This window comes from Lonchura striata, chromosome 19 (genome assembly GCF_046129695.1).
Source record: "Lonchura striata isolate bLonStr1 chromosome 19, bLonStr1.mat, whole genome shotgun sequence".
In the NCBI taxonomy this organism is placed as follows: Eukaryota; Metazoa; Chordata; class Aves; order Passeriformes; family Estrildidae; genus Lonchura; species Lonchura striata.
In genome coordinates, this window is record NC_134621.1 from 3,499,034 (window position 1) to 3,621,618 (window position 122,585).

At 43.6% G+C, this 122,585-nt stretch overlaps 1 protein-coding gene across 12 annotated transcripts; it reads left to right on the top strand.

Moving 5' to 3' along the window:
* The first annotated feature begins 13,956 nt into the window (after window positions 1–13,956).
* On the top strand, window positions 13,957–113,797 carry TNRC6C (trinucleotide repeat containing adaptor 6C). Of its 12 annotated transcripts, none has more exons than XM_021535803.3 (24): window positions 13,957–15,110; window positions 33,824–33,923; window positions 34,738–34,759; window positions 57,456–57,815; window positions 75,534–78,119; window positions 85,031–85,240; window positions 86,394–86,560; window positions 87,203–87,307; window positions 87,751–87,831; window positions 88,434–88,503; window positions 88,699–88,844; window positions 94,053–94,202; window positions 95,444–95,590; window positions 96,018–96,140; window positions 97,458–97,541; window positions 97,865–98,096; window positions 100,290–100,457; window positions 101,508–101,699; window positions 101,825–101,968; window positions 104,674–104,790; window positions 106,997–107,191; window positions 108,463–108,533; window positions 109,254–109,393; window positions 110,615–113,797. In XM_021535803.3, exons 2-24 carry the CDS (start codon window positions 33,861–33,863, stop codon window positions 110,973–110,975), a joined length of 5,934 nt encoding a protein of 1,977 aa, XP_021391478.2. In that variant the 5' UTR covers window positions 13,957–15,110; window positions 33,824–33,860; the 3' UTR covers window positions 110,976–113,797. The 12 variants fall into 12 exon arrangements, with proteins under 12 accessions (XP_021391478.2, XP_021391475.2, XP_021391477.2 ...); XM_021535800.3 differs by having other exon boundaries at window positions 13,958–15,110; window positions 94,029–94,202; XM_021535802.3 differs by having other exon boundaries at window positions 13,958–15,110; window positions 88,434–88,491; window positions 94,029–94,202.
* The last annotated feature ends 8,788 nt before the right edge of the window (window positions 113,798–122,585 follow it).

Below are 122,585 nucleotides of genomic sequence, written 5' to 3' on the forward strand. Positions count from 1 at the left end.
CCAGCAACAGAATAAAGTTAATTTACTGTTAAAGTTAATTTGCTGGGTGAGAGAAGGGAGACGAGAAGCATGCTATAATAAGCACAGCAGCACAGAGGCTGCGGGAAGTGTCTGAGCCAGGGTTTTCCCCCCGTGCCCGGATAATGGGCCCGTTGTGACTTTGGGTCTCATGGCGCTTCAGGGTGTGAGAGATGCGACTCACTTCCAGAAATTTAGAAAGGTTTATTAAATCTTATCAGAAATACAATAGAAGACTGAATAGAGAAACTATTGCAGCACCAGCAGCAAAGGATTTTTCCCACCATGTGCTCATCCACACAATGGAGGTTTCGCCTTTTAACCCTTTAGCCCCTCCCAAAGTTCTGTCCATGGACTTTTCCTTTACTGTCCAGTGGTGGAATTCACATCCTTAAATCTTGATTGGAGGTCAGGTGTTGCCATAGTGACAACTCGACCCTCCCAAATGTCCCAAACCTAGGCTGTGCCTTGATAACAATACAAGGGGGTAAAACTATATAAAATTTCTCTTAACATACATACATGATATTTGCCTTTTAATTGTGAAAGTCAACCATTGCATTACTCAACTATTATTGCAAGGGCATAGCCCAGTAACACTCTCTGCTGGGAGAAGCCACCTTTGTGGTAAGAACATTCTTCTCTCTTTCAGGATTTTTCATAGAGGAGCACAGAGGAAAGAAAGGGAAAACAATTTCTATTTCTCCTCCTTGTTTTTCCTATGTGGAATATATTTGGAGAATTGTTTACCTGAGGTGATTGCTTGATTGGATTCTGGTGAGGATTGTTTGAGCCTAATGGCCAATCCAACCCAGCTGGGGCTGGACTCAGGAGAGGATCATGAATTGTGAGTTAGATATGGTAGTTAGAAAAACTAGTACATTTGTAGTTTCAGTATCTTCCTTTATATAGTATATTAATGTATTATAGTATAGTTCTAATAAAGAAATCATTCAGCCTTCTGAACTGGAGTCAGACATCATCATTTCTTCCCACTGGGTTCACCTGCATTTACAATACACCTTCCCATAGGAACGCCCTGGAGCAGCAGCGGTGTGATGCCAGCGAAGAGATGCCCTGCCTGGGGACAGCCCCGAGCCTGGCACTGGGGACAGCCCCGAGCCTGGCACCTGACAGATCCGTGTCAGCCCCTGCTGGCTGCGAGCCCAGCGTGTGTTTTGGGGGCTGCAGTGCATCAGGACCAGCAGCACCTCGGCCACTGCAGCTGTGGCTCACCCACGGGGTGGGTGGGCTCTGTGGGGCTGCGCAAAGGGGCGCATTCCCAGGCTGTGATTTCATCCCCATCCTTGGCTGCACACTCCAGCCTTTGCAGAGCCAGGATATGCTCCCTGCAGAGACCTGTGAAGGTAAGGATAGCACGGGGAGGGGGGCACAGGGACCATTTTGTGCCAAACCATTCCTGTACGTAACGTGGGGCTCTGCAGCGCAGGGCCCTGTGCGTGGTTTGGTGGGGGTAGCTGCTCTTTCCAAACAAAGGGCTCCTTTCTTCCCAGCAAGCAGAGGTAGCTGGTGTGAGCTGAATGCAACCTTCCTCCAGCCTTTGTTCCGTGCTACCTCGCCCATCCCAGCACTTGGTGCTCGGCATTGGACAAATACACAGCAGGAAAGAGATGGTCCAGCCCCCACAGGGCTTGGAGGGCTTCCCTGGCTTTGTCCCACCACTTCATCCGTGGCATTTCCCAGAGGCAGAGATGTCCCAGCTGAGGGTGGTGGCTGTGCAGGGTGAAGGACTCCTTTCCTGGCACTGTTTTGGTGTGCCAGCAGCTGTCCCCAAGCTCCTACCCCTGCCCCATCCTGGCCCTGGGCACACCACCACACTGCTGTGCTTGCAGACAGGCACAGCTTGTCTTGGGAGGAGGCTGGTGAGCAGGGGAATTAGGGAATTTCTGGGGCCATCGGGCTGGGGGCTGGGGCTGCAGCAGGGGGAGCATGGCAGCAGCACCACTCAGCCCTTGGGGTTGGAAAGCTGATGCTAAGAGCCATGGACTAGCGTGGATGTCCAGGCTGTGACCCTGTGCCATGGATGTCCAGGCTGTGACCCTGTGCCATGGACTGGTGTGGATGTCCAGGCTGTGACATGGTGCCACAACCCAGTGCAGACAACCAGCTCTGACAGGGATCTCCAGTGGTCCAAAGTGCAGATGTGTATCAGCTCCCTCACCACTCCAGCCACTATCTAATGAAGCAGAGAGGCACCAAGATCCTTTCTGGCTGACACATCACTTGGGAGGAAGTTTTAATGTTACGTTACAGCGTTTTAAAATCTGGGTTAAGCCCAGAAATGGCACAGCAGAGGTAAATGTCAAACAGCAACAAAACGGTGCCATCTCCCCTTCCCAGCTGCACAAGGCCATGTCGTGACCAAAGCAATCCTCCTTTCTGCTCACATCACCTTTCCAGATTTATCATTTTAATGTTCTCTGGGCCACCAAGCCCCACAGCTGTAAATTAATTTTTAAAGTAATACAGGTTTTAAAACTTCCATCTGCTTTAATGAGCTTGGGGGAATCCTGTTGTATTAAAAAACATGCATGCAATTATTTTTCCATCTTGGGTTTCACCAGCTCCCAGCACCACTCGGTGATGACATCTTCTTCCCCTCTCCAAAGTGTTTTCTTGTGATAATGTGGCATTGTATCCTGATGGCGTGTGTGTGTTTTGCTGCACGTGGGCAAGGCTAGAGAGGACTTCTCTGAGGACGCAGCAGTATCATTAGCAGGTCCCTCGGTGGCTTGCCAGTCACCTTTCCATTAATCCAGTTCTGCATCACAGAATTACGCAGCGGCTAATGAACAGCTCCAGCGCCGGGAGCCTGGAGGTACCGCATTAACCGGACGTCTCTTTGAACTGGCTGATTTCTGGTGGGAAAACTTCACGGAAAAACGAGATTGTGTTTGTTTTCACAGCCTTCTGCATCTGTTTTTAAATATTTGCTCACAGTAGTTCTGGGCTTTTTTTCGCTCTTTTTTTTTTCTTTTTTTTTTTTATTAGCAATTAGCCTAATAAGGCACCTTTTCATTGCTTTGCATGTAGATTAACCACTTCAGAGAGTACAAAATAAACATTTTGCAATGCGTGCATGTATCTTCTGGAAAAGATGAGTAACTTGCTTCCACTGAGACAAAGTCCTCTTAACATCAGGGTTTTGCTCTAATCATTAGCACCCAAGAAGATTTTTTTTGTTTGTTCCCCTTTATTTCCCCTAAGACAACTCCTTACAGCATTTGTTAACCTGAATTTTAAACAAAATTAATTCTAATTTAGCCAGTGCATTTACAATTATGTTCTCCGTAAGTAACAAATAAATAGCCTGAGATTGTGCAATTTCCTTGTGGTATCTGAGCATTTAGAAGATGCATCTCGATCAGCCTGCCTGGCTCTCAGCTGAACCAGGAGCACAGCCAGAGAGCTGCTGTGCACTTCATGGAGAACCTCCTCTAGTTCTTCTCCCCTGTATTTGTAGGATCTAAACCTTTTCCTGGCTTCTCTGTAGATGTGCCCCCCGAGGATGTGTCCCCAAGAATGCCCCGCTAAGGGTGTCCCCACAAGGATGTGTCCACAGGATATGTCCCCAAGGATGTCCCCCCCAGGATGTCCCCCATGATGTGCCCCAGGATGTCCCCCAGATGTCCCCCATGATGTCCCCCAAGAATGTCCCCCAGATGTCCCCCATGATGTCCCCCAAGAATGTCCCCCAGATGTCCCCCAGGATGTTCCACATGATGTCCCCCATGAAATTCCCCCATTATGTTCTCCAGGATGTTCCCCATGAAATCTCCCCATGATGTCCCCCTGATGTCCCCTAGGAAGTCTCCCAGGATGTCCTCCATGAAATCCCCCCAGGATATCCCCCAGGATGTCCCCCAGGATGTCCCCCAGGATGTCCCCCAGGATGTCCCCATGATGACCCCCAGGATGTCCCCCAGCTGTCCCCCAGGATGTCCCCCAGGATGTCCCCATGATGACCCCCAGGATGTCCCCCAGCTGTTCCCCAGGATGTCCCCTTCTGATGTTCCCCATGACATTCCACATGAAATCCCCCCATAATGTCCCCCTGATGTCCCCCATAATGTCCCCCAGGATGTCCCCCAGGATGTCCCCCTGATGTCCCCCAGCTGTCCCCCAGGATGTGCTGGCGGCCGCTGGCCCTCCCTGGCTGGCCCCAGCCCTGACAAGATCAGCGCTGCGGCGCGCTCCCCGAGCAGCAGGAACAATGGGCCTCTGTCCCACACGCCGCCTCAAGAGAACAAGAACCAGGCTGAAAACAGAGAGCAAAGCCAGGAGGAGGGGAGGAGAAAGATCTTCATTTCTGAGCGAAGCCGTGCCCGTGTTCTCCTCCTGCCTGGGCAAAGCTGAGCCGCGGCCGCAGCATCGCTCAGCAGCGCTGCTCAGGGACGGCGTGGGGTTTTCCATTAGCCACCCCCCTCCAGGGACCCTTTGCTCCTCTGTGCCCACACAGCCCCTTTCCAGAGGGGTGACAAATTCCACATCATTTCCCGAGGTACTGGGTGCAGCAGGGTGGCCCTTCCCTGTTGGCATCTCCCATGGGGGGTTTGCTGTGCTGCTCCTCCTCCTCCCCCTCCTCCTGCCACGAGGAAATGGGGTCAGTGGTCCAAACATGGAGGACAACCAAGCAGTGACATGGAGATGGGCATCACGCAGTCCTAAATCATGGAGTCACAGAAAGGTTTGGGTTGGAAGGGACTTTAAAGGTCATCTGGTTCAACCTCCCACCATTGGAGGGTTGGAACTGCTTTCACTGTTGTTCCAAGCTTTTGCCTAAATGACAGCTGCAGGTTCTTGGGGAATTTGATCTTCCTCCCACTCTCAGGGCCAGGACAAGCCCAAGGTTTCCCACTGAGCTGCTGGCCCTGCTCCAGGCTGGCTCCCCTAAACACTCCTCAGCCCCAGGAGTGTGGCCACAGCAGAGCCCAGGGCTGTCAGTGGGACAGCGATGACCTTGGACCAGTCAGGCTGTGCCAGCCCCACAGGATTAACAGAAAATCCACTGTGGGTTTTCTTTGGAAAGGTTTTTTGGAGAGAAGCTCTCAGGAGAAGGTCCTTCCAGCAAGGCAGGAATCGTGCTCTTCCCTGCTGCTTTTTTGCCTAAATCTTTCCCATGGGCCAAGCAATTAGTTGGTGTGACTCAGTGGCTTTGATGGAGCAGTGCTGATTTACACCAGTTGATGAGCTGCTCTGATTTTCTTATAGAAAATCACAGTTAGGCTGTTACACTTAACCTGTACTAAACTGTGCATGAATGATTTATTGTGAACTTCTCATGCAAATGACATTAATAGACTCTGTCATACATAGGGGAAGATGCTAGAAGATTACTAAAAGCTGCTGCACTTAAAAATGTTTCAGAGGAAAATAACGTTTTATATTGTATTACCTGAGAAATCCATCTGATCTCCCCTTGAAACATGAACATGAGAGAACAGTGAGGGTTGTGCTGCAATGTGTGTAGTACCTTGAGGCTGTAACAGAAAAGCTACAAGAAGTATTTTAAAGGAATATATATCGATACCCAGAGCTGCATTACAAGCAGGGAGAGAGCTGTTTTCCTCACGCACAGCCTTCAACCCGCCTCGTGATCCAGGAGTGTTTGATGACTTCAGGATCAGACTGCAGAGAAGAAACAAACCAAAAGCAGTCCTGTCTAATTAACTGAACATATTTACATGTGTAAAACTCTCCTGTAGTCCTCGTAATGACTAATGCATAATTATGCACAGACAAATCCCCACAGTAAACACAAATATTTTTGTTTGTGATTATTTATCTCAGGAGAGCTTGGCAATTTGTCAGGGCTTTGCTGAGCTTCTCAGTTGAGCTGAGCGAGGTGTGGGCAGCGGGTGGCTGCTGTGGTCACCCCAGGAGCCCTTTCAGCAACAGAGGAGGGCAACTTTGGGCTCCCAAAATGCCTTTGCGTTGGGAAATGTAGATTTGTGGAATCACAGGATTGTTTAGGTTGGAAAGAACCTTTAAGATCAAGTCCAAGCATTAACCCAGCGTTGCCAAAACCACCACTAGACCATGTCCCCCAGCACCACAGCTACATATCTTTTAAATACTTCCAGGGGTGGTTTGGATCAAAACAAAGTATTTTTCAAGTTTATTCCAATTCCATGGAAATCCTGTGATTTCTCCCAATTTTAGGCAACATTCACAACCTTTTCATTTGACAGCCCTCTCTCTTTTGCTCTGTCTCCCTCAGACTGCTGGGATGGAGGAGGCTCATGCGTGCTCATCTTGTCTAGAAGTTACCAGGTGATGTTTGCCCACAGAGAAAAGCCATGTCCCTGTGGCTCCTTCCTCTATCCATGTTCAGTTATCTGAGCTGCAGGAGCCAAGTTGGTTTTGTACTTTGTACTTCAACTTCATCTTTTGCTGTCCTGGCTCACCCCAGGGCATTTCACAGCTCAGCTGCAGGGACAGACAAATCTCCCCTACCCTGACCACGCCCAGCTGGACATCAGCCCTGATCCTCCTGGTTTCAGTGGGGCATCTGTACCAGAAAATCCATCATGTTTTGATCCTGCACAGCACATTGCAATGCTCTGGAAGGCTGTGGGGAAGGAGAGCATGGGGCACCATCCCCAAGGCAGCACTGCAGCAGGGACAGGCAGCTGTGAGAGCATCTGCCCAGTACTCTGAGCATGTGTGGGAGCTCTGATCCACCCCACTGGTGTCATGTCTCCTCCCTGACCTGCCATCACCCTGCCTGGGAGCCGTGTCACATCTCACCCCATACTGCTCCTGCCTGAGCCCCCCAGGGCCACCAGGAGCTCGGGCAGCTCTCCGAGCCCTCTGTGCCGTGTCATCTTAATCCATGGAGCCAGGCAACCCCCAGTGATAAATTCATCACTTAGCCACTGGCTTTCCTCCTAAAATCCTCTTCAGGGAACAATTCTCCCATGTCTGATGCAGTGACTAATTGATAACTTTCTTTAAGGGGACTGCACGATAACTTTCTTTAAAGCAGTATATTATGATCAGTGGGTTTTCCAAGGAGTGTGCTGCTCTCTTAATTCTCACCTTCATTATTTTAATACCTCTGTAAAATATATTTCTAATGGATCTATATTGCCATAAAACTTTAGGGATGGTGGGTGGGTGTCAATAAATTCTTTGCAATCAGAGCAGCTCCGCCAGCCGGGTAGGGAGCAGAGTGACAGGCTCTGGGGACAAGCCAGGTCTTGACTCAGGATTGCAGCTTCCAGCAGCATGACCTTCCCTGATTTGACCCCATCCTGCTGTTTCTGAACACCTTGCAAAACTTCATTAAGCAACATGACTAGTATCTGTCACAAGCAATTCCTTCTCTCCCACCTCCTCACCCCAGGGATAAGTCATATCAGCTCTGTCAGGAATACAGAAGCTGCCCTAGGTACAATCCAGCCCGAAGTGTTGATACCTGGTGAGTCTGTACAGAGCCACAGTCATCACATCACAGCGTTTTCACCCAAAGTTCCCAAGGCAGGCAATAAATGTACATCACGTTGGCATCAATCCCCTTCAAAATGTCCTCTGCCAATGACAGAGAAGGAAGGCAGCAGCCAGGATACCCAGCTTAATCAAAGAAAGAAAGAAGTGGATGTTATGGCCCTCTGAAGGTTTTACAGAAGTCAAATTATTCCCATGTGTATTTGCCAGCACATTGGGAAAAACTCTTGTACCACTGGGTCTCTCACCTGGTCCCATAAAAACTACCCAAAAATCTCATTTTTGTCTCATCCATATGGGCTAGCATAACTCATTTTTACCTTGAACACTGAAGTTGTGGCCCAGCAATGCTCAGAGAGGAGCTGCAGCTGTAAACATTTTGCCATTCTGCCATGCTTGACCCTGAAGAGTTCCCAGGACTAGGAGGTGATGGAGGGAGGGTGATGTCCACACTCAGCAATGTGACATAAAGAAATCCTCTGACAGAAATGTTGGAGGCTGAAATCTGTTCTGTTGTTCCACTGCCAGCATTGGATGACTGACATATATTATAAAGTCCTGCTGCAAAACCCCACCAAAGGCTGGTTTGTCCTGAGGAAATGGTGTTGGGCTGCCACAGGCACTGCACAAACCAGACTGGGAGCAGTGCCTGGCCCAAGGACTGGGGTTTATTTTTTAATTTAAGTATTTGCAAGTTCTTTCAACGCTGCTTTAATGGCTGGTGGGGTGCTAGAGGTATTCTCCCTTGCCCTGGTTTTTAAAGATTTTTCATCTCTTAGTTGTTGCTTGGGTACAGCTCTTTGAGCTGCCAAAAAAGGTCAGACTGGTATATACAGCAAATTAACCTTTTTTGTGGCCCCAAATCTGCTTTTTTTTTTTTCCATTGGGGTGAGGGATTTGCAAACATGTAGAAAAACCAAAAGCACCCTGACTTTTGAGCAGATAATGAAAACAGCTCCAGTGCTTCCCATATGTGCAGGAGGCTCTGTGTGGGGTGAAGATAAAAATCTACAAGCTGAAGGAAACTTGGAAAAACCTTTTTGGAGAGGCTTCTTTTCAGCAAAGAAGCACTGGCAGCTTCCTCCCAGTTTATTGAAATGTTGGGTAATCAGGGTTTTTTCCCTTTCTGCTGCAGGATTTTTATTACAAACACTTGGCTTGGTGCTCCTGTCAGTGCCAGAGGTGACAACTGCAGTGTTTCACTGGGGGTTCACATGCTCAGCAAGGGTTTTCTGTGCAAAAGCAGGGCTTTGTGTAACATTTGCAGCCGTGCCTGGATGATGAGCACTGTCTGTGCCGCTGGAACACTCTGTGTCTTCCCTCTGCTTGTTCCAGCCCCCTTGTACCAATAAGTGATGACCTAAAAAACAGAGGAGGAGAGGCTGATTAATGGCAATAATTTTGTTCTCAGAAGTATAACGGGAAATTTGCATCTTTGCACATTCCTCCAGCCTATAGACTCAAGTGCCACATTCACAGGTTCCAACCTCTAAACCATTGCTTCCTCTCCCCAAAATAAGCTATGGGGTGAGCTATGGGGCAAGCAAATCTTGGGCTCTGAGCCCTCTGTTCAGGGCAGATTATGTATTTATTGTAAAACAGCTATTGATAATAAGCAGAACGTGTTATCACTGCTGCTGTGGCAGGCAGGGTAGGGAGTCATGTGCTTCTTGCTCGCTTTTTGGCCTCAGGACACTTGTGTTCCTGTTTGTACAATAGCTCTGCTTGGAGAGCAAGAATAAAAAATACCATGTTTTCCCCCTTGCCAGATTGCTGTTTAGCATCATGCTACATCTGTCTCGTGGGAAATACAGGTTGGAGACTCTCGGGCTGGGGAGGGAATTGAATCCAGATGTTGTGTTTTCTGGGCAAATGTTTCAAGTATTTGGTTGTTACACACAAAAAAAAAAAGAGAACCAGCTCATCCAGTGCAGGGTAAAAGGTGAACTGCCAGACTCCTGTGATGATGATCACCACAGTGGGTTTGCTGATGTGAAATGTTTTTGCAAGGCATCAGGAGGAACATGGGGTATCAGGTTTTTTTTTCAGGAGCCCTTTCTGCTTTGGGCCAGTGCCATGGAGAGGACATTTCATAGCTGGGCACAACCACTCCGATGTGGAGGTGTCACAGCAGGGCATGGTCCAAGCAAGTGGGAAGAAAATGTGGGGAAAGAGATGTAAGTTGTGAAAGTGAGTTTTTCCAATAAAAAGTTATGTACAAGTTCAGTACAGTTCATGAATGGTTGAATCAAAGACCTTTGAGGTCTTTTCCAATTTAGCAATTCTATGATTCTATTTAAGTGCTCACCCTAAAGACACCATTTGTGGTTGGGTGGCCAGGAGGGATGTGGATGCACCCTTCAGAGGGACTTTGTACAAATGGCTTGCACATTCATATTTTCCTTGGAAAACTTGAGAAGAGCCTGTGGTGTCCTGGATCCTGAGTGATCCTGCCCATCCAACCTCTGAGCATCACCTCAGGAAAGGGAGAGCCTTGGAGCTGTAGCTTCACTTTGTGTGGGCTCTGGGAAATCCTGTTCAGCATCAGAGACTGGATTCTCCTTAAGGAATGGGGTTGTTGTTTTTGTCACTGGAGCAGGGCTTTGACTTTAATTTTTTGTGTGCTTGTTATTGCTGGGTAAGAAGTGCAAGGAGTGCTTGGTGACAATTCTGTGCTTGGTTGGATGATACAAAACCAAGCAAGAGACATCTCTAAAATCTACGCTGGAGGAATATTTTGCCTGGGTGTGGTTGAGCCACCCAACACAGCCCTAAACGTGGGAAGACCTTTGCTTAGCTGGGCTTTGTCACTCTCAGCAGAGCAAACGCTGCATCTGTGTGAGTGCCTGGCTCTTTGTGCTCAAAGCCACCCACCTAACACACCCTGGGGACACTTTGGTCACAGCTTTTCCCTGACAGACTGGGTTAGTGGAGGTTTACGAGGCAGCACTGGAATTCCTCCTGCTCTGGGAGCACTCATGCGCTGGCATCATCTGTCCCTCTGCCTCCCCTTCACACCAGCTCACATCTGCTCTTACTCACATGTGACAAAAGCCACTACCTGAGCACTGGGGGCAGGAGAGCCTTCCAAGGCAGCAGCAGCTGCCTGGAGCCCTGGTTCTGTGCTGGAGCAGCTCTGGAAGAACACAGCTCAAGGAGAAGCCCGTGCCCTGCCAGGGTGCTGTCAGCTCAGGGCAATGAGGGGACAGATGCACCATGCGTGGTGACAGCAGCCACCAGCTGCTGACACCAGGTGACAGAGCCTCAGATGATGCTGAGGATCTGTGCGAGCCCCCAAGGAGAACAACCAGGGGAGTGGGAGGGCAAAACCCCAGTGGGAGACCAAAGCAGGGGGAAAAATAAAAATTACATTGGATAAAGCCCTGTGTTCAATGGTAAAAAAGCTCAGGTAAGACAGGAAAAGTTTAGTAGAATGTGTTTTTATCTGTTAAAGACAGTATTTTGGGACAGGGGTGACAAACACAACAGGCTTTCTGTGTCTGTGGGGCTGTGGTTATAGCATGCTTTTGATAGTAATTTCTCCAGGGCCAAGAAAAGAGATTAGTACACAAATCACTTTCAGTTTTATTCCATTTTGACATTTCAGGGTCTCCAGCAACTTGGCACCACTCTGCAAAGCCAGAAATATTTGTGTGGCAAAAATGTGTTTTGAATTACAAATATTTCAACGTTCACAACATGTAACATAGGAGACCAGGAACATTCCTTGGCACAATTGCCAAGCAGAGGTTTTGGTGCAGGGCAGCCTCCTGTAGGTGCTTGTAGTGCCATAAGCATGGCATGTGGCTTCTTCTGTTCTGCTTCTTGGAGTGGCTGGCTGATCAGGAGAGCAAAAAATCTCCTTGGAAAGCAGCAGTGGAAAATCCCCTTGGAAAGCTGCTGCAGCTCCGGGGTGGGTTTGGAAGGAGTCTATAGGTGCTGACCTACATTTAAGTAAGGAGAGTGAGGGGAAGCTCAGCTGGCCCTTGGGATGACACAAGGGCATTTTCCCTCCAAGCCAGGTCTGTCACCATCCTGGCGTATGAATTCATTCCCGGTGAAAGGTGCCAGACTGACATTCAAAATATGGGGAAAAAAAAAAAAAAAAAAAAAAAGAGCCTTCTTCTTAATAATTCTTTCTCTTCTTTGTGCTGATGAAATACAATGGGACATTTAAATCTGATTTTTATAACATTTTGCATTGCTATAGATCATGGTCTGACCTGGAGAAGACACTTTGTTCTGACTACAATGATCTGATATTTCATATTTTAGTGGCTTTTTTTTTCTTTTTTTTTTTTGTCTTCCCCACAGTATTTCTGTTGCATTCTGGCACAATATGGGCTCCCTCCAGTGGTCAAGGGGCTCCGGGCTCCTGGTGTCGTTTGCCCAGAGGCTGGCACAGGGTGGCTTTGGGGCTGGCATCACAAATTCCAGCGGGAATCGTACCGGGACCGTGCTTCTGTCCCCTCGAATGCCCCGCTGCGGGTGCCAGTCCCCGGCAGCATCACCAGCCCTGCCCGGTGAGCCCTGCTCCGCTCAGATTTCAGCGGAACAGCCCCAGCGGATAAAAATCCACGCTCTGGATTTCCTTGCACTTCCCAAAACGTTCGCTGCAGAAGTGGGGAGAGGAAACAGGAGAGGAGAGAAAACCGGAGATCTGCTGGAAAGACCCAGACACAACAATTTTTAGCAAAGAAAAAAAAAAAGACTAATTTTTTGCATTCCGCTCTTCCCGCGGTATTTTGAGACCAGCTCCTGACTTTCTCCTGACAGAAGCAGCTAATGTGGTTGTTGTGGGGGACAAGCCAGCCGCTGCCACTCTGAAATGTGACATTTCCATCTCCCCTCCCCGACCTGCGCAGCTCCCCGGGCTTGCTCAGCCACGGGCGCGTTTCAAACACCGGGATTGTTTTTGGAGGCGCCTGGGTAGAACGGGGATCCCCTCCGAGGGCCGAGAGCCCTGCATGGGTACCCCGGGAGTGTCACCCAGGGGTGTCCCTGCAGGTGTGCGCTCACAGCTGGCACAAAGAGGGGGGCTCCCGGCAGCTCGGGGTGCAGCAGGAATGTGTTTAACCCCCTTTTCCACCGCTGTGTGTGTGAGAAAGCACTGATGCCGTTTCCCGGGTGGGGATGACATCCCTGTACCCCTTTGATTTGACACCCACGGGTGGGGGTGACCTCCCTGTACCCCTTTGATTTGACACCCACTTTCCTGTATGGGGGGTGTCCCCCCCGTACCCCTTTGATTTGACATCCACTTTCCTGTATGGGGGGTGTCCCCCCCGTACCCCTTTGATTTGACATCCACTTTCCTGTATGGGGGGTGTCCCCCCCGTACCCCTTTGATTTGACACCCACTTTCCCGGGTGTGGGTGACCCCCGCTGTACCCCTTTGATTTGACACCCACGGGTGGTGGTGACATCACTGTACCCCTTTGACCCCCACTTTCCCGGGTGTGGGTCCCCCCGTACCCCTTTGATTTGACACCCACTTTCCCGGGTGTGGGTGACCCCCGCTGTACCCCTTTGATTTGACACCCACGGGTGAGGGTGACATCCCTGTACCCCATTGATTTGATCTCCCCGTACCCCTTTGATTTGACACCCACGGGTGGGGGTGACATCTCTGTACCCCTTTGACCCCCACTTTCCCGGGTGAGAGTGACCCTCCCTGCACCCCTTTGATTTGACACCCCCTGTACCCCTGTTATTTGACCCCCACTTTCCCGTGTGGGGGTCCCCCCGTACCCCTTTGATTTGACACCCACGGGTGGGGGTGACCCCCGTGTACCCCTTTGATTTTCCCCCCCGTACCCTTTGATTTGACCCCCATTTTCCCGTGTGGGGGTCCCCCTTTGATTTTTTTTTGGGGGGGAGGACCGAGCTCTCCGCCCCCTCCCCCCGCGGGGCGCGGGCTGGGCGCGCGGCGGTGGCGGGAGGGCGCGCGCCTCGGCGCGGAGGGAGGCGGTGGGGGGCGTGGCCCGCGGCGCGCGCGCGCGCTCATTTGCATAGGCGTCGGCCTCGCCGCCCGTTTGGCCGCGGCCGGCGCGCTCATTTGCATCCGCGTCACGTGGGGCGGAGGGCCGGGCCGGGGGCGGGGCCGGGGGCGGGGCGGGGGGGGCAGCGCGCGCCAGCTGCCGTTGGCGGCCGGCGCGGGAAGGGGGCGCGCGCGCGCGGAGCCGCCCCGCGGTCTCGCGCTGCCTGGCGGGGCTCTGTCAGTCAGCGACAAAATGGCCGCGGCGGCGGCAGCAGCAGCGGCGGCGGCAGCGGCGGCTCCTCGCCTCCCCAGGGCGGCACCGGCGGCGCGGAGGAGCGGGGGATCGTCCCGGCAGCACTGAGCCCGGCACCCGCCTGCCCTTTGCGAGGCGAGAGCGAGCGGGAGAGAGAGAGAGAGAGACGGCGAGCGGCGCTGCGTTCCCCCCCCACCACCCCCTCCCCCTTCTGCATCCCGGCGGACCGACCGAGCCTGCCCGAGGCGCTGCTGCGGCTCCCCGGGGACACGCCGCCCCGCTGCCCAGCCGGATCCCTGCGGAGGACACGGAGAGAGCCGCGGCATCGCCCCCCTCCCGCCTGCCCGCGGAGCCCGCTGCGAGTCCCCGCTCCCTCCTCCCTCCGTGAAAAGACTTTGCTGGATCCTCCTCCCCGGGTCCCCCCTCCCCGCGCTCGCCGCTTCCTGCGGGAGCGGCTGCTGGATCCTCCTCCCGGCCCGGATCGCCCGCGGGGTCCCTGCGGAGCCGCGGACCCTCCTCCCCCGGCGGGGACAGCGCTGGATCCTCCTCCTGCCCGCAGCCCCATGCCAGGCTCCGCATCCCCCCGTGCCTCCCGCCCTGCTCTTTGAGGCTTTTTGCTTTTTTTTTTTTTCCACCACCACCACCCTCCTCCTTTTATTTTGAAGGGGGGATCCATCTTAAAACTCTTTTTCTGGATCCCGGTTTCTCTTTTTTTGATTTGCACTTTTTGAAAAACCCTCAGATGCTCCTCCATGTGGACTGAGAACCCATCAAGACACACACACCAGAACTCATCCCGATCAACTCCAAATCCTGGCTTTCCGTGGGTTTTGCTGCAACACATGAAAGCAAACTTGTATTTAAGACACACTCGTGCAGAAATTTAGCTGGGGACTTGAACGTGTATTTTGTCTTGGTTTCTTGGTCTTGGTTATTTTTTGTTGTTTTTTCTTATTTTTTTATTTTGCTTCACTGGAAATCAAAAGCTTGTTTTGGAATTGGACCTGCTTTTGCTGCACTTCTCCTCTGGGCTGGATAACACTGAAGCTCCTTGCTTTTCTACTTGGATAGTGTTTTCCTGTTGATCTGCTGGGGTTTTTTTTTCATCTCCTGTGTGGCAGACTTTTTTTTTTTCCCTGAGGGGGGTAAACAAACGACGACAACAACAAAAAACTTATTTTTTTTGGCCGTGTGAGATTTTTTTCGTATTCATATTCGTGAAATTACGGGTACATTTACAAAAAATTAAAAAAAAAAAGAGAAGCATTAAAGATAAGAAAGGAACACGTCAGAAAGACCCCTACACGGTAGACAAAATACTCACTTGTTTCCTTACAGCAAGACTGAATCGAAAGCTGCCAAAGAGCCCCATAAAGAAAAGACTAAAAGGTAAGAACGGGTAAGAGCCTTTCTTAATCTGGGCACGATAGAAGTTAGCAGGGGAAGAGACCTGCAAAACCTGTGCATTCCTCCTTTTTCACAAATCTAAACTAGATTATTATTATTATTTTTAAATTGTTTATTAGTCAGCGAAGCAAGGAACACCCCCAAACATTTCAAAATCCCTTTTATTTTTATACGATTTTTAAAAAAACGCGAACAACCTCCGGATTTTTTTTTAATGGTAGAATTAATTCGGTATTTTTCCTCTGTCCGGAATCGCTGTTTGGCCACGAAGAGCGAGCAGAAAGTGCCATTTGTGAGCATGTTGTGCCATTCAGACATGACACGAAGGCAGCTTCTGCTGCAAGGCACGACCGTGTGCTCTTGCTTTTTAGAACTTACACGTGTGAAAATTATCGCAGAGCGGCTTGGAAATGATCCCAGGGCTGGGAAATTGTGGGCATGGCCAGCAGTGCTGCCCTGTGGGCGAGCACATGAGCTCCAGCTTTGTCCTTCATGGCTGCTTTCTCTTAAAAAGTTAAAATGTTCAGCTTTGGTTTATTTTTCCTCTTTTCCCCCTCCGCCTAATGAGATTGTGAGGATCCGCAGTCATTTTCTCCTGAGTATCCACAGAGAGATCTTCGTCTAAACCTGGAATGTCCAGGGGGAGAGAGAATATTAAACTGAGTTTATTCCTTTAACTGCGACGCAGGAGGGGAGGAAAATGGGAAGGGCTCAGTTGTTAACCTGAGAAATCTTGAAACGCTGGAAGTTTATTAATTGTTCGAGGCTTCTTTGTTTGTATCACAAGTTTGTGTCAAAGGTTAATCTTCTTAATATGTAATTAGTTGAAGGTTCAATTATGGGATTTATTGAACTCAATTGGGTTTCCCCCCTCTTTTCCCATTAAAAATAATACTGCAGGTCTTTGTGACTAGTTTATTTTCTGCTACAACTCGAGTGTATCTGCGAGAAGAGATTTATTCAATTATTCTAACAGCCAGTTTAAATTTAGAAATAATCTTTGGGACGTCATACCCGTGTCTGTTGCATATTTTCCCTTCTCGTTTGCATATGTATGTATCTGGCGAATTATGCTAATTTATGTACAGAAATTTGCTGTGGACATTAGGCCGGTTAAGGTAATTAAAATTCCAATAAATCCCGCTGTTAGTGGTGCAGAGCTTTAAATCAGGTGGGTGTCGGTGGTGCTGTGGACCTGAGGACAATGCCAGAGCGGAGGACCAGGAGAACATCTGCACTGCTGCTGGATGCGCTGGGAGAGCCAGGCATGGCTTCCAAATCCTGCCCTCCTTCCCGGCGGTGGGTGGGGTTTTTTGGGCTTTTTTTTGGGTTTTTTTTTTTCCTTTGGATTCCCCGACGACTGAGCATTTAAAAGGAGTTTCCTCTCGGATATTACATTTTTTAAAAATAATAATTTCGAGAAGGCAGTGGGAAGGTACACACGGGTTCTCACTGCTTCCCCTGGTGTTTTCCAAGGAAATAGGAGGTGACTTGCAGTGGGTGCAACCTGTGCTTAGCATATCACGGAATTTCCTTGCTGCAGCCCTGTTCCTGGGGTTCAGGAATCCCTGGGATGTCTGCCTGCCTGCTCCTGTGTGTTATTTGTGAGCTCAAAATGGTGTGCTGAGCAACAGCCCCCGGATGCTGTGGCTTCTGGAATTCTTTCCAGACGTGAAAACATCAGTGTCAGCCCTGGATACCCCAGTGAGGAAGCTGCTCTGGGGAGCACTGTGGTGCTTTTTGGCTGGGATTGCAGAAGCCTTGCTGGTGGATAACCTAACCTGGCTGCTTCCGAGCCCGAGACTCGCAGTCTGTGGGAAAAAAAAAAAAAGCTATAGTAAATCAGATTAATTTGAACTTTTTTTAGGGAAATTGAGAGCTTAAGGGCAGCAGCAGAAGTGTAATAATGCCTTGTGTGGCTTTGTCCTTATCTTCAAAGGGGAGCGGATCATTTCTGCCTGGAAGTGATCTGCCTGGCTTCCTGAGATGAAGAAGGTTCATTACGGTCCAGCCCCCGGAGAACAGGTGCTGCCGTAGGGAAAACTGCTGCAGCCAGGACTTGCTCCAGGGGCGAGAGGGATGGCTCTATTTTAGGCAGAATTTTGCACTTTTGTCTAATGGTTTTGTTTGTAGCAATGAAAGAAACAAGATAGACAAACCTTTTTATTGAGAGCTCATCTCGACTGCAGCAGGATATATATAATATTATATATATAATTATATATATATTATATATATAATTATATATAATAAGACGGACAAACCTTTTTATTGAAAGTTCATCTGGACTGCAGCAGGATATATATAATAATATATTAATATATTTAATGTTCCCGTTCTATGTGTGGATTTCCGTATTGACAGATTGAAGTCTGGTATCCATCAGACTAAGAACTGTTGTGTTAGACACGGGTGGTTTGTGTGTGCTGTACACCAGCTTTGCAGCACATGGATTATTTTGGAGCATGGTGGTGCAGGGTGTCAGTCCCTGGGAATGTCCTTGTGGGCAGCCTTGGGCTGTGCCATTTCCCCACTGGCCACAGCAGAGTGGGCTTTGCTCTGGGACACTGCCCTTGGGCTAAAAACCATTTGGGGACTTGGGGGCTCATCCTCAGCCCTGGCATCTTGGCTTCCTCCAAAATCTGGCTCTGACCACCTCTGAGTGGATGGGTTTGCCCATTCCAAAGCCTGCTGGACCTTGCTGGGGTCAGTGAAAACCCCACCTCCGCCTTAATTTCTGGTTTCTTCTCCAGGATTTGGCTTTTCTAATAAGATAACACACTCTGCTTTTGATAAGTTGAAATCTTTCACTGATGTTTGAGGGAAGTAAGGTAATTCTGTACTCTTTTTGCTTGAAGACTTTGAAAAATAATGAGATGGAATTTCCTTAAAATGTGAAAAATGTAATTGGCCGTAAGACTACTTTTAATCTGAAGATTTTTTGTGGAAGTTCTCAAAGCTTCCAGGTTCCATACCTTTGCCAAGTATGGACTAACAATAAAACAAGATAAAGTAAAAGGTTTTGTCAAGCAGGGTTTATAATCTCCTTGTGTAGTGGAGCAAACTGTTGCTGAGTGGCAGTCTTATAAGACAGCATAGCTTTAAATTAATCTAGAAATAAAACCGCTTATTTTTCAGTTTTTCATTCACTTCATTCAGAAAGGCCAGGAATTTTATTGACAGAGTTACTGCCTGCTGTTCACTCAAAATGACCTAGACCTTTGCAGCCCCTCAAATGCTCCATGCCATGGAGACTCCTTTTCTCTTTCGTGTTAGCATTTATTAAAAGCCCAATGGCAGCGTTTACTTTCAGTTTTAGCTGTGAAGACTTAACCAAGAGCGGGGGATGTGGGAACGGGTAATATGTTAACTTAGCAGCTGGCCTCGCCGAGATAAACATGCGCTTTTCCAAATGCTGTCATCTGGCCCCTTTCCAAAACAAGCTGAAGGAGGAGGTCAGGGGAGGAGCCATCCCCTGCTTCAGTAAAAGGAGGCTTTCATTTGGAAAGAATTGCCAGATCCTATTGACTAAAAGAACTGCGGATTTAAAATAAAATGACCAAACCTTTCCTGAATAAAACAAAACAGTCTCTCTTAATGACTTAAATTTAAGTGTGCCTTGTTACAATGCTGCTTCTCCTAGAAGGTTCACCAGTTTCAATGCAGAGTGCCTATTTCTGCTTTTTTTTTAAAAAAAATCAGTGTTTTATGTAAGCCTTTGAACATTACAACTGATAAAAAATGTATCATCTTCCTAACAGTAGAGACCTGCAACACAAAAGTGCTATTGTTTTAATTGTTTAAAATTCAGATTACAAGATAATGATAATACCATTAGAAGGTTTCCCTTGGCCTAGAAGCTGCAGGTAGGAGTGTGTCGATCCCTCAGTATTAAAGATGAATGATAAGGAAACCTCTTAAATGCCTGTGACGCTGCAGTCTAGCCAATTTAGGATCAGCTGATGCCTTCTAGTGATAATGGCTTGAGGTTTTCAGCTGTATTAAGAAGATATCAGCCAGGGCAAATAGTGTTTAGAGGGGAAGTATACTTTATTGAATGGGGAGATGATCTAGAAGTGACAGTAAATTGCATTACTAAATGATCTATGTGCTCTGTGCCGTCTCTTCACTGGCAAATGCTGTTGGTAAAATGAAGGATGGTTATTCTTAATGTATGAAAGCAGAGGAATCAAAGTATTATTTGATCTCCCTTTAGGAATCTGTGCTAGTTAGGAAAATTGTCAACCAAAAGCATTGCTAAGTTGTACATTTTAAATACCAGAAGATGTACTTAAGCTTATTTTATCATTACTTAATCATGGTTAACTTCACTGTGGATTTCCAAATACATTTACAACTGTGTTTTCCAAAACTTCATTTGTGCTCCTTCCTACCTTGTCACTAATACGTTTTAAAATCTCAAATGTCTGGATTTGATCACAAACAAACTGCCTACTCTGGCACAGAACAGTCCCTGTGCTCTTTGAGGTCATGTCAAAGATGGTGGAAAATGCAGCCCTACTCTAAAATATGCATCTGATTCTTTTGTCTGTTTTTTTGAAGAGACTAGCATGTCTCTCTCCTTCTCCCAGTACAAGGCTTCTATCACTGAAGGCAGCTGTAAAATAACTGGCTGTTCTTGCATCTCAAGGTGCAGGGTACCAGGCAAATCCGAGTGAGTTTTGGTCTCAACCCCGGGTGTGAATCAGCGCTGTAATTTTTTCAGCACTGAGGTCTCGAACGTAGTTGTAATTCAAGTTCATAAAATATTAGAAGCCCTGACGGTCCTGAGGTCTGGTTTCTGGAGCTCTTCCCCGTGGGTTTGCAGCCAAGGATGGCTGAGAGCGAGAACAGTTATCTGTGCTGCAGCAGTGATGGTTTATGGCTGGGTGCCCAGATTGTCTGGCTTTGCACACAGCTTTATAGTTTGCCTTTGAGGGCTGTGGAGGAGGTGGAAGTCATTTGTAATAAACAGCTATCTGCAGCCTGCGTTTTCTGGGGTTTGAAATGTACAGCCATTTAAAAAATTACAAACTACATGTACATTTACTTGGATTTCAGTCTGGAACTTCTATGTTTTAGGAACTCTGTGATGAGAAATGATAACAATTGCTTATTGCTTTGTATTGAAAATGCCTAATATTTATCCCTTGAATGTTTGGCTGATTTTTAAGCTCTGCATTGCTAGACAATGAGATTTTTCAGGTGTTTTTTTTTATTTGAGAGAAAAATTGACTTGTCAAATTGGTTGGCGTCCTTTGTGGTAATTAAGCCCCAGAGAAAAATATGTTTATATATCTCAAAATAGTTATCATGCAGCTACCAGCTATAGGCTCATTTAGGAAAAGATAACAGCCACCCCCCTTCCACCGCAGGGAAAACAACCACCCTGGGCTATGTTTAGTTGCTGCCCATGGGTGTTTTCAGAGGGAGATCCATTCTTCCCTCTACTTCTCTCCTCCATCTTCTTGTTCCTGGGGTCTGTGCATGTTTTCCCGTGCTGATTTTCTGAAGGGATGCTGCTGCTGCCTTTGTTACGGTCTTGCCCAAGAGGCATTAGAATGGCATTACCTGATTTTTCTTAGATGTGCTGTTTTCCTTCCTATTCCTTTCTTCTCTTCCTGTGTTTTGTATGCAACTGAACTGAACTTTTAGTACAGTTTTCTCTCTCATCCTGCATTTCCTAAGCTTCCTGATAGGAGGTGGGAGAGCTGTTTTGGTGGAGGGATAGGGAGTGCTTATCCATGGCTTGAACAAATTCTGGGTGGTCAGTGTGTCCATGGATTGATTGTTAGTCCAGGCTGACTTCTGCCAAGTCTATTTTAAGCTCAGCCAGATATCTGTGTTGTGTCAGTCTGATTTCAGTCCTGCTCAAGCCTCCTGCTCTCAGGTCTTTTAGTTCTTCAGAATTCCAAAGTGTTTTCATGGCTGATGCTCACGTCATTCATTGGTGCTGACAATGGAGATCCTTGTTTTTAAACAGTAGCTGGTTACTGGTAAACAAAAGAGCATCAGCCCAGTGCTTTAACACAAACCATTCTAGAAAAAAGGAGCAGTTCAGGGAGAATGCCAAGGAAAAAAAAAATCAGCTGTACAGATGCATAAAGTGCTGACTGTCACTTTCCTGTGTTCCTACAAGGTCATTAATAGACCATAGAAGGTGGTCTTGTTTGTAATGTTTTTGCTTGAACTCAGCCTATGTTCACAGTAGCCTTGAGGGTGATCCTGCACATGAAATATGAAGCTAAAATCTTTAGTAGCACTGCAGGCATAACCTAATGGGGGGTGTGTGTAAATCAAGTAAGTCTCTTTACACCAGTGTGTTACCAAAGGCAGGAGCAGGATTCCTCACTGTCCCTCTGCTAACATCATTCTGTCCATCTGCAGGTCACAAGTTTCCTCTTCCCTCAGTATTTTTAATTGCACTTACCAAGTCCATGAATTTGCTTAACAGAGGAGAATTGCTTCCAGTGTTTGTGTTGTCTAAATCTTTACCACATCGACAGCTTTGAAATGGGTGCTGTACTTGAAATTCTTTCTCTTACAAAAGATGCTTCATCTCTGCAAATGTAATCATCCTTATCTCCTTATGGTGGAATGCTGTTAAGTGCCCAGTACTCATTCCTGTTTTGTGATGCAGAAAAAAATTGCTTTTAGTTAAAAATAACCTGTTGGCATACGGGTGCTGTTCACATCTTCCTGCCTATAAAATTGTTTTCTCTTCGCTGATGTAAACTGTAATGAAGTGTATGTTTATCTTGAATCTCTCAAAAGTAAATTAATATGGGAGATGGAGCATCCTCTGATAAGGGGGGAGGAGAGCCTAGTGGTAGCAAACTAAATGCTATTTAATGTTTTCTAGTATGATCATAATAAAATATATATCTGATCCAGGTGTGGAACTAAATTTGATGTCTCACAGTAATAGAACTGCTACTGTTAAGGAGCAGAGTCTCTGTATCAATAGCACTGTTTCAGGTGAAAGATTTATTATCTGGGACTTGCTGGAGCTTGGTGAATATGTAATTTTTACTATTTCTATTCTTCTAATCTGTCTCATAGAACTCTTTCTTTTGAAAAAACAATGGTCAGAGTAAGTCCCTTACACCAACAGTGCATTAGAAATGTCAGTCTTTATACTCTGCTACCACATTTACATGTAATAACTGAATAAAGTAATGGTTGTGTTAGTGGATGGATGTTTACATAATGATTTGCCTAAAAAAAAAAAGACCCTCAACTTTAATTTTTTCTTACATTTGTGAGAATGAAATGTACTTCACAAATTTCTAGGTGAAATACTGCAGTGATGACAAAACTCATTATTTTTGAAGCCAACAACCTAGACTGATAGATAAAATCTTTTTTATCTGGGTGATATTGCAACACTGATAGTCCAACTGCACTGAAATTGTGCTTCCATCCTGTCCCATCCCCAATTCCTCAGTCAGCATCCAGACAAGCAAGAGCTGCTCTTTCTGGAATTCTGTCTGCATCTACTGATCAGATAACTTGGAGACATATTGGATATATTTCTGAGAATATTTGCTCCCCTGGGCATTTCATGCACTAAATGAAGGCATAAAATAGTTATTACTAAGATCGTAATTGACCATAAATTGATTTCCAAAGTGGTATTTACTGCAACTAGTTTTCCTGTCCTGGAAGATCATTTATGGCTATTTCCTTTCCCCATCTCTCCACCACCCTGTCTCTCCTCCCCCATGGAGCTGCTATTCATTTGCTAAGTTGAAAAATGCATGATGGCCCATTCTGATGCTGGGTCTGATATTCTAATTTATGCTTTTACTATGGAAAGTGAAGAGAGGAACAGAGAAGTTTATTTCCATTAAGTTCATCAAGTTTTAAGGATTGCCCTTTTAGCACTGCAGAGTTAATCTTTTAAACTCTGGCAGGTTTGTGGAAGGAAAGGTGGGTGGATTATGCTGTTTCCTTAATTTTGGATGATAGGCTAAACCTTCAGCTGAATCCAGTTTCCAGCCTAAAGATAGGTACAGAGTAATTGTTTCTTATTTTACTCAAATTATGCTGCCATCTTAATTTTCCAAACAGCCTTGCAGCTGAAGATGCAGTGGAACAAAAATCTTCAAAAAGTATTAAAAGCATCAAAAAGTATTTTCTTTAAGTTAAATGACATGATTATGGTGAACAGTGTGTTTTTATTTTTGTAGTGAAATATTAGGAGTGTATAAAGTGCACAAACCAAGTAGATTTTCTTCATTTGTGTTTAAACTTTCTGAAATTTGCAGTGCACAACTTTTAGTACAGTTTATTAGTCTATAGTGTGTTTTGTCTTCCTTGACTGGGATCAAATTTGGTGTTAACCTCCTGCCGAGAATTCCAAGACCCCTGACATTTTATTGTGACTCTTGATTAGCTCACCAGGGTTCCTGCTAAGAATTCTCCTTTCATTCATTTGATAAATTGAATTCCCTATTCACAGTGCCTTTAAATAGAATGGTATTTGGAAAACTTGGAAGACAACAGCTTGAATGTTCAATGAGCTCACTCAGCAAATTTAAAAATGCAGAAGAAGGAAATTATGGGTTTGTGTATTCTGATAGCTTCTAAAAGAATAAACACCTTACAAAAATTTAGATCTCTGTCATCATACTGCTTCAAGTGTATTTTCCATTTGGTTTCTAAGATAAGGAGTTCTTTTGACATCTCTTTTCCCTTTTTCATCTTGTTTTGCTTTGTTGTGTCAGGAGCTGTGCATTCAGCCTACCTGTCCACGTGGGAGCAGGTATAATGAGGTGACAGAGGGACAGTGTGGAGAGAGAGCACCTCTTCCTAGAGATTGGCTTCTACAGCTTCTGCCACAGCTTCTGTGGCAGAAGGAAATGATTTTAATATCACATTAGGGAATTATTTTAATATCACAGCAAAGCCCAGGCTGGAGGGGACCTTAGGTCATCTCAGATGGGTGTTCAGGTCGGGTTCTACATGTGTGTGTCAGGTCTCTGCTGCTCCTCAGTGTGCTGCTGGTGTTAATCTTGGGCATGCCTGCTACAGTTTCCCTGCCTGTGCCTAGGACTGAGGGTGGTGTGTGTGCATTTTTCCACTCTGCCTGTGGCACCTCTGCCTAAGGGGAGGTGTTGCTCACCTTCCTGGGCCTGTGTAATCACACTGGAACCACTCATGAACGTGGACACCAGCAATGGACCTGTGTGCCTGTGGTTGCTGTAAGCTGGGGGTCTTTTGCTGAAGATATTAGCACCACCTTATTCCCAGAATAAGCATAAGGACAGCACCATAAACATACCTGTCTTCAGGTAAATTGTGTTTCCTTTTTTTGGTGCTGTAAGTTGTGTTGTCCAGCCCCACTTGTGTGAGTGCACCAACCTGGTCTTCAGCTCTGGCAATAAATAAGTTCACTGTGCTTTCACCTGCTGCTGACAAAGTGATTTGGCTCAGAAATAATTGATTACTGACACCTAACTGTGATGGAAGGGGAAAGGAGGATTAGAAGTGCTGGAAATCCCTATAGGCAAAAAGGTGCATCATTGCAGTTACACAATACTGCCTTTTGGTTTTTTCTCAACAGAGGAGCATAAAGGCTTGGCTGTGCTTGCTGGAGGGCTCTGAAGGTTTGCTGCACAGTGCTTCCCGTTGTCCCTTCAGGATGACAGGTGACTGACTGGCTCCACCAGCCTCTGTCCCTGGGAGTGGTCAGCTCTGAGCCTGCAGGACAAAACATCCTGTGGAGTTGCTGCTCCTGTTCCTATTTCCTGGCCTCCTACATTGCAGTATCCCTATGCAGCTGCCCCAGGAAGAAGTGCTCCTCTAAAGTATTCTTGGAGTTCAGCTAAATAGAGCCAGCAGCTTGTCTGTGGGTTGCTTCTGCTCCTGGGTCAGCTAAAGGGTGACACTTGGTCAGTGAGGGGGACTGGCACAGGGCTCTCATCTTCTGAAGTATTTACAGAAACCAAAATAGCCATCAGTATCTGGAGAGACAAACATGCTGTGCTCTTACTGAGCTGCTGGATTCCAAAGCTGTTTTCCTTTGTGCATTATGTCCCAAGAAGATTGGGGAGGAGCTGTGGAGCAGATGCCACATCAACTGCTGCTAACTATCATCAGGCCTGGGAGGGAGGCAGTGCTGGGAATGTAAATCTGGTTATCTGCACCCTTCACAGTGTGTAGCTTAATTTTTCCATCAGTCTGTGTTTGCTGGGGGAGGAGAGTTGTTTTTCATAGCATGTTTCTTGCTGTTTGTAGCCTGCTTTGAGTGATGAATTTAATGCAAGCTTTTTTTTGTGGGGGTGTGGGGCTTTTTTTTACTTTTGGTCCTTGCATAGCCTGAGTGGTACCCATGTGGAGCACCTGGGGTGTTGTCAGCAGATTGAGGGACCAAATTCTGCTATGGTTCATGCCTGAAATGCATAAATGGCTGAGGTTTGGTGTACAGTTCTAGCCCATGCCCACATTTACCTACTAACTCCTTAAGCTGCCCCATATTGGAGCTTGTATAGCTAATAGCCCTGCACTGTGGAGAGCAACACCTCCACAGGAGAGGGGATGAACCTGTGGGTGGCATCCCTGTGGGATTATCTACATGAATCTCTTCATTTGGATTGGAACTTCCATGATTGATCAGGTGATTGTCCCCACTTGCTGTGCTTTGATTGGTGTCATGTGTCTTGGAGTGCAGTTATCAGATTCCTTTTAAATAAAATGTCACTGGATGATGAGTTCCAAGGGTGCAGTTAATGCTTTCCTGCTGCATGGGAGCAGACTGGAGCCAGGCTCCACCTGAAGCAGGGATGGTGTGAGTAGGAAATCCTCTGCAGTGACAGTTTTGCCCTGCAGATCCACTCTGGTGTGCACTACTTAGTGGCTAACAAAACCAAAAGGAAGTCTCTAGCTGAAAAACAACTCCAAGCCCTGCAAACATTTACTGGGACTTGGCAGTGCTCAGACACGAGCTCTTCAATCTTCTGGTTTATCAGTCGTAGTTCATCTGCATCTTTAGTTTATAAAACTTTGTATTCTCTGGAATTTCTCCCCTCTTCCAATCATTGGTAATAACAAGTAGAAGCTAAAACAAGGCCAGGTCGGTGTGCTTTTGAAAAATATCTTGAATTGAATTATAGTAACTACCTGTTCTGCTTTATTTTTGTTCTAATCTAATCTGCTTGAGTGGTTATTTACCTTATGTGCACACAAAGGAGGGTCACAGTAAGTTAACACTGGCTGAGCTGGAAACTTCCAGTGGGAGCCCAGCTCCTGCAGCACACACCAGCTGGAATTCTCCTTTTCTCTCTTTGGGGTCCTGCCAGGATTTTATTGCTCTTCAGCCAATATTCCAAAGAGGCATATTTGAAACACCATGTGCCACTGCTGGAAACGCAGCCTTGAGACAGGGCATGGAACACAGAAACTCTTTCTGATCCTGGAATTTCTATTTTACACTTTGTAGTAGCAGGATTATTAATTTAATCTCTTGGACAGCCTAAAATCTGCCTCTAGTTTCACCAATTTTAATTAAATGTGTTGCTGTTCACAGCATGTTCTCAGCTAATGCTGTGATGTTCTTGGTTGGTTTTGAATGGCAGCTAGGCTCTGCTCCTGCAGAGACTCCAGATTTGGTGGAATTTCTAAGTGGCCTGCAGGAATCTGGCTGCTGCCCCTGTTCAGGAGATCAATTTTGTCTTAGACATTTCAAGATAAGTTCACCAGAAGCTGGAGGTATCAAAGTCCCAGCCCACATCTGTTAGAATGGATGATATCTTGATGTTTCAGAGGAAGGAATCTCCTGTCAAGGCAAATAATCTATTAATGAGGCTTGATTGCAAGACAGGGACATAACTGGACAGTGAGAAACTCCAAAACATGGGAACAAGAAATCATAAATTGAGGCCAAACAAAAACTCTCATTGAACTTCATTTATGACTCCCCACAGGAACAAATTTTGCACCCAGATTTTCAAACTACAGGGTGTAGTTTCAAGCTGTGTGCTCACAACTGTGCACGTAACTCTTCCATAGACTTATCTTGTCCACAGTGGTGTGACTGGAGGCTTTTCCCCCACCAATTCCCTGGAAAGGAGATTGTAGGTTTTCACTTTGTAAATTGGTAGAGGCCTCCAGTTCTCTGTCTTAATTGTTTTTGTATCCAGGAGTTGGTGTGGCCTTATATCAACATCGCTTCATAAAAAAGAAATCTTCTTTTCTTTTTATGTTTTTCCTCTTTTCTTCTCCAAATGTATATTTATAAAGACTTGGTATGCATTTTAATGTTGGGAGTTTTTGAAATGCTGCAGTGTGGAGGATTTTTCTTTACCTAATCCAAATCTTCTTTGTTGCAATTTAAATTCAGTGCTACTTACCACAGCTAAAGGAGAAAGATTTTACTCCATGCTTCTCTACCTCTTTCTTTAACACCTTTTTGAATATCAGGGTTGCAATCTCTTCAGATTAAGTGAAGTTTTTTTCCAAGGGCTGTGCTTTTTTGATTTCCTGGTGCTGTTTTGTGGGCACTCTCCAGCTGACCTGTGTCTCTCTTGCTGTAGCTGGTCCCTAACTGGACACGACACATCAGCTAATGAACTTTTGTCCATCTGTGACACTGTTTGCCTTTGCAGTGAAATCCACTGGAGCACCTGCTTTTTTGTCTCCCCAAAACTGATGTTCTGCCACTTGTTTCTTATGCTGTATTTATATAGGATTTTTCCTGCCAAACATGGTACCCTGTGCTTTTTCTCACTGATTCTCTGCCTTTTTTATGCATTTTGAGTTCATCAGGATACTCTGAATATTGTCCCTCCTTAATTTTTTCCAGCTCCATGACTTGATATATTCTGGAAACTAATTAAGTAACATTTTTCCAGCAGCCAGGTGGTTCATAAAACTTTTGCTGCTGGACGTGTGGCACACTGCAACAGAAATTCATCAGGTCCCTGCCTTGTGGGAGGGCTTTTGTGGATTTTTATTGTAATTTTGTTATATACCTTAAAATTATTAAATAATAGTTCTTAAAACTATTAAATAATAAAGCAGTCATATTCTTACTAATACAAATCTCCATGTGGATTGAAAAGTCAGTTACGTAGTTTGGTTGATTCTCTTTCATCTTTTCCAAAAATACCTGGGACTATGCTGTAGGAAAAAAAAAATAAAATCAGGCTTTATTTTTTTCCCTCCACAAATCCTTGTTAGCTCTTGCTGATGTTTTTCTCCCTTCCTTTGTAAGTTATATGCACAGTCTTTGCCATCTGCTGCTCTTCCAGAGTGCCACCCATCCACCTGCTCGTGCTTTAAGGTAACCTGCAATGAAATTACTTAGGGTAAAATGACAGCAGGCCCAGCCAGGGGGGAACATCCCATTTCTCTCAGGAATTTCTCAGCTGTTCTTGCCTTTGCTGGCTTTGATTTCCTCTTTGGAATGGTAGCAAAACGTTTAGCTGCATCTCCTTTTCTTCCCTGCCATTTCATGTGAGTTTTTCTGAGAAGCCAGATCATCTCAAATTTCGGGAAAAGGGACTTTTAAACACATCTTGAGGGTTTTGCCTGGTGCTCTATTCAGCAGCTCTTTGAGAAAGAAGCCAGAATGGACCATTGCAGGGGTGGAGGTGGGGCAGGAGCAGCCTGGCTGTGGGTGCTTTGCTGCCCCTGGCACCAGCTTGGCCAGAGCCCCGTGAAATCCTGGGGAGAAATCCCTGGGAGAAAGAAGTGCTGGCGGTTGTTGGCCATCTGTTCCCTGCTGACCTCTTTAGGGAGAAAAGTACTGTCACTTCAGCCCTCCCAGGGTCATCTGTCACTGCTCCCCCTTCCCACCAAGAATCAAAACTAATATTTCCTCTTGCATATTAATGAACCACGTAAAGGTTGATTTGTTGTTGCTTTTTACACGTACAGTGCTCATATTTTTCTGGCTTTTCTCGGTTTGTCCCCGCGTGTTTGTGCTGGGTTTTTTTTTTTCATATTTCCGTCTTATTTATTTGACCTAGTTTTGCATGCTGCTTTCTTTTTTGAGGTGATTGGAGAGCTTGTAATTAGGGACCAGCTTGACTCTTTTTGATTAATGACTGAGCCTGGATATCAAGGGAGAACAAAGCTGGCACTTTAACAGTCACACCAGCTCCTTCCCTTCACCCATATTTACTCTGAAAGGTCACAGAGCTGGACCAAGTAAAGACGAAGCAGGAAACAAAATTAGCAGTAGGCAAACACAGAATTTTAGTTTATCTGCTCCAGCACTTGTGAAAACAAGGATTGCAAATGCTCTGGTGACCTCTTGCTTGGTGTAGGATTCCTGCTGTACGTGTGGGTATCTGTATTGTTTAGGTTCCTGGTGATTTCCAAGAAGCAGCACCTGCTTCTTCATATGGGTCTGTATTTCAGGTGTCCTGAAGGAATCAAAGCCTGCCTTTCCAGAATTTGATGCTCTTATCTTGATGTTTATTTTTGATCCCATTTCATCACCACCCTTCAAGCTCTTTTCCACCTTCAAGATTTTAGCTACTTCTTTCTTACAATCAGATCTTGAAGAATTTCCTAAGTAGTCATATTCTTCCCTTCTGTTTGAAACTCTGTGATACCAGATTTGAGAACTTGTTTTTGAGAGCTCATGTCTGTGCTGTCCAAACCCTCTGTTATCTGTTATCCCCTGTAACAATGCATAGTTCTATTAATTCCTTCCATAAAACCTGCACAGCCTGCATTTGGATGAATATTTGCCAGTTCCTTACAATTCTAGTTACAAGATTTTCTTTTTTCCAGTTTTTTCCCTCCCATCATCACTGTTAGGAAAAAATGCCTATGCAGGAAGGCACGATGGCCTCTTGTACAGTGAGGGAAGTCAAAACCAGAGCAGTGCTTGAGCAGCTGTGTACAAGTTGTAGGATTTCTGTCAGTAAGAGCAACTTCTACAACTGTCAAGGGACTTTATTCCAGCATAAAGTAGGATTTAAGGTGCAAGAGGTATCTTGGAATTAAAGTATGGTTGCTAAACCAGACAAAGGCATCTGTAGGCAAAGATTAGGAATGCTGTGCTGAAAAGGCAGTTTTCTTATGTTATTAAATAAACCTTCAGTATCTTGCTTATACAACAAAATTAATGAGGTTATTGAGGTTAGGAGCAGTGTGACATAGAATGACAAGAGAGACAGGTCTGTGTTTAGCCCTCAATTACTGCAGGAACTTCTGAACTCTAAAACACTGTATGGGCAATAATACAAATAGACTCTTCCTGAAGGTTGTTGAAGAATACTGTTCCCAAAAGGAATATTGCAGAATGCATCCAGGATGTCCCCTCAGTGCTGATCCACAATACCAGCTGTGCCTTAAGCTATGGAAGCAATCCAACTAGAAAACTCAAGTTCCTACTTAGCTTAAAAATAAATCAAGCTAGATTTGTTAATTTTTTAAAGGGATTAATAAACCTTTCAGCAGCAGGCACTGCCAGGCCAGAGCCCCAGTGCTGGAGTTGTGGCCATGACCTGCAGCTCCTCTTGCTTTCCTGTTCTGACAGAGCTCTCAAGCACATGCACTTTAAAGATAACCTCGGGTCAGGCTTGGATTTCATAAGCGATTTGCAATCTGTGAAAACACCACTTCATTCTGTAGTAAAACTCCTTGCTCATAAAAATCCCTCCCCATTCAGATCCATATGTAAGAACAAGGCAAACTCCTACAGGGATATTCTGAGACATTCCTGCTTTTGAACATGAGCTTTGTATTCATAAATGTTTTAGCCTGTTTCCTGCAATAAAGATTAAATTGTCGCTCAGGAAGTAAAGCTGCAACATGTGCCTTTGACAACGTAATCAAACTTTATATAGCCATGTTTTTATTGTTTTCCTTTTGTTTTGCTCTTAGATGACTAATTTCTGCCTAAAAGTGACAGCAAGAGTTGCCATCTGAGAGGCTGCTTGGAGCTTTATTTCTATTTTAAGCGTATTTAAAGCACATGTATTCAGAAGTGTCATTATGTAAATCAGTTTTGAAAATGGAGCTCCATTAAAAATTACAGTATCATTTTCTGAGCTAATCCAAGGCTATTTTAATCTCACAAATGAAAAAAATAACCCCACAACCAAACCTCAGGTTTTTGTGAGGAGTGGCACTTCTACCTCTGATGATGTAATTGCTGTGCTAATATGGTAATAAAATACAGTGTATTCTTAATGGAGCAAAATGTTTGCTCTTCTTGGATTTGGAAAATCCACTGATCTGCAGTTTGAAATATTTAGACATTCCACTGCATTGCCTGGAAACAAAAATTGATAGTGGAGTCCAGTGTAAGGAACAATTTTGGCAGTGGTGAAAGTTGATCCCAAGGGCTGGACACTTTAAAGCCTTGGCTGGACCAAGACAAGTTGGACCAGAAGATCCTTAAGATTCCTTTCAACCTGGTATTTTAGGAAAAGAACTTGATCTTGAAATATAAGATCAGAACTTTATCTTATATTACCCAACTTCCTAATAAGGAAGTTGAGTAATATATACTTTTATAGTTTAAGGAAAACTCTGCATGTTAGGCAAAGTGGTGGTGGTGGTTTGTTTTTGTCTGTGGTTTTTTTTGTTTTTAAATACTGCCCTGAGTATTGAAGGGGATTTAAATGTAACTGTGGTGTTCTGGAATTGCTGTAATGGCATGGGGTTTCTTAAGTACTAACAAGACGAAACCAAAAAGTTTCTCATTTTACATGGACTTGTTTCATTCACCTGCTTTCAAAAACCAGAAAAAGCTGAACTTCCTCTGGCAATAGTCTGAGAGCTGGGGGAGTTCACTGGAACAGGGCCTTTGTAGAGTCTGCTGTGACTTGGGTAGGGAGCAGTGCAAACGAAGGGACTGGATGTTGTTTCTTTGTAGTTTCTGAGGTCCTGGGGACGTCTGTTCTCCACTGAGCTAACAGGGATAAAGGCAAATCTGTCACAGTTTCAACTCAGTTTCTTTTGGCAACCTAAGTCATCACTTTTTGCAAAGTCCTACAAGAAACCATTTAAAAGTACAATTTCAAGCACCTTTGTTTTAAGTGTGATTTACCATTTTTTTTAGTGTAATGCAAATTCCAACCTGCTGTTCCTAAGGGCAGATGTTTCCCAAACCTCAGTTTACAATACAGGGTTTAAAAGGTGGCCCTTTGGAGCTGGCATAAGCTGAGCAGGTGGTGAATTTTTGGCCATGACAGAAGGTGAATCAGTATTTAAAAAACAGATACTTGATGCCATTTCATCAGTCTGGACCTCCAGTGGTGCACCAAGAGCTCCCAGATGTGCCCAACCTCTGTCTGCTATTCCAGACCCTGGGTCTTGCCACATCTCTTACTTCTGTAAATAGTCTGAGTGCTGTAAAGTGCCTTAAAAAGGCACTGACACCTAAATTTAGAGCTGTGAATTGCATTCTGTAGTGTTTATAGTTTGGGGTGACACAAGGGAAGGGAATCTGCTTTTAATTTAGTCTGGAGTTCCATACAGGATCTGTGTAAGCATTAAAGCATCTGCAGTGGCTCAGGATCAGTATTTTCAGGCAAGTGAAAAAGCCAAATCCCAGAGTGCCCTTCAGCACCAAAATATCAAAAGGGTACAATGTTCTCTTTTTTATAACAAAGGGAAACCATGTAGGAAAATGCAAACTTGTTAAGAGGCAAAATGTTTAGTGGGGAATGTTTGAAGACATAATGTGCAAAATCTGAGGAGTGGATGGTTTCTCCTGTAGGTAAAAAGCAGTCTGACAGACTGCTCCTCTTTTTTTAACAACAACAAATATCCAAACAAAGAAAAGGGAGGGGGCTGCAAGCTTTGGCAAGTTAAATGTAATAGTAAATTAGGCTAAAAGTGATTTTGATGAGTAATTGGAAGACATTGAATCTAATACTAGTGATGGTAATGGCTTCAGTCCATCAGAAATAGCCTGCTCAGAAGATCTGTAAGGCTGATAAATGATCAGGACCTGAAGAGCTGTCAAGGAAGATAAAGCAGTTATACAGAAGGAAATGAATTATTTGCATTGGTATTTATTGAAAAGGATGTTGGGGAGGGTCATTGCTATAACCATTTATTTCAGTGATGGACACAGGAAGCAGAGAAAAGGCTTCAGATAGGTTTTCTTCTTGATTTGGAATGATTCGAGTTAATTTTTAATCAAGATTATACTGGAACCATCTTGTTTTGCATTAATGCAAATTCTTCAGCTAGAATTTATAGGATGAGCACAGAATATGATTATTGGAATTCATCTGGGCCTTAGTTTACAACTCTTGAGAACAAAATTGATGCGTATGGAAAATTAATGCAGCATGTGTTTGATCAAAAAGAGAAAAATAGTTGCAAAGTAATGTACTTGCTCATGATCTTCAAGGTATATTGTGAATCACAGCTGCTGAAAGCCAGCAGAACTTGCATTAATTACTTGGGTTTGATCCTTTTTTTTCCAGTTTCAAACTTTCTTTCCCTAGAATATGCTAATATTAAGCAACACTTATGAGTGATTGTGGAAAGAGGTTCCAAATAAAATCTATCCTTTCTGAATTCTCACTGCCTGCTATTTTATTTGTTGTGAGTTTCAATTTTGGAACAGCTCTTTTTTAGTGCTTTTATTGCAGCATTAGAAGCAGCCTTTTTTAGACACGAGATGTAGAAAGTTAGCAATGCAAATATGGATTATTCACCTTCCTAGAGAAACTTCATCTTACTGAAAAGCTCTTCCTAACCTTTGTTTTTATCAGGGAGAAAGAACAAGAAACACAAGAAGAGGAACATTTGATGGAAGAAAAGAAAAAGAAAAAGCAGGAAGAAAAGAAAAAGAAGGAAGGTGCTCAGAAAAAGGTTTGTTCACGTTCCTATTGTAATTGATCCTTTCACTTTTAAATGTGAGTGTGGGTACTGATGCTGCAGCTTCACTTCTGGGAGTGAGCCTGGCACTGGACCATTGCCACTGGCCTGGGGAGGGGCTGTGGTCACAAATCCTGCCCAAGCAGCTGTGCCAGGGCTTTGGCACTGCCCGTGCCCACCATGCCCTGCTGGGAAGGGGCTGCTCCCACTCCTGCCTCCCGTGGCCACTCCTCAGCCAGGAGTACCTGGATCAGTCCCAGCAGGTGCTGGAGGCACTCTGGAATCCCAGGCTCATTTCCACTCCTGGGCATCCTCCTCCCTCATTTTCTGGGTTGCATAGATAGTTTTAATTTGAAATAAGAATTGATCGCTGTCTTTTCTGGTAGAAAAATCAGGCATCATAAAAAAATATGCATAGATTTCAAACAGATTAAAAATTAAATAGGTCTTCTGAGAAAGCTGAGAGCATGGGTGGATTCAAAGGGATGCTGGACAAAGTCACAGAAGTTAATTCTGCTGGGTGCTCAAGGGTTCACACACATAGTGGGGTCCAGAAAGCCTCTGCCCCTCAGGAGGGTGGATGGGCTGCTGCCCTCTCTTGTCATTCTTCACACTTCCTCTTTGGCATCTGCTTCTGCCATTCCCACATTCCTATCACATGGAGTTAAACTAACATTCTCTAGTCCTTAAATGAAACCAATGCCTGATTTATGTTAGCAGCTTCTGCAAAAAGTTGGCCGTGTAATTATTAGGTATAATTTGCAGTATTGACAAGTAGTTGATTTGTTTTGTTCTTCTCTTCTTTCAGGCTGCTGAACAAAAAACCAAAGGTAAATTCATGTTTATTCTTTGTCAAATGTCTGCTGTTTTTATGAGCTTGTTTAAAAAACGTGCTTGTACTTTTTATTCATTGTGTCTGTTTAATGAGGGGAGTATATCTTACTAGGATTGTTATGTTCCTAAAGTTTTGTTGGGATTCTCAGCATAAGCTTTGGCTTATCTTGCTGGGTATTCTATGGCAGCCTTTTGACAAGAATATATGGATTAATTTTCTGTGAACCATAACACAGCATGTGTCATCTCTTTTGTCAAGACAGATGCAGTTTTCCATTTAGTTGTTAGTAGTTATTTATCTGTTTCAAAGACAAGTAATTGCCCCTTTCCCCTTGCACAATTCAACTCAATTTAATGTGTAAACTCAATTCATGGTGCTTAGGAGAAACTATTCCCCCTGCTGCCACCACTGCCTGTTTTTCTTTCTCTGTGGGTTTTCTGCCTGGGAAGTGAGTGGAGCTGCTTTGCAGCAGAGGTAAGGAATGCTTTCCCCTCTGGGGCCAGTGGGCTGCCAGGTTCCCTGGGAGAAAAATTAATGAAGCTGTAGCTTTCAGAAAGGTGAAGAAGAGAGGCAAGGTAATGTCTTTCTATGCAACTGATGGCTTACAGATGTTTTTGTGTCTCACTTCTGAGCCAGCTCAAATGCATTGTCATTTATTGGTGGGTAATTAGGTGACAGGCAAGTGGAGCTTCCCAGAGCCCCAAAGAATGAGAATTAGAGAAGAACCACACCTAACACAAGGGCTGGACTAAACAACTTAGGTTTCATACACTTCTTAAGATTTATACAGCAGAAATTAAATATTACTTCAGTAATATGAATTCAGGAAAATAAAGTAATAACTTCATGATGACGATTCTGTAACAGTAATTCATTGAAACTTCTTTCTTAAGTTTTTCCTGTGTGGAAAGGGAGAGGTCAGAAAGTTTTAGTTGGAATTCTGTAGTATCTGCACTGTGACATCTCATGTAGTTTCTAACACTGGATTTTACTTTCAGGGGAAGGGAGCACAGGTATGTGAGTCCCACCAAAACTTATTTACATAAAAAACTTTGGAATTAAGATACATAAGAACAATTTCTATCTAAATGGAATATTTCTGTTTTCACAGTATTGCTTGTTTTGTTCTCTGTATCAGCTCATTTCTGTGTGAAAAGGTTCCACTGTTCTATAATGGATTATAATGACTTTTTAATATCACAATTCAGCAGCAGATGTTTTTGCTGTCAGGGTAACTAAATTCATTTTCACGTGTTGATGCAGTGGCTCTTCATTTCTGTTAGGAGTGAGACACAGAGCCTTCTGCTTTCCCTCTGTGGGATGTTACTATTTCTGTCTGTGTTGTGACAGCTTTGCTTTTAATTGCTTGAAACTGCCACGTGTAAGTTTCTAGTTAATAACTTCAGTTTTTCAGGTATGCTTGTGAGTTTGTTTCTTTCAAATGTAGAGAGACTGCATTTCTCCATCTGTTGAATTTTTTTTGTTCATTATCCCACATATTTAAGCATCTTCTATTGCTTTAAATATGGATCAGGAAGAAGACAGCAGTGGATAAGGGTAGTTATGTTAGAGATTAAGCAGCTTTGGCATTTATTGTTTCATCTTTCAGAAGCAGTGATGCAGATTTTTGTGGTTCAGCATCGTTGGAAGGGGAAACCTGTCCTGCAGAGTCCAAACCTCCTGTTCATGCTCAGGGCAAGGATCAGGGGTTGTTTACAGTCCTGTAAGGGACCCTTCTTTGAATTTCCTTTCTCTGGCGAATGTCGTTGCTTTTCAGGTTGCTCTGTGGAAATGTTTTATTTCCACTTTACAGTGCAGTTCCTTACATTTATCTTTAGAAGGGACGTGCATGATCTTATGAGAGGTAACAGAAATTTCTTAAAACACAGAAAATATTAATACAAAATAAATGAGAGGGAAAAGCAGAACTTTTTTTCCTACAATATTCAGAATTGACTATAAACTTATTGCAGTGCTGCACCAAGTGCTTTATTTGGATACATTTTTAAAGATAAATGACACATGCTACTAGAACTAAAAAGCAACACAGGGATTATAATTGAATTTAGTAAATTTATTTCCTATCTGGGACACAGCAATTAAATTAGTTGTGATGACGGGATGGCACAGTAAAACTGAGTGAATGGACTGCAGCATGCCAGTGGGCAGGATGTATTAAATCAGAGATTAAGGCTGGACTGAAACTGGACATTTTATAAAATGTAGATTTTGGTAGATGATATCTTTATAAATATGCCTTAATGGAGCTCTTTGTGGTAACTTAAAAAAAAAAAAATTGCTTAATTTTATGTGTGTGCCACTGAGTTCTGCAAGTGGGTTGCCATGGCAGTGAGAGGTGCTTGCACTGGTTGGGTCCTGGTGGAGAAAAAGAAATCCTACGAGTGCAGGAGGGATCTGGAAGGGTTTTCAGTTTGTTTCTCAGCTGTCTGGGGCAGGGTGTTTGTACAGCCCCTTGTTTGCTCTCAGCTGTGTTTGTGGAGCAGAAGGCACTTTGCTGAAGTGGGGAGGAAGGGCCAGGTGGTGAGGCTTGGGAGGGAGGGAGGAGTTTTGCCTTCTGGGTTGGCTTCTTCTGTGCTAGAAACCTGTGACCAAGGTCTGATTCTTTTTGATGAATAGTTAGATTTTAATGGATTTGTCTGCCACAGGGGTGCGGGGTTGCTGTCCTGCAATGAGCTCGTGTGTTCTGTACTGCTGATCTGGGCTGCTGCAGGTTCAGTGGCTGCTGAGGCCTCAGGACAGGGAAAGGAAGGAAGAGGAAGGAGGTTTCCTGTGGGGGTGTGTTTGTGGTGTGTTGTCAGTTCAGTCTTGCTCCGAGGCCTCAGCCCCAGCTGAATGTTTCCATTTGTGATGTGGAGCACCAACCCTTCCAAAATAAACACCTATTTCCACCCTTAGGGGAAAGGTATGTGGCTGCTGGAGCCCAGGGCTAGGAATGCTCCCTCACACAGCTCTTGCATCCATTGAAACAAATTATTTTCTCTTTTTTAATAATGATCCAACCCTTTAAATCGTCTCTACATAACAGCTTCCTCAGTTTCTATTTTTTTCCCCTGCAGTGTTGTTTGTCTGAGTATTTTTATGAGGCTGGATCTTTTATAAATACCCTGTTGGCAACAATTCTAGGGAATGTGAAAAGAAGAAAGATTGGAGAGCTGATAAAGACCTGAAATGTTTCTCAATTACTTGAAAACAAATGAAAGTAGTCTTCCTGTTCAGCTGGAGAGAAACATTGCGGAATTAGATGAGGTGGGAAATGAGCAGGTTTTTATTGCACATTCAAGTTGTTCTTTTATGGTAATTTTTTTGAGAGCAGGACTATTGAGCACAGGCTATTAGTGTTTATTTTACATGTATAAACTCTTGCCAGTTTATTTGCACTTGATCAAGAAACTTTGTGTATAAGGGTTTTTCTAATGAAAACATTCAGCTGTAATTGTGAGCTGTGTTCTGTGTGGTAAAGGGTCACTAGGATGGGAATGAATGTTATTTAATAACTACAGGGGCTTTAAGGGAGCTGTGCTTGTCATAAATACTATCGGGGTGGGTTTTGCTGCCTGCTTCTCTTCTAGCCATCCTCCTGCCCCGTTAGGCAGCACAGGTGATCAATTCCTTGCCTGCTTCACTCCCACCTCTGCTGAATGTAATTGTCTAAAGCTGATAGAAAATAGCTTAAGTGGTTTGTTACTCAAACATCTACCCTGGTAATTGAAAGGCAAAGCATCCATCCAACCCTCCAGCATTATATGAAATAAAGGTAAGTGCTAAATCTGCAAACAGAGGAGTAAAAACAGTTAAGTCTATATATTGCAGTTAGTCTAACATAGAAAGTATTTTGGTAAATATTTTGATTAGAAATGTTAGCTGGAAAATATTTTTATCCCTTTACTGTAAAGCAGAGCTGGTCAATCTGTGCCTTTTGGACCTCCATGATCCTTGTGGGTCTGTCTGGCATGTTCATGGCAGGGCATCAGGAAGGGAGAGGTGAGCTTTCCAAGGGGAAAATGGGAATTTCAGCTCACTGCTCTGGAATGATGAAGCAGGATTGCAGAAGCTGGAGTGGCAGTGATCCTGGGATTCAGCAGCCTGTCCAGCACTGCCTGTCCTCTGTCCCAGTGGTGCAGTGGCTCCCGAGCTGAGCATCATTCCCTTCCATCTGTGGTCTGCTGAGGAGCTGTCCCCTCCCCCAGGCTGTCTGGGCTGTGTGCCTTGGGACTCCTCAGTGTGTGATGATTTTAATATGCAGCTCGCAGAGTCAGGGAGGTTGTCTGCAGACTGGGAGATTATTCTGCCAACGTTTATGCTTTCATACATTTTATTTTGGGGGACTGAACAGAAAACATTTAACAGCGTGCTGGGTAAACCATTGTGGTGTCGCAAATGTTGGCATACTTCCTTCAGGTTATCTGTTATCCCACAGGCAGAGCTGGATATTTTACCTAGAGGAACATGGTTTGCTCTACTAGAAAAGGGAGTTAAAAGGAAAAAAAGAATGTATGAAAATGTCTGAGATCCCATCCCCTGCACTGGCATTTCTGTTGGGATGACAGGAGTTGCAGCATACCTGTTTCCAAAGCTGGATTATTTTAATTTCAAAATCAGACATGTAGATTATTGCATATTTTTAAATTGATTCTTTACTTACCCTGCCCAGTTGGACTGTTAGAATGTTCTCTGCCTGTGCTCATGTGTGTGTGTAACCTCCATTCTGCTCATACAGAAATTAAGTTTGTGTATATTGATAATGTGCTCCTTCTGGCTGTGGTAGATGTTACTGATGTTTAGTGGTAGTTCCATAGGAAAAAAAGGGAAAATGAAGCTTTTTAGAGAATCTAATCAGGATTTTAAATAGAATTATGACAGAATGTGACACAATCAGTCTTTTTAAAAAAGAAGTCTTGAGTTTTTCTGGTTCGTGTCATTATTGTAGGAACCAGCAGAGGCTTTTTCCATAAGATTAGAAAATGTGTTCCAGCCTACAAATCAGGTATGATTTACAACAGATTTACAACCTCTGACTCATTTGAGTATTTATAGCTTGTGCTTGAATATCTGCCTCTGTCATCTTGTTAGTTAAGTGCTGTGTTTGTACTGAACTGCTGCACATTGTAGTGACAAAATGTGCCATAAATCATCATTGCAGAAGGAGGGGGAACCCTGCAATAAGTTCTTCAATTAGATCTTAATATGCAGTCACTTGATAACTTAATGATAACCTGTGGCCATACGTTAGGGCTTTGTAACACAAAAATGTTTTCTTTTTGATAAATGTTATCATGGGGGTGTTCTGCTATTATAAGTATCTTTAAACAAACATGAATTTGTTCATAAAACCCACTGAGATATCACTTCTCTGATAGAGGAGTAATTACCATTTTACAGCCTGCACAGAATAGAGGATTGAGGTAATTTGTGAGTCCAGTCCTGGGTGAAGAGGAGTACAAAATGCAAAAAGATTAAAGCAGATAGGAGGAGTAATTTGCATAGTCAAGGAGAAAAAGCAAGAAGGATGAGCTGGGAGAATTGGAGTTAAAATACTAAAGAAAGAAACTTCGGTTTCCTACCTGCTTTTCTTTCAAGAGGAGTGATTGTGACAGGCAGTAGTTCAGTGGTATTTAATTTAGCTTTTTGCTTTCATAAGTGCAAGAAATATTACAAGTATCTTCAGCACTGCCATTGTGAAGTGAAGGAGAAAAGGTAAACAGTAAATGTATGAATAATCTTTGGTAAACTTTATTTGGGTTTGTAGCTCTTTCTGTGTGTGTCTTGCTGGTTTGCAAGTCAAAGGTACCCAAAGAGAGATTTGCATTGAGAATTTTTGCAGGAGAGAGGGTTTGTCAGGGCTGGACAGCCTGAGCCCTGCAAGCAAGCACTGGCAGTTCTGAAGGTTTAAATCTTCTGTAGCTCCTGGGAAACCATAGATTCCCCAGCTTTCAAATAAATGCTCTTTTCAGACAACAACACACCAAAGCAATTTGTACGGGCTTTTGGGAAAAACATTTATCTCTTAAAGAAAAACAAGCACACATATAACTCTGGGGTTATTTGAAAACAAAAGAGGTAACTATGAAATATATTCTCCATAATTTACACCAAGCTGGAACTGGATTTACAGGACAGCTGCCCCCTTAGAGGGGCTTTGATGTCCTTGCTTGGAATTGCTGCTGCTTTGCTCCAGTGCTGGTGATGCCTTGAAAGGCTGCCTGGAACAAAGTTAAAAGAATAAACCAGGGATTTATCAAAAGGCCTTCAGAGGATACAACTGGGGCAGTACCAGAGCCCAGCCATGGCTCTACCCAAGATAGACCCCGAGTCACAAGTTTTCACACTTCTGTAAGTTTTGATCCATTTCCATGTTGGGTTTAATTGTCCAATTACAGCTTCAGCTTATGAAGTCCCATCCTCCCAGATTGCTCTCCTCAGTTTGCTGTTGTTTATACTTTTTGGGCCTGAAACAGCCCAAAAGTTCTAGCAGTGTTCTTGGGCTGGAAGAAGGTTGTTTTGTCTGAGTAAACCATGAGGAGGACTTGCTAACACTTTATGTGAAGTTCAGTCACACACTAAGGCAGTACAGAATCTGAAAAATGTGAGAGCTAAAATTTAAGGTATCACTGGTCAGTGCTTGCCTTGAGCTTTGCAGATTCCTCATCTGGGAATGGAAAAGCAGGTAAGGGCTCAAGTACATACTCCTAGTGCTCTTCAGATAGTTTTTATTTTCCTTAGAGATTGTCTGTTGTAATTTGCTGTTATGCAAATTCAGGCATCTGCTCATAATATAAATACAGGCAGAATATTGCTTTTTCTGGTTCCTCAGTTAGGAATTATATGGGTTTATAAAGTTGAGGATGGCAAAAGCCTGATATGCAAGTAGTTAGTTCTAGAATTAGATAAAAATGGGAGTTTTCCAGCACTAGACACAGTTGGTTAAAAACACTTTTAAAATGCTTTAGTTTGTAAGGGTTGATACCCTGCTTGAAGGCAGCAGGACAACCTGTGCATCATCAGATTTCTCTTTACATGGTCCACTGTCAGATGCATTTCTAGCCTAAGACATCATCTCTCTTAGAATACCCTTTGAAGAGAGAGCAAGCACAGACTGGGTAACACCAGCTAGGCTTTTCTAGTCTAGATTAATTGTCAGGGTGCCCCTTGGTGGGAAGTGCTCTCAGGTAAATCCCAGTTTGCTTTCCCAGCAACAAAACTGCCAATACACTTGTGGAGAACTGGGTATTTTAATGGATAAATTTTAACCCAGCTACACAGTGATAATGGTGTTGGTTATGATGGAACTGCACGCTGGTTTATGGGTATTTATCTGCCCACAGTGGGTGCTTTGCTCCCTGCTGCTGTTCCCCAGTGCAGTGTGTGGAGCATGTGGGCTGTGAAATAGTCAAACTGCTGCTCTTCTGGCACTGCAGCAGCTCAGGCATTGGCAAATGCTCTATTCTTCTGTCAGTCTGCTTGTAAAATAACTGTTTTCCAATTATAAATAGAATGTTGGCTGATATTTGCCCTCCATCAGAGCATATATGCCCCAGTATTTCCTTTGTAAGATGCCACTTTTGTATCTACTGATGGCAACAAACACCCATCCCACATCTCCTCCCCACCCTGCAGTCTGAGATTTGTTTCCTTGGAAATTATTTCATAGCAAAAATATAAGCACACTGTTCATCAGCATGCTTCTTTCTCCCATTACTTTCTGAACTGTAGTATGTTATTCACTTTTATTCTTCTTTTAGAGAAACATGTCCACAGTCAGTTTTTTCTCTGTCTTGAGGCCTGGCTCACACATGTTTTCATGGAGACTAACAGTTTCCCATGAAAAAATGACCTATCAGCTTTGATTTATCTGTAGCATGCTGACCACTTTCCATTATTAGATTATCATCTTGCTACCTGGAGGAGGCTTGTAAAGCATATAAATATAATTTTGATAAGATCTGCAAACCCGTGAGCTGGAGGAGAGGTTCATCAGGAAATGCATTAGCTCTCTTTGTAATGATTGTTCTGAGATAACGTGCTGGGTTTCTAAGGTTACCTGATCCCTTCCTTGGGAAGGATGAAATCCACTTTGAACTGTAACACTAGTAGGTGCTCCTGGAATAGTTACTGTACAAATGCTGCAGAGGGTTATCTTGAGAAAAGGAGGGAATGAAAGCGTGTTTTTGATTCTTTCACACTGTGTGTGAAGCGTTTGGCCTGAGGGACCTTTGTGTTCTCTTGTTGACTGTCTAGTGTTGACATTCCTCTACTCTGAGAACCCTTGGCTTCCTGTGTTTTGCTAGATTATTTTAATGTTCTTCCTGAGCTGTTAAAGGTGGTAGCCCGTACTTTACAAATCCTACAGGACTGTTCAAAATGTCTGCTTAACCAGCTCACACACTGGTAAATGCTCCAGAGCTGCTGCTCAGGTGTTCATGGTGCACCTGATCCTTCAGGTTCTTCCTGATCTGGTTCAGGCACTGCAGTGTGCATCAGCACCCGGGGAGGAGGTGATTTTCCCTGCAGGCATCCTGCCCCTGTGGGGTGGCAGCCGTGGCTCATGCTCAGCTGCCTTGTGGGACCTGTCTTTAACAGCACCCCCAAATCCTGCCCTGGGCGTGGCAGCCGCTGTTATTGGCACTTCCCAGTGGGAGCAGCTGAACTCGGTGTGACTCAGGCTCCTGGTGGCCTCTTCCCACCTTAACAGAGGTTGTTCTCTATTTCAGCAGTCTCCTGAAGACCTGTCCTCCTGTTACCAGGATCTCTTTAACATTTCAGGCATAATTTCTGATTTGGCTACTGGTACTGTCTTTTTTTCATAAGCCAGACTTTTCACCTTTAGGAGGCCAGACAGGTTCTCATGAACTTCTCTTTTGAAGCACACGAGTTACCGTTTGAGAGAATTGATGATTCTTCAACTCTGTTAAAAATTCAAGATATATCCCTTTAGATGAACAAAAAGGGATGGACTTAACCCTCTCCCCTCTCTCACACAGGCCCAACAGATGTTCTTGAAAGATGTTTTGATTATTCTTTGAAAGGCACCTTCATATTCAGTCTGTCTTTTCTATAGCATAAGCCCCACTTTGTTGGCTGCTTGGCCCAGGAGAGCTGGTCTTCCCCTCCACTGCAGAGGCCTTTTTATGTCTCCATTTTTTACTTAACAGCCCATCCAGTTTTCCCTGGTGCTACTGTTTTCAGGCTGTTTTTCAAGCCATAATAATTTATGTTTCTCTTCTTTGGAAGTCCTTCCAGTTAGTGGAAAATTATTTTCTTTTAATGTAGTATCTGTATGTCGTGGTTTAACCCCAGGCAGGAGCTGGGGCTCGCTCCCCCCTGGCAGGATGCGGAGAGAATTGGAGGAGTAAAAGTGAGAAAACTCGTGGGTTGAGATGAAAACAGTTTAATAAGTAAAGCAAAAGTCAAACACACACAGGCAAAGCAGAACAGGGAGTTGATTCAGCCATCCCTGACAGCAGGGCTCCATCAGAGTGCCTGGGGCAGACAAACACCACCACTCCAAACACCCCCATCTTCCTCCTTCTCCCCCAGCTTTAGTGGTGCTCGTGGCACCATCTGGTGTGGAATATTCCCTCGGCTCAGCTGGGGTCAGCTGTCCTGGCTGTGTCCCCTCCCAGCTCCTGGTGTGCCCCCAGCCTCCTGGCTGGCAGCCTGGGGTGAGGAGCAGGACAGAGTGGCTCTGTGAGCACCACTCAGCAGGAATGAAAACACCCTGGCTTATCAGCACAGATCCAAACCACAGCCCCACACCAGCTACTGTAAGAAAATTAACTCTGTCCCAGCCAAAACCAGCACGCTGTCATTGGAGAGTTATTAAGAAGCCCTTGAGTCAGTGTGTGGACAGTAACCTGCTGCTGTGTACAAGGAAAACTGATTTTCCTGTGCCTTTCAGGCTCACCCCATTGCATAGCTCTGTCATCCAGGCTCTCTAGGGCTGTGCTAATTCTTCTCTTTTACTTTTCTGTCCCTAAATTCAGCTTCCTATGAAAAACTCTCAAGTTTCAGATACCTTATTCTGTAAAGACCTCAATTTAATAATGTGCAGTTTCTTTTTCACTCCCCATTTCTCCTGTTTAATCACTACCCATTTTCCCCCTGCAGGTAGTTCCCTGGAGTATACATCTAAATATATTCCTTTAATTTCCCCAAAGTTTCCACTGCAGTTGTTTAGGCTTGATTGAGAAACCATGAGAACCCTTCCTGCAGGTGCTGGGGGTGTCAGGCTGTCCTGTCCTGCACTGCCAGTTCTTTTCCTGCTGTACATGTGAGCACCTAGCATTTCCTTTTTCAACAGGACAAAGTCTTCAGAGTGAAATGGGAAGAAAATAATGTGTTCAGTGCCACGTTTCTGACATAGGCTCCATCATAATTCATATCTTGCTACAGCTTCCATATCTTCCTGCCAGTTTCCAAGCGTAATAATTTAAATTTTTTTTCTTTGTCATATAGTTATCTCTAATTTTGTCCAGTGATCACTGTGGGAAATCAGGTGAGAGGTTGTCTTCAGCCTCCTCAGTTGTTCATATATTCCTTCCCAGAGAAGATCTGTGGAAGACTTTGTGATTTGCTGCTTTATTACAGATACTAAGACTTAATATATATATAAAATTCTGACTTAAAATCTGTGGATAATAACTTAGATGCATAGTAACATTAAACACTTAAATCCATAATCCCATTTTACTGATACCTGGAATGTAGGTGGGATGTAGAAGCTCATCTTGTTCCACCTCACAGGGCTGTCACTGCCTTAACTCACATTTGCTGAAGATTCAGGAAATGTTTTAACCTTTATTTACCATATTTCCCATATTCTTGTAGTGGCAGTGCTGCCTGTCCTCAGGGTGCTGAGCTGAGCTGGTGATTGGGCTGATGTCATTGTCACCCTGTGGCCAGCAGCAGAAGTGACAGCTCCTTGTGCTCCCTCTGCTGTCACCAGCTGCCTTCTCAGCACAAGCACAGCTTCTTCCTGAAGCCTGAAAAATGGATAAAACTGAATCACATGGTTCATCATTCTGAGAAGTGATTTTTGTTAAATAGCCCCTGGTTTTGCCAAAGCGCCTTGGTGTGTTATGAGTTAAAGTCAGGGTGGTGGGACAGCACAAACACCATCACCTGGCAGTTTTAACTTTTTATTTACAGGAGAAATTGGGAGAATTGTAGATTTGTCTCCTGGCTGTCTGTCATCCAAAGTGCAAGAACCTACTTTAAAGAATAAACTTAGTAATGCATTGTTAGATAGATCTGCAAAGCCATTCAAGAGCTGTTATTTTTTGTATCCTACCTAGGCAGACATGGTGTTTTCCTTTTTCTTTGCAATTGGCTTTATTGCAAGGCATTTCTTTTTTTTCTGCAAAAAGCAGAAATGAAACCCTTTGGAAACTGGATACACTCACTGAAAGTGTGGAGTTTATCCAAAGTGTGAGACGGCAGGAAGAGTCCTAGCATGTCACTTATTAAACCAAGTTGTATTTCTTCTTAAAGTGCTGGTGTTACTTCTTCTAGCTAAGTCTAAACCCATCTCTATGAATTAACTGTGTGTAATGCATGTGGAATAATTAGGTATTCCTTCCTAGTGAGGGGAAGACATGTGTCTAAAATAAACTGAGCAGAATTTTTGAATTAAAATGAAGTAATAATATTAAGTTATTATTAGTAATCTTTATTAAAACATCTTTAATTTCTTTTAACATTCATGTAATAGAATCTGATTTACTGGGAGTGGCATTTAATTAATTTAATTCAATTTAGAGAGTTAACTCTATTACATATTAGTACAGAAAATTACCTCTGAACAGTCATTTCTCACTGGTGACATGCAATAAGTTAATTTAGCTCGGAGTTCTTTTGGGCGCATTGTGAGTTCTTGGTGAAGGTTGCTGTGGTGACACAGGGCTGTCACTGGGACAACAACCCTGCTGGGAACGTGGGATGGATCCTCTGGGCTTCTCTGGCCTTGTTCTTCCTGCTCAGTGTGGGTGGGGAATTTTGGGAAGAGCTGTCCTGCAGGGTGTGCTCAGTGAATGAACTCACTTGGAGTTTCCTTTGGTTCCACCTGATCTGCAGGGAAATGATTGCTGAGCCCCCATCAGCTCTTAGTCTGCTTTTCTTGAAGAAATTGTCCTTAAAAAACATGAACCTGAACAGGAGAAGGTGTGTAAACTGCTGGAAGTGCTTTCTTCACGTTTCTGAATAATTTAAATCCTGTTTTTCATATGTGACATTAATGCACAATGGCACTGGAGATACAAAAAAATCTGTTCAGCTATAACTGAATTAATGAAGAGTTTGCTTCAGATTGGGAGTTGAATCAGAAATGAAGAGTTTGTTTCTGACTCTCCAGGTTTGACTGTCAGGTAGATGAGCTCAAGAGTTCCAAACAAAAACCTTCCAGGAAAGAAGCCAGCATTGAGAAGCTCATTCAGAAAAACACTATTGAATATGAAATGTCATGTTTAAGTTTAAAAAGAAGTTTTAAAATAACTGAAATATAGTTTTTAAGTTCAGTGTATTTTCTTCATCTCCCCCCACTTCAGATCTGTATGCAGACTTAAACACTAATTTGTTTATTTCATCTCTAGAACACAACTTTAATTTAATTGGGTTTAACTGAATAAAGGATCACTCTTCATTTTGGGTTTCAAGTTCTTCACAGCTCCTCCTTTCTGAAGGCAAGAATGACATTTTCATGTCTTTCAAATGCTAGGAACTGCATCCAAGGAAGGATGTAGAGCCCCAGTCAGGTTTTTATGATAGAAAAATCTGTGAAATTTTATTATTACATCCCCTAAAGTGATAATGATGTCCCTATGGGTTCTGTATGTTAAAGACCCACTCACTCAAAGCAACGATTTTCAAAATAATTGTATGAAATATAAATTAACACATCTTCAGTTATCCTAATGAGGGCACAAGATTTTAATATGTAAGGCCAAAATATTTCAGGTTTACCTTTCACTGAGTTGGCTCCGTGCACAATTTCTCAGGGTGATGCTACCTGAAACTTGGAATAAATCCACACTGCCCAGGAGAGAGGGAAGCTGGTCCATGCTGGACATTCTGTTGGCTCTGCTTCAGTTTTTCCTGCTGATTGATTTAAAATGATAGCTCAGATAACTCTACACTATCTTTAGAGCTGTAATATAAACACGTTAAGTCTTCTTTTGAGATAGAAGTGAACTGGAAGGGTTATGCCAAAATTACAGAGGCCTGTTTCTGGTTGCTCACAGAATTGTTGCTATTTTAGTGTCACACATAAAATATTCATTTGGTACCATAAATGTCCACGACAGGAGGGCTGAGGCTTTGTGTTTGCACAGGGTTTTAGTCAGTGTGACATGTGTGCCCAGTCCCATGGTTCCTGCAGCACAGGCAGTGTCAGGCAACATTACACTTCCCATCTGAGCAGCAGCCCTGTCATCTGCAGGCAGTCACAGCTTGCTTCCATGGGCATGTCTGAAAGGAATTAAATATCAGTGCAGCCCACTCCCCCAAACAGAAATTAAATACCTGGAGGAGCTGTGTTTCTGGTTCCAGGAGAAAAATGTGCCTGTGTGTAAGTGATGTGATGTGCCTGGGCTGTTAGGCCCAGGCTGTGTCCACACTCTCCAGGTCTGGGGCTCCCTGGACACTGATTTGGGGCACAAAAAGTCACTCTGAGCTGCCCACATTTGGATCTTGATCCATAAATACACACCGACAATTTCCAGGCATTCCAGAAAACACCCAGGGAGTCCTTACCTTCTTTCCAGCTCAAAAGTCAAAATGGATAAAGAGGTGTTGTACCTGCTGTAGCAGGAGTGTTTAGTGTTCCCTGTTGGCCTGGGTGGGATGCCAGCACTGGCTGTGCCCTGGGAACTGCAGGAACAGAGCATGGGCACAGCACACATCCCACGTGGGAGAGAATCTGTGCCAGGGCTGAGTGGTCTCTGCAGAGGCAGCCCCAGGCAGAAATGATGGGGAAATGGGGTATCTTCACAGCACCCAGCCACATCTGTATGAAACTGGACTCCCCATTTACACTGGGATTCAGTCTTCAAGCCCCAGCTGAAGAGTGGGCTGTACGTTTAGATCATCACTGTTCAAGGTGAAGGAAATTTCAGGCTCTTCAATCCAGTTAATCAGTGGATACTGAGGCTATCCTCATTTTTAATTTCTTAGAAATGTACTGTTTACTAGGAATTTGCATATTTATCTGTTTGTGTGCGTGGTTTAACAATCAGGTCTCTGCTGTAAAGAATATTTAGTCCTCAGTCTGTGCCTGGAAGTGCTCTGTGGTAAGGAGGAAGAACATGTCTGGTGTGATGGCTGTGCCATTGGTAAATTTCTTTTTAAAAAATTCTTTTGCATATGAAAACTCTGTAAAACATTGTCTAATGAGATTAAATGCACACAGTCAGTTTAAAATTGAAGGATTCACTTTCTGGGTCTGCCCAAACTTCTTATGTGGCTCTGTATGAAGTTATTTAATCTGTTATTATATGCTTGAATTTTCCCACTGGCACTTGAAGTGATGATAGTGTTGGCTTTGTGTGATTTAACTTTAAGCTGTTTCCTGTCTTCCCTGACTCTTTTATGGTGTAGCTCCTGCTGGGGGTACCTTGCCTGGAGCATCACTGAGGAGGGTTTGGAGAGAAGGGGGAGCACATGCCTGTGGCTGGCTCCTGACATCCTTTGCTGTGTTCCTGAATTGTTGGGATTGTGTTTGTGATGCTCTCATGTGCTGTTGGTGGGATAGAACTTACTGGTTTTCTCTAGTGGGTCTTTATAGTTGGTGGAGTTCAGATGTTCCTAAATACTGTGAGAAGGAATACAAGATATGAATTCTCTGTGAAGAGTTCTGAACACTCTATAGGAAACCTGAAAATATGCTGCCAGCATTTCTAACCACTTGCTGAGAATCCCTCTCTTAATTCTGAGCTGCCCTCTCACTTAAATTTTACACTAGTATTTCCTGCACCAGTTAATTCATCTCAGCAATGACTCTTATCTCCCTCCTGTCCTTTTCAGACAGTTGTTAATGCTGTTGTTTCTTGACATTATTAATATGAGTGATTAAAAACTTCTAATAGCTTCATTATTTTCCTTTAGAATAGCCAAGTTCTCTTTCTAAGGCCAGGGTATTGCCCTGCTCTGGAGGTGGGAGTTGGGTTTGCAGGAATTCCAAGTTGAATGTGTGACGATGTGTTAAAGGAAATACTCCTGTGCTGAGATGTCAGAGGCTTCAGGACAGAGAGTAGCTTCTAGTCAGGTGAATTCATTTATTAATTTATCTGTTGCTTTTCAGGGGGTGGCGTTTGGGCAGGTCTGTGTGCTGAGGTGTCCATGATTAACGCTGGTATTGGAGTTCCCAGTGCCTGCCTGTTGGAGAGCTCTGGCTTGAAAGGAAACAGATGAATTGTTAATTCTTGAAAGTTACCATCTGTTATCAGTTCACGTCCTGCAGGAATGCTGCTCTGTGAATTTAACTGTTCCATTGCCCACAGCCCTGGTTCCTAGCTTGGGCTGCCTGAGTTTGAGGCCTGATGTGTACAGTCCAATTTCTGCTCATCAATTAGCTGATGGCAAACCCCATGTGTGTGCACTCAAAGCTTTCAATAAACATGAGAGAGTTTGGCTTGCAGTGGGAGAGCATCATATTTACTTTGGATTATCAATCTATTGTTGATGACAACCTATCAACCTAATTAGCTGTACCATTTTTAATGGCACAGCTAATTAATTGTGAATTTAAAATTAAAATTATAATCAGTGCTAACATGGAGGAAAGCAGTGAGGAAAATATTAAAACTGTTAAAAGTATAAGTATTCTTCACAAGATTGCTGCATGTGACACCAACCTGAATAATGTAGAATAGGATTGAAAAAAACTTAAAAATACATGTTGAGTCACCCAAAACAGGTTTTGTATCTTTCTGTCAAAAGAAGTATTTGTCACCATCTCTGCTGACAGATCTGAAAGAAAAAATGTAGATGCTGTTCCAGAAAGGGAAACAAAATCCTGTGTCTGAGCGCTGAAGTACTCAAGAATCTATGTTTTTGTTAGGAACTGCTCCAGCTCTTAAGAAAAAAGTTCAATTTGTGAATAGAGTTGGGCTCTGACCCTTTGCTGCACAGAAGTTCTGCCTCAGGGTGGGCTGTGCTGGGTTTACACAGAGGATTCACTGTGGTGGTGAAGGGATAAAATGTCACCCGGGATTGATACAATTTCAAATTTACATTAATCAAGAACAAAATGGAGAGGATCTGCAAATAGGGCTGGTGAAGAAAGGGCACATCTGAAACTTATTTAAAATCCAGCAGAAGCTGGGGAGAGTGCTGGACTATCAGCCTGAGAGAAAAAGGATTTCTTTGTTAAGGCTGAGGGAAGTGGGAGAACTGAGTAAGATGGATTTGGAGCTCTGTTTAACATGTAGAGTGGTAGAAAATGTGCTCTAAAGGTTCTTGAGAGGTCATTTATTCCATCCTCTTGCCCTGAGACAAGATCACCAAACCTGTATCATGTCTGCAGATAATCCTTAATCATCCTTATTGTTGGAAATGTAAGTCTAAATCTCCCTGACTGCCATTTAAACCAGCAAGTCTTGTCTTATTCGCTGTGGGGTGGAGCAAATTATTTAGTCCTTTTTTTTTTTTTTTTTTTTTTTTTTTTTTTTTTAAATTTGTGTACTCAGTGTCTTGTAGACTGACTGCTCCCTTACCTCTGCCTGCTGTGGTAGTTCCCTTTTCCAGATTCCCATTTCCTTTGTGCCCTTTTCAGGTGGTCCAGCTCCATGTGGAAGAGAGATGCTCGGCTGTGGGAGCAGACAGGGAAGGCTTTGTGATGCCAGGCTTGAGTAGATGGGTTGCTGGGTGTTTATCCCATTCCACCAACTGGCTTTTTACAATTTTCTTATTATCTTTTCCTCCTCTTTGGTTTATGATCTGCTAAAACATTGCTTCTTTTTCTGCAGAACTGCTGTGGGGCGAGATGTTTGCTATTCTGCATTTAATTCCTCCCGCTAATGACGTGATTTTCCTTACTGAATTGTAGTTTTGTCACATTGCTTCTCCAGTTCCTCACTGCTGAGCTCTGATCCTGTCACACAGCGATCTGACCACCCCCATCTTCCTTCTCCCATCTTGGTGTCATTTGCAGATTTAATAAGGATATTCTCTAGTCCATCATCCAGCTGTTAAGGAAATATTGAACAGCGTAGGCTCGGATCAAGTCCCCGTGGAATCTCTCCTGAAACGTATTCTGTTTTGACAGCAAGCCATTGATTCTCCCAGAGAACATTTCAACCAATTTCACATTTTGCTCCCATTTCCCCACTTTGCTTATGACAATATCAAGTAAGAGTGTCATTTCAGCAGCCATTACATCGTTAAGATGCACAGAGCTTTGGCTGGTGGGACATGGGTGGGAAATGGGAGCAAACAGACAGAACTTGTTTGAACTGAGGTGAACGACAGGGTGTGAGAGGAGGGAGGAGCAAAGGAGTGGCTGGGGTCAGCTGGATTTATGGGTACATTACTTTAAAGTAGAGGTGGGGAATGAAGTCCCCAATGCTTCTCTATTTCATACTTTGCATAAAGCCAGCAGTTAAGAACATAAGACCATCTATTGTTGAGAAATTCCAATAACTGATCTAGAAGTTTTCCATGAACTTTGCAGCTTTCTGTTAATGCCTACTCTGATTTCCAGTTACCTAGAAAAAAAAAAAAAAATCAAGGTCTGTGTAGAAGGTCTAAGTTGATAGAAGTGAGAAGTCTGTCAGGAGAAGTGGATTATAGATAAGATTTTTTAACTGGGGTGGTGAAAGACTAAGGAAGGAAATGTTGTAAAGGACAAGAGAAGAAAGTGGAGAGGAAATGTCTGGAAGAGGAAGCAGAAGAAGCTGCACCATGGTCAGCTGTGAGGGTGAAAATGAAGTTAAACCAGGAAAAGACTTCAATTTGTTCTGGGTATTAGATAAATGGCATCATCAGGAATTGGCCCAAGGTCAAGGCATTTCTGTAAATAAATGGTGACAAAGTTCTAAAGCCACAATAACTCGTGTATTTTTACTTGTGTCACTCAATGAGGGGTTTGATGTCAAACAGCAGCTTCTGGTTACATTATTAAAGCTATTATAAATTCTGGGATTATCTTGGCATTAGACTGTAGTTTTTTTCTCCCCAGAAGTTTGTGATTTTGGGGGAAGGGATGATCCAGGCAGAAAATTTGGCATTTTATGTGTAAAAACATGAGAAGTGGGTTTTATGCAATAGTTCTGAGCACCTTTGCTGTTGCCAGCAGATGTCACTGTGGATAGCAAATCCCAGCACTTAGGAGACAAAGGAGGTAATTTGCTAAATGAAAATTCAGCCTTTGAAAGTAGACTGGGGGGGGGAGTGGGGGGGAGGCAAGAATATTTTCCCTGCAACAGACTTCTGTGAGCAAATAAAAATGGGTTTCTCACTAACGAGGACTTGTGGTTTTGCCCACTCTAATGCTGTGTTTGGTGGCTGTCTTCACTCGACCTGGGTAAGTTCCTGGTGCTCTGTGTGACCTCGGAGGGGGTGTCCATGGGATTGTGCTCCTGCTCAGCTTTATTTGGAAAGCTTTAGTGCTTGGAGGGAGCTTTAAGCAGCAGTGATGTGCTGCAGTGTGTGTGTGTGTGTGTGCAGGGAACTGGCCGTGGAGGAAGTGGCTTCATTAAGGTTGATTTGGAGGGGGGAGCAAGATGAGGAAAAAAATTGCCCAAATGATTGGCTGGGAGAATAGCTCTGAATTATGGGATCCATCTGTTTCCTGTAATGAATTCATAAACCCATCAAACAATGACCTGAACGAATTGCTGAAGGAAAAAAATAATACACTGGCATGATATGTTTAACGCAGTGAGGCATTGGCATTGTATAATCAAAAATTCTCCTCACATCCAGCACTTTGTAATGGAGCTGCTGTGTTTAATAGAAGCTGTAAATAAATCCTGTCACAGTAGCAGCCAAGAATGCATTTCTGGTTTAACTGTTTCTCTTCTGGAATGTCTGGTCCTCGAAGGCTTTAGAAATGCAAGTTTTATAGAGCTGGAGTGGGGGATTCTGAAATACAGAGAAATGTTAATGAGGTGAATGAAAGGAAAAAGCTGCCATAAATCAGTATTATGTGGCTTAACCAGTTTCTTTCATTTATGCATGTTCTTTCCTTATGTCATAGAAATGTACTTAAAAGCTATTGTTGTAATTGAAATCTGTTAGACTGATCCTATTCATTATATTAATAAAATCCACCTACAATTGCTTGTAACACTTTTTTATGCAGTTGGGATTCCCGAGATTGTAATCATCAAAAAGCATATGGAGTAATTATTGGATTTGTTTGGGTAAAATTGGATTAAGAAGTTTAGATACCATTAAGTACTGATAATTATTACAAGCAAGCTCATTGTTTAGTGTGTGTACAGCTCGGAATGGAGAGTAAGCAGATACCCATCACAAACATCTTAAGAGCAAGCAATCTCAAGGCTTTCATTTTACGCCTTTAATTGTATTTTTGCAAGAGCCTTTCCACTTAAATGTTTTCGCTTTAGCTCTTTAATCACGTGCTGGTTATGAAAACCACTGGGTGTTAAATCCTTTCCCCCACACGATTTAAACAACATTTTTTGCATGCAGGCAAATTTAGCCATTAAACAGCTAAAATGGCAAATTTAACCATAAAATGGCTAAATTCTGTGCTTCATTCCTGGCTTTCCAGCAGCTGCCCACATGCCATTAGCAGTGACAGTGGATTCCTTGCAGGTGGAAGGGTGGGCAGGCTGCTCCTGGGGCTGCCAGGGCTCTCTGCAGGTTGGCAGCTCAGCCCTTGGGGCTGATTCAAGCAGAGCTCCCAGTGGGAGAGGCTCACAGTGCCCACAGTGGGGAAAGCCCTTGGTGGGCTCTGCAACCTTGGTGGGTTCTGCAAGGGGCACCCACGGTGGCAGGGGTGCAGCCCTGCAGGCAGGGGAATGGCTCAAGGCTTTATAAAGATGTTATTGCCAGTGTCAGTTCAGAATTAGGACGGCCAGGACAGACACTTTAGGAACATTTGGTATTTCTCACAGTGCATATCGAGTGAAAATTGCTGGTTAAACATTGCTGAGGATGGCTTTCAGAACACAGTTGTATTGTCTTTGTAATATATATTCTCTAAGTATTGTTGCTGTGTTTGAAGTCTGAATTCCAGTCTGGTATGAAGCTGGAATTTAGGGCTCAATCCCATTCGTGTGATGCTGTTCACTCTTGTTGCTTTATTCCCTGTCATTGGTGTAATTAAACAGTTCTTTTCCAGCTACCATGGTTTGTCGACATAGTATTCTTGCAAGAGCTTCCATTTAAGTGCACTTTAAAGAGATTTTGATATACAAAATAAACATTACTTTGCTGTGTTGATTAGAGAAAAAAACAGCAGCATGAATATGCAGAAATATTTTAATTCTTAAGTACAGTGATATTCTTATTTTCTTTGTTCATTTCTCTCATCTGTGATTCAGATATGTAGAGGGAACATTGAGTCTAACACTGGGAAAATGGGTTTCTCTGGCCTCACCTTTGTGATGAAACACCTTTGCTAGTTTACATTAAAGTGAAAATTGTTGTCTATTCTATGACTTAGTGATAGACTAGTGATTACTGATTTTTAAAAAACAAATAAATCTATATGCACACCTCTTTGGAAGTATCAGATATTTTATATATATGCACAATACTGAGAACACAATACATTTTAAAAATCTGCCTGTCTTGTTCTCTAAAATATGCTTCCAATTAATTAATATTCCTCATGAAAATCTTGGGGCCAGACAAATCCCAGCTCTGCTGGCATCGTGCCAGCGAGTGATTTCCATTCTCTTGTCCTTTTCCTCCTCTTCCCTGGCATTCCCTCTCATCTGCTGGCACCAGGGGGTGTGTGCCTGGTCTGTCAGCCAAGCTGGAGAAGCTCCCTGGCTGCCATGGTGGGTTATTTTGGGTTGATCAGCCTGTGTCTGCAGTGCTCTGGGTGAACCTTGTGGTAAATGACTTTGCAGAAATCCCGAGTCCTTCAGATCTCACTGTTTGTAAATGTTTGCATCTCTGTGGTGGTAGTGGTAGTAGAGGTAAATGCTTACGTTGCTGTAACACTAGCAGAAGAAATAGCAGCTAAAACAAACCCTTTACAATGAAGTCAGGCTTATTTTCTATCAGGTGAATGTTCTATTTGTATTGTGGAAATAGAATAGTTTTCACATGTATGTTGAATATGCAGATTTGGTATTTGAAAATAATTACTCTGCATACCACAATACTTTATATCTACTTTTAAAATTTGAACATAAGGATAGACTGGTTTTTTCCAAAGGTGATTGTGTATTTTGAAAAGATAAGGAAGGTTTGTTCTCTGCTCTTCTTCAGGTATTAGTAGTACTTCAAATTTTTAAATATATATTTCCTTTTTTATTCAGACAGAATCACAGGTGATATTACTTAGGTGTACAAAACAAATAGTTTGGAGAAGTGAAACACTGATGGTTCTGCCAGACTTTTTGGCATATTTTTGCTTGCTCAAGTCCCAGCTTGTTTTGAACCCACCCTTGGCGTTCCCTTGGTGCTGTTCACTGCTGCAGCTGTAGAAGTTGTTCTGTTTTCTAGGTGTGTCAGAGCCTGGAGAGAGGCAGAGTGTGGCTTTGTGGTGGCTGTGACAGAGTTCAAGCTACATGTGAACAGCTTTTTTGGGCACAAGGTGTGACTCCTGGGGAGGGTCCTGTGTGGGACCAGTCCTTGGGGGACAATCTTTGTGTGTCCTGTCCCACTCAGCATATTCTGTGACTGAATGAGCTGGAATTTTGCACTTGTTGGACGTGGCTTGTGATGAGCTGGAGCAGTGCTTGGTTCTGTTCATCCCAGAAGAGCTCAAAGAGTTTCTCTGGGTGACCAAAGAGCTCTGGAAGCTGATGCCACCAGGTGAGCTGAGCCAGAGCTCCATTGCCTGGATGCTGCCATCCTCCAGCACTGTGCCCACTCCCTCCTGCCTGTCCCTGGGTCACTCGTGCCAGGTGTGGAGGCACATTCCAGGTGTGCCTGGCTGGCTCATTGCAGGCTGGGTTAGTGTGGGAGGGATCAGATGCATGCCTGGAGTGCAGATGTTGGTGGCTGAGATGTCCTAAGTGATGGTAAGGTTTGGATAAAGACTACAAGAAACCCAAAGTTTGTGACAGTGCCGAATAAGCTGGTGGATCAGGTGTTTTAGCTTGGTTTTTTGGGACCTTATTAGAAGACTGAAAGTGTGGATCAAGTGTTTTAGCTTGTTTTTTTGGGAGCTTATTAGAAGACTGAAAGTGTTGCATGGCTGTAGGCCCTGGGATTTGATGTTAATATTGGCAAGGTTGCCCTCAAGACTGCTGAACTAAAAAGGCAGTGGAGGAGCACTCTTCCAAACTGAATTGTCAAAGCTTTCTTTTGTCCTCCCTCCTGTTTTAAACCATACAGATGATTTGTTTCAGTAGGGTGTCAAAGCTTCCAGTACCACCACAGAAAATAAACCTACACAAAAACTAACACACTCTGCCAACTTTTCAGTAGCTGCAAAACACCGCTTTACCAATTACAATAAAAAAAAAACCAAACCAAAAACCTGATAGCTTTTCAGATCCTAAACCAATGACGATTATTTTCTTTTTTCCTAGTGCCAGAACCTATTAAGACCAGTTTAAGCCAGCCCCAACCTGCCGGTACCGGTACCAGTACTTCCACCAGCACTCTCACCAACAGCAGCAATGGCAAGCGCGCGTCTGCCAACGGGCAGCAGCCGGCGGCGTCCCGATACCTGCCCCGAGAGGTGCCTCCCCGCTTCCGCCAGCAGGAGCAGAAGCAGCTCCTAAAGCGGGGGCAGCCGCTGCCCGCCGGGGCGCTCAGTGCCCCCGGCCCGGCGCCGGGCACGGCCGCCGCGGGAGCCAGCCCTCCTCCTCCTCCTCCTCCTCCTCCTCCTCCTCCTCCTCCTCAGCAGGGAGCAGCAGCGCAGCAGCATCCCGGCAAGGCGCAGCCAGGTGAGAGCTGCCCCCTGCACCGTCAGCGTTGTTTGCAAATGCCGTTTTCACCTTCCGTGCCAAGTGCCATTGTAAAATGCTGTTTTCAAATGCCATTTGAAAATTCCGTTTCAAATCCCATGGTAAAATTCCATTTCAAACGCCATTTTCAAATTCTGTTTCAAATGCCATTTTCAAATTCTGTTTAAAATGCCATTTTCAAATTCCGTTTCAAATGCCATTTTCAAATTCTGTTTAAAATGCCATTTTCAAATTCCGTTTCAAATGCCATTTTCAAATTCCGTTTCAAATGCCATTTTCAAATTCTGTTTAAAATGCCATTTTCAAATTCCGTTTCAAATGCCATTTTCAAATTCCGTTTCAAATGCCATTTTCAAATTCCGTTTCAAATGCCATTTTCAAATTCTGTTTAAAATGCCATTTTCAAATTCCGTTTCAAATGCCATTTTCAAATTCCGTTTCAAATGCCATTTTCAAATTCCGTTTCAAATGCCATTTTCAAATTCCATATCAAACACCATTTTAAAATTCCATTTAAAATACCATTTTAAAATTCCATTTAAAATACCATTTTAAAATTCCATTTCAAATACCATTTTAAAATTCCATTTCAAATGCCATTTAAAAATTCCATTTCAAATGCCATTTAAAAATTCCGTATCAAATACCACTGTAAAATTGTTTTCAAATGCAATTTTAAAATTCAGTTTCAAATGCCATTTTAAAATTCTGTTTTCAAATGCCATTTAAAAATTCCGTATCAAATACCATTCTAAAATTCTGTTTTCAAATGCAATTTTAAAATTCCATTTCAAATGCCATTTTCAAATTCCATTTCAAATGCCATTTTCAAATTCCATTTCAAATGCCATTTTCAAATTCTGTTTCAGATGCCATTTTCAAATCCTGTTTCAAATGCCATTTTAAAATTCCATTTAAAATGCAATTTTAAAATTCAGTTTTTGAATTTCAATCCCTTCCTGTTACTCGTATTCTTACTCATACATCCTCATATTTGAGGATTACTCATAATCCTTGGTTATATGCTCATTCTGGCACAATGTGCCATTTCTGGCATCCACTCGTAAAAGATTTTATTGTTGTTGTGGGGTATTTCTCCAGTTTGGTTTTTTTCCCTCTTGTTTCTTTGGTAGCTATAATGGATCTTCAGAAAGTGTAAATATTTAGCAATGATTCTTACAGAAACATTGATAATATGGGTATTTACAAGTTATATCTATCATTCTGATAATTTTAATGCTCCTTGAACAGTGTTTTGCAAATTTGTAAATTAGGAATAGTAACTTCACTTACATTCTGTTGTTGCAACATTTTTATGCCTTTGCTTGTTTATGCCCTCAATTATTATTTTCACCTTAGGAAAAGAATACTTTGGGAAAAGTAATTTAGTGTCTTAGGCCGTTCTACCACTTCATTCTGTCCTTTGCAGGTCACAGAATAGTTTGAGTTGGAAGGGACAGTAGGGAGCATCTATTTCCAGCCCCCTGCCATGGGCAGGACACATCCCACTGTCCCAGGCTGCTCCAAACCTCATCCAGCCTGGCCTTGGACACTTCCAGGGATCCAGGGGCAGCCACAGCTGCTCTGGGCACCTGAGCCAGGGCCTGCCCACCCTCCCAGTGAAGAATTTAATCCAAATATCCCATTGAATGCTGCCCTGTGCCAGTGAGAAGCCATTCCCTCCATCCCCAGTCCCTCTGCAATTCTCCTGGAGCCCCTTCAGGCCCTGGCAGGGCTCAGCTCTCCATGAGTTTCTCCTCTCCAGGTGAGCACCCCCAGCTCTGCCAGCCTGGCTCCAGAGCAGGAGAACTCCAGCCCTGGAGCATCTCCATGGCTCCTCTGGGCTCTCTCCTGCTGGCCTCTCCCCTGCTCTCCATCTTCTGCTGTTGAGAGCCCTAGAGCTGGACACAGTGCTCACACAGACACACAGACCTTTCTTTGGCTGTTTGGTTTAGGATACTGATGAATCACTCTCTTAGCTAACTTCATTTTCCTGAAGCTGCTGATGGGAAATAAGCAGCTCTCTTCTTATTTGCCCTTCTGTGCTAGAGATGGTGTGAGCTTTGCAGTGGAGATGGGCTCAGTGGTGCACATCCCCATTTCCATCTCTGCTTTGTGTGGATGTCAGGCAAAGCAGGGACTGCTCTGGCATGCAGTTATCCATGGCTTTAAAAAGTGATCTGGACTAAATCATAAAGGAGGGGTTTGATATCTTGAATATTAGTCATTTCTGTGTGATCTCAAGTGTTGCTCATTATCACTCATTAGCACTGTCAAACATCACAAAATTTGGATCTGAACTGTCTGCAGTCTTTCCCTTTGGGCATTAGTGAATCTTTCACTATTTTTGCTGCTGAGCAGAACTACAACAGAGAAAATTCTTTGGTGTTGTCCTTAGAAGTTTTAGTTAGATAAGAGAATAATCTGTCTCTGAAATTACAGCTTCTATGGTTATCGAAATACATTTAAAAGTATCATTCAGCTACTCCCGAGAAACCTAAAACTGAACAGACAAAATGAAACAATTTATTATTTATTAAAGTGGTTCTTTTTTAGGAAGGGAAGAGGTTCTGCTTCTGTATTCTTAAGTATTTGGCTTTAGTGAGATGGAAAGCAATCATTTCCCAGCAGTTCTCTAACTTTTCTGGCAGCAATCTTCCTTGCAAATCCCAATTTATCAGGGATGGTTCTGACATTCTTGGCTTCTTCTGGATTGGGAAATGTTTGTTAACTGTCAGACTAATGTTCTGTGTCAAAGATATGTTTATTATTTTATTTTCAGACCTCTGGTAGCATAGAAATCATAGCATTCTGAGCTGGAAGGAGCCCACAAGGATCTCCCAGTCCAGTCCCTCTCCCTGCACAGACCCCCCCAACAACCACACCTGGGCATTCCTGGCAGCCTCGGGGCCGTGCCCATTCCCTGGGGAGCCTGGGCAGTGCCAGCACCCTCGGGGGGAAGAATCTTTCCCTAAATCCAGCCCAAACCTCCCCTGGCACAGCTCCTGCCATTCCCTCAGGTCCTGGGGAGCAGAGATTGGAGCTGCCCCTCCCATCATTATTTATGTGAGACACACAGAGCAGCCAACTGCAGTGGCTCAGGCTGCCTGAGGGTCAGGAGCTTTCTTCCAGGCATCCTTGTAGATGTATATGAAGCATCTGTGTTTGAGTTTAATGAAACAAAGGCCACTGTAAATCATAACATAACTCATAAAAGAACTTTCCTTGTAAGAGTGTGGTATGAGCTGTCTGACTTTGATCTTGCCAGATGCATTTCTACCTTGAGGCTTTATTTTGTTCCCAATTCCTATTTTAACTTGCTATATATGTAGTATGGGCAACCCTCAGCAGATGTTTTACACTGCTGAATTCATTCAGGGTTTGTTTTTTTTTTTTTTTTGCTTCTTTTATGTTACCATTGGAAAAATTCAGAGGACATTAAAGGTTAGTAGAAATGAGAGGAAAAGAAACAGGGCAGCAGCTTTTCAGCTTCATTTTATATTATTGCCCTAAACAAGTTAACCCAGATCAAACTCTTTGTGAAAGTGTTCCTTAGCATCATAATCATGGAATGGTTTGGGCTGAAGTAACCTTAAAGCTCATCTCATTCCACCCCCTGCTCCCTGGACACCTTCCACCAGACCAGGTTGCTCCAAGCCCTGTTCAACCAGTGTCTCATCACCTTTAAACTGGAGAATTTCTTCCTAATATTTCATCTAAACCTACCCTTCTTCAGCTTACAGCCATCCCCTGTGTCCTGTCCCTCCATCCCTTGTCCCAAGTCCCCCTCCCACTCTCTTGGAGCCCCTTCAGGCTCTGGAAGGGGCTCTGAGGTCCCCCTGGAGCCTTCTCCTTCTCCAGGTGAGCACCCCCAGCTCTCCCAGCCTGGCTCCAGAGCAGAGGGTCTCCAGCCCTTGGAGCATTTCCATGGCCTCCTCTGGCCTTACTGCTCTCTGAGTAAATAATTTCTTCCTCATTACAAATCTAAAGCTGCAATTTTAATTGCTCAGTAGCAGTTTGTCCATGGAGTCACAATTGTCCTGTTGCTCTTTACTCTGTAAAGTCAAAACAAAAGGTTTCAAAAGCACCACAGGCCCTGCACACTGAACAGACCCCTTGGAACAGGATTTTAAACGAGCTAAACCTTGGCTACCTTTTTGTCTGCTGACACAAGGTGGTGTTTGGAGATTTCAGTGATGGCCTTTTCCACACAGAAAGAACTTGCTGAACTCTGGAGCTCACGTAATTCTTTCCAGCAGGTGGAGCATCAGCTCATTTACCGACTGAAGGCACAGGGGGGAAAAATAAATGTTCACCTCAGCTTTTAACGCCAGCAGCTCTGTGCCTGGCTGCCCTGGGAGGCCAAGGGAGGAGGGTCTCTCTCCTGAGAGACCTTTGTAGCCATGAATTGCACATATCCACAGTCTTACTCAGTCTCTCATACAGGCTTGTGTTTTCATCTTGTCGAGCATAAAGAGCAAAGAAGTAGAAAGAGTACCCAGGGAAGGCCAAAGCCTTTCCATTTCAGCTGTTGGGATTTGAATGACTGTTAGATTTAAGAAAAAAAATTAGGGAATTCTATATCCTGTAAGCATGAGAATTTTACCAGAAATCTTACTCAAACTGGTAGGCTGGTATGTTTTTGTGAATATGAAAATTAATAATTTTAAACAGGAGAATTCTCACTAAGAAATAGTTTATTGAAACAAGTTTTTTTGCCATCCTCCTCTTAGCATCAGTAGGAACTGTTTTCCTTTAAATGTCTGTCTCTGGCTCCCTCGGTATTTCACTTACTGAAGAGTCTTTGCAGGTAAAAGTTCTCCAGGGAAATGATGGGAAGGAACAAAAAAAACCACAAAAAAAAAAAAAAAAAAAAAAAAAAATCTAACCTGTCCAGAAGAGTTGGTGTAGGTACTTGAGCCACATGGGAAGAGGAATTTTGTCTGCCTGAGCAGCACCTGAAGTGTGGGAGAGGGATCCCTGCCAGGAGAATTGTTGGACATCCCCAGGGTGTGAAGGCAGTGATGCAGCTGTGCTCAGGGTTCCCTCCCTGTCCTGCCCTGCCCAGAGCCCCTCAGATCTGGGCTGGCTTCTCTAGGCTCATCATGAACCACAGCAACACATTTTATTGCTGATCTGGTGTAATCAAAGAGTCAGGATTGCCCTACATGAGCACCTTGTATCCAGAAGATGCTTGATGTGAGTTCATGTCTGTAGCATTTCTTCTTACAGCATCATATCCCTTCAGAGTTAATTTGTAATGATGCCTTCACACTCCTTTCAGGCCTTATTTATAACTACACAGGTACAAGGAGAGTTAGAGAGTCATTGGCAGTCTCTCCACTCTAAAAATCACATTATTTTATCTTTTTATTCTCTTATCAGCAGCCCCTGTTAACTACTGCCTCAGCCTATCCAAAACACTTACGAGAACTTAACTGCAATGTCATGAATTAAAAAGGATGCTCTGCCAATGTAAGGCAAGTGGGAATTAATGGCCACTAATATATTCTTTGTCAGGTTTATCACCTGTGAAGTGGAGGGAGTAGGGATTTTTTGTTTCTCTCCTAGGGTAATCTCTAAAACATTAACCAGAAAAACTGTTATGAAATGAAAACATTTCAAATTGCATAGAATATTTTAGAAATCGTACCCCTTGAAAACAGCCTTTTATTCATTGTTAACAATTATGGAACTGTTTTCTGAAGTACTTTGGAGTAGAATGGTTATTTGTCTGGAATGTCTGTCTTGAGCTACAGAGCTTGTTCTTGACCTGCCCCCTCTGTAATCCTTTCCAGGATTACACTGAAGGAAAGCTGTATCTCTAATTTATGAGCAGTATTGTGTTATCTAGTCTAGTTTGTTATTTTTAAAGTTGTGACTCTTTATCTTCTCTCCCTGTTTTGTCATCTAACTCCACTAAACAGGTGAGTAGTTAACTTCCCTCATTAAGGAGCGAGGCATTTTCCTATTAATTGAATTATTGGAATGATCCTTTGCCACCTGATCTAAAAGAATTTGGATAATTTCTGGAAGCTACCATGGGATATTAAAAAGAACAATTGCTAGAGATTTCTTAGTTTCTTTACAAATGATGAATTTTATATAGGAGTCTCCAGGCAACCAGTGTGTTTGATGATTATTAGAACAGAGATCAAAAGAAGTAATCTTTGATTTTCCTGAAATTCAGCAATGTGAAACCACCATCTGTCAACTCAAAATCACCCTAACACGTCCTGCAGGAGTCAGGGTGGAACTTGTGCCCATCTTTTTATTGGCAAGTAGAGTAATTTGCAGAACAGATCCATATTATCTGCTTCCAAAGTCCAGAAAGAAACGAGAGCGAGTAACTCCTGCAGTAAATCAGAATGAGTAAACACACCAGTGTTGTGGTAACTCGAGTTACACTCTTAATTTGTTCTATCTGTTGTTCGTTGTGAAGTGAAAATTTGACAGCAGTTAGAAACAGAGATTTATTTTCCATGTGTGGGCTGATGCCAGATTTTGTGCTGAACTTTTTTCTTCTTTTCTCTGGAGCTGGAAGGTTTATTTTGTGTTTGGAGATTTCTGTAGCTGCAGTTGAGAGATTTGTGCTCATGGCATGGTGTGGTGTGCACCCTGAAGTGGGTAGCTGGAAGTTGCTGAGTGCTCTTCTGTGACAGGTCCTCTTCTTATCATCTCTTTGTCTTAACTTTCATTTTGATAATTTTTTAGGAAGCAAGATTCAAATATGCTGATCACTTTTAAAATCATGTCTGACAATATTAATTCCAAACATCCAATCCCTTAACTGCAGTTACTTCAGAATTCCCTCAGAGTTTTATATGGTTGTAAAGTCAAATTTGGAGAAAAGTTTTAGAGAGAGATTCTCATGCCTTCAGTCAATATAGTTGGAAAACACTGATAAGCTTTGACATACAGTTGTTTCATCAGATCCAGCAAAGTAACAGAGACCTTTCTGCTAAAACCATGCTTGAAGATTTCAGCTTGAGCAGTTCAGCTCATTGTAATTTGTGATGGCTGTAGGTAAGGCATGCACGTGCCAAAGCAGTTCTGAAATGTATTAATAAAATTTGATTTCAAAAGTTTGAAATAAGATTTAGCTTGATCTCCTGGAGGCATTGCAAATAGGCTGAGCTTTGACAAACAAAGCACATGTGAAAAGTGCTTTTATGGAAATGATTTGCTGAACTTCACCTCTTTGGGCTCATATTCTGCAATTCCATTAGCAGTATATCTTTGTTGGCAAAACATTACTTTGTTTTTGCTTTTAGTTGGATAGTTGCACAATTAAAACAAGAGACTTTTAAAATGGATTTATTCTGGATTTCCCAGAGCAGAGTTTTTAATATGTAATAGTTAAAACATTAAAAGCTTTAAAGTAGAAATTAGGTAATATTCATTCATTGTGTTTGCACACTTCCTATGTATATAATTTCACACTTTATATAGAAAATACATTTTGCAAAAAAAGCTCTCCATAATAATCTGAATGATGTGCTTCATGGTGTCAAGGCTGTTGATCTCAAATGAAGAAAGCAACATGGAGATGTTCCTTTGGGAACACAGGAATTTGCTCTTCAAATCCTTCAATAAACAACACTAAAGTTTTCCTACTACTGGGATCAAAACATGGGGGAAATTACCAGAATTTGGCAATTTCTGGTTATTTGAAAAATTTGAAAAATTACCAGAAATTTGAAAAATTACCAGAATCAAGAATTTGTCTTGTTTACGTTTTTTGCCACAAGTCTCACTCAATTAGTGCTGCAAGGGGATGTTCAGGTGATTGGAGGTGATTGTGTTTCTGTCTTCTTGTGTTGTTTCTCAGGGCTTTGCTCAGCATTTGGTAGCATTTGATGCGTGATCTGTGGCCCTGGAAATCAGGCAGTGTTCCCAAAGGTCACTGGTGCCAGGTGTAGGTTTAGAAAAAAGGAAGTTAAAACATCACACAAGGCCATAAATGTATCAGATAACACAGAGAAGGGATCTCACCCATGGTTCTGTCTCCTGGGTGAGGAACATTTTCTGAACTGCAGTGACAGGAAAGTTGTGGGAAATGAGTCTCAGCTAGTTTAGAGTTTTGTCTCCCATTAAAAATTTCAGAAACTCCTTATAATGCTTTGAACACAAGGAAGTGGCAATCTCTGTGTAGCCCAAATACAGGTATTAGGAATGAAAAATTATGGTAAAAACTCATCAGTAAACTAATCTTTGGAACGAATTTTTCTGTATTGTGAATGTTATCTGACATCAGGCAGCAGAGCATGAAAAATAAATCTGCTGCTTCAAATCTCTTTGACAGTGATTAGAATTTTGCACAGGGAGAAAGAAAAAATAGGATTCTGTGGAAGGATAAATAACTGAGGTGCTTTTGTAGTTTTGCTGTCCTCACTTTGAAAGAGTGGGGCTTGATGGCTCCAAAGTGGCTGCTTCTGCTGCAGGAGCTGCAGAGCTGCATCTCCCAGCTTCACTGTGGGACAGGCACAGGAACTGCCCAGGTGTCTGTGAGGATGGAAAGGTCAGGAAACAGCCTGGCAAGGTGGTCAAATGTGCAGGTGCCAGTTTGTGACAAAGTATGTGAAGAGACCAAGTAGCAGGGCCCATCCTGATGGTGGAGAAATAAAAGGTACAACACAGCTAAGGTCAAAGTGACCAGGGATGGGTAGGAGTTCAGTCCTGGGGAAGAAGAGAAAGTCCCAGATGCTGTCATGTGAAAACTACAGGAAATCTGAATTTTTACAGCTCAGGAATTATATACAATGCTACTAGAAAGAAATAATGACATTAGTAGCAGTTTTGAGGAAAAGAAACACCAAAGAACAAAAAGCTAACTTTTTCATAAGTGGGTCAGTAGTAAAAGCAAGGTCAGTGGGACAGAGGGAACCACTGATGGGTGGCATGAGGAATACTTTAAATACCTTTCCCTTCCATCTCTAAACTTAGAACTAAAGCTGCAGTGAGTTAGAGACTTCAGGAAATAAGAGTTTCCAGTTGTCTGGAAATAATGATGTGGCATCATGTGCATCCTTCATCATGTAGCAGACTAAGCAGAGGATGGATTGCAGCAATGTGGTCACTTGAAGAGTATGAAAACTACAAAAGAGAAAAAAAGGCAACCAATGTTAAGAGCTGAGAAAGTTAGAACCAAGGAATTGTAAATCAGTCAGAGTAACTGTTAGAATGACCCAAGGGGAAAAAAACCCCAAAGCAACCATTTTTGTGCATGTTGAACTTTTCTGGAGAGAAATGCAGAGTCACTGGGGTTTGTGGAGAGCAGGTTATGCCAAAGGGGTTAGTTAAACAACAGCCTTCAATAAATTTTAGATCTAGACCAACCGGAGAAAAGTGCTAAGGAATAGAAAGGCAAAATTACAGTGTGGAATGGTGGTGACACTACTGTGTAATTGGGTAAGAAATAAAGAAATATGAAAATTCCTTTATTTTGGCCAGAGCAGCTCTGTACCCAAATACAGATGTGTGGGTCTCACAGTGCAAAAACGGGGTTGGTCACGGGGTAAATTTGATTAATGTGTTAAAAAAAGAACAGTGACTGGGGGATAGAGGCAGGAATGCAACAGGAATTGGTAGAGATCTTGGAGAAAAGCCTTGCAAAGAAGGAAGGAATCAGAGTTCCTGAGTGAAAAGAAGATTGGATTTATAAATGCAGGGATACCTAAATGGCTGCTGCAGGGAAGGAAATGATGCCTTCTGTGTACCTGTGATGGATCAGATAAGAAATTATGGGCTAAAATTTCAACAAGGATGGTTGAGGGTGGACATTAGGAAAATCCTGCTGGTAGGAAAGTGATCTTGAGAAGTGAGATAGAGCACTTGGGAATGTGCAGGCTCCATTGCTGGAGGCCTTCCTTGCTGGGTTGGGATAATGTCACCTTGTGTGTATCAGGAAGAGTTCCTTTGACCAGGTGAGCAGGCTGCATCGCCTCTCAAATCTCCATTTTTAGTCTTCAGGTATTAATAATTAAAAATTTCAAATTTATGAGGCACATTCCCCATCAAACTTGGTCCAAGATAGGAAGGGAACTGATGAGCTCTGCCAGCACAGTTAGTTGGAAGCTGCACTTCATTTTGCTCCCAAGCTTTTTAATGGACTCTGACTCATTTCTTGGGGTTCTTCTTTGCCTCTTTCTGTGTACCCTGAGTGGCAAAAACAGTCAACTTCAATAGGTGCTCTATGTAAGTACTTGCCTTCATAAATTGAAGTTGATTATAGGAAGTTTGTGTTATTTATAGGAAAAATACAAGGAGCCCAGTTTTGATGTATCATTTTAACTAATGGAAATTTCCATCATGTATAGTTAGTTTAAAAGGAATGTAATATACCACAACAATAGGTCCACTTAAAACTGTTCTTGCAAAATTGGCTCTCAAGCCTAGTTCCTGGGTGCATTTGAAATAATTTTCTGAATAGAAACAAAACCAAATAGATTTGATTTCCATTTATCTGTTGTTTCTGAAATGAGGTTGAACCCGACCGGTATTCAGAGACTATCACAGAGAAACAGAAAATAAATGTCTTCAGGAGGAAACCAACTATTTTCAGGAGTGCAGTGGAGCAGTTCTCGAGCCAAGAATAGCAGCAGCGATTGTACCTTGGTGGTGAAGCGGCAGCGACCCTGAGAGTGTGGCCAAAGCTTTAAAGAGCCATCGTGGAGAGATCCAGGAGAGAGGGGCAACACTTGCAGGAACTGAAACAGCAAAGTTGAAACATGCCCCATTTACCACATCATTAATATGTATTTGGGGCAGGTAGGAGGGGAGATAATCGTAAAGGAGTGCATTGGACATGCTGGGAAGTTTGCCTTCGAGATTTCCATGTGGGCACTGATAAAAGCCCTCTGCGTGCAATCTTGGCATTTATGATGATCTCTAGGCCCTAAAAATGTAAAGCTGACCCCATTCTGCTCACTCTGCATGTTCCCGTGCCTTGGAGGGAGCCGAGCTCCCAGCCCAGGGTGTTCCAAGATGGTCGGTGCCGCCGTGCCAGCGCCCGCCGCTGCCGCATTGTTCGGGCAGCTCTTCCCTGCCTCTATAAACAACTGCGCTGCTGATTAATGCGCTCGCATTTGCCACTTAGAGCTGGTTTAGATAGAGGCAGGGAAGTCATTAAGGGCTTGGCAGCAGTCCAGGGTACATCTGGGACTTGGGAGCTGCCGCTGGGGCAGGGAGGAGGGCGGCGGGCGGGAGCTGGGGCAGGGGAGAGGACGCTTGGCACAGGAAAGAGCCGGGGCAGGGAGGAGAATGGTGAGGCAGGAGCTGGTCCTGGAGCAGGGAGGAGGAGGGTGATGGGCAGGAGCTGGGGCTGGGAGAGAGAGGAAGGCACTGGGCAGGAGGCACAGATGGGGCTGGGGAAAGGAGGAAGGCACTGGGCAAGAGGCAGGAGCTGGGGCTGGAAAAAGGAGGAAGGCACTGGGAAGGAGGCACAGATGGGGCTGGAAAAAGGAGGAAGGCACTGGGCAGGAGAAGGAGGAGGACACTGGGCAGGAGCTGGGGCAGGAGGAAGGAGGAGGACGCCAGGCAGGAGGCAGGAGCTGGGGCAGGCGTTGGGCAGCGCCCGCGTTCTTCTCTTGGCTGACTTTCAAAAGCGGCAGAAAAGCAGCTACGGGCGCTAATTGTAGCTGGGTCCCGAAGTGAAAATGTTTTGTGACAGTTGAAAGAATTTAAAGAGGAAGGAAGATCGGTTTAGTGTCAGCTGCAATTAGATAATCAAAGCTTAAAAATCCTGCTCTGTCGATACCTTCACCTAGAGCCGGGGAGCGGAGCTCGGGGAAGGGGGAGGAGGGCTGTGCGTGGAAAGGGCATTTCCATAGCCAGTGCAGCCGAGGCCCGGCCGAGCTCGCAGGTTGTCTGGGCGCGCGCTCGCACAGAGAGATTTTCTTGGCAGCTCTACAGGATGAGGCTTACACTGTACACAGCCGACATATTGAAGCCGGGAGCCCTGGAGAACGTAGAGGCAGGAGTAGAAACAGCTCTGCACACAATGTAGCGTCTCCTAGGATGGTTGGGCGGCTCCTTTCTTCAGGTATTTTATTACCCATCAGCCCTTTTTTAGAGCCAAAAAAAGAGAGAAAGTAACCCTAACCCTGAGAAAATAGCATCTGCTTCTGTTAAATCAATTTATTACATAACATTTCAGCGAGAGAGCAGCAGCACAGCGTCCTGAGCTTTTGGCTGCGTTTCAGGTTTGATAAAATGGCGTCTTCGCAGCGAGCTGCTTGTAAAGATATGTTGCACTGAGCAGAAAAATGCAATGATTTGGTGTTTTCTACTGCTGCTTTTGTGTCAGAGAGGTAGCATTTAGTGGAATCTCTACTAATAATGAAAAATCTTGTTTATTTTTGCTTGTTTTCTTAATGCATTTGAAAGCTTTCAGCATCAGAGGGAAGGAACGACATTTGAATGTCGTAGTGCAGAAAATGAAAAGGGGATAAACAGGCTTTCCCCCGTGTGGGCTTAGCTATGGTTTAGTTTTAAAATAAATAAAGCTGCTTTATTCAATGCTTCCATCTCTTTTCTGCCTTTCCACATTATGTGTGCTGTGCAAGATTTCAGCTTCCTCAATCCATGAGACTTGTGAGTGAGCTTTTTAGAGGTTTCAGATAGATGCCAGTTTTCAAATCTGTCTCTATGCATAGAGCTGGATGCAGCAGGTAACCTGAAATGTTAACACTACAATGCCCACATTTTCTGCTTTATTATATTTTGTGCTTCAGAACAGATGCTTATGTCATGTTTTCTTTATGAAATTAAGCTACATTTGATTTAGCACTTAAAATGTTCGTGGCGGTTCCTATTTAATTCAGATTTGGAAAAAACTCATTTATAGTATTTTAAAGATCTGCTCATGCTGAATTGAAAACTCTATTTTGATGGGGGGAGAGAAAGTAATTTGCCCTTTTCCCCCTCATATTCTGACTCGGGATCACTAACCTTTGTGTACCAAGGAAAATCCCCAGTGGGACTGTCAGTGGCCCTTGGGATTTTTCTGTGTTGTGCATGTCAGAGCAGGGAGCACCGTCTGTCATCTGTCCTTTGGGCAGCACAGGACGAGCCAGGGGGTCTGGTTGTTGTTACGTGACGAACGTGGACTGAAAAATAAAACGAGTAATAAGAGAGGAGTCACTGTTAGATCTGATTTAAAATGGGGTGAGCACAACTTATTAATAATGTTCCATTAAAAGTTTATCCCGGGCTTTGCCATTTCGTATCCTGTATGTACTTTGGTTCCAAAGTCAGCTGAATGTTGTGTTATAGTTGGGGAGACAGGGTTTTACTGCACAGCATTTGAACTAAGTATTGCAATGGAAGCTATGAAGATACAGTTACTTTCAACTCACCTGAATAAAAAAAAAAAATAAATATTATTGTAGATGAGATTTTCAGAGGAGGAGGGAAGTTTGGGGTCAGTTGCTTGTTCAGGGAAATTATTTTGCTTTTCTAAGAAATGCATGCAACAGCTTCTCTCATTTCACTCTACTCATATTTTACATTTGTAATCTATGAAAATATTAAACTGATTTTGCAACTAATCATTCATTACCCAACACAGCCAAAAATGTTTTCTGTTTTTAATAAGTACTGAGTTGAAGCTGGTCAAGTATGCTGGCTACAGTACGTAATAACACCAGCAATCTCCTCCCACCCCATTAAGGATATTATTTAAAAAAACAGCAATCCAAAACAAAACAACCCCCTCATGCTGTTGGTAATACTGCTCAGAGCTGTGCATTTTCCAGGGCATGTGTATGGTTGCAGTTGGACAGAAGTTCTGTGCTTGTTAAAAACAAATTTGAACCATTATCCTCAAATTAATATTGCCTTCCTGATGGCTAAGAAAATGTTGTTGATCAGGGGAATGATATTTTATAAAAGATGCATAATTAAGATATTGAAACACAAAGTACTAATTTAAGAATAGTTTTCACTTTGTGGTGTCTCGGCACTAGGATTTGCTAACACGGAATACCTGTGGTTCCTGTTCCTTGTGCCTTGTTTACAGTCTTTGCTCAGCTCACAGAGGAGGAATAGAAATGCTTCTGGTGGACTCAGTGCTTCTATTTCACATCTTTGCAAAAATAAATAGGAACCGATTCTTAAAAAATTTTTAAATGGGTTTCCCATTTCAATCTTAACAACTTTGAAACGAAAAGAAAATATTGTGAATTTCTGTGAAGAGTTAGTTTCCTAGAAAGTTGGAGGAAATCTGCATTTTCAAAAAAAACCAACCCCAAACAAACAGAAAAGTTCTCTGGCTTTAATCCTATAAAATATTTTGCATTCATTATTTTTCCCAAATGTTTAAGGTTGTTACAGATTAAGTAAGACTATGCTACTGATTATTTTTTTCATGGCAGCAAGCCCCTTTTAGTTAAAAGAAAATGGAAAAATGCCTTTTTGTTATCTCTTCTAGAGACAAGAATATAAAACTTACTCTCTTCAAGATCTGTATTCAAACTCTTGGTTGGTCTGACAGCTAAGCCCCAGTTTTTGCAGGTTTCTGTTCATGCTGTGAATTTTTTTTTTTCCATTTTCTTCATCTGTCCTTTTTCTTGCGAGCTTTATCACAGCAGCCTTGGTGTTACAAGCGATTGTTCCAGTGCGTGTTGTTGGACACTCTGAGGTTGTTGCACAGTTTTTTCTCTGATTTTTGATCCATGACTTGCAGAAGGTGCCAGCGGGATCCTGCTCCCTGCGGAGCAGGGAGGGCACAGCACGGGGACCCGCTGCTCCAGAGGGGATCACTGATCTCCCATCCCCTCCATGGAATTACTGCAACCCCCACCACAGCCACCACGTCCAGGTTAGCCATGCTTATTGTTGAGGGAATCAGCTGAACCCCAGCAACAATGACTGTGGGACAGGAAAGGGAGCACTTGGATCTGCAAAGCCTTGGGAAGCCCAGGGCTTGGAGCTGCACGTTCCTGGTGGGATCCTGCCAAGCTGTGCTTGGCCAAGCCCAGGGACTTGACCATTTTCTGCTCTTAATATGGACATCTCTTGGGTTTTATAGTTCTTCTCCATCATAATTTTCTTTTCTTCTTGGCTTCTCTTACTGCTCCTGAGGATCTGGTCTCTTATTTTAAAAACTGTTTTGCTCCCTACTCTCGAATTATTCTAAGCTGTTTTTTCATCTTTAATCCCACCCTTTCCCTTCATTTTGTCTCCTAAGTGTTCTCAGATTTGAGCACTGCTTTAACCAACATCTTCGGGGGACAGGAGAAAGGAGCTGATTAAACAAGCAGCTCCCTTTCATCTCACCTTGTGAGCTGTGGTGCTGTTCCTGTGAGTGTGGAGACGTCCTGGGCGCTCTCCTGATCCTCCTTCCCCAGCCTGCCTTGCAGGGCTCTGCTCGGGCAGCACCCACACACAGAGCTGACTTTTCAGCTTCGAGGAGACCTTTCACTGGAACAATGTATTTCCAGCCACTTTCAAATCCTTCTGTCAAGGCTCAAATGCAGCCCTGAGTCGCACCACCCACAGGGTTGAAAAAAAAATCTCAAATAACTCCTCTTATCTGTTTCCTTGGTTGTCTCAACTTCTCATCTTCTGGTCTGCCCTGCTGCTGCTTTTTTCCCTTTGTTCATTCCTGCTCTGCTAAGAATGTTCCTCAGCTCATTTCTCTGCCCCTGCTGACCCTTTTTAAGTCCTTGCACAGCCTGCCTTCCCCTTCCCTGTCTTATCTGGGATTCTGGTCTCTGTTTAACACCTGTGTAGCAAATCTAGATCAGGTAAATGTTCAATGTGCTTCCTCAGCTCTGCTGTAGCAGTGGCTGTACCCAGGAATAACAGGATGCTTTCTTCCTTTCCAGCCATTGCGTGTAGAGGAAGGAATCCAGATAAATCCAAGTGGTTCTGTTCACATTCTTTCAGATTTGTCATGTGCTTGTCAATTATGGAAGAAATTCTTCCCTGTGAGGGTGGTAAGGCACAGGGTGCCCAGAGAAGCTGTGGTGGATCCCTGGAAGTGTCCAAGGCCAGGTTGGACAGGGCCTGGAGCAGCCTGGGACAGTGGGAGGTGTCCATGCCATGGCAAAGGGTGGAATGAGATGATTTTAAGGTTCCTTCAAACCCCAGCAATTCTATTTTCTCTGATTATTTAAGTCTTTCTCCGATTTAGGTATTTTCCTGGTATTGTGAGAACATAGGTGATAGCTCGAACTAAGAGTGTTTTCCCTTTCCTTTCTCTAAAATACTTTCTTCTACTTCAATTAATTTAATTTTTTTTAAAAAGCAATTTGAGTTGGTTTAACATGTTATTTCTTCATCTTGCAAAATCTTCATAAGGCAACCAAGTAATCACCTTAAAAAGCTACAGGTAAAATGTGTGAACAAGACTTTGTCAGAGAGAGGGGGAGCTTTTTCTAATCTTGGGAGTAATTTTGGCAGTATCAGAACACCTCGTAATTAGAGGAGCTAATCACACCAACATATCTGTGATTTAAATTAATTCATAGTATGCATTCGTTGTTAACAACTTGTTTGGGAGATTTGTTGCATCCATCTTCCCCACAAAAATACTCATTTTATTCACAAATCACAAAGAGTAGAAGCCATGTTTCAGCAGATTTAAAGCAAGTAAAATAATTGACATCCAAAACTGGTTAGTTTGATATGTGCAAGCACTTAAGAGGAGCTCTTCTGCAGATTGTCTCCCATACAGATCTCTTGGATCAGACTGAAATACTTGTTACCAATTCCTATGAAAAGAAACAAAGATAAATAATCTTGTACAGAGCAATTGGGATGGAAAGGAGAAGTAAAACCATGACAAAGCTTGAGTTCTTAACATGAGACGTGTTGTGCTTTCCAGTTTATCATCATACCCTGGTGAGCAAGCAGGTGCTCAAGAGCTTTTGGTTAATTTTTGGGTTGGTGTTTGTGTTTGAGGATGTGACAGTGCTGAAAAGGCACAGCATCACTTTTCATTGGCCTGGGGACACAGGGCATTGTGTGTGCAAATGCAAAATGATGTGTAAACCACATGTAAAGCCTGTGAGAGGTAAGTTTCCTGGCAAAACTCAGTTACTTCAAGATGCCTAAGTTCTCTGCTAAAATACACATTGGTGGTGTTTATAACTGGCACCTAACAGTAAAGGTTGCTGTCTGTATATGTTCATTTGTTTCCAGTAAGGGTTGCAAACCTAAATGCAGTATGAATTCAGTGTGTTGTGATGTGGGTGTGTATGTAATATCTCAGGGCAGGCTGACATTTTACATTTTTTTATTGTTTGTTCTTTCACTGTGTTTCTCTGAAGAATGAAAATTGAGTCAAAACAAATGGTAAAAGTCTGCTAGGTACTCTTCTGTGTTTTTTCCAAATTGGCTTCTTAGACTTCTCACACAGATTAATATATTTGCTCTTCTTATTTATTGCCTGCTTATTATTTTTACTGTTACACTGGAGGCTACAAAACACTTTCTCTGTTCTAAAATGAAATAGTTCAGTTATTTTAATTGAGAGTTTTGCCAGATTAAAAAAAAAACAAAACAAAACAAAAACAACCAAACAAGTTAATACGAGCATTGTGCTCCACTGTAGTGAGGAAAATTGCTGTATTATGTTAGAGAATGTACTCTAAATTTTAGCAGAATCTAGTGTTGTAAAACAGTGCTTTTAATAGAGGGCTTTTGCAGTGCTTGAACAGTGGACTCATTTTTAACCTTGGATCCTTTCAGATCTCAGCCACAGTGGATTGGGAGACCATTATGAGAATTCCCACTGGGGACAGCAGCCCGCTTTCAGGAGTGAAGGCAACTGCAGCTGGGATAAAGTGATAATAGACAGGACTGACAAGGAAGCGTGGCCTTCCATTACCGGAGCTGAGACTGAGTCTGCCTCAGAATGTACTACAGACACTGACTCTGCCTCCAACTGTGGCTCAGAGAACAGTAGCATGGCTACAGGGAGTGCCCAAGGCAACTTCACTGGACATACAAAGAAAACTAATGGCAATAATGGCGCCAACGGAGCACTCGTCCAAAGCACTTCTAACCAGAGTGCCCTTGGAGCTGGTGGAGCAAACAGCAACGGCGGCTCGGCCAGGGTGTGGGGGGTGGCTGCGGGCTCCAGCTCTGGCCTAGCTCACTGCTCTGCCAGTGGTGGGGATGGAAAGATGGACAACATGATGGGAGACGGTAGAAGTCAGAACTGCTGGGGTGCTTCCAACTCGAATGCTGGCATTAATCTTAACCTTAACCCTAATGCCAATCCAGCTGCCTGGCCTGTACTTGGACATGAAGGAACTGTGGGAGCAGGCAACCCTTCCAGTATTTGCAGTCCAGTCAGTGCCATAGGTCAGAACATGGGCAACCAGAATGGGAACCCAACAGGCACCTTAGGTGCTTGGGGAAACTTGCTGCCGCAAGAGAGCACAGAACCACAAACGTCCACTTCTCAGAATGTGTCTTTCAGCGTACAACCTCAGAACCTTAACACTGATGGACCAAATAACACTAACCCCATGAACTCTTCACCAAACCCTATCAATGCAATGCAGACAAACGGACTGCCGAACTGGGGGATGGCCGTGGGCATGGGGGCCATCATCCCGCCCCACCTGCAAGGCCTTCCTGGTGCTAACGGAACAGCGGTTTCTCAAGTCAGCGGGGGCAGTGGTGAAGGAATGGGCAGTTCAGTATGGGGGATGTCCCCAGGTAATCCTGCCGCAGGAAACAGCAATTCTGGGTTCAGTCAGGGGAATGGAGACACTGTGAACTCAGCATTAAGTGCTAAACAAAACGGATCCAGCAGTGCTGTGCAAAAGGAAGGGAACGGAGCGAACGCCTGGGACTCGGGGCCTCCCTCTGGCCCCGGGGTCCTGGCGTGGGGCAGGGGTGGCGGCGGGGTTGGCAGTGTGCATTCGGGAGCCTGGGGCCACCCCAACCGCAGCGCCAGCAACGGTGTCAACGGGGAGTGGGGCAAGCCCCCAAACCAGCATTCCAATAGCGACATCAATGGGAAAGGATCAACAGGGTGGGATAGCTCGAGTGTTACCAGTCCGAATCCTGCCATGCAGCAGGGCAATGAACAAATGAACTCTTGGGCCAAAGCTGCAGCATCTGGCACCACGGCTAGTGAAGGAAGCAACGACAGCGGTGGGAGTCAAAATGAAGGCAGTACTGGGAGGGACGGGGCTGGAGAGGGCAGGAGGAGAGACAAAGGGATGATAGACCAAGGGCAAGTTCAGTTGCCAAGAAATGACCTTGACCCCAGGGTCCTGTCCAATACGGGGTGGGGACAGACCCCTGTGAAGCAAAACACTGCCTGGGAATTTGAAGAGTCCCCAAGGTCTGAACGGAAGAATGACAATGGAACTGAGGCCTGGGGTTGTGCAGCTACTCAATCTTCAAACTCAGGGGGGAAGAACGATGGGTCCATCATGAACAGTACAAATACCTCTTCAGTATCTGGGTGGGTCAACTCTCCACCGGCAGCTGTTCCAACAAATACAGGTTGGGGGGACAATAACAACAAAGCACCAAATGGCCCAGGGGGGTGGGGAGAGTCAGCAAGCTCTACTACTGTTAATAATGCTGCTGCTGCCAAAAGCGGCCACGCCTGGAGTGGGACCGCAAATCAGGAGGACAAATCACCTACCTGGGGTGAACCTCAGAAACCCAAATCTCAAAACTGGGGAGATGGACAGAAATCAAATCCAAGCTGGACTTCAGGAGGTGGAGACTGGACAGATTCATCATCTGTTCCTGGACACTTGGGTGATGGGAAGAAGAATGGATCTGGATGGGATTCTGATAATAGATCGGGGTCTGGCTGGAATGATTCCACAAAGTCTGGGACCAGTGGGTGGGGGAATGGCACAAACAGCAAGGCTAATACAGGTACAAGTTGGGGGGAATCTTTAAAGCCAGGCCCCCAACAAAATTGGGCTAATAAACCCCAGGACAACAATGTGAGTAACTGGGGAGGAGCTGCTTCTGTAAAACAGACGGGGTCAGGGTGGGTTGGTGGGCCAGTGCCAGCCAAACAAAAAGAGAACTGTGAGGCAACTGGCTGGGAAGAGCCATCTCCACCGTCCATTCGCCGCAAGATGGAAATCGATGATGGTACCTCAGCTTGGGGCGACCCAAATTACAACAACAACAAGACTGTAAACATGTGGGATAGAAATAATCCTATAATTCAGAGCAGTACCACAACCAACACCACCACCACTAGCACCATTATCAACAGCAACATGGTTGAACCTCAGCCATCGCACCAGTCAAGTGCCCAGCCAAACCGGTCCCCGCTGCTTGGCCCAGGTATGACAACAGTTTTGTGAAATACTTCATAAAACAGGTTTAAAAGATACGTTATACCAGTACCAGTTGCTGAATGCTGTCTGTCCTGTCGGTGTGTTGGGTAGAAATCCTGTGGTTATGTCCAGGAGAGGTTTATTCCTTTACTCTGAAGCTGTCTTGAGGATGTCTTGAGGATCCACATTTCCATAATCAAAATGAATGTAAGAAAGTCTTGAAACAATCTTGGTCAATAGCATGGTAGGTTCTTAGATTGTGGATCCATATTCATTTTAACATCTCTTCCACAGTTATTTAACACCTTTTAATTCAGCCATTTGAGAGGCTGGGGGCTTTTGGCAAACCTTTCTTCTGTTATTTGTCCGCTGTCCCCAGTGCGCAGGCTCGGTGTGTTTAGACAGCCTGCATCTGTTTCTTTTCTGCAAAACATCTCTTGGCAACAGATGTTTGTTAACAATTGAATGAATTTAGGCTGCTGCTGTTTCTCTGTCCAGTTTGTTGCCTTTTATAAAGAAATGGTTCTCTTCTCAGGGGTCGGGCACAGGCAGCATCCTGGATTTTGTGTGGTTCTCAAAAAGCAGGCTGATTCAAGGTGTTAATATTCAGGGTGGATGAAGTTAGGTTATTCTAACTTCAGCTGTGTTTCAAAGACAAGGTTTTAGGTATTCAGGAATTTTTCTAATCAAAGGTAAGGTGCTGTTGTGTAGACAGGCAGCAAGGAATAAAAATGCATGAAAAATGGAAAAAATGCTTAAAAGAGAGATATTTAAATAAGAGCTACACTAGTAACCTATCTCTATATAATGACCACAGACCTCCCCAAAATAAATCTAATCACGCAGTACTCTTTCAAATTCTTCATCTGAGTTTTGTTTCCAAGTTTTTGTTTCATCGTGGTCATGACTAAATACTGACTTTTTAACCAGATTTTACTCCAAGTGGGATTTTTTTCTCCCATTCCCATCCTTTCTCTCTTTGATGTTTCAGAACTATTCAAATTTGCTTTAATGTCTGCATAAAAGCAGTCTTACGTTCCCCACTCTGGTCAAATATGGTAACAGTAGAGGGTACCTATTTTAATAAATAATATTCTCCAGAAGGAGAAATCTTTAAATGGCTTTGTACGTGGTCAGCCCAACATATGTGACTAGCTTATTTAATCCATATTTAAAACTTCATTCATGAAACAAGAATTCAGATTTCTGAATTGCAATGGAAGTATCATGAAAGTGGATTTTTGGTTGGGTTTGGGTGAGGTTTTGTTTTTCATTAAGGTGATTTTTTGGGAATTACATTGGTGCTTGTGAAACTGTTCATACACAGCAATACATTGTTAATGTTATTCAAATAATTAACACCTTATATAGGAAAACTTAATGGTCCTGAGCCCTTCAGATTTTGAAAACAGAATTTAAAAGCTGGTGTTAATCTGCAGTGATTCCTTTGGAGCATGGATAGCAGCAAAGGAAGGGTTCCTTTGAACCAGTATATTTATACATTCAGAAAGCTGCCTATGAACACATAACCAACCTGCTCAAGCTGCCCCCTGACCAGGTTAAAGTGAGTGTTGGGCTTCTTGAAAAATGTGAGCTAGAAAGATTCTAAGATCTTTTCAGATAAGCAAATCTTTGATATTCTCTCTTTTTTTTTTTTTTTAATTTTCCAAGATAAGCAAAGCCAGCTCTCAGAATATTCTTAAGACAGTATTGCAAGAAAGTACACAATGAGTAATAGTGAAGACAATTTAAAATATAGTTCTGACATTAAATTTTAAGTTGTGGCAGGCATGAATTGAGTCTTATGTTTTGTATTTTTGCTCCATACACTTAGCACAGTACAAGTATAAAGGTCTAACATGGAAATATTTTGAAGGATTTTTGTCTGAATGGAAACGAGGAGCATTCCCTTGCATCTCGAGCTCTGCTGTGTTTATTTGTGGCTGTGCCAGAGAGGGACCATTGCTGTGCCTCTCTCACACACAGAACAATTCCAAGGGATGCCAGTGACTTCCCTTCAGTCAGCAGTGCAGAGGTTTTCCCAGTGCAGGCAGCACATGGCACAGCAACATCCTCGTGCTCTGCGTGGAAATGTACACAAACCTGAGACATCTACAAATATCTCCCATCTGGGACAGCCAAAACATGGGAAGCAAGCAGTGAGTGTCTTGGCTCCCACGCAAGCAGGGCCCTGCACTTTGGAGTTGGGCTGTTAAACTCTTTTTTCCTACTCCAGTTCCCTGTCCACTCATTTCCAGCCTCTGCAGAGAATCCTGTAACCAGGAGACTTCTGCAATCCACAACCAGAGTTCATCCAGCAGCAGTTCTTTTCCATGCAAAGCATCGTTGTGTTATTAGAGCCTGTGCCACAGGGCACAGTTAAGTGCTCGTCTAAAATCCTGCCACTCTGTAGTTACCATGGGCATTTTGTCACCTGTGTGGGTAATGACGTGCTCTGCCAGTCACTTTCAGGGAATAGAATGAATCAGGAATCATGGATTCCATTCCTCTATAAGTAGGGAGGAGTGGTGCAGATGGAAGTTGTCACAATCGCACGTCCTTCAAGCAAAGAAGTGGATTTTAATTTTGCTGCACAGCCCTAGTTAGGGGTTCACAAAGGATTAACAGTTCCTTTTGGGATTGAAGTGTATGCTTTATTAGTTTGGAAATAGAGGCCAAGTTACAGTCTTGTTATTCAAGTTGTCACCCATCCCCAGAAGTTCTCCAGATCCTTTGAAGGCAGAACTTAAAAGCCATTGATGGGAAACAGATGTTGGTAAACACTTGATGAAAATGAAGAATGCTCTAAGGAGTTTCATTTTCCATTGGAAAAGAAGGGAAAAAAACAAGGGGGGAAAGGGATAGATAATGTGGTAGATACAGTCCTAGCTGGTTATAGGAGCTTGTTCTCAAGGCACTGGTGAATTACTTAGAGGAGCACAAAGCTGATGGGTTTGAATTAGATATTGGGGCTTAATCTAAATTACTTGTGCATAATTCTTCCTAGCATGTCTAACTCATGCAGCTTTAATATGAGAGGAATAAGAAGTGAGAAAAGGTTTAGCAAACAGAAATTATTTAAAGAGATTTTTGGTTCCCAAACAGCATCAGATCCTCCCTCCAAGTGCTGAGGAGTGGTTTGATGCTTTCCTGTTCTTGTTACATCAGGAGAGCCTGGCAGGATTCCAGCATCTCCAGCTGAGAAAAGAAACAACAGAAGATAACACAGGTTTCCCTGTGGGGATTGTAGGTCACAAATTAAAGTCTTTGTGGTTACTAGAGAGCGAGGAGCTTAAGTTTGAAAAACCTGAACTGGGTCTAAGTTCTGAATGCTCCAAACATCTCTGTTCCTTTTATAATCCTGTGCCACTAAGTGGCAGCTCACATGGCAGTGTTTTTCTTACTTTGAACTTCCATCAGAATGGATTTGAAAGCAATTCAGCTTTAGGGTGCTCATGTGAAAACCTAAAACCCTCTGGTGGGTGCTCAGCCCATGAATAGCCAGCTTTTGGGGGCAGCCAAGTGATGCCCTCAATTTTCACACAAGGGTGATGCCACTGCTGAAACCCAAATTAGAGCTTTCTGAATGCTCAGTGATGAACTGCAATCTCTTGCAGAAAAAGAGAATTTGAAAGATTAAGGCTTTTAGGTGGCTGTTAAATGTATATATAAAACCCAGAATAACTAGTGTGTAATTAGTAAACAAGCTCTTTCTGCCTAATATATTTTTTTAATCTGTATAAGGTTTTAATATTTTTGTTTGGCTGTATTGTGCTCATGTGTTCTGGTATTTATCACGGACCAACAACTTGAAGGAAAACAATTCCTGCCATCCAAATAGCTATAGGGTTATTTTGAGGGAAAACAACTGCATCCTGCCACAGCTTAGTTAACATTTCACTTTCCCTTGAGGATTTCCTGTTGGCTCTGGCCCAATGTTAATTATGTTTTTATTTCTATAAAACAAAGCTCTGCCAATGTGTCCATGTTTATTACTCACTGTGATCTTTTCATTTCTTGCAATTCTAACAATGTTTTAAAACTTCAGTACTAAAACCTCACTTTCTTGCCAAAGAAGCCTTTAAATGGAGCACGTTCTGTTGTGAAACAACATTTGTGCAGATCTGGGTGTGTTTTAAGGAGATTTTTACCAGGAAAGCCTCAATCTGTGTCATTTTCATCAGAAAACATGAAGTTTTCTCCAAGCAGAACTTTTGAAAATTCTTGGCAGGCTCAGGTTTTGAGACTACTCAAAGGTCTTGGTTTGCCTTCCCAACAGCCATGGGGAGTTTTGCATCATTCATTCAAAAATGTAACTTTATTCACCTTTAAACTTTCTAAAACAAAGAGTCATAGGAATGCTACAGAGACAGTAGTATTGGCACAGCAGTATTTACACAGAGGGGAAACAGGTTTGCAATTAAGAGTGCTTCAGAATTTACAGACAGGGTAGTTTTTGCAGTGCAAAGTTTATTTTTCCAGCAGCCTTCAGGTTTTACTAATTTCCTGCACTTAATTTTATCTGTTAAGATAGTTTGGAAAACTTTCTGTTGACTTATTTTGTTTGTTTTTATTTACTTGTACTATTTTTTATTAGTGAAGGCTGGTTCCTCCATTGTTTGTAATCACATATTATTTCCTGCTCAGTGCATTTAAAAGCACTTAAAAATAATTTGGACATGGCACATCTGTGGTCTTTAGTTGAAGTTGTTGGATTTCTAAGAGCAATAGAGGAACCAGATTTTTTTTTAGGTTTTTATTCTATAACATAGCACACTTTGGATTTTTAATACGTGAATTGTGTTTTAAGGATGATTTCATACATTGAATTAGCTAGAGTTTCCAGTAGAGGTTGCATGAAGTCAGGGACATGTTGATACTCTTCACTGTCCTTGTTTGCAGTCTGGTTAGTGCTGTGGAGATGTTTTGTTTTCTGTTTCATTTGCCTGCAGTTAATCTTTTTCAGCTGCCAATATGATTTAATACACGCAGTTGTCTGCCAGTCGCCTCCTGAGCAGTGAGGCAGAAACTCAAATAAAGCCTCCCTTAAATAACGTTGGCTTGAACATGCAAGAACCTTGAAATGAGTATTTCAGGTGCACCACCAAGGAAGCTGTCATGTTAAGTACAGGTTCATTTAGGTACGTCTGTGGATCTGCCAGTTTATCTTCTTTACACACCTTAAAATAACCAGAAATGTAAGGTACGTTGATAGAGCCTAAACCATAGTATTTTTGTTTTAAATGGCAATAACTTGAATGAAACGGTGACATTTTGGGCTGTTTCAGGAGCTTGCTTTAAATTCAGTGCCTCTTGCTGGTAGAGAAGGGGTTTTATGAAGCTACAACACACCAGTGGAGAGTTTGACACTCACTGTGCCACCTGCACGGCTGTAAGGAATGGAGGCTAAAATAAATATATAATGCAGGAACATGGGAGCAACGTACAGCTCTGGGCCCATCTATTTGATTGTTTTCTCTGCCAGACAATGTTTGAGTTGTTATTGGCAGTGGATGTTGCTGCAATTTCAGGAGACAGGAATTCTGTGGAATTCAGTGAGTTCTGCAAGGGCTTGTTGCTCATGAACCACTATTGTTTGGTTATTCCAGTGCATTTCAAGGTGCTGTTAGACACTCCCTTGCCATTGCCTATCTATTCTGGGTGTCAGTTTGTGGAGAAAATGTTGTTCCTGCTTTTTGAAGCATTTCCACAGTATTTTTACAGATATCATTGTGGAGCAAAAAAAGGAAATAATGCTGTGGCAAAGCAGCATCTGGTCATTCACTTTGAAAATACTCAATAACATTCATCTCCAATGAAAAGAGAACAAGTTCCTAATTTAGCAGCCTAATTACCAGTGGAAGTTTTAAGCAGACTGAATTCTACAACATTTATGAAGATTTCAGCTGTCATGTAATGGGATGTAGTTTCTTTTACAGTTGTACAAAAATAGGTTAGTGTCAGGTGTCTGTAAGAATTTTGTTTTCTGGCTTGTTGTGCCTCTCTTTGTGCTTGTTTACAAAGTACCTTGAACTCCATCTGTGATCAAGTCCTCTCTCCAGAAAATCTCTGGTAACAATGGCTGTAAATTCAGTTTACCCTTTTGCTGTGTTGGTCAATGTTGCTCTGTAGACTCAGGAGCCCTGTGGCTGTTGCTGCCACGTTGAGCTGCAGGGCTAAAATCCTGTCAGATGGATTTAAGAGCATTACATTCAAGCCCAGCCAGACTAAGGCTGTTTCTTTGGAGTAGCTTATGTCTTCCAGTGAATTCATGTAATACTTTGTAGGAAAACAATGGCTTCCACCTGCCATTCCCCATGGTTTGATTATGGATCTTGATTGCAGTCTTCATTAATTCTCTTTAAAATAAGATTTATTATAATGTAGAGGGTCAGTGATGAGAGAAAGGTAGGTAACCACGAGTTGTAATAAAAGTTTTAAGGAATACATTCATCACAGATAATCTTCACTCGAAGTGGGAACATCAAACAGCATCTTACTGCCAGGGCTTGAAAAAAGAAATTTTATAGTTTGTAAACACTGAAAAGGAATTAAAATAGGTTAAGATCTTACAGTGAAGCAAGGCCCAGCTCGGACTGGAGTCCTGGTCTCCAGAACGCTGGCCCTGGGCAGCTGCTCTTGGGACAAGTGGTGCTCACTTGGCAGCCTGGTTGCTCCTGGCTGTGGAGAAAAACCCTCTTTCTGTGTTGGCAACTTGGCATCAGTACTGAATTAAGAAAAAACTCTTGAGATCAAATCTAAGGGATTTGTTTTACACACACTTAACTACAATCACTGTACGTACTTACTAATTCATGCTCTTTCCAGAGAAACTCTTTGAGTAAAATTTCAAGCTTTTTGGAATTATTTGATGAAGAAACCTTTCCTCTCATCAGTGTTCTCCTTGTCTTGCTCCAGCAGGCTGGGGAGAGATGCCTGCTGTCCACACCAAGAGCGAAGCTTCCTGGGGAGAGCCCTCCTCCCCTTCTGCTGCAGTTGATAATGGCACTTCAGCCTGGGGGAAGCCCCCCAGCAGTGGCACGGGCTGGGGAGAGAATCCTGCCGAGCCAGCAGGGACCTATGGAAGAACAAACGCTCCAGCTGCTGCCCCAGCACTGTGCAAACCAGGTACACCAGGGCTGCCACTGTGCTGCCAGGGGAGGGGCTTTGCTTCTGCCTCTTCTGCTTTTCCACAGGTGGCCTTCGTGAGTTCATTCTCAAAACTGTCACAAGGCCACATTAATCCCAACAACCAGTTAACGCAAAAATATGAATATAGTGGGAATTTAAAGAAGAGTAGTTTTGTGTGTTTGAAAAGCAGCATAGCAGAGGTGCAGAAAACTGTGAAACTGCAGAAGAACGTGACTAGGAGTTAAACCCTTGGTATGTAAAGGAAACCTGTATTTGGATGAGAAACAGCAGAGAACAGTCAAGATAGAATTGATTCTGGTAGGAAAAGCAACACCTGAGAACCAATAAGCATAACAACCTCATGTTGGGTTAAACTGAGTGGGTGGGTGTTTTCTTCAGCCATGAAAATTGTTGCCAGGTTCAGGAACATTCTGAACTACTTCCTGCTTCGTGATTCCTAACTCGTGGTATTTAATAAATATCCTCCATCTCTGAATGTCCTGAGGGCCACTGTGATTGCTTTAGACTCTCCTCTTGGCTGTGGAGGTTGCCTAGAGATTCACTCCTGCAAAATACCAGAGTGAGATGTAGTTAGAAGTCCCAGAAAATATAAAAGGGGGAGTGAGAGCTCTTAAGATGAGTAATCCTTGCTTCAAATAGAGCTAACAGAATAAAACAGACTGAGGTGACACAACCTCATCACTGAATATGAAGCGTTCCCTGCAGCCCACGAGCTCCTTTCAGATTCCATTCTTCAAGATGGGAATGAGTGTCTGAGCATTAATGACTTAGAAATTTTGTTTGTTCATGGAAGAATGTGGTAGGTAAAGCACTTAACAAATGTGTGCTTACACTTTGGTTCCTTGTTCCTAGGAGAGTGGATTGGCCATGACCACAGATCTTAATGGTTCTGGGAAAAGCAGGACTTGGAAGTTGCTGGATGTTTTCTTCTCTGAGTATTTAGAGAACTTCCCTTTCTTTTTGCTAGCTTCAAAGAAGACATTCTTACAATTTTAATGCCAATTAAACTATTGATGAACCTCTTTATCTCTTGAAAATACGTTAGCACACTGGATATGGCACAGAAAACTATTTCTGTAAAATTTGCAGGAAAATGAATAAGATTTTTCTTCTCCCACTTTCCCTCCAGCTTCAAAATCTATGCAAGAAGGCTGGGGCAGTGGTGGGGATGAAGTGAATCTCAGTACTAGTCAGTGGGAAGATGAAGAAGGAGATATGTGGAATAATACTGCTTCACAAGAGAGCAGCTCCTCCTGTAATTCCTGGGGGAATGCCCCGAAGAAAGGACTTCAAAAGGTAAGACAAAAATAAAGACACTCTCCAGCAAGAGTGGAATTAGCATAACATTTGTAGAATAAGTTGTCACAAATTTGCTGGTGCGTTACACCTGAAATTAAACTTCTGACACCTGAACACAAGCACAGCTTGCCACTACAGTGGTTCAAGTACAGCCTACCTTGTTTCCAGGGGAAAATGGGAAATCTTTGAATTTAGGCATGTCAGAAGCTTTGGGAGTTTTGTTGTTGCTTTTGTTTTCTCTAAATTTTATAAGCTTCCATGTATTCTAAAGAAATTACAATGTATTAACAGAAAGAGAAGAAGGTGTTATGGGGGCTTTCACACACTTCCCATGGTGGTGGAAAAACAAACAGTAGTTTGTGATGGAGTTGTTTAACACAAAAAGCTGTTTTTTGTTGATGAGGACGGTGTGTGTGTGTGTGTGAGAACAAAGCGAACTTGTGTTAATGCTGCACTCAACCAAGAACCTAGGCAATTGTGTGAGGAAATTTTCCATTGCACAGCCTTTATTTCAGGACAAGGCCAGGCTGTAACTTAAAGGAATTGGGAATGCATTTAGCCACTTTGTTTGTTAATCCATTAGCCAACAGTTAGGCCGGTGATTTGATCAAGTATGGTTGTTTCTTGTACTGTCCGCAGCCCAAAACAAATCCGCGCTTGTCCCTTGGTACTTTCTGGAGAACTGAAAGGAAGAGACTTCTTAAGGATTTTGTGATAGAAAAGCTGCACAGAGATCTTTTAAAGGTGTTTATCTAGACGCTCTTGTTTGTTTTTAAGAAAATACACTGAGTAACATTCTTAACTTCAAGGTTGCAAACTTGTTTTTGGGAATGTTTTTCAGGAAGTGTTGTACTATTTCAGCTTTATTTCGTTATAATTTTTCTGCCAAGGATTAAAATGAAATACGTAAATTCAAAAGTGGCTTTAATTCAGTGGCCAGCAAATCAAATACTAAATAGTACACTGAACACCTATTCAGCTGAGATAAATTTTTACACTTTTGGGGGAAGAGAATCGTAGTCGCGTTGCTCGGAGGGTTCTTCAATACTTTCTGAATTAATGTACTAATACATCTTTCAGTAGCATGTGCTATTAATAAAAACCACTTACCATTTCTTTTATGTACATCTCACTGTGATGAACGTGGCAACCAGCCCATTAATGGAATCTCCCATTTATTTACTAAGGGCATGAAGACATCTAGCAAGCAGGATGAGGCCTGGATCATGAACCGTCTGATAAAACAGCTCACAGACATGGGCTTCCCTGTGAGTAGTGCTCAGCCAGCACACTGTGCCTTAGCTTTTCACTTGTAATTCTGACTCTGGCTGTTTCAGACTGTAGCTACACCAGGATCTTCAGTCTCCAGGCCAGGAAGTAGCTCTGACCTGCATTTAAACATATACAGTGATTTCAGAAATCTGCTCTAAACCTGTAGAATGCTCTGAGATGAACTGGGATAATATTTTGACATTCATAGTTTTATAACAACAGGTATTACTTTGAACTGCGGTAATAATCCCCTCCCATTCCTTTTTATTTTTCATTAAACAGGTGAAGTGAGAGTATAACTGAGTTGTTTCTTAGAGAAAGTCTTATCATTGTGATATTTGAGTTGTTAATGGAAAACAGGAAGATGTTTAAACAGAACAATGTGTTTCACCTTGTAGAGCCAGTACTTCCTTGACAAACTGAAATACCTGAATTTTGGGAATTGCTGAAAGCAGAAAAAAACACACAAAGAGATTACTTAGGCTGCTGAGTAAACATTAAACCCAGTATTTAAGAGATGTGTCTGTTTTCTCAGGTTACTTTGAAATCACATGAATGTGATTACTTTTCCTCTTAACACAATTCCCGTTTTTGACAGAGAGAGCCAGCGGAAGAGGCCTTGAAGAGCAACAGTATGAATCTTGATCAGGCCATGAGTAAGTATCTGTGTAAGTAACTTTTTTGTCTTTAAAGCAACACAGGAACCCTGCATGATTATAACCATTTGATTATAGTCAGACCAATGGGATAATATTTATTTTCTTGCCTTGCTTTTGTAAGCAAGATGAATTTCTCTGAAGTGCTGTCGGCAGCTTTACTCCCTCTGCCTCACCTTTTGCAATATATTTCCCTTTTCTGTGCAGGTGCTCTGCTGGAAAAGAAGGTGGAAATGGACAAGCGTGGAATGGGAGTGACCGATTATAATGGAATGGTCACCAAACCCCTTGGCTGCCGCCCACCACCAATCTCCAAAGAGTCTTCCATGGACCGCCCCACCTTCCTTGACAAGGTAATTTCAGCATGGTGCACAAGTCAGAGTGTGCACAGTGTAGAAATGCTGATGATTTTCACTGTCTGCTTAGAAAGCGTAGAAAAAAATGTGATGGAGATGGCTTTGTTCCTTTTTTGTGTTTTTTCAGTCTTGTGGGGAATTCAGTCTTTGTGGAAAGGATCAATGATTTGATTCCCACATAGAAATAAAGAATGATCATTCCCAGTTTTACACTTGAAAGCTTTCTAAGGAATCAGTAATGCAGTGGAACTAGAAATGGAAAAAAAAAGAGAAAAAAAAATTAACCACAGCAATCTGTGAGAGTGCAGTCAGTGACCCTTGCCCAAATTCACAATCAGGCAGGACCAAGGCCAAAATCTTCCAATAATTAGGCTCTTAATTTCTCTTCTTTTAGTTTTGAGCTTCTAAGAAATTTCAATGAAAGTTCAGTACCTAAATACAAAGGAGGAGTTCAGGTATTTTTGTTAAGTCTCAGAGCAGACATGCACAGTCACAAATAGCTTCTCCAATGAGCTTCCCTTTCTGTGATCACATATGACAAATCTTCCAGCACTGTTTAATGACTGAGGAAAAGGCTCCAGAAGTTTGTGATCCAGGATTCAACATGACTAAAGAAAAGAATATATGGAAAAGTGCAGCCAAATCTTCAGTAGGAAATTAGATTTACAGCCTTGACAGAAAATCCTGCAAAAACTTTTTAAATCACCTAAGAATCCCCCTGAAAATTATTGATAAGAAGAATCTCCGATGTCATTCTGTATTTCACAGGGTATTTAAAGGTTCATACAGATGGGTGGTGAAGGATTCTGACCACAGAAATCAGTGCTTTTGACAAATTGTGCTGAAACCAATTATTTCACATGAGCTGTGTACAAGTTGAGAGGCAGTAATGATATCCACTCATATAAAGCTCATTCTTTGCCATGGCAGACTTTAAAGAATGTGTTAATTGAAGGCCACAAAAGATGCATGCATGCCAGTTAGCCTTTCCTTTTATTGGATAACAATATCTTCAGCAGTAAAATTCTTGCCAGAGAGAGAGGTGCATTATGTGCAGCATGTTGCATAATTCTGGAAACATATGTTAAACACAACTATTGAGATGGGAGTACTAAAATCATTAATATTCATACAGTAAGTAAAATCTATCAGTCTAGGCATAATCTGTCACAGTGACTTGGCTCTAACAAAGGAAATAATCCCACACTGTATTTGTTAGCTATCACAGTGTTGAGCAACTTGCTAAGTGAATTAAATAAATATAGTTTCTACTCTAAGAACACAGAGTTTTTATCCCTCCAAAGAAATTCTTTCCAGATTTACAGCTCATGCTAGTTGAGCAATTCTTCCAAAACCTTTTTGCCCCTTGAGGTACTGTTTCAGGGCATGAGTCTGGAGCTGTCTTGCTTCTGCTTAGGTGATCCTCTCCAGCCAGCATTCCTTGTTTTACTTACTGCTTTATCAAGTCATCATCCTTTTGTTGGCTTTGCTGAGTCTTCCATAAGTTCTGCAAAGTTCCTCTTCATGAAGTTGTAGTTTGAGGTGGTGTGCTCATTGTTACCACACTCTCAGCTCACCTGCATTGAGACACCATCATTTTTCTCTAAACAGCTAAAGCCAGCACTTAATATTTTTTTAACTTTATACATTTGAGGAGGAAAAATTTCCAACTCTGACATTTGCCTCTGGACCCACTGAACTCCCTGCTCTCTCTGCATCAGGAGTGGTCTGTGCAATTCAACATCACCTCTGAGTGTTTGCTTTCTCTGCTTGCTGCAGGTGCTCTTTATTCCATGTCACACTGAGTCAATCTTCAGCAGCACTCGGTGCTTTGTTAATTTATTATTTCTCAGGATGTTATCTTGACCTGTAGCACCATAAAAGGACAGGGGTGAATATCCAGTGGCCTTGAGGGAATAAAAATGCAGCCCTGATAAGTGATCTCAACCACATTATGTCACACTTGGTGGCAGGCGTGCTGTGCTTAGGTGTCAGGTTTTCTTGAAGATGTTACCTGGTGCCTTCTGGAGCCATCAGATCTGTAAAAAAACAGATTTTCTTGGAAACATCCTTAAAATACCAATAATAAGCCTAGAGAAGGGATCTTTTATTCAAGTATAGAGTTTGGCTTGGGACACGGAAATCCTCACCTTGCAAATGAAGTGTCCTTCCCCCTACCCTCACAGTCAGTGATCAGCTCCTCTTCTCTACTACTGCAAAATCCAGGTCTACAAGCCTTGATGCCTCTTAGCTGCAATCCTGTTCTTCCAAAAATCTTCTGACTAGACCTTTTCCTTGTTTCTGATTTGAGCTTAGTGTTTATTGTCTGTTTTCAGCCTCATCCTGAGCCCAGGGGACTGTGATTGGTTTTCATCTCTGGAACAACAAGGAGGATATTGTATTAATATGGAGAAACTTTCTTTAGATGTCACAAATAAATAATGATCACTAGGATTTTAAAGTTATCTTTTAAATTCTTTTCTCCTTCTCTGCCACCTGTGATCCAGTGACTGAAACCATTTTCATCACTCCTTGTATGATGAGCATTTCTTTTGAGTATTGCATTTCCTCCAGGTTTCTTTTGCCTAATTTGATTTGAAGATAACATTTTTTAGATGAGATCTTATTACTTTAACTTCCTTTTTTAGGAAAGGATTTTTTTTCAATCTTATTTTTTAAGAAGTCAATCTGTATTTTCTGCCAGCTACTTCTGTAACTGATTTTGTCTTTATACAAAGAATCTGGCAGATTTATCAGCCTCTCATCTGCCTGTTGAGACATTTTGATTCATGAAGTGGCAGTTGTTGGCAGGTGACTGCCAAAGTGTCCAGGCATCCTCTGCTAAACTGTTCATATCTCATAAGACTAAAAACCTTTGAGTAATTCCACTTGCATTCTGTCACATTCGATATGTGAGACTATTGTGAGAGACTTCCCAAAATCCTAAAAAACACCAGTGTGGTGCTTAGTGTTAGATAGCTGTAGTAGAAAACAGTGCTTCCAGTAGGATTTCATGGGTGTGTCAAGTCCCTTCAAAAAAGTCAAAAGCAGTTCTGGATTCAGCATTAATGTGATGATACAATTTTTAATTGAGTAGCCTGAGGAAGAAGTGTAACATAAGTTTGTAAGAAAATAACTGAAGAGGAAAGGTTAGATAGAAAAGATTGTTCTTCAGGAAACAATGATTACATAAAAGATCCTGAGAAATAATGGGTCAGAAACCACTGTGAGCAGTAAAATTGTCCTCTAGTCTGACTTGAAAATGGCTAAAGGGTGCTTTAATTTGACCAGCTAAAATACTTCATGTTAAATGAATTGATTTTAGTTCAGTTATAGAGCACAGATTAATGCAGCACAGTGCAACAAGTTCAAATTAAATAAAATACAACCAGGTGAACATGAATAAAATGTCATAAGCTTACACAAAGCCATTTGCTGTAATTCAGCCAAGGAACACACTTGTGAAGGAGTCTGGAAATGAAATGCCTTGGTCTCCAGTGTGGCTTGTCCTTCACCATCCTTGGCACTGCCTATTTCCAAATTGAGAAAAAATAATGTCAGTAAGGCAAGACTTGAATAAATTTGGGGGCAGGGAGGGTCTTTTATGGTCAGTAGGTCTGTTCACATAGGGAACAATGGCATCTGAAGGGGAGAACGAGCACCGAGCTTGAAATTATTTTCACTTTGAAGGGGGAAGGGTAGAATTGTAAACATGTGTCTGTGATCTAAAGAGAAATCCTTGAACCTGTTACTGTCATGCAAGCTGCAGTTGTTTGTGGAGTGTGACTGATGTCCAGTAGAATGTAAAATATCTGAAGCTGAAAGGCCTTGGGGGTATCATTAGAAATGTCAGTGTCCCCCGGAGGATAGTCAGATAGGATGTCAAGTGTCACTTTGCCTGATAGTAAAGAAACTTTTCCTTTGCATCAAAGGAGAGCTGTAGAAAATGCATTTTTCAGGATTAACTTAAAACTTATAATTCACTGAGCATGCTTGCTGCATTAGCTCATCTGTTTGGGTATGTGGCAAGCAGACTGGGCTTCTTTTTCAACAAAGGAGGTTCACCAGTATCTCAGAGTCTTTTGGGGTATTGAATTTATTGGTTTAAATAACCTAGCTCCTCATAGCTTTAAAAAAACCTTTCCTTACAATGATCATACCGCCTGAAAAACACCAACCCAGCACATTACAAATTAAAGCTTTTTCTCTCTGCCTGTTTTTTTTGGAGCCCTACTTTGTACACAGTGTTATTTGATCATGCTTTACCACAGGCTTCCCAGACATCAAAGCACAGTTTGAGATAGAACTCAGTGCCACACTGAAACACAGCAGAGATCTACCTGTTTGATTGGAGGTTCTCTAATTTATTTTATTTTCTGCCTTGCTGTTTGCATCCCCGTGGGGGCTGCCTCCTGTGCATCAGATCCACACTCAGCTGTGGTTCCTCACAGCCCAGTTAGCAGAGAGGGCTCCTCCTGCCTTGCTAAAATCTGCCTCCTCCTGGGGATGTTCAGGAAGGCTGCCCAGCTGATATTGTCATTACTGGCTGTGATGGTTTGTGTTCATTGGCTGCCTTCAGTGTAATGTTTCAGAGTGGGGTATTAATAACTCAGCGCTATGTGAATATTAAAAGAGGCTTGTGTGTCTCTGTTAGGAAGGGGGATTAATGCAAAAAATGGTTTTTTTAAGAGCAGAGCTATGATGTGGAACCAAATCCAGACTGGGTTCAAATAAGCTGATGTGGCCTTTCCCAAGTTTTGGGTTTGTTAAAGTGCTGGTTTATGTTTGTGCTCTGCTGCTGGAGTTTTCCAGACAGACACAGGAGCTTCCCTGAAATGTGCTGGGCCTGTCCCCTTCCACCTTTCAGTCTGGGTGAGAAGAAAGGAGAAAACCTAAGTGGGGAGGAGGCAAGGGCCACATGATAGCTCTGCAGTCAGCTGCTAAAATCCTTCCTTTCCTCTGGAAAGATGGGTGAGGGTGATTGTGCATTTGGGGATTAACTACAACAACGCTACCAAAAACAGTACCTTAATCCTTTTTCTCTCTTTCTTCTCCCTTCACTCCATGCTTTCCATTCCCTGTTATTCATCCCTTTTTTTATATATGTTTTTTACTCATCCACACCCCTCCGTGTCTCCATGGGTCTGTGGTGTGGCCGTGGGCTCCTGGCACCGCACACAGCTCACCCTTTCTTTCTCCAATCAGGATGGCGGCCTAGTGGAAGAGCCCACTACTTCACCATTTTTGCCTTCACCAAGCCTGAAGCTCCCCCTTTCAAACAGTGCACTCCCTAATCAGACCCTGGGCGGGATTGCCTCAGGGCTGGGCATGCAAAACTTGAATTCTTCTAGACAGGTAAGGCTGTTGGGGGAGATCCCGAGGGGAATTTGGCTCTCTTGGAGTAGCTGCTAGTGCCTGTCAGCCTCTTCCCCAGGAAAAGGTGGTTTAAACTGCAAGTGCAACAGCTTTGTTCATGTGAAATATCAGACAAGGAGCTACCTACTGTGTAAACATTTCACCTAACAGGACATAAAAGAACTGTGTAGTTGTAATTATCCTGCTGATGACACATATCCATCCAGAAGAAACTGTAGTGTTGTGGATTTATACCCCTGAACCCTGGTGTGGCTCTCATTAATGAGAAATCTCTTTTTCTTGAGGCACTGCTAATTGTTCCAGACTGTAAAGCAGGGAGATTGCTCCAATTCATCTTTCATGAATGGTGTAATTACTCTGTGATGAGATGGGGGAGATGTGATGGGGGCTGTTTTATTCCTGCCCCAAGTGTCAAGGCATCTCAGAGTTTTAACAGGTGGCAAGAAAGAAACTGGGCTTTCAGCACCTGGGACACGCAGAGCATCCCATTAAGGGGGTGTTCTGGCCCCTGTGTAGAACAGGCTGACAGGGAAAGAAAAGGAGAGGAGATGAAGGGGGTTGGTAATTGATAAGCCACCATGAGAGTGAGAAGCCATTAAGTACTGTTGATTATGACAAAGTTATTTTTGCCATCAAACTGAAGTCCTAGCAAAGATACGAAATAACAACACAGAAAAACTTCATCATTCTGTTGTGGCTCTTTATTATGTATATTCTTTTAAAGTCAGTTTTCTTAAGGCAATACTTGTCCAGCACTTGCAGCCCATTAAGCACATTTTTCCAAAGCAGTCTCCACTAATAGCATGTCCATTATCGGTGGCTTTGTAAAATGCCTAAGTAAAAAAACTGCTTAGCCAGCTGGAGGATGGGGTTACTGTGAGTTTAATGCCTCCATTCTCCTGTCCCTTGCTATGCAAATACCAACATTTTTGGCAAGTACTTTTGATTGCTCATCTTGTGACCCTCTAGGGTTCTGCATCTTTATAAAAGCCATCTTCAACTTCAGCTGCCTTTTGTCCAGGCAACTCTACAAAGTTTTGGAGGCTTAGGATGTTGGGTACATGGCAATATTTGCCCTGCCCAATTCTAACCTTTATATGTGCTGGTCTCTTGATTCGTACCTGTCATAATCACTAAGAATAAAGCCTGCAGAGACAAGTAACACGCAGGTGATGTGCTGAGGGTGTCACTAAGTGCCTGTGTCACTTGTCCTGCTGCAGATACCGAGTGGCAATCTGGGTATGTTTGGCAATAGCGGAGCAGCACAAGCCAGGACCATGCAACAGCCGCAGCAACCGCCAGTGCAACCTCTTAATTCATCCCAGCCTAGTCTTCGTGCTCAAGTGCCTCAGTTTCTATCCCCTCAGGTCAGACAACACCTCACTGCTGTGTTTTCCCTTTCCCTGGAACTCTTCCCATGTGCTCTGTCGTGCTCCTGAGGCTCTGCAGCCACTGCTGCCTGGCTGTGTCTGTGTTATTTGTTTCCTAGGCAGGAAGATGTGGCACGGCTGAGGTGTTCTCACATGCATATCATATAATTACCTCTGAGAACACTTTCTCCTGCTCCTTTTTGCACAATGGTGTTTCTGAGGTGTTTGTTCTCATCTCTTTTTTATCAATGGACACTTGAGTACGGTTATTATGATTTTATTAGAGCCTCTTCCTAATTTTTTTGATAGTTCATTATATTACTTCTGGTGATAACAACATTTTCCAGCTGATGTGACTCTTACTAATGGCTCACACAGTTACTACTGTTAAATCTACAGTGCTTAACACTCTTCTCTTCTTTAGGTTCAAGCACAGCTTTTGCAGTTTGCAGCAAAAAACATTGGTCTCAGCCCTGCACAGTTAACCTCGCCAATTAATAATCCTCAGCATATGACGATGTTGAACCAGCTCTATCAGCTGCAGCTGGTGAGTTAAAAGACGTGCCAGATAAGCTCTAAATCAGAATTGAAGGCATGAAGATAAAATAAGAGACTGACTAAATTTTTAAATGACACGACAGATTTTCAAAACAATCAGCTGCTGATTTCTTTGGTAAAGTTTCTTTTTCAAGAAACACAGTCTTTTTTTTTTTTCTGCCTCAGGCTTTATAAATAATCATTTGTGGAATAATTATCCTTTACAGCTGATCAGTGGAACTAAAAATCAGCTGTCTTCATACTGGTGTGAATAACACAGTGTGTTCTCAAGCAGCACTGGCCTGTGTGTTACATGTCAGTAGAAAGATTAAACTGGACACATGTGTCACAAAAGAAACAGAAATCTTGGCAGTGCTGGTCACCTGAGTTACCTACAGAACTTCTTAACTTGCCTCACTGAAAAATAAAGTGTAGGGTGAATTTCCTGTAATTAATGGAGTGTATATTAAACATGCCATGTGATAAAAACTGCTTTCTTCTGTGTACTTTTGCTGTGCTTGCAAATTTTACATCTGTACTTTTAATACATATGAAAATAGTTGAAATTTAAGAGTATTTTAAAAAGAGATACTGTGAACTCAATATTGGCTAGGGTTAAACATAAAATCACAGATGGCAGATTAGTTCAGTTACTGATCTCAGTGTTCTAGTCAAACTCTTTTATTTAGGGTTTGATACTATTACTCATTTCTGATTATTTTCTCTAGCTTTGAGGAGCACAACATTATTCTCAAAATAATTGAACAGTACCCAGCTACTTGAAAAATACCTGTACAGAATTCCTTTGGATTTTGAATTCATCAAAATGTTGATGAGTTCATCAAAGTGTTTCAGAGCAACTTACCTTGCAAAAGAATTTGCTGCCGAGCCAGCTACTTGAAAAATGCAGATTTTTTTTTCAGGAATAAAGCAGCACAAGTGATTTAACTAGAAAGTGTTGGCAGAACTCAAAATGGCCAAACCAGAAATAACAATTGGTATTTATACTATTTATATGATATCATAAACTTCAATTTTAATTTTTGCATTATGTTACAGTTATTTCAGAAGAAAAGTAGGTTCCTATTTTTAATGAACACTTTTTGCCATGTGCACTTATTAGTTGTTTCTTTTTAAAAAATGAACATGGGACTTAAATAAATGCACTATAAAATGCATTTGCAGCAGGATTATTACTGTTGCTTCGTGGAGTGTTTTCAGACCGCTGCAGTGCTGGCTTTTTCTGTGCTGTGGTGCAGCAGAGCAGTCGAAGGCAGCGTGTTGAGCTTGCTGTGTGTGCTGTGTCTGACTGTCCCTGTCCCCACAGGCGTACCAACGTTTACAAATCCAGCAGCAGATGTTACAGGCTCAGCGTAACGTTTCCGGACCCATGAGACAACAGGAGCAGCAAGTAGGTGTCCCTGCCAGCTCAATCTCTGCTTTAGGGTTTGCTTTCAGTAGCTTGGAGAGGCTCAGTGACATTGCAGCAAAGCAGCTAAAGCATCCTTAAATCAGGAATGCAATGCGTGGCTTGAGGTCTGGACAGGGAAGGTGCTGAGTAAAAATAAAATAAAAAATAAAGCTGATCCACAGCCTTGCTGGAGGAAAGCTCTTCAGCCAGTTTGTACCTGTAAGGGGGTGCAGTGTGTTGTGTCAGTGTGAGAAAGGCAGAGAAATGCAGTGTGTTCCTGTGCATTGAGCACTGACGGGTGTTTGTTGGCTCTCTCCCTGCAGGTTGCACGTACAATCAATAACATGCAGCAGCAGATCCAGCAGCACCAGCGCCAGCTGGCCCAGGCCCTGCTCATGAAGCAGCAGCCTCCCCCTCCACATCTATCTTTGCACCCCTCTGCAGGCAAATCAGCCATGGATAGCTTTTCACCCCATCCCCAGGCTCCCGGCCTTCCTGACCTGCAGACCAAAGAGCAACAGTCTTCACCGAACACCTTTGCTCCTTACCCTCTTGGTGAGTGTCCTCCACACAGGGACTCCATCTCCTTCATTCACACCTCAAGATTTTGCTCCACAGTGTAACAAACACAGATATTTATATATCTCTGTTATGGTTTGACGCTGGCATAATGCCAGCGCTTCTATGAAAATGTGATTTTTTTAAAATGAATGTTGTGAAATGTAATTGAGAGGAAAGTAGGCTTAAGTTTAATAATAGGAAAAAAAAACTTTATTAAGCTACTATTATAAAAGAAAAAAGAAAGGAAAAAAAATTATATAAAGATTAAAATGAAAAAACTTTGTAAAGTATTCTTCTTTTTACTACTTAATAAACTACAGTGAGACACAATTTGGACTCTAATTAGGTTTTTATTTTTTAGATAATTGATATTTAGTTTATTGAGGGAGACAGAGTTTCTTTTGTGCCACAGACCCCTTAGGAAATACAGCTGCCACATCCTGTGCTTCTGTGTTACACATGGCGCTGGGAATTCTGCTTTTAATCCTTCTGTGTTCTCAGAGACGTGTCCACTTTTAATTGGTCAATATCTAAATTGACTTCTTCCTTCTGGAAAAATTTTTTTTCCGTGTCAAACCATGACACTCTCTAATCTCTCTCTCTCTCTCTATATATATATATAGATATAGATATAGATATATAGATATTGAGGGAGAAAAATATATATAATTATAATATTTTATATCTATACATTTGTTTGTTTATATATTAAATAGCACTGAAATCACAGAACAAAATCATGCCCATGTACCTACTCTCCTGTATTCTGCCTACAAATATCAGAACAAATTTGCCTAATTAACTGCTTATGTATGTTGTTGTTTATGAACTAAATATAAACAGCGTCATGTTATAAAATTCACAAATGTGATACTGATAAACAGGAGTATCGTCTGGTAAAAGCTGTGCAAAGTCATCTTTCTGCTGTAATCAGCACTGGTGAGACATCAGTTTTGGGCAATGTATTTCAAGAAATATGTGGATCAGTTTGAAGGAATGCAGAAAGATTGTAGTGGAGGTGATTAAACGTTTCAAAAACACAACTGGTAAGCAAGAAGTGAATTCCTCTGCTCAGTAGTCTAAGGAGAAGATTTAAGAGACATGCAAGAATCTTCAAAAATGTAAAGGAGAGCTAGGAAGACTTTTTTTGCATTTCCTAATGCAAGAGGTAATAGACTTAAGTTTATTAAAAGATCTAGTTAGACATTAAGGATCACCTGGCTTAATCAGGGTACTGGAATAAATTACCTAGGAAGTTCCTGAAATCCTCACCAGCATTTTGTGGTAGGTGAGACATAGATCTGTCAAATATAATTGAGGTCAAAATAATTGATTAGGCCTGGATACAGAATGAACAGAGCAACTTTTCAGACCTGTTTGCTGTGTGATCATTTGATGTATGCTACAGACTTCCTTTCTGACATAAAGGAATTAATTTAATCTCTTTGTGACTCTCTTTATGCTGAATACAATAGTATTGCCAAGCTTTATCTGCCATGCAGCAGTTAAGAAGGTAATTCTGACTGCTGTGGTGAGCTGTTGTGGCTGGGAGCATTAGAATGCAAAAAAACTTGTGAATTAAAGGCCTAAGTCTGAGAGGTTCTTATGATATCTCAGCTTTCTGTGATCTGCTAACATTCAGGATTATATATCAAGAAATACCCAGATTCATGTCACAGAAGCATTTCAGAATTATTCCCTTAATAACAGTCTGAGGGATTCTGTTCTGTGTATACAAAATAGAAGCCCAGTTAGTGCATAAGCTGCTCTCATAAACAGCAGCTGTTTGTCTGACCTTTAATTGGTTCCTTTTTTAGGGGGATTTTTAGCAAAACAAAGTGGCAGACATCGTTGGAGGGTGCTGGGAACACATTAGGAATATTTTGGCTTAGCCATAGAATGGTGCAAAGTGGTTTAAACTCAACATTCCAGTGCATTCTTCTGAGACAAGTGAGGAGACTGCAAGCAGAAACACTGACAGCTTTAAAATATTATCCCTACTTCTTGTTTTCCCCACTTTTTAGCAAGGTTTTAACTTTTTCTGAATTCATGGGAGTTTTATTGGTGTTCCGTAAAAGCAAAAGTTCTTGAAAATGTGCATTGAGTAATTCCTGTGGCTGGATTTCAAACCCAGCTTTTCTTTCCCTCAGTATATGATGGATATCTAAGAATCTCTTTCCCCCCCAGCTGGACTGAACCCGAACATGAATGTAAATAACATGGACATTACTGGTGGTTTGTCAGTGAAGGACACTTCTCAGTCCCAGTCTCGCCTTCCTCAGTGGACACACCCCAACTCAATGGATAATCTGTCTAGTGCTGCTTCTTCTCTTGACCAGAACTCCAGCAAGCACGGTAATGTCCCCTGGCACTCCCTGCCTGCCTGGCTTTTGGTGATTCCAGCCACAGTGCAATTGGAATTATTTCCCTTTTGTTCCTTTCTTGTGTAAGTGCTCACAAATGGTTGGTACCGAGCACCTCTGAGCCCGTGAGATTTTATAGGTGATTTCTGCAATGAAGGGCTTGCAGCTGTCAATCCCTGCATGCAGTATAGGAATGTTTTTCTCATGTGTTGAATTTTGTTGCTGAGAACATGGAGTTCAAGTAAAACAAGCCTTTAGTGTTGGCAAAACAAGTCCCACAATCTTCCCCTTATTCCCGACCTGCATACCTTCAATCCAAAAAAACTTTACATTGGCTTTCTCTCACAATTTTTCCAGTATCATCAACCTCTCCCTGTACAAAGGTATGATGGATTACATAGTTATTCAGTCTAGAGTTGGGGGCAAAAACTTCGTACTTTTCCAGAAGTGATTGCTAATCTGTTTGAACACCCTTATCCCTAATGCCTCCAGTATCCTGAACCAGTTATTTCCTGTATCAAATTTATTCTGTTAGAACATGGGGCTCTGTTAACTTTATTATATCCTGGATTTTATTCTGAGCAGCATGAATTACTTCTTTTTAGCAGCAGTTTTTTATTCTGCAAGTAGCTGCACTACTGATGCCAAATTGTTGTTTGATAGTTTGTAATAACATGAGAACAGCCATTTCAAATCATCCATGCTGTCAGCACTGAATGCCTGGGGCAGGTTGAGATGAGGGATATTCCTTGGTATGCTGTATCAGCAAGTTCCTATTTACCAACAGTGTGATGATTTGAATTACTCAGTCTCTTTTTGGCAGAAATTTAATGCAGAATTCTTTAACTTGAGTGTCTAGATTGTACCAGCAATGTGTCTTTCAGCTGTAATCCCCGAGATGCCATTAAGCTTGGCTTACTGTGTTTGCATTTTAGATTTCTTTTTATCTCTGTAATACAGAAAGAAAAAAAAAAAGGCAAATAATAACAAAATACATCCTGCTGATATTCCAAACCCCCAATTCCCATTTCACTGCTTGCAGGTGCTATCCCTGGAGGTTTGAGTATTGGTCCTCCGGGAAAGTCCTCCCTCGATGACTCCTACGGCCGCTATGATCTGATCCAGAACAGCGAGTCTCCTGCCAGCCCGCCCGTAGCTGTTCCTCACAGCTGGTCACGTGCCAAATCCGATACTGATAAGATTTCCAATGGCTCCAGCATCAACTGGCCACCAGGTAACTCGGTGCAAAGCTGCTCTTGGGCTGGTGTCCCTCAAACACCTCGTTGAGTCCTTCCGATGCGCAGCGGCTTTGGAGAGTTACAGCCTCAAACACTTCCCTCTTTGTTGTGTTGGAAACAGAGTTTCACCCAGGAGTGCCATGGAAAGGACTGCAGAATATTGATCCTGAAAATGACCCCGATGTTACTCCTGGCAGTGTTCCAACTGGGCCCACCATAAACACCACAATACAGGATGTGAATCGCTATCTGCTCAAGAGTGGAGGTAAACACACAAACTGCTTCCACATCTGTGCACACTCTCTTTTCTCTTCCAAAAAATTATTGACCTCATTTGTTACAGATATACTTTTTGCATGTGCTCCTAATCTAATAATGTTTCTGCTCAGGACTGTCACTGAATATCCAGAAAGAATTGTTTTAAAAGAAGGGATTAATAAGTATCTTGTTTTCCATGGGAATGTAAATACTTTTATATTGGAAAAGGCTGTAAGATGTAATTTAAACTTCTTTAGTCACTGGAAGTTTTTCTGACCTGTATCACAAAGTTTTGAAAAATATTTTGCTCTGCACACTGCCCACCCTCCTCCATACACTTTGTGAAATTCTCAGAAGACTGAATACAAATGTTCCACAGTTGTTGCTGACACAGCAGGCTTCTGGCACACTAATTAATTGTAGCTTTGTTAGAAGATCAATAAGCAAAATAAATTAGCACTGCTTTATCTCCAAAACCATAACAGAAAAAAATTGGGAATTGACTAGTAAACTAGTATTTCCCAATGCTCTTTCCATTCCTTTTGTCCTGGCAGTGCTTACTTCAGAATACAAAGGGAATTCTATAAAACAAGAAAGCATTTTGACTATGCTGTTTGTTGGCTACATGTGCTGGAAGTTGATCGAGGGAAAGGTGGCTTGGTTAATTGTGATCTGAGTGCCAGAATAGCCAAGTTATCTGCACTCTGCCAGAGCACTGCAGTTGGCACAGGAATAGCATAACCAGGCTGTCCAGAAGGACCTGTCAGGAGTAAAAATGTGGGGTTTGTTTTAACAGTTACATCTGTGGTACCAGCACAGATTGTAAATCAGGGCTATCCTTGAAATGGGGGTCCAGCTCTGGGATTGTTACCTCAGGTAAGGGCTGTGAAACGTGAGGGAAAGGAATCCAAAGTGCTGATTGCCTGCAGTGATTTTAGTTCTCTCTTAGCAAGAAAAAGCCTTTCTTTCAGCTAAAACGTGAAGGATTTGGGTAATGAGTAAGGTTGAATGAACTTCTAATGACTCCAAAGTGCTTCCAAGGGGATGGGCAGGTTTGAAGTTGTAAAAAGAAAAGCTGTAAGATGTAATTCAGTGACACTTCAGATACAGTGCACCCAAGAAATACTCCTCAGGCCAGAAGCCTAAACCTGTAAAATCAGATGATATCCACTACAGGCCTTGCTGCTTTAGAGAAGGAAATTAGCTCTGTTGGTGCATAATCTGCCTGTGGAATGAAGAAATCACTCCTCTCCTTAGAGAGGGTCAGCAGAGATGGTCTTAGCCTAAGTAAAGAGTCCCTCAAGAGGTCAGACCTTCTGAAAAGCAGTGCTTGTGAGGGTCAGTGTGTGCTTCTTTTCCTCAGTAGCTTTTTAGCTTGGTAATAACAGAACTTTAATAAAAACTATAGTTGCAGAATCTGTTCTTTATGCATGTATAACTGCAGTCTGAAGCACAGAGCTTGTGCTGACAGACAGAGCTGCTCCCCAGGTAGAGGGTCAGGCTGTGGGGTGTGCTGTCCTTGCCCTGTGCACTTAAAAGCAAGTAAAACTTAAGCTTTAGGGGCGATTTTTGCTTTCCCTGTTCACTAAGGAAATTTTGGAGCTTCTATGAGCTGAGAGTTGTAGCCACAAGGAATCAGGACCATCTTCAGCTCTGTGGGCCTTTGAATCTGCTGTAATTCCATAGTTCCTGCCTAGGAAATAGATTGTTTCCAGACAGAGCCTGATAGAGGGTTCTGTTGCTTGAAACTGATGTCAGCATCAGTGTCCCTTGCAGCACAGGGAGTCTGGTTAAGGTGAAGTTTGGTTGGCTGCTGTTCCAATTGAAAACAAAGCCCAAGTTTGTTACTGAGCTGTGAGGGATGAGATTATCCTTTTACTTTCTCCCTTCTACCTCAACACAGTGCTCTTTGCTACAGAGCTCACCTGTTTTTATTAGTCAGGTAAAGATGTTTCAGTATCACATCCCATCTCTGTGTGTCAGGAATGATAAGTCACCCAGGATGCACACTTAATTTTGTTGGTGGCTAGAGAGAGTGTTTCCAGCTCTCCTGGTCGTTGCAATGAAGATTTTTGATTTTATGTTCAGTTTCCTTCATTTGCTGCAAGTAAGGAAATTGTACGTGTGCTTAGATAGCTGCTCAGATTGTAAATGATTTACTGAGGTGGTTTTGTGCTATTTCATTTATGTTATCAGTTTGAGAAGAGATTGCTGAAATATATCCTTGCTTTTGCTGAAACTCTGCAAAAATTTAAAGATACTTGTGGGCATTAGGATGTAGGGGAAGTGTTTACCTTGAGTAATTTAGGACAGATCACCTGTGGTAAGAGGTTAATTTATCATACACATCTCTGTTCATCTACAGTTGCCATTGCCTAAGTCAGCTGGCAGAGAACCTTTGTAAATGAAGCCTGTTCCTCTGAGACTAAACACTTTAACACTGACTTTTAAAGTCATGTATCTTAAAGGAAATGCAGAATTTACCTTCTGCACTACAATTGTTCCTGTGCCAGCTTTCTTCTCTTTCCTCCTAAAGCCTTCTGCCTCACTTTATCACTCTCCCAGCAACATTTCATTCCTGGACTTCAGAGACCAGGCTAAGTAAAGGAGAATGCCTTGCATGGTTTGTATTTGCACATAACAGATTTGCTTATGTCACACCAAACATCATTATGCCCATCTTTCTTAGTTGCTTCTCTGCTGGTTCTGCAGGGTCATCCCCAACATCATCTCAGAATGCCACGCTGCCTTCATCGAGTGCCTGGCCGCTTAGTGCCTCCGGCTACAGTAGCTCTTTCAGCAGCATTGCATCTGCACCTAGCATTGCAGGTACGGCCTTTCTGCTTCCACAGCTTCTGCATTCCCAGGAAAAGGCCCTAGGAGTGTTCTCCCAGTGCTCACAGGAGTGCTGCCCCAGGCAGAAGTGGGTTTGGAGCCCTGTGCTAGGTGGCAGCTCTGCGGTGGGGAGTGGTGGATGGTGAGCCTGGGATTGTGCTGAGGAAAAAATGGATTTATTCCACTTGGTGTCACTCAGTGCTGGCATCGAAATCTTTGGGGGATGAGCACTGGCCAGGGCCTCAGCAAGAACAGACCTTTCCAGGAAGAGCTGATGTGAAATTTGTGTGAAAATACTCACTGTTAAAAGTGAAACACCTTCAGCTCAGAAAAAGCTTCAGTAGGGCCTCCAAGGGGTACTTTTTGCATGGCTCTGGGGCTTGGGTTTGGGGCTCTTCAGTGCCTTTTAGTAGTCAAGCCAAAGCCTGATGCTCCCCTATATGGCTGAGCTTGTGGGTGAGCTAAATAATTACCCCATTTTCTTTACTGAGCTCTAAATTCTGGAGCTTCTTTTTGCAAAACAAGGGAACTTTTCTTGCAAAGTAGTTGCCTAAATATGCAGTTTGCCCCATTATAAAATTGTGTTGGGCTGTATAGATGGATTAGATAAGAAAATGCTGACCCACTTCTCTGAAGTTGCAGCCTCTGGTAAGGCTGCAGGATGCAAAACAAAAACGACTTGCTTGGGATGTTTTCCTCCAGTTAAAGGAAAAGAAGGGAGTGGCCTGCTTTTCTTTATCTGCCATACATTTCTGCTTTATTTGCTGCCTTTTTTTGTTGTTGTTTTTGCAGTGTCATCTAATGTTTGTGTTACCCTCATGAGAAGCAGTGACATAGCAACACCTGGCCTGTGGTGCTGTGCCTGTATTGGGTGCCCCATCACAGGCTGGGCTGCTCTGAGCTCTCTAACTCAGACTTCCTCCTCTCTTCTCACCATTTTACACTCATTAATATTGTCATTGTCAAATTATTTTTGTTGCTACAGTTTGCCAGGAGATGGGAGAGTGGTTGCCCATTCACTTAAATTGCTATGATTCAATATGAAATAATTGAGTTAAACGATTTAGATAAATGGAGGCAATTTGGGGAATGTGTGTGTATGTAACTGAGTCTGGGATTTTGCAACTGGTAAATTTGGCTTTGGGACTCATAAAATTTCTCAGTGCCTGCCTGATGTCTTAAAGCACTGCTCCAGTATATACTTAAATCTGCCAGTTCTAGTTTTTTTAAAAATTCACAAGATCTTTGCATCTTGCACTTTATCAGACCAAATATTTTCTTATTCTCTGCAATCAGCATTAAAACATTAAGGCAGCACAGTCACAGCATCATTTGCTGGGGCAGAAGATGCAGGATTGTGTCCCTGTGAGTCCATTCCAGCTGCCAGTGTTGGTAACAGCAGGACTGTGCTGTGACAGGGAAATTGGGCTCTAATTGCACAGCACGTGTTGGTATCAGGAGGAAAGGCTAAAGGTGAATGAAGATCTGTTTTGTTATCCATTATTTAATAATTCAGCCCACTGAATGCTGTAATATGTCTGCTGTGCTTGGGTTTGTGTTGTTTTTTAAAACTTTGAATTGGCTGGAACAGCAGTAAGAGTTTGAGAACTGATCAGGGAAAGAACAAGCAACAGCAGAAAGTTACAAAGAGTGAAGGGTTGTGATGTGGTCTGATCTTCTGAAGACTTAGTTTTTCTCAAAGATACTTGGAAAAAAGAATATAGGTTACTTCAGATATTCAGAAATAAATTTTTTGTTGGTCTTTGATCTTTAGAATTTTAATAATGCATCAGAAGAACATATGGATATACTGAATTCTTTATATTAGGTAAAATGAGTTGTGCAAGAAAAAGTGTTTAAGTCCTGTTAAACCTTTGAGAGAGACAATCTTGAAGTGTTTCATTATAATTTTGGTGAAATCAGATTTCAAATACCAACATCCATTTTCTGGACTTTTTTCCATGTATCATCTTTTACAAGAAAAGAAAACAATAGATTTTCAAAAGGGAACTTGTATGTCGCAGGTAGTGTGAGGTTCACTAAACACAAGAGTACTGATGGTTTAAGTAGGTTGAAAATAAGTAGGTTATAGCACTGTATGGTACAGAAAGTTGTTCTTTTCCTCCTGAGAAGCTGGGAGGATGTCACCCATGATGCCCATTAGTGAGGAACACCCAAATGTGCTGTTTTTCTGTTGCAGGTAAACTGTCAGACATCAAGTCCACGTGGTCCTCTGGCCCAATCTCTCACACCCAAGCCTCTCTGTCCCACGAACTCTGGAAGGTACCCAGAAACACTACAGCTCCGACCAGACCTCCTCCAGGCCTAACCAACACCAAGCCATCCTCCACGTGGGGTGCCAGTCCCCTGGGCTGGACCAGCTCTTACTCCTCTGGTACTCACAGCTCTCTTCTGCTTTCTTTTCAGCACTGTTTGCTTCTACTCTGCCTGTGAGGCTCCAGAAACCAGAGCTTTAACACAGCTGGAGTGGTTCTGTGCTGGGGGTGCATCCCCTTTAGTATGTTTTAATTTCACTTTGAATAGGTTGTAAATGAAGCATCTTTCAGCTGGTCATGGTAGTGATTTTACATAGAAATTGCCCAATTTCTTTAACTCCCAACTAGGATTTTTTTCCCCAGTTCCTTAATTTCTAAAAATGTCTTTCAAACATGTGTCCTGTTCTGTGGTGTGATCTAAGACTCCGAAAGGAGCTAATGGAATTTAATATGGAACACGTGGAGGTGAAGCATTTAGGACATGATGGCATTTGTAGGGCCCTCAGGGAATGCCTGAATTTTTTCATGCAGGTCCCTTTTTTCATTTGTCTTTGTTTGCTTTAATACAAATATGAGAAGCCATGGATCTGGCTACATATATATATATATATTTAGATATCTCTATTGATATAAATATATATGTGCAGATATTAGTCCTTTTTTACAAAGATGTTTTAATAATCTGCTTACACTAAGTTGAGAATTAAATGTTCTCCCCTCTTCCTGCCATTTATTTTGAATGTTTCTTCACCAAACCCCCACCTGGAAGGGCAGATAAAGCTGCTCCCAGGATTCTCTCTGGAGCACTCACAGGATGCACTCTGATTCTCAAATGCCACTCATAAATATCAAGCTTATACAGCTTCTTACCACCAGGCTGAGGTTGTTAGGGCAGGTTTTGTTGGTTATGTCCTTGTATCTTGAATCAGGACACTGCCAGTGCAGAAATACCTGTTTTGAATAAGTCATACACATTAATCTGTCATTGACAAGAGAGCAGAGTGCTGCAGTGCTATAAAAATCTTTATTAGCAGGCAGCAATCTGAGCTTGGACATCAGAACTGCTTTTAAAATGTGTCTTCCAGATTAATTCTGATGCATCCTGAGGATCCAGTTTGTTGCAGTGCCATACCTGCATCTCTTGGTTCCCTAATAGTTACCGTGGGAGTATGAAAAATGCCACAGATCTTTGAAATGTAACAAGAGCAGCTTTTCATTCAGCAGCCTTCCCTTCCAAGGGAGGCAGTAAATCAAGATGTGAGGAAGCTGCTGTAGGATTTGTTTTCAGCAGCACTGAGGCTTGTTAGTGTGTTGTGATTCCAGATACATTTGCCTGTAAGGCAGTCTCCAGAGACTGATCAAATGTTTTGCTGTGGAATTTGTGTTGCAGGTTCTGCATGGAGTACTGACAGCTCAGGGAGAACAAGCAGCTGGCTGGTTCTTCGGAACCTCACCCCCCAGGTAACTGCAGTTGTACAAAACTGGGCAGGAAAACACTCTTGAATTCAAGAGATGATGAGAACAACATTCAGCAGCCTCAGCTATTTGTTTCATTTGAAAGAAGAATAAGTATCCTGCATTATCACAAGTACCTGTCTTCTACAGGGAATTTGTTAAGTTTTCAAAGTGCTGTCAAATCAAGTATGAACTTTCAAGCCTGTAATTAGTCATTGAATGGGCACCATTTCTTTGTGTGTAAGTTTGGAGGTGAATGATGTGGTAAAGCACAGACAGAGATGTAAAATCTGATTTTCCTATGGGTTTTTTGGGTTCTTCTCTTATGTCTGTCATGTCCTCTACTTGTCCTCTACGGTGTCATTCCAAAGGAGGAGCATAAGCCACAAAGCCATGGATGCAGACATCCAAATTAATCTTGGGGAAAATTTAATTACATTCATGAAGTGTGTTTTCCCTTTGACTTATTTCTGGATTTCTATTGATTTCTAATAATAAATATAATTTGTATAACCTAAATGGATAAAATTTGTGCTCTGGACTATAGGGAATTCTTAAAAAGACAGGATATCTCCCTCAATGAAGACAGCAATAAGTGTGTCATTCAGTACTTCATTTTTCCTTTCACTTGTACTCACTCTTTAGCTTTTAAGCAGTTGTTAATGAAGCATTTAAGGGAAGGTGACAACAGCACAGGTAACCTTTGCTGCCCTTGCCTCCTCCCAGATCGATGGCTCCACACTGCGGACCCTGTGTTTGCAGCACGGCCCTCTCATCACATTCCACTTGAACCTGACCCAAGGGAATGCTGTGGTCCGATACAGTTCCAAGGAGGAAGCAGCCAAGGCCCAGAAGTCTCTGCACATGTATGTTCCTGCTCCCTTTTCTTTTGTTACAAAGCCAGTTCTAGCGCAGAAAATATTTTCTTATGCATAACTGATCAACAGTTACTTTAATCTTGATTTTCAAGATTACCTAATGAGAGAGGAAAAAGTTAACTGGGGGTAGATATTGAACAAGAGGGCATTAGAAAACTTTACTCAGCAGAAATAATATCCTCAGTTAAGACTTGTCACCTGTAAGGCCACAAAGAAGTTGTAGGACTTGATAAGGATTCCAAAGGAAGTTCAGGGAGAGCACAGGACAAGGTTTTAGCTTTAGAGAGAAACATAGAGAGTAAAGCAATGCTAAATAAGGAATATGTTCAGGGTGGTCACCTTTTTTTTCAAAAGGAGTTATGAGAGAAGTGTATGACAACAAAATCTGCTTCTTAGGAGCTTTAAAATCAGTGGGACTAATTGGCATAAGGGCATAAGTGGTAAAATCAGTGCCATTGGGCAGGATGAAGAATACAGAGAGTGATGCTTCAAGAGAATTACTTGGGTATTTAGAGTTGGAAAGCAATTCCCTTTATCAACAGGTTGTAGCATGAGCATAATGAAAGTACTGAGGCGGTGGGAGCATCATTTGGCTGGAGAGCTTCTGTCCTTATTCCTGAAGAGAACTGAGGCTCCAGGACATGTCAGTTAGAGCAGGTGGTCTCCACATGTGTGGATTTGGATGTTTGTGGATGTAGAAAGGTGGATAGAAAACAGGATAGAGCAGGCTTGGTTGAAGAGACAGGGATTGCTCGAAGTGAGTGGATGTGGTGGGAATTTTCACCTTGATTGCAGCTTGGGGGAAGGTGGATCTCTGTCACAGAATTGCTTAAGTTGGGAAGGATGCTGAAGCTCATCCAGTGCCACCCCTGCCATGGGCAGGACACCTTTCACTGTCCCAGGCTGCTCCAAACCCCGTCCAGCCTGTCCTTGGACACTTCCAGGGATCCAGGGGCAGCCACAGCTGCTCTGGGCACCTGTGCCACCCTCCCAGGAAAGAATATTTTATCTAACCCTGCTCTGTGTCAGGCTGAAGCCATTCCCCTTGTCCATAGTCTCTCTCCACATTCTCTGGAAGCTCCTTCAGGCACTGGAATGCTGCGGTTGGGTCAGGCTGGCCAATCCCAATTCCTTCAGCCTTCCCCACCAGAGCAGCCACCAAAACCCCCACTTTACACCCCACACCTGACACGTTGCTCATGCCCTCAGGTGCGTGCTGGGCAACACCACCATCCTGGCGGAGTTTGCTGGTGAGGAAGAAGTGAACCGTTTCCTGGCGCAGGGGCAGGCGCTGCCGCCCACCTCCAGCTGGCAGTCCAACACTGGATCCACCCCGAGCCGCCTGGGCTCCTCGGGCAGCTCCCACGGGCTGGTGCGCCCCGACGCCGGCCACTGGAACCCCCCGTGCCTGGGGGGCAAGGGCAGCAGCGACCTGCTGTGGGGAGGGGTGCCCCAATACTCCAGCAGCCTTTGGGGACCCCCCAGCACCGACGACGGCAGAGTCATCGGGAGCCCCACGCCCCTCAACACCCTCCTGCCGGGGGATCTGCTCAGCGGGGAGTCCATCTAGGAGACACAACGGAAGTAACAATCATCAGCACTAAAGGATAACGAAAAAAAATTTAAAAAAAAAATAAAATTATAAAAAATTAAAAAAAAAAAAAAATGGTAACCCTTTCCAGTCCCGGGCTTGATGAAGAATCCAGCTTTAACCCATGAGACTGGCAGCCCTCCTTAGTACCTCTGTCCAATATTGAATCGGAAACTGCAGAAGTCCTTGTGAACTGTTCCTGAAACAGTATGGGCTCCTTTGGTCAGTGTCACATGCTAATGACAGGTTTTACTTTTTTCATGGCTTTTTTTTTTTGTTTGTTTGTTTTGTGTCGTCTTTTTATGTTTGTATTGTGATTTTTCAAAACCAAGTATAAAAGCTGCTTAGAAATAGGTCTATCATGAAGGGCACTTTTCAGAATTTGGGCTGGAAAGGGTTATTTTATCAACTGTGGGGGGTGGGAAGGGGAAATGAAAGCCTATTTAAATGAGCCTGTGACTATTATGCACATTACAGAGGCGGACCCAATAATCAGAAAGGGTGAAGTGTGATATTTTACCATTGGTACAGAAAAGTGACGATTCCGAGTGGCAACTCTGGACTGTACAGGTTGAGAGGGGGGGAGGGAGGGCAGGGTTGGGGTATCTCTGTGTCCACTACTCCCATGGATCTGCCTATGCACATTACCCTTGTTTCATTACTTTTTCATGTCATTTTTTTAATCCCAAAAAATATAAAAAGTAAAAAAAAAAAAAAAATCAACAAAGAAAGAAAAAAAAATACTTAAAAAAAAAAAAGCAACAAACCATATCAACATGCAAATACTTGAATCCAGCAGGCCAATAACAAAATGTGAACACTTTCTAAGTTGAATTATTACACTTCCAGGTCAGCATCAGTACACAAAAAACAGGCTCTAAGAATTTTGTCTTTTAGAAGTTCAGACTCTATGTTTATGTTGGGACAGATGTGAGTGTGAGTGTGTGTGTGTGTGTGTGTGTGTGTGCGTGCGTGTGCCCACGTGTGGTTTAATTCAATGTGTGAAGTTTTTTCCTTTGGTTCAGTATATGCTTTTTATTTGCTCATTGGTCAAATGTTTAATTGTTATTAGCTTCTAACTTTGCACTGAGTGTCCGCAGCCCTTCTTGTAGCTAATCCTGTAATGGTAAAAACACACAAAAAACAAAAAAACTTAAAAAAAAAAAAAAAGGAAAAAAAAAAAAGGAAAGGAACTGATAGAAGGGGCCGGCGACAATTCATGTGTAAATGTTTACTCAAGGACTCTTATTGCATTTTAAAAATTACAGTGTGTATCTCTGGAGAATAATATGTATATCTACCTTTAGCGGCTTTTTATTGTGGACTAATGCAAGAAAATTATTACCGGAGTATTGCACCATTTTTCCATTCGGAATATAAAGTTTAAAAAAAAAATACTCTTGTTGAACTGTGGCCATAGATAATTGTAAAGAGTTGATAGTTCCCTTGCAAGCAGGAACAGAAACAAGCACTTGGACATAAGTTTTGACTGCTTTTGGAGGAGCCAGGAGTTTTGGCTCCCACCTGTTTACAGACCTTTTTTTCTCCTTCAAACTTTAAAATAAAAAAAGGAATTAAAAAAAAAAAAAAAAAAGAGAAAAAACAAAACAAAAAAAAGACTTCCATCGTAAAGAAAACTATTTTCAGAATGAAGATATGCTACTTCAGAGCTCTGGGATTGAACAGTGTTGTTGTATTATCCTTTTCTTTGGCCATTGCTGTGTACTATTTTTGTTGTTGTTTTCCTCCTCTTCGTCAAAGTGGCGAAAACTTTGTGATCACTATCTTGCACATGGTGGAAGATGTCTCAGGAAAGCCGGGTTTCCCGAGGAGCAACTCCACACCATTTCATGTATTTTTAAAACCCAACTCCTAGCACTGAAGATATTATTAAAAAACAAAATAAAAATAAAAAAAAAGACAGTAAGAAAGAAGAAAATACCTAATCTAATGTGTAGCAGTTACATATTTACCAAATAATGGACTCAAAAGAAATAGATGTTTGAAGAGTGCTTTATATATTAAAAAATCGCTTTATGTTTAAAAAAAGATCAATGTTTTTGATTGTTTTGAAAGGAAGAAAGACAATGGAATAACATACACTTCAAGTATGTTTTAAAAATTATATGAACATTGTGCTCCCTGCCTGCTTGGATCAGGAAACTTGTGCATTACATTTTTTTTTTTTTTTGGAAGATTAGCTTTTTAATGGTTTTATCAGATTTAAAGGGTCCTGCAAGATTGCAAATTAACAAAAGCTGGTTTTATAGAGGATCATGAACTATGCACAAACTGGGTTCAAGACTTGTTTTTTTTTTTTTTTCCTCAAGTTTTAGTAGTGTATTTAGCTGAATAACCTTTCCTCAGAGTAATTGCATCTCATTGCCATTACACGCCTCCTACATATATATTTTATATATACATATATATACACACACACACTTATATAAAATATGTATGTGTGTATGTGCGTGTTTACATACAATTTTCCATGCTGAAGTTTAGCATTGAGTTGTAGAAAAACTCCTGATATTTTCAAATTGGGAATGAAAATTTCTGTTGGAGGGATTGGGGGTGGGGGGATGGGTGGGTTTTGTTTTTAGGGGCTTTTTTTTTTTTTTTGCCTTTCCTTTTGAATTAAAGATGTCTGTAACTCTGAGATTAAAAAGAAAACCAACAATTGTGGCTTTTAATGTTAATTCTCCTCATAGAATGTGATTGTTAAAAGAACATGCACCGAAAGTTGCTTTCAAGAGTACGAAGATTCTTTGAAACTTAATAAATTGCAGTTTTTTCTTGGCTGTTGAAATAATGTGTATTTTTCTTTTATGCAGGGGATACTAAATATATATATATATATTGTTAAATCTGTGAAGCTATTTCATGGAAGGAGTTAAGTTTTGAATGAGAATGCCGTGTACAGACAGGCAAACCCCTCCTGTCGTGGTCACCCCTCTGCTCTCTGCTGGTGACACTCATGAGCTTTTCCATCAATGCTTTGCACATCTCATCCAGGAGCAGCAGAACCCATTTTTGCCTTCAGATTCTGCTTTTTCTCATTTATCCATGTCTTCAGTAACTCAGGAGTTGCCTTTGGTACCACCTTCAGCCAAGCTGGGGGCTCCCCCAGCTCCACCCCAGTTTCTGGCCCTGGATGTTTCTATAAAATGCCAGTTCACTGATCTTTTTGAGGTCAAAAATAGCCCCTAAAAAGGGGATAAACAGCAACATGTTTCCATGTTTGGCCTAGCAGGGTTTGAGTTTAGGAAGATGTTCACCACTAGAAGGTTATTTTACCCCAGAGATGCCAACTGGGGCACAGGAGGTGCAGGGCTGGGGGTCTGTGGAGAGATCCCAGCCTTGCTGCATTCCCTGGGTTTTCCTGCCTCCCCCAGACCAGGCCCTGAGCCCTCGCTGGCACTGGGACCGCTGGTGCTGGGGGTGATGCTCAGCAGGGCTGGCCCCAGTGTGAGTTTGTCCAGAGGAGCTCATTCATCCATTTGGGAAGGAGAATCTGGCATGAACAGCGGGGATACTGAGAGTTACTCCAGCCCTGGAGCACCACCCACGCTGTTACTGGCATTGTCCATGAGCCAGAATTCCATAGGAAAGAGCAGAGGCCAGTTGGGTCTGAGTTGTGCTGGCTGATGTAATACAGCTAAAATACTCAAATCCAGCTTTGGGAGTAACTTCAGGAATGGAAAGAGCAAAAACTCCCAGTCTGGAGCCTTCTCTGCCAATATGATTGAGCTGGCCCCAAAATCACACAGCTTTTTTTACTGGAAGCTGCTTCCCCTCCCACCTCTTTTTTTTTTTTTTTTTTTTTTTTTTCTCTCTCTCTTCCAGGTGTTTGTAATGAAACTTAAAAGGGAGTTGCCTTTTCCTTCTCTTGGTTCTTTCTGGGATTTGTGTTTTGTTGGGCATGTTGTCCTTGGCAAGGAGGGCTTTCAGTTTTGGTGTCCCTGGGCTTTGCTGCCAAGACACTGAGGTCCCTTATGGAGTCAGATGTTTTATTCTTCCATGACATTGGCAGCAACAACATTTGTCAACCAGATGCACTCTTAAAATACAGAAACCCCCTCCTGATACATTAAAGGAAATTTCAGCTTCTGGCCAAAATCGATCTTGCAGTGTTTGTGTAGCTCTTTATTTTTTTCAGTGTCATTCTTCTGCTCCAATGCTATCCAGTATTTCTTAAATTGTAAAGAAAGCTCCTGATGATCAGGATTCACCCTCTGGCTGCAGAATCTTTACAAGAAAACATTTTTAACACTTTGTGTTTTTCTGTATATTGTGTCTGCTGTGCTCTCCATGGCACCTTCACCGCATGGCTCCCTGTCTTTAGGCCAAGAGAATTTCTCTTTCCTAAGCGGTCTGAAACTGTCACATTTCTTAGTTCTTTGTCTAGTTCGTGGGTGGCACTGGCAGAGCAGATGTTTTGCTATTCTCCAAGAAATATATTACTGTTCTTGCTAATTCAATATATGATTGTGTATGTGAAGGAGCTTTTTAATTAAAAACAACAAAAAAAATGTATATGGCTATCTGTATATGTTAAGAATTACTGGAGTAGGAAGAGTGTGGAAATAATTGGAAAACGTTTTAGGGTTTGGATTGTGGGCAGCTATGGAGTGATGCTCACCTGTGCCAGTGGACCTGAGGTGAGCCGGGCATCCCCTGATGTCGCAGCTGAGCTGCTGCTGAGCCTGGTCTGGCTGTGCTGCTCTGGATGCTCTGGATGCTCTGGATGCTCTGGATGCTCTGGATGCCCGCTCCGGCCCGGGCAGCTCTGCAGAGCTCGAGGACCTCTCGGTGCCACCCGCCCAGTGCCACCCGCCCGGTGCCACCCACCCGGGGCCACCCGCCCGGTGCCACCCGCCCTGCGGCTGCGGCAGCGCTGGAAGCGCCCGCGGCACCGGGAGTTAACCCATTGCCTTAGCTTGACAAGACAGGAGTCTGTGAAGGAAGGCAAGAGCCTCCTGTGAAATGGAAAAGGTAAACCCCCTCCCTCTGAATTACCACGATTTCAAAATTGCCTCTCAGGCAAAGATATGCAAATGCGAATAACAGTTCTTTACGAGGAAAAAACTAAATAAAGAAAAAATGTAATTAGTGCAAACAAAACTAGTGATAGAGTCAGAAACCTGACACCCTGAGGAGTCAGAGTGTTGGTAATAGTCCAGTGAAATGGTGGCTGCTCCTCCTGGAGTGGCAGATGAAATGCTGCTGGAGCGGGGATCTGGAGAAGGGTGGAGTTTTCTCTGGAGGTCTGGGGATGGAGGAGATGGGCCTGGTCTTCCTCTGGGGACCCAGCAGAGAAGAAGCTGCTCCTCTGGGAATCCAGTGAAGGGCTGCCCTGGTGCCCCAAAAATGCTGATTTTATGCAGGTAGAGCTGCTTGGCTCCTCCCTCTGGGTGGACCATCTCACCATGGGCTGATGGAACTTTCCCAGCCATGCAGTGAGTCATTAATGGCCATTAACAGAAGATATCTCCCTGAGGGAGACATTGTTCTTGGAAGAGATAAGAAACCTGCCCCACCTCCAGCAGATGGCAAATAGAATCCATGCTGATCTTACAAGCCAGGACACCCATGGAGCTCCCTGCGGGTGCCAGGACTGTCACCCCCACGTCCTTGTGTCACCTCCGCCAAACCTTACCCGAGCCCTCTGCCAGGAACACCCTGCAATTCAGGAGAGAGCCCGGCTGGAGCTTTCCTCGGGGAGGATGGACTCACCCATGTTCTGGAGGGCTCCAGGTGCCTTCCCTGCCCTGTGGACAAGGCTCACTCAGGTTTCTGTGCCAGCTCCCAGCCCGCGGTGCCCGCGCCGGCCCCGCTCTCCGGGAGGATGCTCCATGGAGAGGAGATGATTTCTGTCCTGTGTGTGCCCCCCGTGTTTGTTTTTTACTGTCTGATGCGTTGGAAACGAGTCGCTTGTAAATGGAAACGTGGTCCCGGTGCAATTTCAAGGTTATTAAAATGGTATAAAATATTATCAGCTGCTTTGCTTTCCATAAATGTGGTTGTTAGTAAAGGGGGTGTGCCTTGACCTACCTGTGGGGCTGCTGACTCCTGTGTGTGTCCCATCTGTCTGTCCTGAGTTAATACTTCATGATTTTAAATGTTCATTTTGTTCAAGGGATGGTCTTGATAATATTCACAGCTGTGGCAGATTCCTCTGTGATTTTTCTGTTGTTCCACCTCCTGGATCCTTCGACCACTTCTTAATTTATCTGAATTTATTCTTCCTTTATGTTGAAAACATTCAGGCAGGCTGCAGACTTATGTTTTGGTGGTGTTGCCCAGCCACAGGAGCCACTCTGCCCTCCGAGGCTCAGTAGGGAAGCTGCCCCTTCACAGCTCGAGGCACAGCTTTGTGCCAGGGAACAAACCCCACTTTTCCTCTCTTTTTCTGCAGCAGCCCTGTTCTATGAAGGCACAACCATGAGCTACAGGATCAGAGCTCTCCTGAAGGATGCAGGGCATGAACACAGGTGTGTGCAGAGCAGCTGGAGCTCCTCACTTGGAGCCTCTTGATTTTGAAAAGCCTTTGTGTCAAGCAAAGCTCAGCATGCTGAGCTTTGAGCTGCCAATTAAAAGGCAGAGGACTGTAAATCCTCTTTGCAAACACTTCGAGCCCTGCAGTGGGTGGTTCCCTGAGCTCCTGCAATCTGTTCTGTCCGGGGAAGAAATCTGCTGTGGCCCCATGCCTGAGGCTCGCTTGGCTGGCAGTCACGGGGGTCAGTGGTCAAAAGGATCAGTGGTCACAGCAGTGGTCAGAGGCTTCTGGCCACAAGGGTCAGAGGGTGGCAGTCACAGGGGTCAGTCAGAGGGGCTGGTTTTCACAGGGGTCGGTGGTCAGAGGTGTCAGTGGTCACAGGATCCAATTGTCACAGGGGCTGGTGGTCAGAGGGGCTGGTGGTCACAAGGATCAGTGCTCACACGGGTCAGTGGTCATAGGGGATTGATGATCTTGTGGTCAGTGGTGGCAGGGGTCATTGATGAGAGGGGTCAGTAGTTCCAGGGGTCGGTGGTCCCGGGGGATTGATGGTAGCAGGGATCGGCAGTACCAGGGATCAGTGGTGGCAGAGGTCAGGGGCCGCAGGGCTCGGTGGCCACAGGAGCTGCTGTGGCAAGGCTTGGTGGTCACAAGAGCTGCTGTGGTGAGGCTCGGTGGTCTCAGGGCTCGGTGGTCACAGGGCTCGGTGCTCTCGGGGCTCGGTGGTCTCGATGGTCCCGAGTGCCGCTGTGGCGGGGCTCGGTGGTCTCGGTGGTCTCGGTGGTCCCGAGTGCCGCTGTGGCGGGGCTTGGTGCTCTCGGGGCTCGGTGGTCTCGGTGGTCTCGGGGCTCAGTGGTCTCAGGGCTCAGTGGTCTTGGTGGTCTCAGGGCTCAGTGGTCTCAGGGCTCAGTGGTCTTGGTGGTCTCAGGGCTCGGTGCTCTCGGTGGTCTCGGTGCTCTCGGTGGTCTCGGTGGTCTCGGTGCTCTCGGGTGCCGCTGTGGCGGGGCTCGGTGGTCTCGGGCTCGGTGGTCTCGGTGGTCTCGGTGCTCTCGGTGGTCTCGGTGGTCTCGGGTGCCGCTGTGGCGGGGCTCGGTGCTCTCGGTGCTCTCGGGCTCGGTGCTCTCGGTGCTCTCGGTGCTTTCGGGGCTCTCGGGTGCCGCTGTGGCGGGGCCCGCGGGGTCCCCGAGTCCCGCCCCGCCTGCAATCCCCGCAGTGCCCACAGGGCGGTGCCCGGGAGCCGCTCCCAGCCCGGCCCGCATTTTGGGAAGTTTTTAATAAAATTCTTCGCTTGGCCGCAATTCCCGGCGGATTTTGTGTCCCGGGGAGCTCCGTGTGCTGGCTGCAGGCTGCTCTGCCGCAGGGCTGCAGAGCAGGGCGTGCTGCGGCCGCGCTGCTCGGGTTCCACGGCAAGCAGGAGAGCGAGGCGAGCCCGGACCATGAGCTGTGCTTGGATCCAGTCATGGAATCACCAGGGCTGGGAAAGAACTCCGAGGCCAGGAAGTCCAGCCCTGCCAAGCCCACCTCTAACCCATGTCCCCAAGCGCCGCATCCACCCATCCTTTAAATCCCCCCAACCATGGTGACTCCACCATTGCCTTGAAGCTGTGGACAAACCTTTTGGAGAAGAAATTTCCCCCAATATCCCATCTAAACCTGCCCTGGAGAAACTTGAGGCTGTTCCCTCTCATCCTTCACTTGTTACCCGGGAGAAGAGGCCGATTGCCCCGGCTCCAGCCTCTCTGGAGGCGATTCTCAGGCTGGAGCCGGGAGGTGCTGCACGCCCGGGATGCAGGGCGAGGATGCTCCCGCTGCCCCCTCCAGCGCAGGGAACTCGGCGACCTTCCAGGCCTTTTCCAACCTAAACAACTCCGCGATTCCCCGAATCCCAGCCCTAATGGGGCTCATGTGATGAGGTTTGCTCTCTGCAGAGCACTCAGCGTTTCCCCGGCGCTGCGCCTCGCTCGGCCAAATCTCCTAAAGACAAACACCCTTAATCACCCCCTCGACGAGCAAGTGCCGCTTTGGGGTTTAAAATGTTTTGCTCTGCCCTCGGGTGTCCTCGGCGTGGGTGTTGGTACCGAGGCCGCCCATCAATCAGGGGCTGAGCAAAGTGCAGCAGGCAGCGCTAATCAGGAGAGCCCTAATTAGGGCGGCCGCTGCTCCCTGCCTTGGCTGGAGCTGCTGCTGCTCCCGTTCTCCCCCGATTTTGTTTGTGCACACAAATGAAGCGCGAGCCCTTCGATGGGATGTGCTACGCGATGCTGAGAGGAACGAGGGATTTGTCTTCACAAACAAGCTGTGGGTCTGCTGGCACATAAAACCAGCATTGAGAGAGGAAATAAATGATGGGGAGGGTTCTGCTGAGTGATGAATGGAAAAAAGGATACTTGGCTTTACAAAAAAGCTGTAGGTTTGCTGATAAATGGGATTGGATGTTGAACGACGAAAGAAACAATAGGGGAAAACCCTAAATTCCATAAAAATTAACAATTAAAAGGGAGGGTTATACATTAGAGGAAAATCTCTGGTATCAGGCATTTCAGGAAGCTGGTACCTCTCAAGTACCTCAGACAATGGGGAAAGAGAGAAGGGAAATAAATGTGGCTGAGAAATCGGGATAAAAAGTTGGAGAGATCCCAGGGGAATGCCCCATGGCCTCTCCCTTTATTCAAATAAAGAAAAAGGATTCCTCTGTCTCCTTTTTGGACATCAACCTCTGGTATTTGTGGATTAATTTTCCTGACAATGTGGAACAGAGCAGGAGGGATCACACGCAGCTCTTCTCGCAGGGTGAACGTGGGGACAGGGAGGTGAGCCTGGAGTGGTCCAGCTGGAGGAAGGGGAAGGGGAGCTGGAAGATGTTCCAGATCTTTCTGGTGTTTTGAGAACAGCAAGAGCAGTTCTGTGAGTTCACTGTGATGTTTTTTTGTAGAGAAAACAGCACCAAAGACCTGAGCACAGCCAGGGCAGCACAGGAGCCGGGTGTGTCCTGGCACATCCCTCACTGCTCCTCGGGGGATTTGCAGAGCAGCAGCCTCGGTCACCCCGCAGAGGCAGAGCCTTTGTCCCACTGTGCCTCTGTCCCCTGCAGAACATGCCCTGTCCCAGGCCCCTCTACACATGGACATCACCCAGCCCACCCAGGGAAAACCTGCTCCAGCTCAAAGCTCAGCAGATCACCGAGCCAGGCAATGAAACCCCTCCAGCCCCGGGGATGGGATCAGGAGAGCAGCCACTGCTGCCAGGACAGCCCAGTGGCAATGGGCACAGGCAGAAACTGGGAAATCTCGCTGAGCCTGGCACAGATCCTCTGGGACAGGCCCCAGGCACTGCTCTGGGGGCACTGTGATATTGGAGCTGCCCTCCAAGCCCCCTGCAGCCCAGCCTCGCCCTGCACCTCACACAGAGCCTTGGGGACCAGGCATCCGAGGCTCCTGTCCTGCCAAGGCCAACCCCACACCACGGCCCTGCACGGCCAGAGCTGCCTGACCCAAGGTCTGAGCAAGGTGACCACAACCCAGCAGAGCCACCCCTGCCACAGCATTTCTTGGGAGTGATGAAACCCCTTCTCCCAAACCCACCATGCCCAGAGAGGGGCTGTGCGGGTGGAGGCTGGAGGGCTGGGGAGCCCTGCACCCCATTTCCCCTGCAGTTCTGCACCATCCCTTTATCCCTACACCATCCCTGCATCCCTGCACCATCTCTGCAGCATCCCTGTGTCCCTGCACCATCTATATACCCCTACATCATCCCTGCACCATCCCTACATCATCCCTTTATCCCTACACCATCCCTGCACCATCTCTGCAGCATCCCTGTGTCCCTGCACCATCTATATACCCCTACATCATCCCTGCACCATCCCTACATCATCCCTTTATCCCTACACCATTCCTGCACCATCTCCGCAGCATCCTTGTGTCCCTGCACTATCTATATACCCCTACATCATCCCTGCACCATCCCTACATCATCCCTTTATCCCTACACCATTCCTGCACCATCTCCGCAGCATCCTTGTGTCCCTGCACTATCTATATACCCCTACATCATCCCTGCACCATCCCTACATCATCCCTTTATCCCTACACCATTCCTGCACCATCTCCGCAGCATCCTTGTGTCCCTGCACTATCTATATACCCCTACACCACCCCTGCACGCCAGCACCATCCCTGCACCATCCCTTTAACCCTACACCATCCCTTTATCCATACTACACCATCCCTACACCATCCCTTTATCCCTACACCATCCCTACACCATCTCTACATCATCCCTACACCATCCCTTTATCCCTCCACCACCGTCCCTGCGCGCTGCCCCGAGCCCCTGCCCTGCCCGGCCGGGGGAAATGGGGCTGGGGGCGGCCCCGGGAGGGGCTGTACAAGGCTGGCCGGCATTGGGCGAGGGGCGATGGGTGCTGGAGAGCTCCTCCAATGGCTCCGCTCTTTGCTGGAGCCCGGCGCTGCAGGGGCAGGAGGTGGGACCGTGCCGAGGGTCCGGTACCTGCGTGCGAAGCTCCTGCACCTCGTGCATGTCCTTGTGCAGCTCCAGCATCTCCTGCGTGCCCCTCTGCAGCTCCAGCGTCTCCTGCGTGCCCCTCTGCACCTCCATCACCTCCTCCTGCAGCTCCGACACCTCCTGTGCATCTCCTGCACCTCCAACGTCTCTGTTGCTGCAGCTGCTGCAGCTGCAGCATCTCGGTCGGGATCCCATCTGCAGAGCAGTGGCTGCTGCACCCGCAGGTCTTGGGCTGGGGCTGGCTGGGAGTTGGGGTCCTGGAGCTCCTCCTGGAGCCCCCGGGGGCTCCTGTCTGCCCAGGGGAGGCAGAGGTGGGGCACAGGGGAGAAGCTCGGGGGGCTCTGCCAGCCTGAGCCTGGGGAGGCCCTGGGGACCCCAAGAGGAGCTGTTTCCAGGCTCCATGGACCTCGCAGGAGGGGCTGGCAGCCAGCCTCGCCCATCCCAGCCTCCTCTTTTCACACTGCAGAGAGATTTCCCTTCAGTTTTTAGCACAGTGCTGTGAACCCAAGGGCCTGATGCTCCTGTTCCTGCATCACCCAAACCAAAACCCGCCCTGGGAGCTGTGG

Coding starts and splice junctions, on each gene's coding strand:
- TNRC6C (XM_021535800.3), top strand. CDS start 33,861: ATGGAAGAAAAGAAAAAGAAAAAGCAGGAAGAAAAGAAAAAGAAGGAA. Junction 78,120..85,030: donor GTCCCCGCTGCTTGGCCCAG/GTATGACAACAG, acceptor GTCTTGCTCCAG/CAGGCTGGGGAGAGATGCCT. Junction 95,591..96,017: donor CTCAGTTTCTATCCCCTCAG/GTCAGACAACAC, acceptor TCTCTTCTTTAG/GTTCAAGCACAGCTTTTGCA.